Raw genomic sequence first — 144,179 nt, 5'->3', positions numbered from 1 at the left:
TCATCATTTCTGATTGGAAAAAGAAAAAGAATCAGCTAGTAATCTGGATAAAACCCCAAAAAACATGGTAAAAAATAACCTATGACAGCCTGTTATTCTTTCAGGTAATCATATTGAACATTTTATATGAAGGCCTGATTTTAGACATTATGATTTTTATGCCTTTTGCCTCATGAATGTGGAGGATCAGTGTGTGAGAGGATCAACAGATGATGTGGGGGCCAACAGGGGGCACTGGGAGCCTAATCCTCAATTCAAGGGAACATGGAAGAGAATTTGCTTTCACTTCTGCTAATACCTCCCTGTACCAACTTTGTAGCAGCCAACTGAGTCAGATGGACAATTAATTTCTCTTATCACATTTAAAGATATTAATGTGCTTTAAAGAAGCAATCCATCGTGTGTGCTCAACGAGCCTGCGGACACGACTGCTCCCATCTGAACCATCATCAGTGAGTCAGTGATGTATAATCAGGACTTGATTGGCACCCTGGGTAGAAACGACCTGTGAATAAATCAGATGTGAAGTGCATTTTCAAGGGCTCAGCCAGCTCTCTGCAGGCATACACACTCCTGTTGGGCTCTTTGTAGATATCCCCATGCATTTAATGCGGTGCGTTTTTCCACATATATGCCAGGTTTAAACCTTTCCTAAGAATATCTGCTCAAAATCGGATTGCATTCAACGTAATCAACAACTTTAAGAGGCTTTCGCTCTAATTATTCTCTAAGTCTCTCTGCTTCTGTGAGTTATTTGCTGTGGAGAATTATGATAAAGCACATTGTTTTCACCAATTATCCTCCACGGAGAGACTGACCTGCTCCCCCTCTCTACCTACTGAGCCGTGGTTACCAATGGAAACGGTGTGAGACTAACATTTACTCTTTTGTGTGATGCATTGCAGTTTAAAAAAAAAAAAATTAACAAAGCACAGAAGCGTACTGTGTGCAAGAGCGAGAGGGAGACAGGGCTCTGCAGAGGCTGAACTTTCTCAACTAACGTACCTTGTGAGGCTGATGGTGACAAAGATAAATTAGCCAGAGAAAGAGCAGGGAACGCTTCAACAGCAGCCGACCCTCCGACACCAATTAGCAGATTGATTATGCGCCTGAGAGAAGCGGACGCTTGTCAATCAGCGCCACACAAGGGGAGCGACAGGAAGGAGCTGGTGTGGATGTACCTGGAATGTTAAAGGAACAAGAGGCTGCTCCAAGGGACTCATACAGAGGCACTGATCCATAGGACTGTGCAGCGCTCAACACTGACACACTAAAACAGCAAAGGTGCAAATACCACTATGCCATATAGAGGCCCGAATACCTGCAAACTAAAATACCTGTATGACTGGATGCAAGCAGGCCCGTTTGTGTGCCCAGATTCCTGTACTAAAAAGATCAGAGTAGATTACTGTGTATTACAGTGGCCTGCAAAAGTGTCTATACCCCTTGAACTTTGTCACAGTACAGCTAGGAACATGTAGTGAAGTGGAAAGAGGATGATGCAAAATTACTTACAAATCAAAATCTGTGCCATGTACGCCTCTTATTCTAAAAGGTAACCTTAAATAAAACCCAGTGCAACCAATAAATTAATGTGTAATTTCTGTATAATCTAATCAGTATAAATCCAGGTATGCTGCGAAGGCCCCAGAGGTTTGTTAGAGAACACTAACGAACAAACAGCTTCACAAAGAACAATAAAGCAACCTAAGAATATAGTTGTAGAGAAGTTTAGCACTTTTGACCATTATGTATCTCATTACACTAGTTGCACACTTAATGTTCTACAAAATTTGTCTGCAAGCATGCGCCTACAGCATTTAAACAAACAAATGTGAAAAAAAGGGTTTGCTAACAGCTTCTGTCGCTAACAGTTGTTAGCACCAAGACATTCTAACTTACAACAAGAAAGCACTCAATTTAGGCGGGAGGTAATTCCCAGTTCTGAGTTCAAATGTTTGTGGAAATTACAGCTAAATTACAGGAAATTTAGCTAAATTACAGCTGTATGTATGCATGTAAATTCACATATGTTCTTTACCTTTCGCAGGTAAGCACAAACTTTGAATTGGACCAGTAAACAAAATAACGTTATGTGCATGAATGTATTCAGTTAGTTGACAAAATATGAACTTTTCAACAAACATAAAAATATTTACAAGGTATTGTTCGTGTATGTCACTAGATTTTCTCATTTTCTCCAGTTGAAGCACAAACATCTCCATGTTATTCATTTAATCCTGAGGAGGTGGGCAGTGCTGTCCTCTGGATGGTAGCAGTCCTGTTCGATTTCATTTAGCAAGGACACGCCAGCAAGGACATAAAGTAAATAAATGCTAAATTTAGTGCAGCCTGACAAAGGCTCAAAGAAGAAGAGGCGCTTCATCATTTTTAATTTACATAGAATATTGGAAATCCTAATGTTTTCATCAGTTCAAACTGGGTCACCTGCATAGAGTTAATAATAGCTGCAGCTCAGTTTGATGTATGATTTCACATATGCAAAAACACTGACTGAGGAAAGTCAACAGTTGAAGTCCACAAAGCTCGATGAGATAGCTAAACTTGGAAAAGATAAGGACAAAATTAGATTTGGCTGCAGGAGGAGAGACCATTAGGTCCTGATTCTCTGCCTCTCCCTCACAATATATGGTCCACAGTCACTCTTAAAAGGATGAGATTATGACATCACCCCCATATTCAGAATACCAACTGCATGAAAGAATGAAAAAAAAGAGGGGAAACAGAAACCAATTTGTTAGATTAAACATTTTTCATGCCGCTGCGTGATTTAGAAGGCCCTCTGACCGCAGTCGCACAAGGTTTTACCCGCCCTAAAACAGTATTCAGTCAATCTGGCCCAGACAGAATTTCTAATTATAGGCTACAGACGCAAGAAGGTCAAAGGCTTATTAAAAGTCAAGATTAAAATTCCCAATGCATATTATAAGCTGCCTCCTCCCCTCACTAGCAGTTATTTGCTAACTCATGCCAGCACAGTGAGCAATAATTCTCAAGAGGAGCAGGTTAAAGTACATTTGAGGTGAATATATGAGTGCGTGTGTGTGTGTGTGTGGGAGTATAATAGTGTTTCGAATAATGTGCAACAAGGTATTCCACTGAGCAGATATCTGCCTATTGCGGTTTATCATCTGTCATAAAAACTAACTAACCAATTAACTTTGTGATTAAATATGCTTATTTAAGTAATTATAAATACTTAACATTAATCTGGTATTTTTATCGTCTTAAAAACACATGTTTTAAGTGCTTGTTTAATTAATAATCAAAAATTTAATTATTTAGAATTTAAATTCTTTCATGAGCCATTTTATTTTTTAGCTTTTACTCCAATCTTGGCAAAATGCACAAAAAATCTATTTGCAATCTTGAGTAGTGTTTGTATATTCTCTGAAAATGTTCAGTCAAAATGTTTTTCACAAAATACGATGCAGAATAGAGACTGTATTGGTGGCTGCAGCGCTGAAGCCAGAACTCTAGTTATTAAATTTAACATTGTTCAAAGATGAGGAAGGACTTTTTCTGTAGATTTTGACAGCAAACAATAAACTGGACCAACAGTAAAATATCACAGGCCAAATTATTGAAACACAGAGGAGACATGTTGGCGTTAACCTAACATTTCAGGAAACTGCTCCAGAGGACTTTCCTTAGCAAAATATGGGTTTATTGAAGACTGTAGCTTTATGTATAGAGTCAGTTTAGATGAAATGTGAAGGTACAGCCTGTGTATTTGAGGTAACACACATTTTCTTAACAGAGTTAACTTGGAGTTCAATCATTATACTGAGTCTTTTGGCAGAATTTCTGGTTGGGATAAAATATCTGTTAGCAACCAGAGAAAAAGGACTTGATGCTACTGTCTGATCCAAAGTGTTGTTGGAGAGAGATGGCACAATTACACACTAAAATATGGCTCTAATTATGATAAGGAATTGGCTCTGGAGTTGGTATTAGGGAAATAGCTGTTCTTTAAGGCCTCAGATTGGCATTGGGGCCAAACATTTACGATTGGTGCATCATCCCTACTTAGTGTTTTTCTTTCCTTTTTTTAAGGGCCAAGAAATTTTACTTATTTGAAAAGATACTTTGCAAAATAAAAATGTTTGCGTTACATAATTCGTAATTGCAGAATGCAATATATGTTTTCAACGTAAAGGAAAGAAAATGAATTCCTTGATGTGTGTGCATGGAGACTGTCTGAAAATCTACCCTTGGAGTAACATGTTTAGGTGCCATGAAAGCTGCCTTGCAATGTCAAGGCAGTTCATCACAATATGCATCTTTTTTTCTACCTCTTTTCTAACAGTGACTTCTTTACTCACCTTCTTTAAAGAACCTTCCAAAAGATGTGTAGACAGACACTCCACTGGACCAGATAAGCTGTTGCTAGCAGACATGGTCCGTTATGAACCAAGGCCATTTCCGTCAACAAGATCAATCTCACTCAAGAAAAAAATAGGCTGTCTGCATTTTTTTTTCCCTTCTTCCCCCTCCTGTTGCTGGACCAGTTCCAGTGGTGTCTAATCACTTTGCCGCTCTGTTATAGAGTTCACCTTCCATTACAGCAATATAGCTCCTTAATCATAATTGAAAAATTGATTAAAGAATAATGACATGACACTTGTTTAATCAGCCTACTCGAAGCCAAGCAAATAAACTTACTCATCCACATGCAGGCGCTGTCTGGTGTGTGGATAATGAAAGCTGCAAGGTGAAAAGCACTTTATCAAATGAATGGCTGAAACAGAGCCCGACCATAGTTATTATCAGTCCGAGCTGGAGGCTGAGACTCCTGTGAAGACAGAGATGCAGCTGAGAGTTATCTCTAACTGGATTTAATTGCTAGGTAAAAAACAGCTATAAGAAGGGCAGAGGGGGGATAAAGGGGGATTGCCATATTTATGAAAGTAAACATGATACCTCACTTCCATGCTGCCTCTTCACATGTGGTTTCCCTGTCTCAGGTCATCTTCCCTGCATCTACAGCTTGTGAAGGCAGCTGAGAAGGAATAAAGCATTAATTATGTCTGTGCGGTTAAACGGTGTCTCAGGGTTTCGGTGTGGCACCACATTTTGAATTTGACCCTCGGTGATTCTCGTACATTTGGGCTCAGATGCTAGACCGGGCACGTTTCTGGTCGGCGCTGATGCATCCAGGGTCTGAGGCGAACTCTGGAGAAAGCCATGCATTTGCATTCATATATTCACAATGCAACAATAAAGTTCTCTGTGGCTCCAAGTCGGGGATGACACGAGCTTTTTCAACTGTGATCAATTTACTCCGCCACACAAAGGTGTTGGGTTTTTCTGAGCACCGTTCCCGCTTCTTCTTTGTGATCTGACGGATTCAAAGACTGGCACAGAAGAGAAACTCTGTGAATCATCTTATTTCTGTAGCCTATATTAGTTGGCACTTATTTACATTTAATAACAGGGTCATTTGATATGACGTGGTCGTCCACAGTGCTGCATTCATGCCACCTGCACAACTGAGCGGGAAACATTTTCAGTGGTAATCTTACATGCCTTGCAAATGTACTCAAACCCTTTGAACTTTTTTGCTCTTGTTCTCTTTGCAAACAGAAATTTCTATGTATTGGAGCTTGACTTTAACTGATTGTCTAAAAAATAACCGTCCACTATCTTTTTCTTTTCCAGTAAAACCACTACTACAGGGCCAGACTGCAATAAACAGTTAGGTCAGCAGAAAGAATAATCAGGGCTGACCATCCCTCCATCCAGTACTAAATAAATCTTCATAAAAAAATAAATAAATTAGCTTAAAATGCATCCTTGGTAACATTTAATAATATTAAGCATTAAGGGAAAATTAAATAAGGATTTATACTATATGTTTGTATGCTGTGAGTGCTTGAAAACCAAATTTAAATTCAACAAAAATGTTGAAAAGTTCAAGGAGTGTGAAAACTAGACTAATTGTGTTTCTAGTTTTGGATTTATTCTGCTCTTAAAGTATTCTCCCACAGAGCAGAAACAGATTTTGTGCACAGGTATCAGTAGGAATTACAGACGGGCTTCTGCAGAGTGTCAGCAGCACTTTCTTGTGGTTCACTAAGTAAAACTGGGTGTTGTTAAAGATGAAGGCCCACAGTAAAGTTTTACATAAATGAGCAGGAGTTATTTTTTTATGTTCTTTACTCCAAACCTTTGAACACAGGATACATGCAATTTATTCTGACTATGCTCAGTTTCATCCAACCCTGTCAAAAGATTTGAAGGGAAATGCACACAATGAAACAATAAAACTGAAATATCAACCAAGTGTAGTTTTAGATTCCCAATTACATTATTCTAAATGTGTAAATGTGTGGAATTCGCATTATTTAAATTGTGTAATAAGATCATCTAATTAAGCTTGATCCAAGCCAAGTTCTTAACACCGCATAATAGTCATTACCTTAAATGGGTTCGTAGAAATTCATGCTTGCTCTTTGTTCCCAACAGAATAATGTATTTAATATTACCGGTATATGGGTGCCACTTCCTCTTGACACATAAAGACCATATTTCATTATTTGGTGCCAGAAAAACTCAAGTTTTTCATTGAACTAAAAGAATTAAGTCTGTGTGTTTTTCTTGTTTTCAAACCAATTAACTATTAAAAAAAAAACACACTTTTCTGACAGTAAGAAACAACAGAGGCAGGGTTTTGGATAACATCATTTCTCTTACCATTTGGTCAGTTGTTTCTTAAAAGGGGAGAGAGATACTGTACCAAATCAAAATTCTTTTCATATAATTTTTATAATTCCTTTAAGGAATACTTGAAAAATACTTGAAAGATGCATGACAAAAAAACATGGCAAAAATTTGGGGGTATATAAACACAAACCCTTCCCCACTCAGTTCCACCAGATCCACCAGAAGAGGCAGAGCTCTTCAGCAGCAACAATTAGCAAACATCTGGTATAATGAGTCTGTTGAGCTTATCATAGCGACTAATTCTCAGTTAAACACTTCTAAGAAGAGTTGTTAGCAACACAATTAGAAGGTATTGTGGTGACGATGTGCTAAAGGCGGAGAAAGAGCAGAAACTTCTTAAAGAGACAGAGATCAATTTCAAGGCGTCAAATTGCAAAGTTAAATTCCTTTTAGGCTGTGCTTCGCATGCATGGCATTTTTATAACAACTAAAGAAAGCATAGTTACTAGATGGAGTTATAAAATGCTATTATGATTCTGAAAAAAGTACACAAAACCCCCTCTTTAAGTCCAAGTGGTCAGGGTTGAAATAAGTCATGAGGTCTGGGGTACTATGACATTTTTTCTTTTTACACAGATCCAGGTTGTGTTTGGTAGATATGTCCCTTTAATAAATAAAAGCAATATTTGAAACCCCTTGTACTTACTCTGCTTATCTTTTGGTCACTACAGAACACAGATATGTTTTTTTGTTTTGTTTCTGTTGGCAACTTCTTGCACTAAGGTTGAATTTGTCTTTTATTTCTCTGTTAGACATGTGAAGCAGAAGAGTTTAACCAAAGAAGATTCATTTATTTCATCTCTAAATGCGCTAACACAAATCCCTTAAGGACTGCACTCAGTGAAGTGTGTTAAATGTGCATCTTTTGACTAAATGTTAAATTGGAAAGCACTGTTTGCCCAGTTTAATCTCTGCTGAGTATTATCTTAATGTTCTCTAGATCTTTACAGACAACTTGTGCTTCTGGCTTTACATAAAATAAAAAAATATTTTAAATTTATGTATCCCTAATGTTCTATTGAAATGTCCTTAAGCTAAAGTTTAAAACTAGATTCATACACAGATTATTTGGTGTCAGTTGAACATATTTGCTTTAGAAGTACATAGTCTGGATGCTCTCGCATCTGAGCTGCTTCTCATCAACTTGGCAGCACACTGGGAGTCACTGAATGGCAAAAAAGGGACAAAGAGAGCCAAACACGAAACAAAAGTAAAGTAAAACAATAAACAATATCGAAGAAACACACTTTCAACCCAACTCACCCCAGTAAAACTCAACGTAGTTATTTTTCAATCCAAGAAAACTGTAAAAGTTCACCATAAGTACACGGAGCTCAGTTGATGTTCTGCTTGAGGAAAATATATTTCATTAATGAAAATTTCCCTGTCTGTTTCAAATAGAATAATTAAATACATACTTAAATATTTAAAATTACAGAATGCATATTCAGTTCTTGGTTAGCATATCTATTTTTTTTTTAAATACACATCTAACTTGCTGTCTTGCATTTGTATCAATTTTGGCTTTGTTTTGGCCCAGTCATTGTCTTTCCATCTGTGTTAAAGAGAGGCTGAGCTCTTCACTGAGACACTTTGATTAAAAGTAATAAATGTGAAGGAGAATAAAGTAAACAGCATGACAGTAAGTATCAATTCATTATACCCCTGGCTGTGTGAGCTATAAAGCAAGCAAGAGAAGCATTAGTCATTATGTTTTCTAACAAAATGAGTTACACTGACAGTTGTAAACATTGTAGTCTATCACACTGACAGTACCAACATATTCAAGATAAATGAACATCCCGGTGACCCAAACTGTTGGAAAGCCATCAAGAAACTCTCTTCTGTCAAAATCTAGTATTAAAACTTAAAAAACCTGCCAAAATACAACCACGACCACCTATAAGTAATCAATGTGGAAAGAAGCTTTCCTGTTTGTTAATCTTATCATTGGGAAGAGGAATATAGTTGACAAGGTTTTCCATTAGATGTGCATTCTGGTATATTTCAGATTAAAGGTAAGAAACCTGAACCCAACTATGTGGTACATAATGCAAATGTTTTTAATTTATTGCTCAACACAAGCTTTTAATAGAAACAAATTTTGACAATGTTACCTGAAAAGGAACAGAGAAAACAGAGGTTTTCTCTAGCATTGTTCATGGAAATGGTATTGCTTCTGTCACGTGTGGAAAATACAAAGTTGTATTCATAATACATATAATTTGTGTTGTTTGACAGACATCAAATCTTGCTCTGCACTGCAAAAATTAATGCCTCCAGTGCTGACAATGTTGCCCAAGTATCTTCAGTCTAATTGCCACCCAGCAATATCAGTGACGTAATGTTCTTCCTGTGACAAATACAGAAATATGATCTTACATCATCGGCACTAAACCTGGGAAGAGAGCACAGACATGTATGATCTATATACACGCTCTCTCTTTTTCTTCCTCTCTCTCTCACTCTCTCTCTCTCTCTCTCACACACACGCACACACACATCTTGGATAATTAAGCTTTTTGCTGCTCAGGCTTCATTGTTGCAGCCTTTCAGAGCCTTTGAATGTGGTGCTAATTTGGCAACGATGGTGCTTTTTATCATTTAGCAGATGCTTTTCAATCTCGTGTGATGCTGTGAGAGGAAAACGAGGATTTCAGGATAGTTTAGGGGAGTTTGGTAAATTGGTGGATTTTGGGAGGGGGGTTAAGGAAGCTTTCAATGTGTCTCCACTCATGGTGGGAATAACAAGACCAGAGTTCAGGAAGAACTAATTACATCCCCTGAAGAGTTGTTTGACAGTTTTATAGTGCAACATCTATTTTGTCTTTTCGGCATATTGACATCTGTCTAGGAAAAAGGAAAGGGGGGCTGGAGAGGGCATTAGTTTTTTAAATTATTTAGATTTAAATTTAATCTATTTTAGATATTACAGAATAGAATTAATATTGACCACTCCTTTATAATGGATTTTTATATGTTTGCAAGTATCACACAATCCTGATAATCAAAACAAGATAGGTAAATTATTGATTAAGATTTCTTAGATTGCTTGCTCATTGAGAATGAGGTTTAGATAAACAAAAGTTAAGACAAAATTCAAGATACTATTAGTTAAACTAATCACACAGAAAATGCAGGTTTTTGATCCTATATTTGATCTCTACTTTAGTTCTCAAATCATGTGTAGATATTATATCTGTTGCTTTTCTTTGTGTAATCCAGGTCTCTTATTCTTGCGTCCTTATCTTTTCTGGAAACGAGCCTCCTCGGCATGGCCATATGTAGTTTAATTACACAAGTGATAAGGACGGATCTCCAGATAGCAGTGTCCAGGACAGCAAATATTTACCTCTCCAAGATAAAATACCTGCCAAAGTACAATTACTCTCTATAACTTCCAAGAAAATGATCTTGATGGTACCTCATGACACCATCATGAGCGCGTTCCCTTTTCTTTCTCAGTGTTCTTCAGATCTCCACTTGAATTTGATTTAAATCATTTGTACTGTTATTATTATCATGTGATTACAACATAAATATTAGAACAAAGACTGCTGAATTGCTGCATAAATCAATAAATATTTTTGAACACTTGAAGAAATAATTCACCATCATTGTAAATGTTCATGGAGGGTCTTATCCCTTCATTAAGTCAATCCATCCATTGCTGATCCCTGTGAGGTCGATTGGGGGAGGAGGGTGCCATTTTCTAGTGGTCATTGGACAAGAGACATCATACATTATGGACATGTCATGCAGATCTAGGAAGGGGACACAGACACACAGATGACAACTGACCAGGCGCACACATGTTCTTACCCCAGGGCAATTCATCCATCCATCCATCTATCCATTTTTTATACACCCTTGTCCCTTAGAGGGGTCAGGAGGTGCTGGTGCCTATCTCCAGCTAACGTTCAGAGCGAGAGGCGGGGTACTCCCTGGACAGGTCGCCAGTTTGTCGCAGAGCAACACAGAGACAGACAGAACACACAACCATGCACATGCACGCACTCACCTAGGGAGAATTTAGAGAGACTAATTAATTTGACAGTCATGTTTTTGGACTGTGGGAGGAAGCCGGAGTTCCCGTAAAGAGTCCAAGCTTTGGGGAGAACATGTAAACTCCATGCTGCAAGACAACAGTCCCATCTCTAAGTCTACAAAAATTTCCTCACACAATTTTAAACACCTTAGTCACTGTTTTTTGCCAGATTGACTGGCCACTACTTATCTTAATCATGTTCTTGTCTTCCAGAATCTTTGTAGTTCTGCTGAACGGTTTCTGTATCTTCTTCCTTTCTCCTCCAATCTACCTTTGCTGAGACCAAAGCAGTTTTGCTAAACTTCAGCAGATCTTTGCAACATTGCTCTTTTGCTCTGTGTCTGGTGTAATGTTTATTGCGTTGAAATTGACCATTTCAAGCCGCTGGCACTTAAAAATCAGACGGCTGCTGAAACCGACGCGCCTGGAATCAACATCTTTTTCAAAAGTTGCCTAAATCACATGCTTATTCCTGCAGAAAAGAAGCGAAATGCTGACTCGATGTCTGCAAAACCGAGCTCTTTGTATAAACAGGAAGATGTTTTTGATGAAGCAGAGTCACCATAGAAAGATTTTCATCGCCCACATTTCATAATTATGTTGTTATGACGCATTCACTTCCATATGTAACAAATGGCTTTATGTATTGAGGCTTTTGTAAGCAGTGAGAGTTCCCGATGTCTCTCACAATTATGTGTTAGTATCATCACTATTTAGCAGAATACCCTGTAATATTATTCCTTCTCTCTGTAAATTAGGGACTGTGAAAATTACAGGCTGGAGTTCTGGCTCACAGATTTATGAACTTTAAGTGCTGATATTGATGGAAGGGTAATAGTAGAGCTCAGCCCTGAGTGTAAATAGTGTCTCAGGTGATTACACTTTTATCACATGGGGGAAATACGAGGAGAAAAACCGTGAGATACCTTACACAAAAGGCTGTACTTTGGATGAGAAAGCACAAGGTATGTTGCAATTTGAACATTACGCATTAAATTCTTTAACATGGATTGTTGATTGTTAATCAGAGAAATGTTTATATGTCACAATGCATGTTAGAAGCTGTGCTGCCATGTATTTCTTGCAGATTTCTCACTCAGAGCCAATAGCAGTTGGTCCTAACCAAATAATCAAGGCAAACATAATATGCTTATCTTGATTATCTTTTTTTTTTTTTTTTTTTTTATTTTGTCAGTGAAGATGTACATTAATAGAAACTATTAGGATCAATTAAAGGGGAAAAATAGAGGAAATTTTTTTAAGCTTCTCATTTATGAGCAAAGTGAAAATGTCACAAATAGAGTAAGTTGATGTTAAAGACAGATTTATTTCAAAAAACAAAGGCAAAATATTGTGACAGAGGTCAAAATTCAAAGAGAACCTCTGACAGAGTTACATAATTAAAACTAAGATGATGAGAATAAAGTATGTCCAATGTCATTAAATAGGCTGGAATTACTATCCTCTATCAATGTTTTTTAATGTAAGGATTAACTGTCTCATCTTATTTTGATGGGATATATTTACACATTTTTTTAAGTTTTCCTCTTTTCTGTGTAGTATTGGATATTCCTTGAAAGTTCGATTTTGTCCATAACATTTCACACAGTGCTGCAGTTGGTATCACTGTTGCCTTGCAACAATAAGGTCCTGGGTTTGATTCCCAGCCCGGGGTCTTTATACATGGAGTTTGCATGTTCTCCCTGTGCATGCCTGGGTTCTCTCTGGGTACTCCAGCTTCCTCCCACAGTCCAAAAACATGACTGTCAGGTTAATTAGTATTTCTAAATTCTCTCTAGGTGTGAGTGCGTGTGTGTGTGCATGGTTGTTTATCCTGTCTGTCTCTGTGTTGCCCTGCGACTGACTGGCGACCTGTTCGGGGTGAACCCCGCCTCTCACACGGAACGTAGCTGGAGGTAGGCACCAGCAACCCTCTAGACCCCAAGTAGGGACAAAGGTGTAAAGAAAAAGGATGGATGGATGGATGGATGGATGGATGGATGGATGGATGGATGGATGGATGGATGGATGGATGGATGGATGGATGGATGGATGGATGGATGGATGGATGGATGGATGGGTTTCAATCTTATCCTTTTTTTCTGTGATCTTGACTTGTTTTTTCTCTACAGTTAAACTTTTTTCTTGTAATTTCAACTTTTATTTCTACTTTTTTGTGACATTTCAACTTCAATCTCAACATTTCATTACCACTGAGTTTTTTTCAACATACTTGGAATTTTGACTACATTTGTCCAAAAACTATTTTGATATTTTCTCAACAAACTAGTTTTTCTTTCTCCTTTTATGGTTTGCTCCCTTTTTTAAATCAACAAAATTGATTTTTCTCGTCATTTCAAGTTTTTTTTCTTGGCATTTTGACTGTTATTTTTCACTTAAGCTGTGCCTTTTTTGACATTTGCCTTTTCCCTTGCCAGTTTGATTTTAATTTCAAAAGAGTTATACAAAAAAAACAACAACTTCATTTCATTTTATTTCCTCAAGTTACACTAATGCATTCAACTGCAGGTGATTGCCTTTTTTCTCCCCAGTATTGCACATGTTTTTTTTTTTAACAATTAATGATGTTACGAACTAAAAACTCTCATAAATTGTTCACCTTAGATGTTGTTGCACTTGTGGCCTCCACTTGACAACTGCTAGACATCCTAAGAAGCAGTAAAATTAGGGATGTTTAAGTTGACATCCAAACTGAACATACCCAGATGTTTTAGGGTATGTGCTTGAGCTATAGGATTTGAAAGGTTCCTTTAAACGTCTAAACTGTAAACATGAAAAAGACAGAACAGATATACAGCATAAAAAGCAAAATTCAATGTTTAACAAGGTCTTGCTTGTGAAATATTTCTGTGAATTGTAAGCAGTTACGGGGAACAAAAGCTTCTTTGAGATTCAACAAAATCATGGAAAAAATAAAGAGCACCTGATGAGCAAACAGCTTGTAAAACCACCTTAAGTAGCCATAACTTGTGGTTGTTATCAGTCTCCTTATCAGCCTCTCGTGTATAATTGCTGTGAAGGAAGTTTGACCATCTCTTTGTTACAGTATTGCTTTAGTTCATTGACCTCTAAAGGGCATTCCTTTCTGAACAGCTGTGTTATGCCCAACCATAATCAATCATGCTCCTGTTCACAACCCAGTGTCAGCCGAGCTTTGCCCTTTACCTTTTGAACTTTGATTAGATTTGATAATAATTGTGGGCACTTCATGGTTGACTCAGCCACTTCAAGGTGTCTTGTTTAAGGGGCAGCAAAACAAGCCCAAATCATAACTCCTCCACTGCTATGCTTAAATGTTTGTATGGGACAATATTTGACAGAACGCATTAATGTTTCAAATCTTGTATGAAAAGAGAAAAACTCCAAACCCCAATATTTGTTTCAGTGCAACAAAATAAATCTCACAGACTTTTACTTTCTAGATTGACAACATATGTCTTTGCATATACCACGGTTTTGCTGTTAGAGGTGGAACATTTTATATCAAGACAATAAATATAAGGTCTTCAAAGGTCTTAAAACAACAATGCTGTCATGCAGACAACACCTTTCTCTGGAATCGTCTTGTTTACTTTAGAAAGTATTTAACATTGCTCTGCAAAATGAATCTGGCTGTTAACTGGCATTCCTGCAATCCATACCTAAAAAAAACCTTAGAAAAACATATTTCTACAGAATGTACTGTATGGTGACTTAAACATTTGTAAAATACAAATCAGATTTGGTTGACAGTGTTAAAGTGACTTTAAATACTATAGAGATGATCAGAGAAGCTGCTGGTTCTACACCATGTGTTCGTGCTAATTTTTCAGCAATGTCTGAGTGAAATAAATAGTTATTACTGTCTTCTAAACAATTTAATGAAGCCCAAATGATGTGTTTTTTAAGCTCCTAGTAGACAAAGTCATATAATTCAAATGAATTGGAGTTACAACTATCGATGTGATGAAAAGACCTGAAAGACACTGCAACCATAAAATCAGGAAGACAACTATGGGCCTCCACAATTCATACACATTCTTGGGTATGGTAAAGATGGAGATTAAAATATAACTCCAATTTGTCAGATTATCAGATGAAACAAAAGTCTGTGCAAACAATGAGCTAGGAAACTATATCTTTATAATTGCTTTCTTAATACATGATTTGTATTCATGCTTCATTTAAGTTTCCCAAATGAAATTTATTTGAAGGTGCAGTTCATGTTCAGATTGTTTTCTATTAAGTGAAACTTTATAGGCAACTTAAGTCTTAATTTTTTAATTATTTTTTTTTTCAACAAGATGTTTTGAACCCAGCCGTAGAAATACTGTTCAGCTTGATGTGTAATCTGATGATCTGATGGTGAAGCATGAGCAGCTCAGGCTTGCTCTGCAGCAGCGGATCTTGAAACTTAGTTTCCTTTCATTTCCAATCAATCTGCTTGGCAGCTCCTCTCTTCACAGTAAAGCATCTGTTAAATTGTTTTGGCAAATTTCAATCTGAAGGTTCTCGTTGCGCACTGCTCCCTGTGAAGCTCTCCTGACACCCATGTCGAAGGGATCAGACTTTTTAGATTTTTTTATTTTCATCAGTGAGCTGTGCTGCGGCCCTCCTCGCCTTCTTACTCCACACTGCTCTTGCATTTGGCCCCCCGCTTTCTGCTGAACATATAGCTGATATCTTTCAATCAAGAGCTCTACTGTCCTTGCAATCACAGTGTCATTGTTCACCTCATGTTGTGGAAAGCTCTTTTGACAGAGTGCTGTGATGAATCACCTGGCTAAGGCTTTTGGAAAAGAAGCATTTAGATCCCATCGCCGTTTTTTTTTTTTTTTTTTTTTTTTCATAGACTTAGGGGGAGAAAAAAACAACATTCAATTCACTTCTGCTCTTTCTGCTCTTTCATGTCTTCTGCAGCTTTTTTCGTTTCATACACAGTGTTTTAAAAGTTATTCACAGCAAACCCTCCTCTTTTCTTTTCGTTGGGATTCACAAAGCAAATATCTGGGGGGTTTAGCTCATAAAGGGAGCGCTTTTACTTGCTTAAGGTGCTGATGGCAAGGCACACTCTGTTATGTTGGAGGCTTAGAAAAACAAAACTTTGCAGGGTAAGTCTCAGCCGCCAAATTAAGTGGCAGAGTCTTCCAATTCTTCTCCGCTCACCCCGTGGAAAAACGAATCCCCTTGCTCTTTTGTCCAATAAGCCTTAGAAATGTAGAGAAACTTGTGGCCCTTTTCAGCTCAGTCATGTAATTCTGGCATTTTCTACATCTTCTTCGTCCTCTTATATCAACTCCTAAAAGTGAAAAGAGAGATGAATATAAACATGCAAGAGGAGCATGTGAGCACACGATGCGGCTCAAGGGTTGTGTTTTTCAAAAGGATGATCACATCTTAGAAAGAAACACGAACTTGAAGGAGTGCTGATCGCAATCCCTTCAAAATGGGCAGATTAATTCTGAGCACCTGCAATTTCACTACATCGAAACGCAAACAGCGCTAATAATTCAGGATTTCTGTTTGTGGCTGAACTGAAAACACAAGGAGTAAAGCACAGTCACAAACCTATACTGAGATCTGTTGGTCTACTAAAACTGATAGGCAGGGCAAGCAGCGAATAGGTCAAGAGGCCTGTGGTGATTCTAGAGGAGCTGCAGAGACTCACAGCTCAGGTTGAAAAATCTGCCTGAACTGTGATAATTATTGCTAGTAAGCAAGTCTGGCATGCAGGGGGAACATGCTGAAAGACCCCAAAAGGGGGTTTGAATCCAGAATCTTCTTGCTGCAAGGAAACATAGATACAGACTGTGTTGCCTTGCAGTGACATAAACGCTGTGAAGCAGAAATGGAATTTTATACTATAAATTCACCATCCTGATGGTGAAAATATGTCCTGGCAGAATCTTTCTAAGGAAGATTTTTTGAAAATCTTTTACAAATCTGGAAAGGGTTGTGTACCCCATTTCAATCTGAAACCCCTAAATAAATAACATGCATGTGATTGTTTTTAATGCACACCTTCCTACGGCAACAATTATGATGAGGGGATACTTGTCTTCAGAGTTGATGAGAAGATGGATATAGCTAAATAAAGAGCGAATAAGAATGAAAAGAAAGCTGGAACTGTAGTAACAACATACTCCACAACACTGCAGCAAAATGTTGTTCTACGACACTCAGGGAACTGAATGCAAATGCACACTTTTTGAGAATCATGCATCAATTCTACTCATTTTAATTATTATCTACTTTGTGTTGCCCTGCTAAACAAACTCCCAATAAAATATATCCTGCACGGATCTCTGTTAGGGATGGGTTTGCTGAAGGGGACTAGTGCTGTGCACTGTGGGAGAAAATAATTTCTTACTGCAAAGGCATTTTACCTGCCTGTTGTGCCGACATCACTCCGCCCAGTGCAACACACACACAGTCGTCTCTGAGTGATTGGACTGACAGTTATGGAATGCCCTCCAAAAGCTGAACCTTAACCAAACACTGCAGATTTCAGTGACGTACAGACAAAGCAGTGCTCATGGCAATATATTTATACCTTCAATACATTCTGACCACAAAACAGGGAGTGAGTATTTCATATAGTGCAGTTGCAAACTGTATTCCAGTAGTCTCAAATAAAGAGTAACTACCATTCATTCATTTTGTTTGGGAAAAGAGAGCGTGCAGAATGGCAAGCAAAAAACACAAAGCTGGATATTGAGCACATGTAAATTCGTGCAACTATTAAGTTCAACTGTTTGGCGATGATACGTTTATCAACAAGACTTTGAAAAGCATTTTCTAAACGTCTTTTCTAGTATTGAATATAGGGCATGTTCCAACAACAGTTTTTTTTTTTTTTTTTTTTCTGGTCACAATTATTTTTTAGTGTTTCTTTCATTTTTGTTCTGAATGAGGCCATGCAATCTAGACACAGCAGCTTCAGTAATGTGAAATTCGGAGACCTGGACAAGCCCTCCGCTGTCTGCAGCGGGGAGGCCCGACACCTGGGCAAACACTGCAGCCCGATGATCTGTCATCAGCTATGGAAACCAGCTTCAACCTGGTCCCTTTTGTCAACGCACAAAAGAAAATGCCTCAAATTAATTTAGCACTCTGCATTCATCTTCTGTGGAGGCTTAAGACCTCATCTAAGCTTGCGAAACAGCACAGAGCTCATGGAGCTCATGTAAGAATTTTGGCTCTTAGATGAAGCCAAACGCTGTTAAGACATGACATGTTGACTGTCTCGTGAAGTATGTGTATCCTGTTAATTCAGACAGTTTGTAATACCTGGGATCTAGAAAGCCTTCAGATGTACTTCTGTGTGTACCTTCCTTCTCTGATCTTTTTTACTCAGCCTTTTCCTCCACAATGCCAGACCTCTTGAGGACATACACGATAATTGCCCCCTCAGCCCTCGTCCTCCCACAGGCAACTTCAAATGGAGCATTACCGATACAAGATCACGTCAAGAGCTGTGGTCATGACCACTGTGATGTTCAGTGATGACACATTTGTGGTATTCCCAGTGGTTTTCAATTTGATTTTACACCTACCATAAGTGAAAATTGAAATAGGAATACAAATATTCAGCGTTTTCCTTTTAAAGACATTATTTACTAGCACCTTCCAAAAAGATTTGTGAAAAACTTAAGATGATTGAATCCTTATTTAAAATATATGTTTACATTAATATGTACAAAATCTCAATGTAAGCATTAAAATATTTAAATATTTAAAATGTAAACATTAACATTTTTAGATATCTTAAAGTAGTAATAAATTGTAGATTAATTTAATGGGAAGAAGAACCATTATTAAATACCAAAAATCCTACTTTTGGAGCCACAAAGGCTAAAAATTTTGAAAGTATGAAACAATAATAAATGAAAATTGGTCCTTCCATTAATTTTCAAAAGTTTTGTGTCAGATTTTTCTGACACAAAACTATCAATTTAAACATTGTAGAACAGTAAGGACCTCCATATTTGTTTTGCCACTTTATCTGGAAACTTTTTGTTGCAGAAACTGATTGATTACTAAAACATAAATTTCTAATGTAAATATAATAAACTTGCATGTGACTAATAATCGTCAATAAAAGGATTTAATGGACACTTGATTCAAAGATAATTTATGCAGGATAAGTGGAATGGAAGTTAATAGAAAAATAGATGAAACGGCCCTGAATTTCTTCTAACCAATCAGGAATGGGGTAGTACAAAAATCCAAATACTGGATTTAAGGGAAGAAAATAAATAAAGTTGATGGAAGAGTTAATGCCACGGTTAAAGCAGATTTCTGTAGGTGCAGTTTGTGAGCACAAAGTTAATGATCCAAGAAAATGCTCCTTTTAACCACATTTTTATTTTTGGCATTCCTCTGTCAACAAAAAGCCTCTCTTGTGGCCATGCAATCTAGATCTTATATATCTACATATAGATATGTATATATAAAATCCATAGTCTTCACACAGAAAAGGTTCTGTATGAATGAAATGGTTTCAGGATTAATAGTGTTAGTTAATAAAAGCCTGTAGAGTGACTGAGATTAAACGCTCTTCAGTACGTGGATAAATGGCCCCTTCACATTATATACTGCCTACATGAGCTGCATTTTGAGTCAGACCTGCAGCCCTGAAGGAATATGTTTACTGCAGATGAGAATCATATGGACTACTACAAAGCATTGCACCAAAGGAGTAACCTGAGTGCCATTTCCATGGAAACACCATGTGGCTTGACTGCAATCAGCACTCAGTAGCTACAGCTGTCATACAAAGCCTTTCGAGGAAAGACCTTGAGAGTAAGACGGACGGAGGCGAGGCAGTGTGACAGGGATGTTATTTTTTTCTCTCTTTCTTATTAGCACCACATAATGAGGAATGCTACTAAAACTTTATGAGTATCTCATCTTTAGTTCTTTACACTAATATGCAATGTGAAAAAACTCATGTCTTCAGCTGAGAATGCAACATTGGTTTGCTTTGTTTTTCCTTTTTATAGGTGAAAACCTGAAAAATGTCATGTGCTTTTGTGCTCAGACTTTCTGAAATGGTACTTTTCAGAATCACCTTTTCCCGACAAGTAACCCTGCAGGTGTGCAAGTATGTTTCTACCAGCTGTGCAGATATGGAGAGAAAAATATTTAAAAGCATCCATCTGATCAAGGTTTCTTGGAGAAAATATGCATCTAAATGGAAGAAATGATACAATATGACAAAATATTGGCCATAACACCTTATATTAGCATTATAAATGTAAGAAATACAAAATGTTATTAGTGCAAACAAGTCTAAGGCCACTAACTTTTCAGCTGTAACAGTAAACTTGCTAGTAGATGCATTCTAATACTTAGCAATACTGCCTTCTTTTATTTTTTATAAAGCTTATTCACTTTATTAGGAGCTCAAAGTCTATTAGTGGGGATTGATAAGACTCAAACTGAGTTACTTATCATTCCTTCCTAAGTTTACAAATCCTTTCCAAGTTTTCTTCAGTGTAGCCAGAGGATGAACAATATACTTTGTCCTTAAACTCCGTCTCCTGGCTTGCTTCCCCACGGGTTTCTTTTCAGCAACAGGTTAGCCACAAGGGCAGATTAAGCCGTCTCCCCCTCCCCAATCATGCGGTAATACCAGCGGGCTGCACTGGGTTTTTTGCCTGTTGAATGGTGGCTTATGGCAGCTAAAGACGTCTAGAGGGGGAATCCTGAGGGGATTACTCTCACGTCCTGCATGAAGTGGGAAATCAAAACAGTCTGGAGCGCCCTATGGAGGAACCTCATACATCCCGCATTCCCCCGCTTGTGCACACACACTAGCGCACCCCTACGCTCTTCAGAAAACATGCACAGTTATACTGTTGATACCCATGTATAGACATCAGTATCACAACTAATCGGTCTTAGAGAGGATTAGTTGGACTGATAATGAAATCACAGACTGGGGAGCTGTGATTCGGAGGATTTTGCACAAAAAAAACTTAATTTTTGTCTTTTCTTTGTCCTATCGTTAAGATTGGAAACGTGAGAAAATGTGTAACTTCTGCAACGGATGTCATCATGTGACCTCACACCACTAATGCGCAGGGAATCCCAACAGTTCCAGCTTTCTTATAGGAAAGTGTTTGGCCTGGCTCTCAGCGGCAGCGGAACGCATCGTCATGGCATTAATCTGCCGCAAGGCCTCCATCGTCTTTCACCAGGAGAGCCTGACTGGGATTACACAATCTATCCATGTTCGCCTGTAAAACGGAACTGTTGGGCACAGAAAAAGAGTCTTCGCCACGGCGCGACTTCTTAATTATCAGAACTATCCATGTTCGGCTTGTAAAAATAATTAATTTGATAGTAGCTTTGTTACTACCTAAGATTTAATAAAAGATTCTAAAATGTGGCTTTGCTATTATATATATATATATATATATATATATATATATATATATATATATATATATATATATATATATATATATATATATATATATATATATATATATATATATATATATATATATATATATATATCATGGCATAATTAAACTTAAAGTAACTTTCTATATCATTGCAGATGTAGAGAACATTGTATGTAAACCTGTTAATATTTTTGTTTAGATCAGATAATTAAATGCATCTAGGGATTTCTAGACATTATTTTTTCCCATTTGACTAATCTAATTATGTGTACCCTTGATCTATCTACAATGCAGAAAAAAACAATTGTATGCAAAGATTTTTATATAAAAACATAATTTTGTACATAAAATTATTTTTCAATCTTAGCATTTATATAGTACTATAAAATATTTTCTATAAAATTGTGGTAAGAACACATTTAGTCATTTTATATCATATAAATTTAGGCATATTTTTATCACTATTGCCTGAGTCATATTGGATTCTATGTAACATATTTTTATTAATTTCATGTAATATTGTGACTTAAGATATAATTGAGTTGAGTCAGCAGTGCATCACAGGGAAACACAGAAATATACAGGAAAATGCCATACAAAGAGGACCCAGATTCTGAAAATCATTACATAAGACTTGGGATATATTCTGGTCTGCACAACATCACTGAGCTAACATAGAGATGAACAGCTATCTAAATTCATACTTGCCCCCAAGGCCAAATTCCAGTCACCTGTTAACCCAACCTGCAGGTTCTGGAGCTGTGGGGAGACACTTAAGGAAGAGAACACCTCAAGCACCAAAAGCACTTGTCAACTACACAAACAATGAATCAGCTGTGATTTGAACAACCACTTTTAAACCTTGCTGCATTGTCGTGAGCCATGGTTCTTAGTGTTGTGGTTATCACTCTGATTTTATATGTGCACCATTTAAGGCTGCTGTGATTTTTGACTTTAAGGGTGTGCCACATGCGGTTTACAGATTGTTCATGATTTGAGTTTCTTGTGTCCTGTTCATGATTTAGCTTTTAGCTTTAGATTTAGTTAAATGTTTTTGTTTACTAATTTGTTATTTTCCCTTAACCTTTCATTGATTGACCTCTCATGTCATTTAATCGCCTCCCCAGCAGTTAAAAGTCTGTAAGCTTCTTTACCTCCTTGTCACATCCGTCCGTTGCCTTTATCTGGATTAACACTACCGGTACAGATGGCGTCTCTCCACCGCGCACTTCATCACCATTCGTGACACCCTTGATTTACACTACTTTGGGGTCAGCTTCACTGCAAAGCCTAGAGGTGCTTCAGTACGCGGGCATAAAATGAAAGATCACCCGTCAAAGTCGGTGGAAAAAAAGGAAAGAAAATACTGCAGTTCTCAACTTCCAAAATTAATTGTTATCCATTGCTCTCTCACTTTGTCTACCTTGACTACCGCTCCTAATATGACTCCAACGAGAAGACATAACTTAATAGGTTTTATAATAAGTTTAACTAAAAGCTTTCTCAAAGGGAAAAGTTTTAAGCCTATTCTTAAAAGCATATGGGTCTACTTTAAGTCTGGCTCATGGACTAAAACTGGGAGACGGTCTCACAGTAGAGGAGCCTGATAAATACAAGATCTGCCTCCCATTCAACTTTTTCTAGGAGCCAAGAGCAGACTGCCATGAGCAGTCTGACAGCAAAGGGCTTGGCTGTTATATTTTAGAATGTGATGAAAAATCAAGAATTACAAAATCTTAAATCCCACAAAAAAAAATGTGTCAAAAAGGTGTTTCTGTACTGTCTGGCAGTGTACAGCTGTCTCCCCAGCAAATTAAAAACTATTTATATTACTTAATAATGTGTGCAACATTTTGTACACACAATTCATTTTGATGTTTGCACAATTTCCTTTCACATTACAATTTACTTTTCACTTTTGAACAACATAAATCATTCTAACAACATCACAAAAGGTTATGATCTGTTATCTGGTAGTTTAATTTGGAAATGTCAAAAATATAGTTAGAAAATAAAACATTTCATGTTCAGAATCCAATCTAGCCATATCTTTATGTATGTAGTCAAGATTCATAGTAGTCAAGATGCCCCATTATCACATTAGTACAACGTTTATGTTCTAATAACATAGTAAATAAATAGAAATATTGTATTAACAAGAAACAGTTGCACAAACATAAAAAATTGTTAGGACAATAAAATGTTTGTGTTATAATATAGATCTTTTTATTTCTTTCACCCGTGGAGCAGGTCTTGTCTTTTGTAATTTCTCCTCGTTAGTTCATTTAATGGGGTGTAACAATACAATACATCATGCTGTTATGTGTTCACTTTATTTTTTATTTCAATATAGATTTGGTTTGCACAGTATTAGAAGAAAGATATTTATATAGATACTCCAGCAGAAGCTAATCTAAATTCAGAAGGACATCATTCAAGGACCTGTCCACCCACATCATCACATCATAAAAGGAGGATTTTCAGACTTAGGAAGTTATCTTTTAGCATGTACAATAGAGTGAGTCATACACACACACACGCACACACACACATGCATGCATACAAAAACAGTTTCAGCTCGCTTCAAAGCAGTAGCATCATAAACAGCTGTTGCCTGCAAAAATACATTTACATTTTGGTTCGGCAAACCAGCAAAACTAATGATTTCAATAAGTAGCTAAATCCCACTTCCACTGAAACTGACCTGTAGCTTATACACACAGAAGGGTGGTGAGAAATGTAGGTCAAAAGCTAATTATGTGGCCTGGCAAGTGAGGCTTATATCAAGAAATTTCTCAAGGACTACGGCAAATCTGCCTGCACATGCTTTCTGAAAACCCATACCATGTGATCCATTAGGCTATTATTAGTTTGAGTATGGGATACAGTCACACCTTCGCGTCATGAACTTAATGGTCTTCAAAAGCCAAAGTCCAAATGTCAGTGCAAGCTGTCATGGTGGTTTTGTTGACTTAAACCAAAGTTAGAATACAACAAGGGCAATCATATTTGTCAAACCCATCCCTCTTGGAGGGTCTCATAGAAGAGCGGTAATTTAGGGATCAGAATGGGAGAGCCACCTGTTGAGAGACAGGCGGTAAAAAGAATCTGCAGGCCGTCCCCGGCGTGCCTCTGTTTGTAGCCAGGAAGTAGCTTAATGTTGCATTCCACAAGTCTCAGGAATGCAGCTCTCAGAGTGCGTGAGATTAATATTTAACAACATTGCGTTAAAACTGCTGCTTTGAGTCTGTGGTTTAAATAGCCGTGTTGTCATAAGAACCCACCTGTCACTGTTATCAGGCTCTCCTCCATAACAAGATGTTTACGCCTTTTCTCAAATGACCTCTCCACAAGTGGGTTTAGTGCTCAGAGGTGAATTATTTCCACATTATTGTGGGGTCTTGACCTTAATGTGGAAATTACGTTTAGATTAATTTGCTTCTACTGCCTAAATGAAGAACTACAAATTATTGGATTAGTTAGAATTTTGTGGCAGGTTAACTGTTGACATGTTATGACAACATTAGCTACATCCTGGACCACTAACCCGTTTCAACCCACCCAAATGGTAATAGGTATCTGTTTTATTAACACATCTTGCTGTAGAGACAGAAAAATAATGATCAAAACAGTTCAATTTGCTGTGAAATCTGGGTCTTCATCAAATCCATGCATTGCTAGGCAACAGTGCCCTAGCCAATGATATATGGACAATGTATTGGAGCCAAAAAAATTCAAAACACATGTGAAGCATACATTAATGTAAGATAAAATACAAAAGTTCAATATGCATTAGCAAGGTGCATTTGCAATTAGCATTAGCAAACTCAGTTCAAACTCAAACTCTGTATCTGTTACCAACAGTCTTCAAGTTTTCCAGACCTACATCCTCTGGGATGTAGGTCTGGAATTCGATAGTGTCATTCTAATAGTCTTCAATCTATACTGTTCCACTGTAGCTCTGGCTGTATGTTCAGAAGTATTGTATAAGTGTGAACCTTCCTGCCAGTTTCCAGTAATTTGTTGCCTCTTCCAAGCTTTTTTTTTTTCTTTTCCCTTCCAGGGGGTCTTTTGTGGGCTCTAGTGTCCCTTATATGACAGTAGGCTGACAGAAAAGGGGGAGAGAGAGGGGAAGACATGCGGCAAATGACGCTGGGTCTGGGAATCGAACCCGCGACGGCCACGTCGAGGACTCAAGGCCTCCAAATGTGGGTCGCTCTATCCCCTACGCCACCACAGCACGCCCGCCTCTTCCAAGCTCACTATCAATGTAATTACCTCTATTCTATTTTATTTAGCGGTATCCTAGTAAAGAAAATATCTCACTTTTTGGATCATTTTAATTGTCCTCACACCTTCATCCAACTGTTTGATTGAGTCACATAAAATCACACTAAAATATTATGAATCCTATGAATACTTTTTCAAAGCACAAAATACTTGATGGCTGCTTTAGCTGTAAATTCTTGAAACTATACCTCTTGTGGTGTTCAAATAGTGTATATAAAAGTTTAATTTTATTATAATCAAAAATATTAAATGTAGCAAATTTAATCATTTAGATTTAGGTTAAATAGACAGTCCAAATAATTAAAAACAACTAAAATTATAATTTTTGCTACTTTTGTTCTCTAGGAAAAGATGTACATTTTTGAACAATTACAAAATCACTTTATGTAGCTAAGAATAAAAATTTTATTGCTCACAATTATTGATTTTTGTTCTGCGTCTAATGTATGACAGAGACAACTCATCTTTTGCAGGTAAATCATTATAAAATCATATTATTGGCATCTTGATTTTGAGTCTGTAAAAGATTAAAACATGACATTAAACTTATATTTCCAGGAATAGTGTGTTGGCTAAGAAAGTGAAGAGTCCCACACCTAACTGCTGGTCAAACCTAACTCTCTCAGAGCAATCACTGCACTGATTGGGTGACAAAGATGAAAAAAGGCCTTTCAATAAACTGGACTAATGTTGTGCCTTTGCTCAGACCGGCTGTTGCCCCGGGTGCGTGTGAAATGCTTGCCGGGGACAAAGTAAACCAGTGCCGGTGCCCATGCTCCATTGTCCTCAAAGCCTCCCAAAGAGGTCTCTTCACAGGTCCAGCAAACACACTCTCCAGACTCTTGGCATATCTCTGAAGATCCTCCTTTTGTGCGAGGAAGCACATTACTCTCTCAAGGGGTGGAACAGGGGAAACAAGGCAGCACTGGTGAAAAGGCTTAAGTATCTCACCCCCACACCTCAACCCCCGTCAGACCGCCTCGCCTCTCCTTCTTGCCAAATGATAATTGGGGCTGAAACACTTTTTTTTTCTGGTCAAAACCTAATTCAGTGAGTAAATTGCAACATGGGAAAAACATGAATGGGGCCCAGGCTGTGTGGTGACTCAGCCACAGAGGCGCTAAGATTTGCTCTTTGTGATTGTGTACAAAAGGGAAATGTTCTGTTAATCAGCATTGTTGTATCAAGCAAGTGTGCTTTCCTTGAAAACTGCATGAATGCTCATCCTGAGCTTTTCATCAAAAGTTATTGATGAAAAGCTCAATTTTGCCAAATGTTAATTGATAATTTCACATTTATAAACCTAACATTTGGGATACAACATAACTCATGGGTAAAACATCTGTATGCCAGGCTCATCATTCTGCTGTTTTGTTCATGTGGTGTGTTGCAAACAAAAACACAGCATAGACGGTGGAAAACAATTAACTGGTCATTTTTCATGGCAGTTAAGTGCAGTTGTCACAGAAAACAAACCACAATGCTGACCTGACCAGCTTATGCTGAATTATTTCCCTCTTTGCTTGTTTGAAAAGAAAAGCAAAGAAGATTAAAACTCAATAAGGAATGCAAAAAATGCCTTTGCACACGGATCAGCGACAGTTTAAACTGGACCGCACAAATCTTTGTTTCACAACGCAAAAACTCAAAAGAATATTTATGGTCCCTGTTAAAGTGATACCATAAAATGAAATTTCCAATACTATTTCAGCAGTATAGAGCACCAGCACTAGAATAGAGAAAATAGTAGGTATTCTACTTATTTTGGCAAGTAAATGTCTTTAAGTTTCTAATAGAGCAGAGTTGCTGGGGTTTCAATTTATAGAAAAACTGCATAAAAGATATGCATGTTAGGCTCATTTGATGCTGCAGATTGTCCTCTGGTGTGTGTGCGTGTGTGTGCGTGTGTGCGCGTGCGCGTGTGTGTGTGTGTGTTTACATAGTTGTACACACTGCCCTGTGGTAGACCAGAGAGTTGCCTAAGGTTTATTCAGCAGGGGTTTGAATAGTTTTGGACTGCGTATTTTACGTATTTTAAACTGAGCTGGTGATCATTGTGAATAGTGTTATAGAACTGTTTTCAGAAGATTCAAAATTGGCAGAATGTATTGTTTCTGGAGGTAAAACACAATTGTTTACAATAAAATCAGCATTTATATTTATCTTCTGTGCAAAATCATACATTTGAACTAAATTTCCTCCAGTTTTGGATTCTTATTGAGTGTAAGGCTCCAAAACTTCCAAAAAGCACATTGACTGGTCAATACATTTTCATTAATCAAATAAATTGTTCCAAAACTCTATTTTGAAATCTCTTTGTTGCCAGAGGAATAAGACTTTATTTGATTTATTCACACAAACAATTGGAGGGAGCATCAACAACTGAACTGGCTTCTTATGGGGATACCATTTCCAAATATTTGTTGACAATTGTATTGATGCAAATGCAGGCAATATTTGGTCATTTGTGCAAAAAAGGTAAGATGATCTTTTCAGGGGAAGATTTCATTCCAAGCATCTTGAAATATGTTTGTCTTCAATATAAATAGCTTTAATGCTCATCATATGTAGAAAAAATACCACTGCTTACATTGTATTTTAGTGATGAGAAATCACTCCCTCCCAAAAGTAACAATATTCAATTGCTAGTGACTCACCTCAGCATGATCTACAGTTGAAGCAGCTCCAACAGTTCATCACCCACCTACTTTCTGATTTATTGAGCTAAAATTTATAGCGTAATGAGTAATCACCAGATGGTCAATTGAGCCTTTAAAATAGAAAATAAATAAAACGAGGTACCAATAAACGAGAACACTTTAAAAAGTAACACATTACATTCATTGACATGACAGAATTTTACTTCACAACATATGCCTAATTTTCTCATGTTGTCTTTTACTACACCAACCTACATGGCTAAAAAGGCACCGTGTATCAGCGTTATGCATAAATCAAAAGATTCATGGGACATTGTGTTAAAAGCAATTATTAATGCTTTCAAACCTTGAGCAGATTAAGCTTATTCTCTAAATTAAGTAAAACAATTAAATCAAAACTAAACAAAGTATAGCTTTGGGCAATCTCAGGAGATAATTTTCAAAATTGCAAGTCTCTTCTTTCCTCTGTCTCACCATGGAAGCTCAGATCTCATTTAGACAGCCAACTCTCTCATTACTGCCTTCTCCATGCACATCACGTGAACAGGTTAAACAGTACTTGTACTGAGGTCAGCTGAAATTTCTTTGAAACAAAAAAAAAATTTTTTGCTCGTTTTGATTTTGATTCTTTATCATGAAATGCTTGTGAATCAGCAAGAAGCAGCAGCAAAAATAAGTCACACTTTTTCAAACTAGTGTTGCAGAAGGGAAATTTATTTTTCAGAGTTACATGTACATTCTAGTGGCTTCTGTTTATTGGGGCTGTCTTAGCAGAGCATAGTGTCGCCTTTCCTGCAGGATCCTGGGAATGCGATTTGCATTTCGTTGTGTATTCTGCATATCCGCCACCTGCAGTGGATGGCAAACCGAGGAACTTAAAGGATGATAATCTCCTTGGAATTCCTCTGCATTTTCTTATATGGATGAGAGGAGGGCTGGACAGTGGGGTTGAAAGGTCAACGGGACCAGTTTGCTGAGACCCATCTGTCGGTCCCTGCTCTGTTTACGCACCATCTCAGGAGTGAAAGGCAGGCGTCTCAAGAGCTATCCTGTTCTCATAACACCACAGTGCTTCATGTAGCTGAAGAATCCACAGAGGGAAGCTTGTGGTGGTCTGTGCACGATGAAGAGCAGCATTCCTCCTCCTATTCATCATCTGCTTGACTAATAATAACCAATAGACTCAAGCTCCTTTTAAGCTTGATGCTGTATGCTGCAGTCTGAGATTCTCACGGCATGATAATCTTGGTTAAAATATGTTGATTTTACGCTATTTCTGTATTTTCACAAAAATGCTTAACAAAAGTGCAAGCTGTACTTGATATTTGCTCATTAATAAATTGGGTAATCTGCCCAGGTAGAGGCTGCAGTTTGATATTTGTTTGGCCAGCAGTAGCTTATCAGATTAAGTTTTAAACAGTTTCAGATAGGCCCAAAATAATTCCTACAGCTGGCATATTTTGATTCAGAATAATTTTTCATAAAACCAAGAAGTTTTTGTTCTCATATTAATGCCTCAAGTGATGATAAAATACAAAAAGAGCTCAAATTTGTAAAAATTGCTTATTGAAAATGATAAAAACCCTACCAATAATCATTGGAAACATCTTTCTTGTGATTACTGACCAGCTTTACATGCATGTTACTACTTGTATTTTGACAATTTACCTTGAGTTGCAGAGCTTCCATGCCACCACCCCAAGAGGTCCAAGTTGGAAATCTGGTTGGGTCAGTCGAAAATATTTTAACCAATATTAAACTTTTAATATTGGCTAAAAGATTAACTAGATGTACCTTAAAATGACATCCACCAGTGATTTGAAAACTGTTGGGCTTCATTGTGCATTGATGTGAGTGAGGTTTTGGATCTCCTTCGGTTTGCACAACATGACAGTAATCATTATTTGCAAAGTATTTCCAAACACACAGCTGTGCCTTTACTGTCAGCAAGTAGTAGCCTTGCTGTCAGCCAGCTGACAAGAAGCACACAGCAATATATTGTAGGGTAGCAACACATATAATAGAAGACAAGGTTTGAAAGTATGTAATTTTTAATCTTTGTCATACCTTGATCACTGTAGATTGAAGCATGAAAAATGTAGCAAACTAAAGGTTATTCTGAAGATGTCTCATTAAAATTTGTGCATGAAATTCAACCCTCAATAAAATCAAGTTGCTTTACAACATCACAAGAAAGAAAAGTGCATAATGATTGGCCATCTATAAACATAAAAAAACTATTCCATGATGAAATTGTTTTTTATGTAGAAATAACTGATTTAATATTTAATTTAGAGACAAGTAAACTAGCTAACCGTGTTTCTGTGTATTCTCTATACTTTAGATCAAAGTAAATCTAAGCTTGTATGAATTCATTCCTTCAAAATGACACACTTCCATCTGGAGGATTGCCAGCAGTAAAATAGTCTAACTAAAAGTTTCATACCTGCCACTTCACTGAATCGTTTCATTCACAAAATCTATGATTATGTGTTTTAATAACACCACTCCACTCGATGAGAGAAAAGGATGGCTCAGGGAATATCAAATGTTGATGTATGCAAAATTAGATGGTTTCCTCACTCAGGTGAAACCATGATACTGTATTTAGACTGCATTTTGCCTTAACTTGTAAAAATTACAGCCTTGGCTATGTGTTTAAGATGAGCTGACTGGAGTTGGAAGGCAATATATGAAGCCCATGACCACATTAAACACTACTTTAATATCTGACTTCAAAGCGGAAGGGTAAAAGCACCAGGAGCAAAAACAATAATTTCAGACATAATTATAAATATTAGTTCGGATTTAAACCCATTTTAGGAGTGATTTTTACACACTGACCTGATATGGAAGAACACTAGAAGACGAATGCATTAGGTGAATGCCTCAACACTGTTAAATATTAGAAAATAAATAAACGTTTGCAATGTAGTACTTGCATAGTATATATTGAATTACTCAATAAATAGATCAATCTAGACTGTTTGTAGGAGACTTTTAATTTGTCTGAATCATTGGATTGAATTGAACTTTTTTGCAAAGTGCCTTGAAACTATGTGTTGTGAATTGGTGTCTGAATTGAATATGTCAGTCTGTCATACTTATTATTTACACTGTAAAAAAAAAAATTCTACCTCACTAAATGACTTTTGCAAAATGTTCCATGCAGTACAAATTTCATCCACTAATTTTATGTTTTAATATTCACTAATTCAGTTTATAATACCCAAAGAACATATGCTTTTGAGCAGATCCTCACTCTGCTTTTTTGCTTTTCATGAGCTTTGTGATGCCAGTACATCACAGAGCAACAATTAGTTTAAAAGTGTATTATTAACACGTCTGAGGTTAAGTGTATAAAACGTGTTACTAGGGAGAAGGTATTTATGCTAAAATATGCTATTTTAATTAGAAGAAAATATCATATTTTCCTTTTTTAATTTTCTGAAATGTTAATAAAACCACAAGACAAGATTACAATATGACTTTTTAATTTGAAGAAAGGATATAATTACAAGACAGCCCTCTCAGCAATCATAATTACATTAATAGATAAAAATTAAGTCGGCTCAGATGAAAGATTTTGAGGTAATCAAACACTTAAGGTGCACTAACCTTCCAAAGAAAAGGAAACAAATGAGCATAAATCTTCTGCAATAATTTCTCTCTGTGCTGGAGTTGTGTAAACTGGGGAAATTCCTATTGTTGGCAGATGCACCAAGAGGCCTTGAAACTCTTTCAGGCATCTGTTCTACAAGTCCCGGCTTTACGAGACACAGCCTGAGGAGCTCAGCCAAAATATTCAGACCAAGTATACAAAATAAGTCATCATGTAGTCTAGATGAGAGATGGACCAGAAATTGTCTCATGAGGATGACATGCATGGAAAAGAAGCACAAATATGTCACTTTGATTTTATGCTGTTCAGTAAGCATGAAATAATAATGGTTTGTGACAAATAGGAGCATCAAAGTCCTTGAGAAAGATTTAGACTAGCTTTGTGTGGACAGGCACATGCAGGTCTAAACAAGCCTCAATGAACATTTAATAAATCTTACATTGAAGGAGGAAAACCCTCTGCAGATTGATTAACTGCTGACAGCTTTATGACAAAATTACTATTGTTGCACTGAGAGCACTCATCATTAGTTAAATCAATAGCAAGGCATGATCATTTATAGTACACCACACTTCTAGAGTTTCTGTCAACCCTTTCATTTGGTCCAAGTCTATCACCAGTCACCTGCACTGCAACACACAGGTTCTCCTAATAGGCAGTAGTTATGACCTGAGAACCTGTAATGTGACACCTTGCAGCATTTAGAGAAAAACATACCTCTGAGGGTTTGTTGGAAATCATTAATTTTGCAAACATTTTAGTTGTTAATGCTTCAGATTTGTTTGGAAATGCTTTACACAATTCCTCCTGTACTTCTATTAAGCTTGCAGAATAGACTGGAGTCAGCAAAATTAAAGAAGATTTCAAGGATTTGACAGCATCTTACAGAACAGGAGCCCACAGGCATGACTTGCTCTATTAATGGAGTGAAAATGCCAAACACCAAAAAGAAAATCACTATAATCTCCTTTTGTTGATGTGACTTTGTGCAATTTCCTCAATTTCAATCTGTTTTTGATGCACAAATTAACAATGGCACAATGTGTTGACCCTCAACTTTTGCTGGTTGAAGTTAAAGAAGGCCTGAATAGTAGAACAACAAAGACTGCTGATTTTTTCTTTAGTTACAAATATGGAAAATAATACTCTTAAAAATAATTTTTTGCTTAATTTATTTATGAAAATAATTTCCACACTTGGCTTTCATCATCAAGACAAGAGAAGTTTGCAGTGTCGGTGTGTTCAACTTTGTTTGATACAATTTATGATTGTACATACATGAAGTGTAAATGTAAACTTATAAAGCAGAGAAATGCCCAAAGTTGTAATAGCCACTTAATGTGGCAGAATTCAAAACGGAAACTTCCATCCATCCATCCATCCATCCATTTTCTTACACCCTCATCCCATTGAGGTCGGGATAGGTGCTGATGTCTATCTCCAGCTGACAACAGGCAACAGACTGGGTACACCCTGGACAGGTCACCAGTCCATCGCAGGGCAACACAGAGACAAACAGGACAAAACTGAAACTTCTCAATTTGTTTTGTTTTTCAAACTTGTTGCGCCAAATGCAGTTGCATCTGTTTTTTTCTGACTTAAAATTAGCAAACTTCCAACCGTTTTTATTTCTTTTCATTAAAGTTCATTCTTCAGCTAGATACTCTCCCTCCAAGAGACAAATGAGATAAGGGATGTTGGACCTTGAACAGTTTTAAAAGCAACGTTTAACATTCAGTTGTTAGCATCCGCTGGTTTTGGCTGAGATTTTGCTTCCTAAGTGCCAAGATGTGATAGTACAATGAAAGTGGATGTAGTTTATATTTCTTTATGGAAAATTAAGACCTTTTGTGATTCAAAATGGGATTTCTGAAAGTTTTATCACAAAACAAACAGTAATATCATTCGTCGTAAAAGGTGAATGATGACCCAAATGTGGCGAAAGTGCTTTAGGAAAGCCAGATTCTCAGGATAATTGCCATTTGTGGTTATCTTGGCCCCCCTTCTTATACCTTTCACATTACATAAGTCAGTTGAGCCATTGTTATCATACAAATATTGTTTGGTGGCACTTTAAGTTGTTCCCATAAAGTTGTCCAAAATTCCAGTCTTGCTGTGCTTGGGCTAAACATTAAATTCAAGATGATGCCTTGAAGCAAGTTGAACTTCACTGTGCTATTTCCTATTTTAGGGGTGACATTTTCTTTTAGCACAAACTGCCAGTAAAAAAAAAAAGAAACACCCACTTGAAACCAAACAATGCCAACTTGTTTGAGTGAAATGCTTAAGTTTAATCTCATTTGGTTGATTAAAGGAGCTTAAAGCACGAAGAATGTTATGCAAGTTGCGTCATAGTAGAGCCTGGAAAGGAGATTTAGAAATAGGAGAAAGTCTTACAAAGGCCAAAAAGTTGGGTCAAATACACACATATTGCCTTTCAAGGTAACTAAAAACAGTCAATTTTACATTAGTAAAGGCGGTGGAGCAGTTGGCAGCACTGCTGCTTTTTGCAACTGTCTTGGATCCTTGGTTCAAATCCCAATCTGGAGTCTTCATGTATGGAATTTGCATGTTCTCTCCATGCTTACTCCCTGGGTACCTTGACTTCCTCCCACAGTCCAAAAGCATTACTTTTAGGCCCCCTTTTTTTGATACCCCTACATGAATCTCAGTTTTACCATATCATATCTTAAAAAAGCTAAGCTATTTTCTTTTTTTAACATATAATAATAGATAGAAAAATTACTCTGCAGATGTGGAGAGGAGGTAGATTAGGGATCTCAGACTCAAGTCCTGCATCTGTCAGATGCAGTCCTCAATAAATGTAACTGTAGCAAATGCCTGTATTACCTCCTCAACATGCAATTACATTCTACAGAGTCCTGTGGATGAATAATTGATTTCATTTGGGTGTGTGCAAGAAGAAATTAATCTAAAAGTTGCACAACAACATCATCTCTGGAATGCTTGAATCTGATACCCAAAGGGTATAGGCATGCAGTACCATGAAGACTTCCTGCTGTGACTGCAGTAAAATGTGGTTCTAAAAAATATTGACATATAGGACGCAAACACAAATGTACTTTTTCAAGTTTTACTTTCCAAAAGTGTTTTGAAAACCATGCATTCTTTTTAATGGACAATTTTGATTGATCTGCAGATATATTCCAATATAATTCTGAAGCTTTTTAGGTTGTAATGTAACAAAAGATGAAAGAGGTGGTTTCCTCCTGTGTGTTGAATTAGCAAGTAAAACCCTGCTTGCCTTAAGTCATTGAAAGTTTTGACAAAACCTTGTATGGGCAATCTTTGAGACTCAATCGACACATATCCCTCCTCAAGTGGACGTCCTCCACCTCTTTCCCACTACAACGCTCACAGAACTGCAGGAGAATGTAACTTCAACTCGTTTTTATCATTTTTCTCAAAAGGTGCACGCTGTTTACAAAACCACAACAAATGTGACACTTAGCATGTCGGCAGGTACAAAGCTCCAGTCGAGTGATCTGGACCTGGCAGTGAAAGATGAAAGCTCACTCCAAGACTGGAGCTCTGGGTGACGCTCAGACAGACAGGTGGAAGAAAAGGACGGAAAGACAACTGGGAGTTTTGGACAGGGAAGACAGGTCGGTGGGGGGAGGTTAAGCCAAGGCCAAGGCTAACATCTTTCCTGTTTGATATACTTTGATATGAGCACTGCAGTCTGAGAGTGTGAAAGGGTGATAAGCAGGGACTTGTCAGACTCTTTATGGGATGCACCGTTTGTTTATTAATCACTAGGTTCTGTGATGTGTCTCTCATCACCCCAACAGGTATAATTAAGCTTTAAAGGGCATGGGGGAGGCTTGATGTGTCTGCAATTCATTTTATCTCCTTGTTCCTTTTGAAGTCGCTGCATGTGAGTGTACACTGCAGGGTGTGGGTGTACAGTAGGTGAGTAAATCTCTGTATGGTCAGGGGGGCCGCTCTACAAGGAATCCGTCTGTGGTTCCCGAGTTGCATGACCTGAAACGTCTGCTTACACGCCAGCTCATTTAGCCTGACACGTCTTGTTTAGCCTCTGTGGATGCTGTCATTTCGAGCACTGACAGTTCAAAGGTTGGCAGTTTTTGATGACCAGGTATTGTGCTGCTTTGTGGGACATCTTGGGTTCCCAGCAGGCAGCTGTGGAGGCCCCTTTCCCCCCCTCCCCTCCCGTCCCCTTACTGAAAGTATGCGACAGGTGTCGGTGGTGAAAACAAAACAAAGAGCCGTCTTGTTGTGATTGGCGAAGTGCTGTTGAGCAGAACCAAAAGGTTAAGCGAAACGAAATATACATCAGAGAAATGTTCTTTCTTTACCACTTCATATGTCCTGAAATTTATTTGTGGTGTCACATGAGATATTTTGAGCGGGACATCATGTAGGAATGTAAACAAGTCAGCACTGCTCCTCAGTAGCCTTGATCTTCTGACTGTCTTTCAGCAAGGTATATTCTTACTTATTTTACCTTTAAAAAACCTATATATATATACGCAGTCTAGTCTGGTTTCTTCTCATTTCTGTTCCAAGTAAAATCAGATTACTGAAATAACATCTTTGAGGCAATACGTGCTATCAAAACACCTCTGCTACCTGTAAGAAGGCCAGACCATTGTCCCTACAGTCTGATGTGCTTCTTCTTGATTCTGCTCTCTCAGGAGTCGAACTAGGTGAGAAAAGATGAGACACTCTCTTGTTTTGTTTGGCAGCAAGTCCTGAGGAGGCCAACAGTCAATATTTCCCATTTCAGTCTTCGCATGGAAGAAAAATCTATGCATTTTACATAGAAGTGATGCCTCGTGCATCATAAGCAATGTTACTAATCAGCCATAATAATCACAATTATATTTAGCAGACATGAGGTGATACTTCATGGCTATAACAATGTGATGCATGAAGAGGGTCACCAGATTTTTAACTTCAAAAAGTCATGATTGTGATTGATTATTACAAAATATGAAAACAAGGGGCATGAATACTGTACAAGATACTGTACAGAGAATTGCTCTAAGGAATTTTCAACCATCACTCACAATAATTCACTTTGTTACTATGTTCTTCATAGCATATGATGTATATGATGTAAAAATATACATTTATTTAACTACATTTGTGTTACCTGAAAGCCATCATCATATTTATACATCATAATTTAATGATGTACATACTAATTATGACAGACATATTGTTGTTTTTAAATAAATTATGTTGTGGCTTCTTGGGCATAAAAGTTAACTCTGACCTAAAAAATACTTCTCTCATGTGAGCCATGCTGATTTATTTATTTATTTTTTATGGTAATATTTGCCTGCACACACTTTTGTGCACCTGAGTAATTGTAGCTAAATAGAGGCCATCAAGCATCACATTTATATCACCAGTTGCAAGGCTGGCACAGGAACTTCTAATCATGAGATAGAATCATGATAATAACTAAATGACAAGTTAGGAGCAGAAGTTCCTTGTGATAACAGGTTTTAGTTGTCAGTTCTAAGACACTTGATACTTTCACATTGAGCCAATGAAGCAGAGTGTCCACAAATAAACATTCATCAGATTATCAGAGAGATATACATGATCAAACAGATAGTAGAAACAAAAACAGCTGCGGCTGCACCTACTTTTGGCACACTGAGTAGCATGCAAATCATGTGTTCATATTCCAGCTTTCATCGAGCACTAAGATTAACACTCTTGTTTGGCAGACTTAGAACAAGCTTTGTTGAGAGTGAAAAAGTGGCAAACTTATGGAACACAAATCATCACATCACAGGTTTGTGAGTGATAACAGAAATGAATGTGTGGCAAAGGAATATGTCTGTCGAAACTTTGCTTTTTTTAACAGCCCAGGACACTTTCAACACCCAACGCATCTGATGTTATTTTACTGAAGTCAGTGAGAGTTAATGGTAAATATTGCAATGGAAATTAAAACTTAAATATCAATATTTCTGTTGAGATATATTGATATTTCTAAGATATTTATATTGTTATAAGACAATTTCAGGTTAATAAAAAAAAAAAACAGGTAATAATTCTAGCTGCTGTACCTCTGCTGATGGTTTCAAAACATCTTGAAGTGAAAATATCTACATTATTAGTAATTTTTATTATTTCTAATAAGAAAAATAATATTTCCAAAAATAATAATAATCATTAGTATAATTGTTAGTAATAGTGAAAATATTGTTTCCGTTATTGGTAATTATTACTCTAAATAGAATATTAGTAAGAATTCTATTTATATATTTTATCAGCAATTTTGCATATTTCAATGCAAAATTGTCTCTGTTTGAAATCATTGTTTCTCGCTACCTTATTAGTGCATTTTAGTTTATTATGGTGTTTTAGTTTCATACATCAAGAAGAAAAATAGACATTGATCACAGTGTTGCTGCTCTTAGCCAGCAACAAAGGCAGTGACAGACATGAACTGGAATGCAGGAGGTGGTGTAGGTCAGTGGTCCCCAACCATACCGGTCCGTGGACCAATTGGTACCGGGCCGCGCAAGAAATAATTAAATATGTCCGTTCTATGTATTGAGTATGGAGGAGCTTTTATTTTGAAAATCGTACACCGGATGCCGAGGTTTGAGTCATGCAACGCGCCCCCCCCCCCGTTCGATCTTCACAACGTACAGGCACCCCCCCCCCCCCCCCCCCCCCAGTCCGCAGGAATTTGCTTTTTCTCTGCCCCCTTCCTGTAAGAATACTATTAAAAATAAAGGCCACTAACATCGGGAAAAAAAAAAAAAAAGTGTTCTGACTGAATGATACCAAAATGTAACTTTTGGGCCAACATATCAAGCACCATCAATGAAAAAAATGGTAAGCTCTTAAAAGATGAAACCGTTGGTTAAAAAGAGATGGTGGCAGAATCATGATGTGGGAATGATTTTCTCCAGGTGGACCAGAAAATTCGTCAGAGTTGATGGGAAGTTGCTGGAGCTAAATGCAGAGCAATCCTGGAAGAAACCCTCTTGAGACTGTAGCAAGGGTTCTCCTTCTTACTCAACACTAACAATAAATATATAGTAGGATTTATAACCTGCTACCTTATGTTGGTCTATGGCTATGACACCAACATGGGGGGCATCTACTACTGCTGCCAATAATTCCATGTTTTCTTTATGTACTATTTGTTCTCTCCTTGAAGTAACTGTCTAGGAAACAGTGTACTGTTTTCATCCATTGTGCTGTATGGCTGGTTAAGAGCATATATATGTTCAAAGTCAAATTCAAGTGCACTTTATTAAACCTAGAGAACAATTAAATGTTGTTGTAGCTCATTTAGTGAAACAGTCGTAATAGATGGTAATGGTTGTGGGCAGTCTGACAGAATCTAGAACATTTTGAATGCTGCAGTATCAGATTAGAGCACTTTGGGAATCACCATGTTGGTGCTAAAGTACATAAAATAACAGGTATCATATATTTGGAGGCCAATTCAGGGTCTGATTCCCAACCTCAGGACTTTTGCTGGATGTCTTCTCCCCTTTTCTCTCTGCCCCATTTCTTGTCTGAAGCGCTTTGAACAATAGTGCCACAAATTTCATTCACTTTAGGAGCCTTGTATGTGTGATTGATGTATAGGTCAAAGTAAAGTGGCTTCACAATCAAAAGACCAATCTTCTAAGAAAAAAAAAGGATGAAAGAAACATATATAAAGAAAAAATATATCAGCTAAATCAAGTTTTCTCTACCCTTCTTCATCTTGATATGAATCCATTTTGGTGCATGTAAGGTAGCAGGGAGGAGACAGCAGGGAAAGTCCCCAATTATGTGGTAAATCTAGAGAGGGGTTGTGATATTTAGTCTTATTGCCCAGAAGAACTTGGCATTTATGAGACTCACCACAAACACATTCCCCGCAGCAGCGCAGGCAAACTTCAAGCTCTGTGCACCAGCTCAATCAGATGAAATAGCTACTGTTTGTGATTTATGGTGGAGTTTTAGAAAAAAATAAATAAAAGTCTCCAGCAGCCCTGCTTATTTAATTCAGGTGCTCTTTAAAAAAGGAAAGAAAATGAAATAAGTTAATTATGTTTACAGTTGCTACTCTTTGACAAAAAGGTTGATGAATGGGTCTAAAATTTTCCACAGCTGGGAGCTGCTAAGAATACTGCTCTGTGTTTCCAGTTCAAGGAGTGCACACTTTAATTTCTAGATGTTAGGAATATTATCTAGAACCATTAATGAACAATGACATTACATCAGGCAAATGCCAAGATTTTCACTAATAACCTTTTTTTCTTCCAGAATTGCAGGCATGTGCTGCACCTTTAATGCTCCATAAAGGTCAGCTGATTGCCCTGTGAGCTTAAAGGGTATGATTTGGCTCAACTGTGTGTGCATTGTATGTAATCAGCATGGTGTCAAAATGTAAGGACAAAAAGGGAATGCACAGATGTTGTAATGCCTCTCAGGCACAACGGGGGTGATTGGATTTTCAGTGCCCTCACAGGCCACAATTTATGGTCATTATGGTAGTCTATTTCCAGCTATAGTGATGGATTCTGCTCAATTATTGTCCATTATGGGGAAAGATGGCTGCGCAGCCATGCCAGAAATTACTGATTCCTGCAGAAGCACATTACACTAAAATCATCTCTGCTTGTTGAACTAAGCCAAAACTGAAGCAAAATTATGTTCTTTTGTTTTCAGGCTGATTAAGAAAGTGATTCTCAACACTTTCTTTGCCTTTAACTGCTGGTAATTACAGTGACACTTATACCTCTCAATGCATTTTTTTTTTATTGTTCGTCTATTACGTCTGTTTAATGTTCGGATTTTACAGCATTGTCAATAGAAGGATATGACACTTCCCTGCAGAAAATATAAAAAGTATAGCTTGCTACAAATCCAATGCTGTAAAAAAGTACTTTACCCTTAAATATATTTATTTTGCTTTTCTGTATCTTTTTATGACAGTGATAACCTTAAAACATAAAAAAGCTGCTTTACAATTATTTTGTATGTACTGTTTGAATTAATAAACTCAGGTTGCACCCCAAATCAAAAGAATCAAGAAATAACTAAACTGAACCAATGTCACTACATGAAGTAGGCTAAAAGATTTGAAAAAGTAACACATCCTGACAGTATCTAAAACAAGTGTATAACAAAAACAAAGGTACTGACATCTATCAGTATAGAAAGGCTTACAAAGCTATTTCTAAGACCTTTGGACTCCTATTTCCCATAGTGAGACAAACAAAATTACTCCAGGGATTCATTAACAACTCACCCAAGAGGTAAAAAGAAAAGCAACAACAAAAAAACATCTAACTGACTGCAGGCCTAACTTACAAAAAATAGCATCCAAGTTTAAAAGCATTGCCTTCCAAAAAGAAGGCATCTCAAATTTGTCTACAAGACTTCAAGGTAATCTCCAAAACTTTGAGGGAAGGTTTGAACTTTTAATGTGTCCCCATTATTTTGGGTCTGACACTGCATTTCAGAAAAACAATATTTTCCAGGGTAGTGATAGTGTAGTGGTGGGAGCTGCTTTACTGTATCGCAACTGTAACGACCTGATCTACTTGATGGTACCATGACTTCTTCTCTGACTTTGTTCACAGTGACTAAAAAACTAGCCGGAAACAGATTTACCTTTTTTCTTAGCCAGTTATGTTCAAATAGGAAAGACAAGTGAATATTTTCACATAATTTAAATCTGTGCTTATGTTTAAAGAGAGAAATCTTCTCTACCTCTAAACTGAAAATGGGCCGATATTTAGGACAGATCAATGCAGACATTGAACACCACTACATACAAAATCAACTTTCTCCCCTAATTATCTCAGGGGAAACAGCTGTACCAGCTTTCCAGAGCTAATTTAACTCTACAAGTCGCTATGGTAAGATGGAACAGGATTGTTTATCTACTAAATAAAATATAATGGTTCCATATTTTTGTGATTGGTTGTACTACATCAAGAAAATTTTCCAATTTTTGAACATAGAAATGGGCAACATATTACAGTTTATACAGTATATACAGTTTGGTCTTGAGCTACACCGCAAACATTATGCTCATTTCCGTTTTTTTCTTTTCTGTTTGGAGATATTTATGCCTAAATAATACAGAGGAGTCTGGAAGCAGGAAGAGTTGCTGTTATTCCGGGCATCAGGGCACTGCAGTGACTGTAGCATTGCCAGAGCTCAGGCTGGCAGTCAGCACAAACTGCAGGTAATTGAGCAGCCAGCTGAACAGGGGAAGCTTCAATGGGCCTCTGAATGCCACAAGCAGACATTAATCAAAATCTTCGATCAATAACTTCTCAAGTGCTAATAAGCACTGGCACATCTAGTGATATGTGAGCCCCTTTATCATTTCAACCACCCGCAGATTTATAGGAAATCCATTGTTAGGTCCAAAGTATGAGGTAATGTAGCACTTAGTAAATGAAGTAAAACCAAAAGCCTGCGGTGATTTGTATTTCATTTACAAAGGACATGTCTAATCATTAGAAGCTCTATCTCTCCAAGAAGCAACCAAACGAGTGTAATGATGGCTGTGTTCTTTTATAGCTTACTTACTCAGCAATGATGCAGGACTTGACAGCAGGATAGTAAAGCCTTGCTGTCCTTCCCTAACTGGTCCGCTCCCAGATGGCCATGGGGGACTCCTGTGCACCATGGAGTGATTAAAGTCATGTTAGGGAAGCATTATCGGTCAAGTCATAAAATAATTTGATTTCTGTTCCCCCTCCACTGTCTTCTATCAAAGTGATTGGTCTCCTGGTCATCTCACTGGCTGACATAATTGTTAATTAACCATTATGGGCTGCCCTTTCTCATCTATATCGCACCGCAATCATTCATTTGACAACAATGCAATGTACAGAAAATGTATAAACTCGGGGCACAGAGCAGTTTTCTGCAGTGTAGCTATAAATTTGTGATAAGTAGCATGAGTCTTTTAAGAGTTTGTTTTGATGTTTCCATGACAAGTTATCAACCTTGCATGTACCTGGCAAATCACACCTTACTCTCATCCCTTGAACTATTTCACTTTGTTTATGTTGCAATCACAAACTTCAGTACTAGGAGTTCAGAATTACCTATTTTGAAGTTGAACAAAAGTGAGATATAGGCTATTTAAAAAAATAAAATAAAATAAAAAACAATAAATGCAACTAAAATCTGAAAAGTGTGGTGTGCATTTGCATACTTTCAGTACTTTGTAGGACCACCTTTTGTCATTTGTGGTTTCTCTCTATCAAGCTGTGCATAACTAGAGAATCAAGTATTTGACCATTTTGTTTGCAAAATAGCTCATAATAGCTAAAATTCCTGTAATATATTGTGAAATTTGACATGCATGTTTACATGGTAAAAAATTCAAAGCATGTGAATACTTTTCAATGCACTGACTCTGTGCAAATTTGCCAGGTAGCTTCGTCTTTCACATTTAGCTTTAAATTCTTGCTCCATTAATCAGTTTTTGCATGTTGAAGTTAGTTGTCTTCAACACTGAAAACAGAAAGAAGTGTGGGAGGGGGGGAAGTTAAATAAAAAGCTTTTTAAAACATTACTCCCAGACAAAAAGACAAACAATGTCCCTAAAATCCATTCTGATGACAGTTGGAAGAATGCGGGCTTTCTGGTGGACTGGAGCCCCATCTTTGCCATATCTTTTAAGCGTGATTATTTACTTTAAAACAACAAACCAAAGCTCCAGGTCTGGCAATGTGGATCACAGGCCTTTGATTGAGCCCTGAGCTTCAATTCCCAGCTAATAAATTGCTCCAGCCTTTTGTTTGGGGCATTAACAGCAGTGGTTTGCGTTTTTCTAGCCCTAATCTCAAGAATGCAGCAGCCTCTTGAGAAGCTCAGGAGCTTCCTACTCTGACAGAGCTAGGTCTTCCCTTTGTTTTCTTCTGGGATTGACAGCCCTTGCTCTCCTTAGCTATCTGTTTGTGCTGATTCGGACTGATCCCATCAAAGTCAGTCAAGGCTGCATATCATTTTTTAAGTCACACTTACACCCAAACTTAATGTGAGAAATAAAGTTGACTTTTCATCAGTGACAAAATATTTTGCATTGCGTGGTTTTCCATCGAAGGGCAACCTGGGAGGGATCTCTTAGCTCACTGCACAGGTATGAGCAGCTTGGCTTTGTTCAGCTCATACTCTGACGACAGCTCAGTGAGTCACCTGGACACACAAACTAACCCCCTTTCAGACAGGTTCCAGCCGATCACTGACAACTCCCTCACAATAAAATAATCATTAGTGAAAATGAGACCCTTTTCGTTTCAAAGAATGGAATTCTGTTTAAAAAGATCACCAACACAGATATGTGCACAGAATATAGCATTTAACTTAAACAATGAATAAAACTACAATATACAGTAGCAGTTTGTTCTGAATAACTGTTAGTAATTTGAGTTCTTTGTCAGACGCCACTAACTGCAGACTGTGATGTTTTCATTGTGCTTAATTGGTTAAATAGAAAACACCTCTTAACGCTTCACAGTGCTACGTGAAAAAGTATCGAAAGTATCTAAATGTTAGTCTACTTCATCTGAGTTTAGATCTTCCAGAACGGGATGTCTTCGACCAACTTATGCTTTCTGGATTTTCTGTGACAGGGAGAGGAATTTCTTCCTATTTTCATTATGTAATAATTTTCTGACAAACATATTTTCAGTCCAGATCAAAAGTTCAGAATTGAGTCTTTGCTCAAGTTATAATTAACATAAGTCTTGAATATTACTGTCATATTATACTAATAAACAAACTTTACAGAAACTGAAGTCAAGAAGGATCAATGACATGGTAATCAGCGAACAGTTTATATGCAGTTACATACTATGGCCTTATCGAGCTGGTTATTAGCTTTGACGTGGCCTCTCATCCTTACCAAGCATGGGATGACAGTGGAGAGCAATTATGACGTTTTAACACAGACTTCAGCTCAGCAGCTTTCAACTGTTTTATAGCAAGTGCAACCTAGAAATCCTTAAGTCTTCAAGTACCATCATAGTGTCAAACTTTAGAATATGGTGGCAAAAGCTTATGCATCAGTGAGCAAACTGATTAGATCTGTACTCTGTCAAACAATTTTGAATGAAATGACCCAAAATTAAGATGCTGAGAAGCCATCTATCCCATCTATAAATTGCTAACCACACTTGTTCACCAACACAGGATTGGATGTCATGTTAATGTTTATTTGGACTGCATTTGTAGCTGAAAAGTTTTGGTTTAAGCCTTGATGGTTTCATGTAGTTGTAAAGCTAATACTGCCACATCGGCCCTCAAAAACTTTAAGCCCAATATTTAAAGTAAAAATATTGAACTCTAAACTTTATAAATTAGCTAGATTAAACTATATCCAATTCATGACAATGACATTCACATCCCTGTAAAGTCTTTACACCACAAAGTACCTCTGTGGCATTTGACAAAATGTGGGAAAATTTAAGGGGTGGGAATTCTTTTTTACTGAACATTTATGGGGTTTTTTGTACTTAATAGGGTGCCGATCAAGAGAAGCTACAACTGCAAAAATATAATGTCTCGCTCTTATGTGATTAATAAATTTATATTTGGACATTTTTAAATTGTTTGTAGCTCAGACGTTGGATTTGGTGGCCTCTCCTACTGACAGATTGACCGAAGATGAGTGGATCCAGGTAACAACAAGGTCTATACTGCAAGGAGAATCAGCTTAGCTGTGTGCTATACACAGGGAGGAGTTTTGCCTGTAGGCTCAGGTATTCCCCAACACAGTAGCTGCTTGTAAATCTTTTTTTAAATTTTTTTTTACCCCTTTGTTTTCTGTGTCTGTTTTTAGGGAAAGCTGTGTTTCTTTGCACACACGGGTAGCAACACATACAGAATTTTCCTTAGTCACCCTCTTTCCCCCACTGTTCTTGTATGTTCTAATCTGTGTAGACAACTGTACAAATTTACCCATACTGCCTTGGAACTCAACTGTGAGGCGATGATGTAGCAATCAGTGTGTTACTGTGAGGGTCATTCTGTCTTTTGCACCTTTCTGATCCCCTTTTAAGATGCCAATCTCCTCAAGAATGTGGAACTAGAATAACCAGCCTCACAAAGGACAGTTGCCATAGATGCACATGCAAATATTAGTTTAACTCAGAGCAAAAGAAAGTTAATTAGAGCCTGCTAACAAGAGAAAGTGACGAGAGTCTTTGTTGAGTTGGCATTTTCCTGCAAACTTTCAAACTATGACAATGCAATTGTGGTATAGTCTTGTACTTCATTGATGTGATTGTTAAAACTGCTTAGAACAGCAGTTATTATGAGTCACTGGCACTGACTGGGATATTCACTCATTTATTAACTTTGTTTATTTTAATACTTAATATAAAAGGGATTTATTACAAAAACAGTTTTTGTAATAAGAAAATTAGATCAACAGAGTATTTTTGTAATTATTTATTTTATGTCCTTTTTATAGCAAGAGAGACTCAACATTTCTCTGTAATTTAATAGGTTGTCGAAGGGTCTTGGAGATTGTGCACTACGGGGAGCCCTTTCACTGGTGATGGAGTGTGTTGGTCAGGCCAAAAACAATGGGAAATCAATATGCCTCCTCCTTGCACTCAAGAGGTCTGAGTAAACTGGTTTGTGTACCAAGCTTCATAGCTTTGGTTGTCTCCTTTCAGACGATAAAAGGCTCTCTCTCAAAGGTATGAGGAGCCGATAGTGCAGATCCTATATAGCCTACAGGGGGTCATGCTGACTCCTTCAGTCTTATTGGACAATAGCACAGAAAGCTACAGACAGATATCTTTATATAGGTGAAAGTGTTTAAGTGTGTGTCTTTGTTGTCCTGAAGATTAATTGAGGCTTTCCTTGTCAGTTAAATAATCTTAAATTCAGAAGCGGTTTCACTACTTGTTTTTTTTGCAGCACGTCTTTTCTTTCCTTTCTGATGTGTTTCTGTCTTGCTCTCTTGTTTTCCACAGAAACTGTATGCAAGCTTTTGAGTGGTATTCTAGTAGGAAGAGCTGCCCAATGTGCAGAAGGGAGCGTTATCAAACGTGCAATTCATGATGCTGCTTGACTTCACAGACGCCATTGTTCTACCAGGTAAACTATGATATATAACAGTATAATTAACGATGACACCATTTCGGTGACCATAGGAACAAGACTCCACGTACTCATAACTGTTGAATTAGTTCAATTCGTTCTCATTACAAACTTGTATAATTTGCAAATTATAAAGTAGCACATGGTTGTGAAGTTTAAGGAAAATTAGATATTTTTTTCAGAAATAATTTATGTGTGTTCCACTTTGTTAGTATGGAAATACGGTAAATAAACCTTTCAATGATATTTGGATTTATGGAGAAGCACACGCAACCTAACGTTTGTAGGGGGAATAGTAAGCATATATTTTTAAACGTGTTAACTATTGATGTTCTTACATTCTTTTTAAATTCTTTTATATTTCTTTTCTTTTAGTATTCAAGTATAGTAGTGAGGCTATGTTACTTGTAAAAAGTACAAAAATATCCAGAAAATCAAGTTCCCCAAAGACAAAAAGATGGCTCGCCAGTTCTTGGAGCAGAAGGTAAGTTTGGTATAATTTCAAATCATACAAGTATAATTTCAAATCATACAGTCCTAGTAAAGTTTATATACACTTTTAGTTGTTCAACCACTCTTCTTGAAAGGCATTGCTAGCGTTTGAACATTCTAGATGCCTAATTTGTCCATTTCAAGTCTAATTTGGATGTGTGGTTGTCATTTTGGAAAACCAAATTCAGTTAAATTTTTAACCATCTAAATCAAACAATCATCTAACACAACTTGAGGGTGAATAATGTTCAGTTCTCTCTTAAAATCGACACTGCTGGAACAAAAGTGTGCCTGTGTAAAGGGAGTTTAAAAAAATCAACTTTGGCGGAGAGAGCTCCGGAAAGATGCAGTTGCTCCAAAATCAATACATTTAAACCGATTTAAAAGTTGCAGCTGCCCTAATGGACAAGCCAAGTTACTTCTAGGTTGTTGGTTTTTTTTATCCAAGAAGATAAAGATTGACAAATTTTGCTTCGATCAGAAGAAGCAGTGGCTGTTTTTAGATTACATGGGTAGTTGCCTGAGGGAGGAATAAGAATGGTACGCCCATGAGACCACATAAAAACATTATATCTGTTAGCTGCTTCTAGAACAAGGTTTGAATGATAAGGGAAGAAATTCTGAAATGTCAAGCCAGAAACGTTCCAGAAACTTGTTGATAAATGCATAAAGTATCCAAAAACTTTATGCACACCATAAATGTGTTTTTTACCAACATGTTGGGACATTTTATGTATGTTCTTGTCCATATGTGAAATTTTAACCACAGAAATTGCACAATAAAATCTGAAGTGTGCACCCAATTGAAGTTCTTCATTGTATGATCAATCCAATCTGAAAATAAATATTCAAATGCATAAATGACTAACATTTATGCAACATCCATACCCATTGCATATTTTGTATCTCCAAAACGAAGGAGTGGGTTTTAGGAACTTGCTAGCCTCTGAATGCACCTTCACTCATCTGCTCTCACTTCTGAAGCACTTTTTAATAATTTGTAAATGACATACTTTGTTCATTAATGACAGCATTTTGTGTTTTAGTTGCAACAATCCCAGTTAACACATCAGCATCCTTTCTGCTGCGCATGTTTGGGTTGATTTTTATCTTCATTCATTGAAGCATGTCAGGAGGACTGCCCATATTCTGAAGATGAAAGACATTGAAGAGGTGAAGAAAGATTAAATTTTTTTGGATACTCTTTGCATTTAAATTTCTCATACTGGAAAGGATGGACAAGATGAAGTAATACTGATACATCTCTGACCGTTGGTTTAAATAATTTCACTCTCATGTTTAATGGTACCCCATAAGAAAAGGGAACATTGCCACCTAGTGAACCTGTCCAAGCTGAGATCGTCAATAAACAGCGACTACAACGGTGAAAATTGCTCTTGACCATTTATCAGCTCTCTACGGAGGGGAAAGAATTTCTTCTGAAAATTTACTCTCACACACCTTTTTATGACAGATGAAGCTCCAACAGATGGATGTTCAATGTCAAGTGAAGAGCAGGTGGTAGTTCATTCTGTGTGGAGCGTTGCAATCACACAGAGTGCTTTGCTTCAAAGAGGCTGATTAAGGAAATCGACATATGCATGAGGTCCAGACTTGCAATATGTTGCAAGGGTCAGAGTGTCCCACCTTTTCTCCCTTGTCAGTTTCCAACATCTCACCCATAAACCGTTCCCTCATGTGTCTCATAAACAAAGATGCAGCATTTACTGAGCCAATTAGCTCCGACCTAATGCTGAAACCCAACACATACGGCTGTGTACAGGTTCACATACCCAGGAAGGAAAAAGAATCATTCAATCTGGTCAGCTTCTTTATAGTCAAGTAGAGATCGACCACTTGAGATTCATTTTTGGTCTCACTGCCATTTTTGCATTTTGAAGCTCTACTTACAACCTCCTTAATGTCCAACAGTGCAGAATGTGAATTCTTGCCATTTTTCAACTGGTCTTACAATTGTGATCAGGACTGTGTATATAGGAGTGCTCTTAAAAATAATCTCTAATTGGTTAGCTCTTAGTCTTAGAATTGTATACGTCCTTCAGAGTCTTAATATTGACTCGGTCTCAGTTTAGGTGTTCTTGACAAAACACAATGCATGTTAAATTCACCTGTGGGCTGTAGAGGGGGCATCAGGAGCACATGTTTTTGTAAAAAGAGAGATGTGATGTCACACAGCCAATGAGGCAAGAGCTCTTCTTCCATGAGTTCACAAATATGAGATTATTACTCATAATAAGTTATCTTAATTAAAGATAAAAACTGACTGCTAAGCATTGTTTTGCACATCCAATATGTTTCTGAAATACATATTCAACTGAACAAATACAGTAAAGGGTATTTCTATTCTCTTTTATTCATTTAAACATTCATTATTTTGACTAAATGAATGCTCAGTATAAAACCATGTGATGATTAATTATTGATTGTTCTAAGACCAATAATTAATCATCAGAAAATTGTTTTTCAGATGGTTAATGTTCTTTGTGTTTTTGCAGATGGCTGTCATACAATCATAAACAGTTTGAAATGTCACATTTTTGGGGATACTAGGTTAGTAGATTTCAAAAATATGAGTTATTTTGTTTACACTAATGAGTTCAGTTTATTTAGAAAATACGATTCAACTGGTCAGTTAAAGTGGGCAGAACATCTGGAAATGAAAAGTGAAAACTAAAAAGTTGGCTTTTAATCACAGGGGCATTTTTACATTTTATTTGTGTGACTCAAAGGTTGCCAAGTAGTGGGTGGTCAGTAGATTGTCTCGTATCTTTTGTCACAAAGGAGGATGATCTTCAAGAGCAACGCAGCATGGCGCCGGCAGGTGTGATTGACGTGATTTTTCAGGGGAAAGACTTATTTGCTTAGCTGACTGTAATGCAAACAGGCACGTCGGTGCTAAGCTGGGACCTGTGTGAGATGGGAAACCTATTCTTTTAGTTTTCCTTGTGATAGCAGAGGGCAATAAAGCATCTTTGTATCATAAAGCCACAGGTGTTCCCTGGGAGAAGAGAGGAAAAACACCTTCATATAAGGCCAGCTTCAGTATTCTTATCAGCTTATTCCAATGCACAGCTTTCAATTTTTGCTCAGCTACAGAGGTCCGACCCTGAGTCAACACATTAAGCAAGACAGTACTGACATAGATGGATTGCAGCGAGATAAGACCTCTGGGCTCACCTCCGCTTCCCCATTTCTGTGCCCTCTCTCATCTACTTCTAAAGTGGGACAAGGCAAAGTTCACCTCTGGCTGTGCTGTTTGCCCTGATTGTCGAAAAGTCAGCCAGAGACATAAAACCCTCCATTTGAATGGCTAAAACTTGTTTAATTAGTGATAAAAGCCTAGCTGTAAAGCAATTCTGATGTGTCTGTGACTTAAGGCTTAAGAGAGAGCATTTGGGTGTGCGTGCTGGTGCGTGGGCGCGTGCGTGTGTGTGTGTGTGTGTGTATGTCACAGAAAAGTAAATTCGGCTTTTGCAAGCCCACTCTTTTTTTGAGTTATGCAATTGCAATTGAAAGTTACAACTATTATTCCAATACTTGTTAAATGTTCATGTGTGCATGCAATAGATGCACACATTCAGCATTTCTGATATTGTCTGACAGTTACTGTAAATAAGAGAAGGCAGATGTGTTTCAGGAGTTAAAAAGAGATGCCATGTCAAACAACCTCACAAAATGAAATGATTTAAAAGCCATGGTTAAAATCTCTGTTTGTAAGAATAGTAGTTGGAAAATTAATCTTTTTATATTCTATATCGCTATACAGTACAGACCAAAAGTTTGGACACACCTTCTAATTGAATTCAATTAGAAGGTGTGTCCAAACTTTTGGTCTGTACTGAATATGATGATGAGTCATGTGCAGGCTCCTGTATCTAGCAACATTAACCTTCCCATTGGCTCTGACCAGGTATTTCTGTCCCCCTGCAAGTGCATCCACAGCATTATGCTGCTGCTCCTATATTTCACTGTGAAGATCGAGGGTTCAGGGTGAAACACTTTTTTTGCATGAAGTCCCAAATATGTGTAGTTTTGGTCTCATCTGACCAGACCACCTTCTTCCACGTGTTTCTTATGCATGACTTGTGGGAAACATTTGTTTATTCATCAATGCTCTCTACCAACCAGACCCCTTCAGAAAACATCTGTATTCATACTGAGTTTAAATTACACTCCAGGGGAGAAAATGAATTTTCAGATTCATTTTCAAGTGAATCTGAAAATGACTTGTTGCACAGAATTTTATTTAGTCAAATTAAAGGAAGCTGAATTCAAATTCAGATTTTAATTTGTGAAACATTTTTGAGAACCATGCACTCTTTTACCTCTCTTTCACAATTATGGTCTACCTTAATCTATCCCTTTTTTGTTCAGAATGTGACAAAATGTTTAAAGATTATAGTGCTGGATGCATGTGATTTTAGAGCAGTTAGTTCTGCAGAATGCTAAAAAAACAAACAAACAAAAAAAAAAACGTTTATGATTGAACAGGCGAAACCCCTCAGCTATTTAAATGTTTAGCAGCATTGTATGTTATGGGTTTTTTTTGGCCTTCATCAATTCTCCATGTTAGTTGGAGACATGACAGTATTGATCTGGCTATTTAACAACTACAACCTGTCAGCATGCCTCAGCCATTACAATAAACTCACAATCAAAAATCGCTGAAAACACAGCTCCATTGTGTATCTGAATGAAACATTCTCATCCTTTGTGTCACTAAAATGTTTTTTCTAATTAGTTGCAGGAACTGAATGACAGCTTTGTCCGATACTGTCACACTGACATGGAGGCTTTTCTGAATGATATCGACCGTTCGCTGTCATCAAGCAGACAAGTCCTCGAACAGCTGGGGAGAAAAGGCATCTCAGAACCTCGGGAGAACGTGTGGGAGCGACTGAAAAGCCAGGTCGGAAACAAGACGCAGTTGGTCATAAAATCCTGAATTCTGTTTCCAACCTTGCCTTCCTCCTAACATGTTAAAGCTTGCAAAGAGACAATAGCTTCAAAGCTGCTGCATAAAGAGTACGGATCTCCACAGATGTGATCATTCATTTTACAATGTGAATGTAGATATGTGGGAGTAGAAGTCTTTTGTTTACTAAAAACAGAAGCAAGTCTGATAATGCACAGCAGACTTTTTATTCATAGCCTGGACTGCCACCGGGGAGCTGAAAAGACATTAAGATTTGCTGCTCCTTAAGGCTTCATTGTGTGCTTTCTTTACCAACAGTGCCGTTTTTCCATTCAGGAGACCTGGGCGTGTGCAAAAAAAAAAAAAAAAAAAAAAAGATGTCTTCATTTCTCTTTATCTGGTGTGAAAAGGTTGAGCACGAGGCAGGAGTGGCTCAACCTTGACATGAAGCCTCAAATGGTGAATGTGCTTTCAACACTTACCTTGCACCCTCTTGCATGGGTGCAAACTCTATAAAGTGGAGTGCAGCTTGCTATGAAACATTTAACAGCAAGACACATTGGCCTCTAAATACAGGAAGCTGACACTGGTTAATCATTGGTGAAGCTGTGCTTGTTTCTAAGCACAACTCAGCTTGCAAAAGTGTTTGTCCCTCAAAACCTTTATAGATTTTGTCATGTTACAGACACAAACTATGTGTTTACTTGGGATTTTTGTGATAGGCTAACACAAAGTAGAGTATGATTTTGAGATGGAAGGAAAAAAAAAAAGATATAACATGCATTTGTACTTAGCCCCTTTGTTACCCTTGTATAAATCCAATGTAACCAATGCCTCACAATGTAGTATGAGGTACCTACATGGAAAACACCATGTTGACCACAAAAAAAAAAAAAAAAAACCTAAGAGTTCAGATCAATCTGATGCAAACCAGGTTTGATCAACAGTCCTAATTTTACAAGAGTTGACTGGCTTAAACAGAGACAAGAGCCACAATTAATTGAAACGGAGTAAGACAAAGTATTCAGAGAGTGATATTGATTCAAATTAAACATGTAATTTGAGCATTTTAGATTATCTCCATAATTGATCAAAATATTTTACCAAGTGAACTAAATCCATTTGCAACAATTATGTACACGACATGTGAATAAAAAAAAGTCCGGATCTAACATCCAAAGGAGCTAAATAATGTAAGAACGTGATGTCCACCTAAGGTCACATGGAACTCAAACACCCAGACAAAATAAAAGCAGGTAAACATTTTACTTTTATTTGCAAACACACAAACCACAAAAATACCATTTATTAAACTGAGAAATTGTAAAAAATACATTCACAAAAACATGTACCAAAATTTACATGCAGAGATTAACAGACAGATGGATCGAAATAAAAGTTACACCTGCAGCACACGACGACTTGACACCTTCATTCAAACACAGACAGTATGGACTGGAAAACCAGAAAAATCATTTCAAATGAAAAGTGGTCCAATATTTATATGTGAAGTTATATTTTTCCTAAGAATTACCAAAAAGTCCACTTTTCTTAAGCCAATGGAACTGTTATTTTATTTCAATATTTCACTAACTTACAGCTTGCGCATTTGAAAGGAGAAAATCTTTACTTTGACTCATTCATCTGACTGTCTTACAAAGAAAACTGTTTAAATCTTAATTAATTTACAATATCACAGTATTGTAAATTAATATTAAAAAATCAGAATGCACATCTTCACATCATCCAAAGACCAATAAGATACAAACAAAAACAAAATATATCTGGCTGAACAGAAAGTTATTTGTTTTGCATTATTGGGAAATATTACTGGATGCCCTTTGTTATATTTTTGTGTACTGCATGACATTGCCAGTGTATTAAAAAAAAAAAAAAGCACATTTTCTTTCGTTCAAGTCTTGAATGCATATATGACTTCAGATTTCTATTTGTCATGACAAAGAAAAACAATGCTGCTCTACATCCAAGCAGAATCATTCCAACTAATGCAAGAAAGTGCTCAAAAATGAAGCTCCTTCCTAAACACTAAATGGTGAAAAAAAAAGTAACATATAGCTGGCTTTGAAGCAGAAACTGAGTGGCAGATAGGATCACAGTGTGGCTGTGCAAAGAGACCAATTACCATTACATTACGCCTACAAGATGTTTTGTCATAAGGCATTCGAGGTGATTGTGAAGACAAAGAAAATCACAGTTTAGAAGATTACGCAGCAATGCAACAAAACGTAGAGAGACGCCTGAGTTACCAAGTCTTTCTCTTGGCTACGAAACTGGCTGGCTTGTGGTGCTCCGTGAATTCATAGAACAAATTGTGTGTGATTTACAGATGAAGTCGATGTTGATCCTGTAGCAAAACCTTCTTTCACTTGCACTTCTTTATTGTCTTTAAATTATATTTCACTACAAACAAATTGTAGACAGGCCCTCTAAATTACTGGTAAATCAAATTGTTCACTTCCACAATCTTCTAAGGGAGCCAAATGCAAATCCATCTGTGTTTATTGAATATCTACTATCCTTGGCTCTGCCAAGGGTGAGGTCGATGCAAACAGATACATCTGTGCTGCAATATTCCAAGCCTACCATGTCTGAATCTCAGAACACATATGATTAAAATAATATCAAAGATGCTTTCTGTAAAACCTTCAGTGGGCTCAGTGAAAAATGATTATTTACATCCAAACATTGGAATAAAATCTGAAACAAATTATTATATACATGTAAGTACAACATTTACAAAACAGTTTCTTGTGTGTGCCTGTTTTTTTTCTTTTTGAAAGAGCAAAAATATGCAAGATGTGCAAAAATTAAAAGTAAGACAAAACTACAGATTCCCTTCAGATTAACTAAAGTTTTCCAATCAGTGAGATTTGGCTTGGTTAAAAACAGCCAATTTCTGATTGGCTTAAATCAAATCAGGAGCACCTTAAAAAAACCAAAAAAACAGTGTCTTCCTTCATACAGACTGACATCATCAAAAAGTTAAAGCTTGCCCACTTGCATAAAGCCAGATAAAAACACATACGACAACAAAATTACAAGATACAACGTTCAGACCTGACAGGTACAATGCATAAAATGCAACCCACAATGCGGTTAAGCATTCTGCTCTGGGTCTGTTCAGTGGGAATAAAACACAAGTTACCATGTTTCAAAAAGCATTTTTTGTCAGTTTTTCTTCTTATTTTGAGTTCAAAGAAGAAAACGACAAATTGAGATCCTGTCATGCTTGCATCACTAAGAAAAAAAGCAACCAACAAAAAAAATAATTAAAAAAAAATTATTCTGAGTTTCTCACCAACATTAAATAGAAAAACATGAATTTAAATACCTTTGTAATTGAATGGTTGGGTTCTACTTCAGCAACTGATTTAAGACTTTCATACAGAAACGGAACCAAGCAGAAACTGCTTTTATCTAGTGCAAAGGTAGGAGTTGCAAAAGGAAGTAAGGTGACGACGACGGGTGCAAGAATGCCCCAGAAGCAAGAGATGGGTAGTTTAAAGTCACAGTTGAGGTTAGCATCAAGGTCAGTCCATTGATGCCAGTCTTTTTCACTCCTCTGTCTCCGCCCTGGCTCTGTCCCAGCTTCCATCAAAGACGCAGAGGATGGAATGTCACGAAGCTAAATTGCTCTCAGCCTCCATTTGCAGCAACAGTCAGACAGTGCCTGGGTTTATTAAGTTCCTTCCTATCCTTTTCACCTTTCAGCACTCAGACAGTACTGTTGAAATCTTCCTGTGGCTCTGCTAGCATGTGTGTGTGTGTGCGTGTGCGTGCGTATGTGTGTGTGCTGATCCATCGTCCCTTTCACAGAGTTTTCTGATGCCCATTGGCCGAGAGCTTCCCAGATTCGGGGTCTGCGGGGCTGTTTGACAGTTGCAATTTATCCAGACCTGGGCGGTGGGAGATAAGGCAGAGAAATCTCATTAAAAAGCCTCAGATTTTCATTTAGGCTGAGGTATTGATGTTCTTTTCTCTCCTCAGTGCCTCTATCTGACATTTTCTAACCCCATTCCATCTTGTGTATCAAACATTCAAGGATAGAGTCACCAAGTCTTTAAATGCAGCTCACTGCTATTTTTTTTTTAAATTTGGTTTCTTTCTAGGTCATTCAACCTAAAAAATAAATAAAATCACAAGTGCATCTCAGTAAATTGGAAAAAATCACCTAAAAGTTTATTTATTTCACCAATTTTAGTCAAGAACTAAAACTTTTAGCTTATTGCTAATAGGCAATTCAGATTCTCAGAAAATGAAAAATTAAATAAGGCCAGCAAAAACATTTTTATTATAGAAATGTCATGTATGTCTATGTACTGCAGAATATATGCATTCCATAATCGGTTGTGGCTCCTTTTGCATTAATTGCTGCACCAATGCAGTCAGACCTCAGTGGCTAATCTCCTGCACGTCTTAAGGTTTCAACGCGACTGTGGCTATATTCACTGATTGTGCACTTTTTTCTACCACACATTCCTCCTTCTACTTCATGTTCCGTGAATAATATTGGAAACACCAGTCCAAAAGCCAGACTGGCTTTTGACTATTGGTGTCTAATCTCATCTGTGGAGGGCGTCACAAATAAATTATAAATCAGCTGGACAACTGAGAAGTCAGCAGTCTTTCCCATAACTATGTAGACCATTTTGTATTTTATTTTTATTATGTAATATTATGAGAAATTGAATCTTTGATAAACTGTAAGCCATAATTATAAAAATGTACAGAAATTAACCCCTGAAATGTATTCTTCTGTGAGGCCTCTACATTAAATACGAGTTTAATATTTTTTAACTGAATTACTAAAATAAGTCAACTTTTCATTTATTATCTACTATAATGCACCTGTGGAGTGCAAAATACAATTAGGCTTAAGAGACATTTACCTAGGGCCTTCAGGAGTTCTTCTCGCACTGCAGAGGTGAATTTTCTCACAAGACAAAGAGTTGTCACAACAGCAAAGAGCAAGTTGTATGAGAGGACGATGTAGAAGTTTCCCAGCCAATTAAATCTCCCAAAGTCCCCCAAGAGATCAAACCTGGTGATACCTGTGAAGGACAAACAGAACTGTCAAATAGTTTTTTTCCCCCATAGTGTTCTAAAGACAAAATCCACAAAGGGAACACATACAACTTATTTTGTCAATGCCAGTTTTGAAAAGTGAGGTTCTGTGTTCATAAACAGGATTTTTTTCCTTCTTGGTGAAAAGCACTGAGGCTTCTGGGAAATGCAGCCATATCTTTTCTCCCTGCAGTTCGACAGATCTTTCTGCAGGAGCTTATCTCTCTCAACAAGTGAAAACACTCATTCTGTGTATGGTAAGTGATTTGTAATATTCCTTTTTTCCCCTTTTTAAAACATTTTAAAAAGTTTTAAAAATCCTTTTTAGTCATCTGCTTACACATTAAAAAAATATAAAACTTTAATGACTTCATTTTTTTTTATTAGAACCTTCAAGATATGTCAACAGATTTCAAATACATTCAGGATACAAAATACATTTTGGAAGTCATGGGCTTTTTAATCATATCAAAGTAAATTGTGGTTTTCAAAAGTTCGTTTCAGAAGTGCTACAGTTTTTCCCCGTAGCGTTCCAACTGTTTAAAGTCTGTTTGATGAGATGCCAGGAAAAATGATCAGAGTACTGAAAACACACTACTATTTTCTCAGTAACATGACATAACATCTGTTTGCAAATACAAAAATAAAAGAAAAAAAAAACAAAGAAATGTTACAAATCACTTGCTATTAAGCTGAATCTCCAAGAGATAATTGTGGGCAGTAAAGTCTTTCTGCATATCATTCAATAACATTTCAAAAGAGAGAGGCCACTAAATATTATCTCCAAGTCATTTTCTTAAGTTTGTGTTTTTGCACATATAAATACAGTAAGGACTGCTATAATTGCAATCATTTTTAGAATTATTTTAACTTCGGTGCATCATCCAGAGCAGCTTTGTTTTGCCATAAGGCAACACAGTATTGGTTTACCGGTGCAAAGTGCCCACTGTTTTCTATATGCAAGCAGCTTAAGTGTAAACTGCAAAACTGAATAATATATACACTTAAAAACTACTATAAAATTTAGTAAGTATTTATTTAAGTCCATGCAGTAGAATCAAAATAAATTGGAAACTTATTTTAGCAGGAGTTGTAATGATGGTTCCAACTGGTCTTTTTTTATTAATTATTATTATTATTATTATTATTATTATTATTATTATTATTATTATTATTATTATTATTATTTTGTGTAATTGTATTGTGTTAATGCCCCCATGTTTAGACTGGATATGCATGTTTGGCAACGGTCAAAAATAGATGAATTAAAGGCTTTACATCTTGGCGCTTCGGGAGGTAGAAATTACGATGCAATTAATTAAAGGTGGTTTTCAGCTTAAACTGTCCTCTAGTAATAAATAAATTTACAGTTAGACTTGCAGGTCCCTTTTAGGGACCCTGGTTGAGTTGATCATGTCAAATTTCTACTGCAGCCATCGTTGTTGCTTTTCTTCCCAACCTGTTTATCTCAGCCTGCTGACTCTCATTTTTGTATAGTTGAACAACAAAAGCTTGTCAGCTATGATTTACAATGTATTTTAAAAGATACTTATGCTGTCAATTGGATAATAAAATGCTGTTTGGTTTAATATGATAAATTGATCAAGCAAACCACCAGCTCAAATCTGTGTTTCATAACACTTTCATATCTGATCTCGTCTATAATTTGTATGCAGGAATCATATTCTGATGTGTCAGACTGAAGAAGCCCAAGTCTCTGGGCACTACTTCTCCTGTAACATCTTCACAATCTCTGTCGTCAATTAGATTGAGCTATCGATTCAGTGTCTGCAGAGATGTATTTGCAGCCGCAGTAAGCAGTTTGGCAGCCATCGCAGACCTTTAACAAAATTGCCCATGAAGAGGCAGGGAGAAAAATGACGGAGACCTCAGTCGATGCAGCTAGTCACTGTGGTCTGGCCAAATTTGTTTCTAATACCTAAGGTTCTGATCCTGGTTTGGTAATTTGAGAAAATCTAATTAAGAGTTTTAAAAAATTGATTTTTAAAATGACCAGAGCATATCTGTAGTGGAGAGTTGCATGCTATCTGCATGCTGCTGGTTACACATCCAAAAGGCATTCATCTGTTTGATCGGGGTCATCTTTAGATTGTTCAAGTCTTTACTGAAACACTTTAGGACTAATCAGCTGCTTGTACATGTTAACAAATATAAAACCCTTGCCAGAAAATATCCCCATTTTCTTTTTCTTAAGCATTTCTTCATCTTAGGAAGGATCTCAGAGTTAGCTCTGGTCCTCACCTTCTCTATGGAAGCACAGGCTAGTAAGAAATTTTAATTCTATGGTCAGTTTTAAATAAAAGAAGCACTGTGTTTATTTATCTACTACAACCTTCATCATGGAAAAGTCTATCTTTAAAGCAGTTTGGCTTAGAAAACAGCCTCATGAAGTGGTGAAAAGCTCAGAAAAAAACTCACTCAAGCACTTTTTATTGCTTCCCATTGAAAGGGGTTTAAACTGGAGAGATTTTGAAACATATATATTGGTAATTTTGGTATAAGATTTAAACTCTAGATTCAGGGTGGTAGATTACCATGTTATCTGAAACCATATTAGAAAATGTGCATATCGATCGACCTTGTTTTACGACTTCTCAAATCTCCATAAAAACCCTGACTACAGACAATAAGACACAGCAAGTCTCTGAGTCAACCTTATTAAAGTTCAGTAGGTTCATAACCCAACCACTGTGCATCCTGGGAACTGGTTATAATATGCATTTGATGTAACTCATCTGTCACTCCTCTGTAAAGATGACATATATTCTGAAAGCCTTTGTACTGTGATACACTTGTTTCCCCCCACTGGAAAGTATACAAAAAAACTGATAAACACACAAAACCTTTTTTTTTTTCTTCTCTCCTAACATCTCACTTCGTCACACTCAACTCTCAATGAGTTTTTTATCTTTCAGTGGGAGGCCTTTTTCCTTTTCAGCTAAGTCTCATGCATCTATTCCTTTCATTTATTCAGCGTCACAAAGCAGAACCTGTTGATATTTTGTAAAGCTCCCAGTGACTCACTGTATGCTTGCTCCATCCCATTCTGCAGTCGGTCACACAACACACACACGCACACACACACAGAATAGGGCTATTTAAACAGCTGGGCTCTGCATGTGTATTACTGCCATAATGATGGTGCCACTCCTCGCATTTCTAGCCCTTCTAACAGCACTCTGTTCTACTGTCACTATAGAAAGTTTCAGTAAATTCAGCCTAAATGACCTCATGTTGATAGTTAATCTGCAAGTGTTTGTATGGGAGCCATATTAACAGCGTCTTGAAAAAGCAGTCACAACACTTGAACCCTTTCATATTTTGTTTTGCCTCAAACTTTAATGTATTTTATTGGGGAGAGAAAGGAAAAAAATATGGCAGCATCATGCTGTGGCGATGCTTTGCTTTAGCAGGTACAGAAAAGCTATATAGAATGGTCATAGTAAGATGGACAGAGTTAAAACAAACTTGTGAGAGGACACAGTTAGAGGTCTATCTTGCAGGGGGTCAATGAGACAAAACCAACAGGGAGAGATATGATGGAATGATTTAGTTCAAAGTATATTATTGTTTTAGACCGGTCCAGTTAATGTCCAGAACTAAATTCAACTGAGAATCTGTAATAATGCCCAATAATGCTCCCAGACCCGACGATATTTGCTGCATGTCTTCCCCCCTCTGCCTTCTCCTTTTCTGTCAGCCTACTTTCATATAAGGGACACTAGAGCCCACAAAAGACACCCAAGGAGGGGTATATATAAAAAAAACAACTTATTCACAGGAAAAGATAGAAAGTTTATGTATGTGGTTCATTTATTTAGGTTAAATCATGCCTAAGAAAGATAAACCAAACAAGTTTAAATATGTGTAGTCAGGCTGTTTTGTCTAATTTCTGGTTGAAAATTCAAAGAAACTGCTGATATACAAAATTATTCTAATTCAAGCAGGCAATAAACTTACCAAGAGTTCTGGACATCACTGGTAGAGCTGAGCTGAGGACCAAGATGGACACACAGCAGCCGATGATCTAAAAATATGATAAAATGGTCCCATTTTAGTTTCCAGGTCACTCAAGCACATAATGTGCACTTTATATGTGGAGGAAGGAAAGCACCTGATAGTTCCAGTGCCGATATGTCCACACACATACACACCACTTAATGTTAAATTGGTTCCACATATTACACAATTAGTACCTCTGAAGTTGCTCATTACCAGGTTCCCTCTATTGTCCTTTCAAGCCCTTTCACTGAAGCGTCATGGCTAGTTAACAAGCTGCACCACTCCCAAACTCATTACCAAGTGAAAAGGTGCCCCTATAGGCTGAACAGAACACACATCCTCAACCCCCTAACAACCCGAGTCTCCCTCTGATGTATAAGAAAGGAGCTTGCACTTTGTCAGTGTTTACGCAACCCACAAACAAATATTGGACAGATCGACGAAAGCTGTTGTGAAGCTTTGAAGGGTAGGAATTCAGAGAAAAAGGAGCTAGAGGACAAAAAAAAAGGAACAGATGAAACTCCAGGAGTCCCCAAACACATCAGCACCTCTGGAGTAATTTCAAGACCTTTGCCCTCCACTTGAGCCCATCTTTACCGTTGTCATGGTTGTGTCATCCTTCCTGGGAGTGAATCCCTCAAAGACACGCAGGCTGTAGAATCCAACGACGGAAGACACCATCAAGTAGCTGTTCAGCAAATCAATCAAGGAACTGAAAACACTTTGCTGCAAAGAAGCTTTATAAGGTCTTTTATATGTGTGCCTGGATTGCTCCTTTTCAACTATCATAAAAGGTGATGAAACAACACAACATGTTCCCGGAAGGTGTTTGGCTGAGCTATGCCCTAAGCAAACAAGGCAGCCTTGGCGCTGTTGCTCTTGGTCATGGAGCATACGACAAACAAAGAGGAGGTCACTTCAAGGATACAACATGAGGATGATCTCCACCACCGCCTGAATCACGCCAAATGTGGACAAAGACGTGTTCCCAATGCCTCGCTCCTGGACAACAGAGAAACAAAGAAAAAATGCACAGTTAGCTCTCGCCGCATAGAGCACCCCTTTAAACACATCCCAAATTAAACAAAAGGTTTATGATAACTCTAGTTACTGGGAGTAAAATACTGAATTGCAGAAATCTTGCAAAGTCGGTACGTGTTGCCCAACGAGTTTTCCTACAGAATCAGAGTAAAAGCTGCTAAATAATGAATAGAAGAAGATGAAAGAGGCTCCTACAATAAATGAACAGGTGTTCAAACAAAAAACACCATATTGCTTATGGTAAAAAGCGTAGACAGGCTGAAAGCATGCCAAAAACATAAAAACAACAAAACAAATACTTAAGCAAATAGACTACATGTCCCTCCTCCTCAACCCCCAACCTTCCCTTCACCTCAAAGATCTTTGGAAATCAGAGCAAACATCTACATACTCTGAACATTCCAAGCAGCTGTTTTGTTATATGATTAATATTTGCTTTTGTTAGTCTTGGCACAAGAATTGACCTTTCAAAGTGAATTATATGGAGCAACTTAATTACTTTATTGAACTAAACAGAGTCAAGCTTTGCAAATCTGAAATTAAGGCACCTACAATAAAAAGAAAAAAGCAAACATGTAGTCGTCTTTGCTAATCCAGAAAAACACAAAACATTTCATATCCATTTATTTTAGTTATATGGGATTTTGCTGAAAAATGTTACTGAAGAAAAGAAGAAGAAAAAAAACAGTCTGGCACGTTGTTTCATGCCTCTTAATGCAACCGTCATCTTTGGGAGCTTACTGCAAAGCCATGCTGCAGAGTTCTTACTCTATTACACGGATAATTTAGTAGAGCTGATGTCATTTATTATTGCAGGAATGGCGAGCATGCATTTGGTTATGTGTGCTCTCAATATGCATGAATATAAAAACTCACAGAAACTAGCTTTAGATAAGAATTGTCAGGTTTTAGTACAACTGATGTATATCTTTGACTAACTCTCACAAAATAATTTAAAGAACGTATCCCCGCAACAATAAAATTATTAACAGGTGAAATAAATAATTTGTTTAGTCATAGTATCTCAGACTAGTTTCTAAACAGGACTCAAACAATAATGCTGCAAAAACTACTTTAAAATGGCAGATATGTTGGCACAATGACAACTGGACAGGTATAATTAACCTGGGATTTCTCAATCACAATCACAATAATCATACCATATATTAAACCATTATTACACAGTCAAATGTCAGATCAGCAACCAAGGGGGTGAATACTTTTAATAGTTTGTATTGCTATTGTATTGTGATGTCATCCCCAGTTTCAACCAACTCAACTGATACAACTCTGTCTGAATCCTGGCTCTAAAGGTAAAAACAACACAACACATACAGTAGGTCCATAACAGCAGCTTTATGGCCTGTATTATAATCCACATGTTGTGCGCAGGCTGTAACCCACCACAAGATGTTTATGCTTGGGAGTTGCACATTTATTTATTAATGAATTTATACACCAATATCCAGAAAGTGTGCTGCAAAAAGCCGGGTTTTATAGCAAAGTGGGCAGGTTGTTTGGATTTTAGATTGCGTCACAATAATTACAGCATGGGAAATGAATTGAGCAGCTAGTTTTTGTTTTTTTATAAAAAATTTTTTAAAAACACATCCATTTAAAAATAAATAGATTTTTAATACTACTTGTACGGAAATTGCCATAAACCTGAAGGTTAAGTGTCCATTTTACTAGAATACGACATTTTTGCGACAGCTAGCAACGGAAAGGACCTGCAGTAACATCTTTACTAGTCCCTCTCAGAGTTTGTTCATAAAGCCATTAAATGCTGCTCTCTTTAATGGAAGTAGCAGCAGCTTTACATGTTCTCTCTTTACTCTTCTGTTCTGTAAAGCCGAGTCGGACACTGCTCAGTATGCTGAAGACTGCAGCAGGACGCTCAGTTAGAAAGGAAGACAAACGTTGACAGGGCACTTTCATTGTGTGTGCTCCGTATAACAATTAGCATATCAGGGGTTCATTTGACTTTCCCACAGTCTGAGGCTTTGCTCGGGTCGTGGCGCGTCCAGATGTCAAACCAGATGTTTTTCAACTTTCTTTCCACTATCCAATCAAACTTTGGGCAGAGGGAATTTTTGTGCCAGAGGGGGAGAGTGAATTAATGTGTAGGTTACATAGGTAAACAGATGGATTTTATATCAGTATTGATTGTTTAAGAGGACGTGACACCCCCTTCTTCTGGTCCTGTGAGATTAGATCAAAGGTGTGGCATTCATCCAGTTGAACAGACGCATAACTCGTTTTAATTGGGCCAAACTATCAGGGAGGACAGGTTCGAGCTACATGATGCGAGTAATTTGGGGTTTGGGGGGGATTTTACCAGAAGTGTCAAGTCAAAGCAAACATCATCATCTCAATAAAATAATTGGAATGTGGAGGGCAGCGTTGTCAGTTGCCCGCCAGACGCAAAAACATAATGTGGAAGAAATAGGATACATAATGTTGCCCCCTTTTCCAGACAAGAATGCAACCACAAACGCACGCACATGCGCATAAGTGCACGCGTGCATGCACCTCTGAGTGCCGATGAGATGAGATACAGAAATCTTTAAACAGCTTTCTCGGTAGGTGAAGATGAAAATCTCCAAGAGTCATTCCACTCTCTCTGCCTCACACTAAGAGTCCTCCACTTGGCCCTGTTTGTCTTTGCGGCAAGTAGAAAAAGCAGCTTTATTCAATCACCGTGGACATGAGACGCGTAACAAGCTCATTGAGTCTGCAGGCTGCTGTGAAATGACTCTGAATGAACTTCCAAAACAAAACCGGCAACACATGGTTTGGGCCAGATTACCATCTTGTTGAGCTCTTTCTTCCGAGGTGCACCTGAGCATATCCGGAATTTGATTTATGTCTCCGCTGAGGGCATGGCAGGTCCGACAGGCGTGCTCCTCTGCAGTTTACATTCTGGGTGCATAATAGTGTATGTGTGAGAGAAAGAGTTGAAAATGCACTGCAGTTTGAGGGCTTACCGTGGATCCCTTGGGCATGGCCGTCTCATCCACTAGAAGGTAGAGGATGTTCAGCGCCACCATAATAACAGAGATTGTCTGCAAACACAAAGGAAGATGTAGATTTGTTTACATACAGCGTAAATGTAAAGGTAATTGTTCTATTTCTTTCAGAATTTGCCATTGTGATATACTTAACTTGCTGATTTGCAGGAACGGTGAGGTATAATAACTATTTTGTCATTGTAAACCGCTCCAACATAAAGCTTTAAAAAAAGCTAAACAATGAGAAGTAGGCAGGACTGTGACGCACGTGCCATGCTTCACCCTTCTCCTTTTCTAGTGGTATTAGATGGCATAAACAGTATCTTTCACACTGTAATTTATACAAAATCCCAGTTATTGCAAGTGGCTAATCAGCACTGTTTAAAACAACTATTAGATAAAAGTAGTTTCCCCACCCAGACTCTGTGGGAAAAGTTGAGTTTGGAGGTGACTGTGTTAGTCCCAGTGGCCACCAGCCAGGCTGCAGACGCTGAGAGCAAACAGAGCTTAATGACAGGTCAGCCTCAACACTTACCGTTCCTGCGAGCAGGATCAGCATCACTATGGGATACAACAAGTTCTTCTCCCATCCTGATGCTTTCTTTCTTCTCTCTAACAAACAGCAAAGTGCAAAGTTAATCTTAAAGACGCTGGGCCTCCTTTATGAAACCTGTAAGATGCAAAAGTAAGTATAGTCATTTTCACATTCATTTTGAGATGCATTACTTTGGACTTGACTGAGAGTTGTTTATGCTTAATTATGTTGTTATATATATATATATATATTTTGCAATTTAGAGAGACGGACTTCTGCAAAGTTAGTGTATGAATCTGGGACAACGTTACTGATGGCTGATCAGCTGCACAGTGATCTTTTCAAATTACAAATCTGAGGCTGATAATCATGTAATTGCACACAGGAGGATCAAACAAATTTGCATTTATAAAGAGTGAACACATCACCTCAAATCTGACCTTTCACACACATCAAACAACCTTTCATTGGATGCTAAATGTTTACTCATTAATGGAAATAAATCTGATTGATGGTAAATAAATCCTTAGTGTAAGAAAGATACGGAATCTCTTTTGCTTCTTTAAATTTATGAGAAAGTTTGCTTGCTCTGAAAACCTTATTTAGAAGTGATTTATGGTTAATTGTGTGATAAGAGAAATTGAATATAGTTTAGCATAGCAAGTCAGATACTACACTATAAAATCAATATTTCATGTGAATGTCATAACATAACTCTAGAGCTGCAGTTGAAAATTTGGCATCCAGAACAGATTTTTTTTTTGGACAAGATATTTCAGTGGGAGATTGGGGAAACTTGAATTTGGACTCAGGCCACTGTGGAGCCATGCATTGGCTTATTAAAGTAGAGAAGTCTTATATCAGCTGCACTGAATCAACTGTAGGAACTCTTTGTACATGGTTGAGAAACTTTGTGGCTTTGTTTAGGTCTGTGCCTATTTACAAATGAAGGCGCTGGACATTTGTGTCTGGAAAGTACTTAATCCTGCCCCAGTAAGATGACCAATATACCTCCCCCACTTTCATTTGTTCATGTCATACAAGCTGTAGACGGGGTAATCAAAACAGTTATTGAACAGGAGTGGGAAATTATTTTAAACAACTTCTGTTCCCAGCCACTACATTTATCAACCATATACATGCTGATATTCTGTGGTATATGCATATTTCATAAATCATGCATGGCAGAAATTCTACAATAATTTTTGTGCCCAAATCTAAGCAGTGAAGAATGTAGCTTCATCACTTTAATATGTTCATCTGAAACCACACGACTTCTAACTATATTGGGAAGGTTCATATTGTTTATTGCAGTGAATCATAATGTAGATTATGAGCACCAAACACATCTCACCTGTGAACAAAACCACAGCACCTCCAGGTAATACAAATCTCATAACCATCAACAACGATGCGCTTCCTCTTTAATCAGCCACACTCATCATTGCCTTAATTAACGGAAACAGTAATAAATCTCAAGATGAAATGAAACGCAGCAAAATTAATTTTGTGATTTATATTTCGGTTTCAACATCTAAGAGTGTGGCGGGCAAACCAACGTGACTTTCTTCCAAGCCAGATGAAACATTTCAATTTTATACCGACGTCGTATTTCAGCAGCTGATCAGTCATGTTTGTAGTTGCGACTGACAGCTTGTAAACCTCATGCACTCTGTCGCTGTAACATCCACTGTTCTCCTACATTGTGTATGTGACTGTCCTTATATCTCTGACATATTGATTGTCTTTGTCTATTCCCAACAAACAGTCAGTCCTCTGTATTCTCAAAGTGTATTCAGTCTGCTTGCCCGAGAAGTTTGCCAAGTGCATTTTATATGCACCATCCTTCTAAATTAATGACATCACTAAAAGGCTTGCTACAATATAAAGTTTGCATCTTGTCCAATTTCCTAAGTGCCTTTGTGCTCTCCTTTCCCTGCAACACGGCTCCCCAAAAGGCTCTGGCTTCATTTATAATATCCTAAAATGGATGGAAAATTATCAGGCAGTTCTGATCCAAGTCCAAATTAAGAAATTAAGGCAGATGAAGAGGGAGCAGCTGCCTGTCAGCAATATGTAAAAAGCGAATGTCTCTGGCGTGCATTACTCTAGTAATTCAAGGTCTTAAAACAAAATACATCAGTCTTATCAGAGAATGCAAACGCTTACCCAGTTTATTCTTCTGATTTCTAATATTGTCCAGTTCTTTGGTGAGTTGAAAAGTAAAGCTCCCTCGGATGTAGGTGTGTGAAGATGATCCTGCGGAAGAACAAACAAATTAAACTTTTACCAACATAAAGTGCATCGGGCTTCACAAAATACGGAGCAGAGAGGATTTTATTACTGTGATAAATATCAAGATTATCAATTGAAACTGTTTATCAATTGATATAAATCGTTTATACTTTTAATATAAACAATTGTTTATATTTTTAGATAGCATATAAAAATATTTATATGCCATCTAAAATTAATATTATACCCATTTAGGTACACCAGTTAATTTGAAGAATTTGTTAAAAAGTCAAGGTAAAAGAGGACTGCTCTTCCAACTCCAATTTTTAATTTACCAAAAGACAGTAGAAAAAAAAAATCCTCTGCCTCTCATCTTAAAATTGAATAAATAGGACTCTGAATAAACAACAGCTCTTGCCACATCACATTGTGTCATTACTTCTTTAGCAAAACCAACACACAGAAGCACAATATAAGAAAAACAACATGTATACTTACAGTTTCCTTAAGAATTAAAAGATTAAGAAGCATGTAGAGCTTTCTAAGCAAATGCAGCTGAATAAGTGATTGTCAGCAAGCGTGAAAACCTCTAAAAAGCACAACTGACAACTTCTCAACAGTCTCCTGATAAATTAAACATGTCTGCATTCGGGAGAGTAATTCTGAAAGTACACAGCAACAGTGCAATAATCTTAAGCACAGATAGAAAGATACAACAGAAGAGTTAAACCCTCTAGAAATGTCATTAAAAACAGAAAAATTATGGATAAAAGTTATTTTATCACATGGAAACCATTAGATTTCACAAACTACTTCTACAGTTTGATTTAGCTTTTGTAATATTTCTTTAACGTAATTTTCAGACTACTTTAAGAATACATATTTTATGCCTTGCCACCAAAATATGTCATTTAAATTTTCTTTGTAAGAAAATTTCACCCAAGCATGTAATCCTGCTTAGCACATGACAATGTTTTTAAATTTCAACGTGATTTTACACTAAAACTACTCAGGAACTGTCTCACACATGCCACAACTAGTTGAGTGGGCTCAGTAAGCCAGCAAGGGATTCTCCAGAAAAACCACAAGGCCGGCTCATTTAGGGCTAATTTATCTGTTTTACTCTGTTTTCCTTCCAGCTTGACATACAAGCATTGAAGGCCGGTGAAGAAGCCAAAGTGGAAAAGTATCCATTTGCATCCCTCGGGGTGACTGGCAGATCAAGACCAATTAGCTCAGTGTTACACTGTTACTACCATGCAATAAAAATACCATCTTTCATCTTTGTTACAGGAGTGAGGGACTGATCACTTTGATCAAACCTCTTCCTTTCCACTGTCATTACGACACGCCCTGTCTGGATGAGTTTAAGTAGGTTACAAAGGTGAGATAGGAAGAGAGCAAGGTAGAAGTCTATGTCTAAGCCTTTAGAGATAACACTATCTGTCCTGGGATCTGCAAAGGGGAAAGTTTGAACCCTCAGAGCAAAATCAAAGAGAAAAACGTAGCACCACAGGAAATGTCGACAGTTTGGTTAGGCTATTTTCCCCTTCAATCACAAACTAAAGTGATCATCTGGGACCTCAAATCTACTTTACTCATCAGTTTTTCATACAAACAGGATTTTAGATGTAAAAAGTAGATATAAATGACACCTTCACAGCTGAAAAACTAACAGATTGCATTCAAAAACAAAAGATTTTTCAGTTGTTGAGGCAAAAAGGGGAAGTGATGAGGAAGAGAGCTGCAGTATCTTCAATGACATCATTCCATACTGAAGTTACATATATCCTTCCTTTCCCTCTGCTGGCACCGTCAAGAAACAGACTGAGTTACAGCGAGGCAGAGATGCTGAGTGAGTGCTCTGGCAGCCAGGAGGGCTCAGAGTTAATTCAACATATCCTCTCCAACCTTCTCCGGCGCTCAAAAAATTACGTCATCCCCAAATATGCTAAACGCCATGCTGAGAAAAGAGAGGCAGTGGCAAGGTCATTGTGCCGCATAGCATCTGGACGAGCACCATGTTGCTTTGTTTTCAGAACACCAGGATGTAAAAACATCACTTTGCAATAACTTAGTTATATACCCCAAAATCTACATAACACATGACTTTAAAAAAAAAAAAAAAAAAAAAAAAGATTTTTTTTTTTTCTGTCCCTACAACTTTAATATAAACTACTGGAGACATCCAGTGGTACACCACACCTATGCTTGCAAATTAAATTCTAAATTTGTAAGTGTAAGCATATTCATAAATTTGTGAGCCAAATGTTGATAAATTCAGGGCTCATTATAAAGCTGAAAACTAAATCATCAGTTTTTACAAGCATTTGCTGTTTGCTGGGATGCTGAAGGGGACTGAGGTCTGCACAGATCCAAAGAAAACGTGCCCACAATGGAGATAAACTTGAGTGGATACCGTACTGAATGTTTAAATCTGCCGTACAATACATTTATGTGTTCGAGTCACAGAGTGTTTGACTTTAGCAGAGTTTCTGTGAGTTCTGCAAGTCATAAAAAGCCTCAAGTTTAATCATCTAAATTTAAGGCTTTGAAAAGTGTTAGATGTGTGCAGATTTAATGCTTGGTCTTAAATTATATTTACCCGAGTCTTAAATGTTTACGATTTGTTTATTCATTGCTCTTTCTATAATTCTATCATTTTTTTTCATGCACTGGTAGCATTTATTTGTCTGTGATCTGTACCGGTGTCATATTGTAATAAATATATATGTCCTATGATGTTTGGTAAATCAGATGCAAACCGTATTAGAATCCCATACAAAAAAAAAAACAAAAAAAACAATTCAAGTCATAGTCAACTTGCTGAAGTCATCAAATAAGTTAAATAGTTATTAAGTATTTACCAACACTTGCAAAACACCCAACTGCACTTTTAAATTTTAGCAACTTGTAATCCGTTTCATGTCACAGAGCTGCAATATTTGGAACAATTTCTTAGTTTCTACTTCCAACCATTCATCTATCGATTTATTGGCATTTTCTTTACCGCTTGTATAAAAAAAAAAAAAAAAAAAGTTATTGACTGGTGTTTCTGTAATTACGTGTTAAAACCACAAAGTAAGTGTTTTAACAATGTAAATGGGCTGCAACAAACAGTTTATCATTACATAGTATGTTCATGTTACGTGAACTCTCTTGTTTTTCCACTTCAAAGAAAGTAGACACATGACTACTGATCCTCAAGATGTACTGATACACACAATTTAAACCACAGAGATGTCCCTTTAAAATGGGCAATTACACATCGAGGGACCACAACAAAGAGCCCCACACGTAAATCAACATGAATGCATCGACTGATGAGGCTCAACGGTTTGCTTCTAGAAAACACAAACCGGCGAAGGGGATAATCTACGAGAGAGCGGACACAGGTGAAGCAAGAACACACTGACATCTCTGGAGTGTGTCCTGTGAACTGCTCCTGAACCGATTTCTTTTCAATTCTCTCAGATCAAAGAAATGCCACCCGAGCCTTCGGTTTCAACAACATAGAAACATGAAAAACAAGTATTTGCATGTGCATAAAAAACACTTGTCTGATAAGGAAGAAAATCATCCCTCACTTCTAACTCCAACCTCTTTAACAGGCAGAATGAACTGCAGTTTGGCCTCAGTCCACTGTCAGACATGTGTTGACCACAGTTATTTTTTCCCCCCTCACAGGGATTTGAAAAGATCAAACAGTTAAGGAGATGATAAAGAACAGATTACAATTATTCTATCAAATAGTTCAAAGCTGGGCAGTGTGGAATGAGCCCCAAAGAGACCGTACGCATTGGTGGCAGTCTATGGAGGAGGCAGGCGGTGCATTCAAAAACACACACGCTATCAGGGAGAGATCTTTCTCTTACCTTCCTGGTTTGAAAGGACGTTTGTCCTTTTCATTTACTCATGTCTGTACACTTGGTTGCGTGCTTGAGTTCATGCTAAAGTAGGTTTTGGAACTTAACTTCCTGCTTTTAGAGATAATTCCATGTCAAACAAGGATTTTATGGACCACAGAGGGGCTGGACATAGGAGGGAAATGCAGGCTAAAAAAACTAACATTTTTATCATCTTTGAACTCTAAACTTTCCCTTTGTGTGCAATTCCTAAGAAAAGCCGAGGACTTTGGTCACTCTTTCAGACATCAATAAAAAAGCAGGTCTTTAATGTCCGCAGCAGCAAGCCGCAAATTCCTCAAAAGCTTTAATTTCCTCCCTATTAACTAGGATACCATTCTAGTCCCGACATTAAATGAGGCAATCACTTCACCAGTGGTGACAGAAGCTCTGCAGAAAAACTTCCCAACCATAAAATATTGTCCACGGTTAAGGTGGCTACTTTGACCTTTGGCAGAAAGTTAGAAGAGCGGAGCCGTGTGTGGAGAAACTTATGTCAAGTGTGTGTGAATTTCTTTTGCCCCGCTGAATTCTCGATGCTAATTGATTCCAGTGAGGCCAGCCTTTATCACACCCAATAGCGCAGTCAACCTCTACCCCTGCCTATAACGTGCCAACACGTCTCCCACAGACATACCGTTTAATCTCCTCTGAAGGGCTTCCTCCTGCAAATGGATGCAGTAAATCTGCTCATCCAGGTCCTCCAGGATCTAAAGGGGAGGGGAGCAGAGAAGGGAAAGATGAAATGGGTTATAATTAGGTCCAAAGTGGGACTGGAGCGATGGCAGATGGGAGGATGAGTAGGTGATTTATTTGTAGTCCTGTCATGCTTTTAATGGCTGAATGTTGGAGCTTTAGGAACAGAAGAGCACAATGTAATAGATCTGACTCGGATTCTGTTAAAAAAAACTAAACATTAAAGCATTTCTAACTTAACCATATAAATATGTAATTTTAATTGTTACCTACCGTCGGTTTCACTAATAACTGGCCCACGACAGTAAACATCCTGGACATCCCCACAGGAGTGCACACTTAGTAGAAAACAGACAACAACTATGATTATCACTTCTGTTTAAGTGCAAAAGGGAAAACAAAATTAGGGACGTTTATGTATTGTGCATAGAATTAAATCAAACAACTTACTTAGCAAAAGCAGTCCTCCCATCAGGGATATACAGGAATAGAGGTATGGCAGGTAGAATTCCCAAAGATCTAGAAGAAATTATTTCATAGTTTTTTTTTAGTTGATTTAACATCAGATTCAACATCAGATTCATTTTTTTATTTGCAGTGCGTAACACATGTTTTCTAAGCATTTTTTAGTTCATAACATCTGAACCAATTTAGATCAGCTCTATTGTAACTTCTAAAACTATTTGTCAGATTAATGAAAAACAGAACAATTTAAACATGGACAGACTATTTAAAATAAAGAGGTCGAATGGAATTTAAATACATTTGAAAAATGAGGTAATAAAAATTATTACATTTTTATTTGGATAAGTCAAATATAAATTTGACTTGGAAAAGAAAAAGAAAAAATGTGTTAACTAGAAAAAAAATATATATTATTTGTATTTTTTCTAGAAAATACAACAAACCAACAAAACATATCAGAAATCTCAAGGTTGTTTTTTTTTCTAAATTCTGGTTTCCTTTTTCCAAACATGTACAGCTCAAATGATAAAATTCAATAGTTTGTAAAGGTTTTCAAAATGAGGTTGGTTTCCTTTTACCGGTAATCTCATCCTGTGAACCATTATGTGCAAAATAATTTTTCTACTTTAACTTTTATGGAGTGATCGATACTGGGTCATAAAGTAGATATTTAAGAGCTCTCGCTTTTTAATAAGGATATTTCTCAGTCACAGTGGAACTGTGCCCCTGTCTGACCCTCTTACAGGTTACATTTTATAGCTACAATAGGGACAAGGTGAAGAGCTTTACAAAATGTGAATGGTTCACCCTTGCAGGATATTTTCTAAACTTCAAAGCACACTGAAACACCAGCTGGCCATGAATATATTTTGTTGCCGGTTTGAGGTTATCCAGTCATGATCATTATTAAGTCCAGAAGAATATGAATTATAGAAGTCACTTTTTTAGTCCAAATGTAGCCTGAACAAAGATGTTGAAGGTCAGGTTTAACCCTTACACAATATTGCACCAACATTATTAGGACACTAATGGATATGTTTAGATGTTTCTATGTCTTATTTCAAGAAAATCTCCATGTAACTTGAAACAAAATTAGTTAAATTTGAAAATGCATTACATTAACAGTTGAACTGAAGAAAAAGATATTAAGCCACTTACCATAGAGTGATTCCATACTTGCTGCATCATTGTCAATCAGGGCTGATGCCACCCACACAATGCCAAGAATGAGCAAAGCCAGCAGGAAGAGCATCACAAACGTCTCCAGAATGCGAGCCTTTATGCCCTGACAGAGGACAAATTATGGGTTAATGTTCAACACAAATATCACAGTATAAATTATCATCACAAAAGACATAATATTTCATCACAGTAATATTTAGGTTTTTGTTTTCAGTAATTTGTGCAGTCAAAATAATACAACTGGAGCAGCAGAAGTCAATTAGAATGGCTTTAAATTAACAGTGAACTATCAAAGATATGTTCCATATTTTAATAGAAAGTGATCAAATACTCAGGCTTTAAAATGAATTTGGTTCCTGGGACATGGACACTTCTTGCGTGTCAATTTGAATTTTCAAGGATACCATTCAGGCATTTCTTTCATTGGGTAATTCAATGACCTATGTGCATGAAACACATTTTAACATTTACAGAGACTGTTAATTCAATCAATTCATAATTTTGTGACTTATAAAATAGATTTACGATTCTTTTTTCTTCTTCTAAAACCCAAGACTGATGTTGACAAAAGGTTGACCAGAAACCAGCTAGAACACCTAGACAGCTAACTCGACACCAAAGGAAATGTGATGCAAAACCACCAGAAACACTGAACATTGAGAGTCCTGCTCAGGAATACAGTGAATTGGCCTAATTCTTCCGTACAATAAAAATTTATTTTGCACAAATAGAGACAAAAAAATATTTCCAAACGTCTACTCATTTCAACATGTTCTAATGTCTCCATATTGCCCATTAAGCAAATTCAAAATACTGGAATTTCACAGTACTGTGGTAACTGTACTTATTTTTTATCTGACAGGTTAATTTGGTTCTACATTAGGATTTAAAGTAATAATTAGAAAACTTTTACAAGAAGAGGATGGTTAAATTTTCTTGTATGGGATTTTCCTAATCATGAAAAATAATGTACAAAAAACTTTTTGCATTATTCTCTTGTCGAAATTCAATTGAAAAACAGCTCAAATCTTGATTTCTTATTATTTCTATATTTAAAAACATTTTTTCAGTTCTTTATCAATTTTGTCTAGTTATTAGGATCCAATGTGGACAACTGAAAGAGCCTCTTGCTGCAGACCCCACTCTAAAAATCCCAAAGGGTGAACATTTGCACCCATACAGAAAGACTTGCTCAACTTATATTTACCAAACTGACATTCCTGTTTACCATTTATTTCCCTTTCTGCTATTCTTACATAAAAACTTACTGGATGCCATTTCCAACATCTGACATTTTCAACAGGAAGCAAAATTCCCCCAACACCAAATCACTCCTTTTTAAACTGCCTCACCTAATAACAGCATGACTTCCCCTAACCCTACACAAACATCACATAAAGGCTCCCATGGATCTGTGTGTAAAACAGCTCTTTTATACACGCTTATTGTAGTCTATAAAATAGGCCCAACAGAGGCTGACAGTGGCAGAGGCGAAATTAAAAAGAGGAGGGGAGCAGGGGTGTTCCGAGGGGCGCAGCTACTGTCTGCGATCAAGAGCAGACCTCCCATATGGGGCCGATTAGCAACTCCCTGAGTACCACGGCCAAGGACCATGTTGTGTAGACGAGAGAGTTTTGGGGTAATTTGGGTTTTCCGGGTCACAAACTGCTGAGTGGTTAATAAAGCCCCTTCCTATCTGTTCTCACAGTTTCTAAAACCTCCCTCCTCTGGTGGAGACACGAGCTGTCTAGGGCAGAAAGATGGATAGGTGCTCCCAAACACATGTAAGGTACACAACCAGACATGGGATAACAAGTGTTCCCTGCCTTTTTGGGGAGTGCCATTTAAATTAAGGACATGTGAGCAATTTGTTACCAACTAACATAATGGCTGTGTGGTTGCTGTTCAGTATTTGCCAACAAGTACATTAAGGAGGACCCTCTTCGAATGCTTCCCCTCTTAATCATGAGGCCACTTTATAGAGTGGACCCGGCTGCAGTTTGAGGAAGTAAATCATATAATGTTCTTCATTCCTCAGCACCCTTCCAAGTACACCTGTCCTTAGGGGTCTGCTTTATTATACAGGTCCACCACTGTATAAAAGTTTTTTTCTTCCCATAGTAAAATGTATTGGTAACTTACTTTAAAATTGTGACATCGTTTTATGTATACACGTACAACACAAACACTGGGATGCCAAAGCAGTTTTAATTTTGTCACACTGCAACCACAAATTGTGTTTTATTGAGATTGTATGTGATAAAATCCTTATTTTGAACAGAAAAGTAACTGAACTGAACCTTTTGTCCTTATTAGACCTGTGATTGTATAGTTAAGGTCCTGTCTGAACGTAGACCTCTGTCTGCCGCAGTCTGTCTTCAGCAGACATTAAATTCAGCTACAATCAGCCTTCTTATCAACTCTGAGCAGCTTTGCTATTCCCTGCTGAAAAGAAGCATCACGTCATGGTGCTGCTGTCATATTAATTTAGTAGCGCACCTTCCTTCACACCTTTATGTGTCCCTAAGATGGCTTTTAAACTACAAGGATTTCTCATGTCATTTTTTTTCAACTACTTTATTTTTTTCTTGACATCCCATAAGAAAGGACAGATTTGGAGAGTTAACCATTACTAGTGGTCTTGTTGAGAAATGCAACCACTGCATCTCTGCAGCTCCTCCAATTACCTAGGGCCTGTTAATTGCTTCTTTGATTCATGCTGTCCTGATATGGAGGGTATGAATCAAATCACTGGCCATATCTTTACAAGTTGTGTCATGATCTGTTTTCAAATGGTTGATAGAACAATGTCATATGAAATATTGAAAACTTAGAATATTCCTTTATCCTTAAAACTCTCCACAACTTTATCCCTTTTGACATTTGTTCACAAATGTTCCTTAACATACCTCTGAGGACTTCACAGAGCAACTGGATTTATACTGAGATTAAATTACACACATCTGGACTCTGATTATCAATTAGGTGACTTCCAAAGGCAACTGTTTACACTAGATTACATTTAAGGGTATCAGGGGCAAGGGCGTGAAATACAAATTATAGTTACTTGTTCGAATTAGTATTTTTGATTTATAAAACTAAAAAAAGTTCAAACCAGTGTATTACTTCCCTTCAACTTCCCTATCATCCTCTATTTTGTGTGGGTCTATTACTTAAAATCCCAAATATCTGAAGCTTGAAAAAGTTCAAGGGATCTGCATAAGTTTGCAAATCACTGTTTCTGATAAAACATCCATACATAACCACACAGCTATTGAGTCTGTATTACCAACCATTATAGCAAAATAAGACTGCAGGCTTATTCATATCATTGGTGTAAATCCCCTACAGCATCCCTTTGTTATTATTGAGCAATTACATGCCAATCACCTCTTATTTCAGAAAAAGCAGCCGTGAGGGTAGAATTTTCTAGCACAACAAAGATGATAATGGGCAGAGACCAGAGTGCCCCAGTGTGGCTAACACAAACACTACAGCTACTTTACAGGTGACTGGACAGGGACACAGAAGAACCATTTAAAAACATCAACAATGTTTGCACATTTATTGTGCAAAAACATTCTGAAATTGGTGACTCTTTGCATCAACAGATTTGACTAACAATTTTACTCACTGTCTTGTTCATTAAACTCTTGTATCCTTTGTACATTAGGTGGACATGTTAATCTTGCATCTGACAGCTGCATACAAATACACTCAACACAAGAAGCGGAGAAGAAAAAAGAATAAAGAATAAAGAGAAAAAATAATGAGAGGGAACAACATAAGGACACTGTAGTCAACGTCTGAGTAAATCTCATCCCCCAGAGTTAATAGAGGTGAGAGAGGAATGCTTTCAGGGACTTCAACCACGTCCCACATGTGCACTCTTAAGGATGCATCAGAACACGCAGAACCCACAGGCAGGACATGTGTCCAGTCAAGCACACCAGTCCACCTTAACAAGCTGCCCATGCCACACTGAAGGTATATTCCCTTTAGATACGTCTCTCAATCATTTATAAGGCTCGAATCATTCCACATTCACATCATTTAGGGCAAAGGCAGAGCTCATCACCTCCTTCACTGTCATCTACAATCTACTGTTTCAGGAATAATTTCACTCAACACATTGTTGGAGAGGAATAGTGGCTTTGTTTTGAATCACAAAACAAAGCTACTATGATGAAAGTCACAAGGATGAAAGTATGGTTCATAAATAGAAGCCGTCCAAAAGAGTCGTCATTAATGATCAAAGTTTTAATCGTCAAACGGTGAACGCTGGGCAAAAAGAAGAAAAAAAAAACCTGTGCCTTGGCATCCAGAGTGCCAGTTGAAAGTTTCTATTCTTGCTATTCTAAATGTGTAACTACCTCTAAATATAGCAGTTCTAAAATATTCAGCATCCCCTGATTCTCACACCGACATCCAGCGAGGGGCTGGTTGCCTGCTGCAAATCTGCTTACAATACTGGAGAGATTTCCAAGAAAAGTGGAAAGCATCATAAGACACGTGTGACATATTTATTCATCAAATAATGCCAAACAAAAGTATTCATAACACTTAAACTTTTCTACACTTTGTCACATTACAACCACAAACCCTAATGAATTTATTTTATTGGAAGTTAGCAGTTAATTGTAAAAGTCAAATATAGGAAAAGCTACCCATATTTTTGAAAAATGTTTTTGCAAAACCAAAAGAATAAATAAGTAAAACTGAAAAATGTGCCATGCTTTTTTAATCCATCCCTAAGAATCAGGATCAAAAAGTGAAGAGTATGCTACAATCCTACCAAGGCATGGCGACCCAACTAAACTGTCAAGTCAGCTAATAAGTCATAATCAGAGAGGTAGCAAGAAGGTCCATGGCTCCTTTGGTCTACACAACTGTTAGCAGTGGAGGCCACTTCAAAATGAAGGCCAAGTAGCTTTATTGGCCAACATGCATAACACTGTGTGTGAGGGAAAACTTAACACTCGGACAATAACCCTAAACATGTTCTGCCAGAGCACAAGGCCAGGCTTAAATCCCATGGAGAAGCTGTGCCAAAAGTTCAAAATCAATGTTGGTAGAAAACGCCAATTTGACTGAAACTGAGTAGTTTTGCAATAAAAAATAGGCAACACTGATTGAGACACATCTCAAAAAGACTTGCATCTATAAAATCTTTAAAAGGTGGCTGAATGCTTATGTATGCCACTTTCTAATGTTATCCTTTCAACAAAATTTCAAAACTATGCATGTTTCATTTCCCTCTTTTAAAATTATGAACTACTTTGTCTTTCTGTATCGAATTAAACCCAATAGGTTTCAATTTGACAAAACATGAAGAGATTAAAGAGGTACACAATCTGGAAGGTACTGTACCTGATGAAATACCATGTCCAGTGAAACACCCCAAGACCTAAATACCGTAGATGTGAATCATTTTCCCAATTTAAAGAATCAATTGAACTGGAAACTGCTAGGTTGAATTTAGCCTCAGCAAGAGGCTTGATGCCTATAGCAAACACCTTGAAAAGCAAAATAGACATAAGCTATTTGCAAAGCTCCTACAGCCGCACTAATGAAGAATAAATAAGAGAGAAATGTGAGAAAAAGGAAGAGGCTCCAACAGGAGCTTCGTTGCTGCTGCCATCAATTTTGAGCAGGTCAGTAGGTGGTGGCAGAGACCGTTCTGCGCACCATCTCTCTGCTGACTGTCAGGTAAGCGTGCAACAGGGGCCAAGAGTGTAAAAAGTAAAGAGGGGGCAGGGCCCATTTCACATCTCAGCAAAAACACTGTTCTCTTTGGTAAAGACGTGCCAGATGCTCTGGGACCTTGTTAGTGTGTCCTTCAAGGGTCGGCAGCAGCGCAATGACCGTGTCAAAGACAGAAAGCAGAAAAGAAGGACGTTCCCCTGTAAACCTGCTCAGTACACTTCTAAATACCGTTTATACTTCTTAACAAAGCAACAATAACATCTGAGACTGGAAAATGGTCACCACTGCAGCAAAACGCAGATTTATTTCATTTAGCCTTAGTTCACAATCACTTGAATGAAAGAAGCATCCATTCTTTATATTCATAAAGTGTGCTTCTCAGAGATGATTGAATCGATATCTTTCTCTCAGCAAAAACAGCTTAGACTTTGGTCAAGAATCAGTTAAGTTTTATTCGCAATGTTTCACTTCAGTTTAGAAAAACTGAGTCATGAAAGGACAGGAAAATCTTGTTTGTCCTTTTTAAAATGCCCCCGCTCGAGCTAATATGTTGCTGTGGTAACCAACATTGTAACGGGCAGCTTTAGGGAGACACTCTGACCCTAAAGGAAGGTATGTAAACACCACTATATTCTCCGGCTGGGCCTGCCTAGAAAGAAGGCCTGGGAAAAATGTCTGCATGTGCAGGAGATTTGAAATAAATATCCAGGCTCCCATTGTCGAGCGCCAACAAAGAGGAGTATCTTAGTAACACCAAACAGGGTTTGCTTGGCGAGACGTTTTCACCCTCTCCGCCTCCCCCTCCTCCACAATAAACACACTTCTCATCATCGGCGGGTTAGGGCTTAGGATGAGATTGATGAGGAGTTTCTTTAACTACCAGATGAAACCTGTTGGCCCTTCGCTGGGTCAGTCGCAGGGTCAAACTCGTTCCAACTCGTTCCAGGATCAAAAAGATTTCAATACTGGTTGGGACTAAAAGACTATTCAACACATAGCGTGTTGGCAGCTTAAAATAATAATTAGCAGCTGAAACAGATGGGGAAAAAATAGAAACCCTTTATGCTTTTATACTAAAAATAGATTAAAGTTGTCTTTGTCAAAATGTGTTTTAACATAAAAATAACTTCAAACTACCTCAGATTTAGTTTAGTTTAGTTGATTGAAGCCACTTAGGCGGCTGGAGAGTACACTTTTATAGTCTTTGGGAGGAAATGCTAATTAATTCAGTAGGCTCTTATTGTTCCAATGTTATCTAATTTAATGAGGTTCACTATTAAACAAAATCTGTAAGTTGAGCTCCATAAACTCTAATAAGTTACACTAACAACTAACACTACAACAACCCTGGGCGCCCAAAGTAATACAGGTCTTAAGCAAAAATCTGAGAACACGGCCATAAACTGGGAGACATTTTACAGCAGCAACTAAAGCTAGATCATAACTTCTGACATCACAACCCTTAGTCGCCCTGATTCATCCACAATTTGGACAATTTGTTAAACTGTTAATCATTCGGGGTGACAGAGGCCCTAAAGAGTTCCGCATTAAAAAAAACACATGCATTAAAAAAGAAAAAACATCCACATTTCCATCCTTATTCCGTTGGCGTCTTTTAGTGCATCGTCAAAAGTAAACACAGCCACATGAAAAGGCTGACTTATAGTGTTAGCGGTGAAATTCATCATTCACTTCATTTCCGCAGGCAAAGAGACCTTGCGGGGCTACAACATAAGCCCAGGAGGTTAAAATGCCACATAAAACCTTATTACATCTTGGTCTAATGCTATTATTGGATGAAAGGATAATATCACATTATAAAAATGGAGATCTGTGTTTTACGTTCTTCTTGCTGTCGGAGACACTATTTCCTTTACAGGCGGCAACGTTTTTTGGGGGTTTTTTTGGTGGGGAGATCGGGGGGTACTTGAGTGTCAGCCCACCCCCTCCCTCTCCAAACACAATATATATCTAAAAGTGAAGCTCAACACTGAACAGTGCTTCCTCTGAACAGATTTATGGAAGCTATGCTGCAGGAATAAAATTGGTTCAAGTCTTATTTGTTAAAAAAATTTATACAGTACCTTAAACTTTTTCTAAACCACAATTTTCAATACATTGTACTAGAATATATTTTTTGTTTCATGCAGATGTGTGCTGGGTTAGTTTATCGTTTACCTTGATAAGTTTCTTATCATGAGAATTTGGATTTATTGTTGTCACAATAAATTCTAATTAATGACATTTTTAAAAAATGGTCTGTATTACCGGAATTGATGTTTTTACTGTTATCTCCCATGTTTGTTCATTGAAAGCATCAATAAATCAATGCATTTGAAAATCTGATTAAATGCAATTACCATGTGCAGTTTAATGATACAAATCATGATTCTTTATGCGATTACCAATAAGACTGTTTTTATATTTGTGTTTGGGGTCCTATAATTGCTGCGCCACAGTTGTAGCCATAAACAAAACAAAAATAGTTTTAATCACAAAATATCATGATAAAGCTTTAAATTCCATCTCATCCACTCCTATTCAGGGAATTAAGTTTTCCACCCCATATAGCGTTTTGCATCTGGGCAGAGTACTTTCTTCCACTCTGCCCCCTAGGCTCCTCTTATTGGAGCTATGGATCTCTGCAGATCCTCCAGAGATGCCTCTTGGTTGCTACTCTAAATAGCTCTTGTCCTGCTTCACCCATCAGTTTGGGGAAACTGTTTTAGTCAGTTTGGAGTTGTACTGTGTTCTTCCCAGTTTCAGATAATCAGTTGAGAAATGCCTTGCAACATCCTTGAAACTCTGACTTTTGCTTTATAACTCTGCCGTGAACATCTCCACAGCTTTATCCCTGACCTGCCGTGTGAGTGTCTTGAAAGCATCATGACGCTGTTTGTACACTGATGTCGACTGGATTTTATTAAACCAGTTGATTTTTCTGACTCATTTGCAAAACAATTTTGTCTTCCCTCCACTTCCCGATTATGCATTACTTTGTATTGATATCACAATGCCTAACAAAACCTAACAAAATACATACAAACATGTGGTTTGTAACCAAAGGGGTATTATGACTTTTAAAAGGACTATACTACTATATTGGACCATTGCTGTATATTACTCAGGTTTTGGAGTAATTTTTTTAGAACGAAGATTCTAAAGACAGAATTGGTCCCCTTCATCGCTATGTGTCGGGTTCCAATTGTTCCCCCCGTATACAACTTGTTCAACTTGTCCCTCTCTCAAAAAACTAAAAAACAGAAACTTGTTCAAATTAAAAAGAACAAACAGGAGAATTGTTGTCCTTCCTACACACCAGGACCAGCTGTCTACATAAGAAATCCAACTGAAACAATTAGTGGCCTGCCTATCCACTACAGTATGGACTGATTTTTATGTGCTTTGGCCAGGAGGGACATAAACCAGAGAGGTTTCAAACTGTGACACAGGATAGAGGCATATTAAAGGTAAATCTTTCCCTTTCCTTTCTGCAAGGCTCTATTGTCCTGTCATGTTGCTGCCACTTTATGGACTTCTGGGACACGAGCACCCAGCCTTTTTTTTTCCTCCTTGGGGTACGGTTTGAGGGGAGCAGGGGGGTTCGGGTAATCAATTAAACGAGGAAGTTCGCTGAGCCTTACAACTCGATTATTAGCCTGTGCTTTTGAAGTTTTATTTTTGGGGGGCTGGGGAAGGGGTGACAAGGAATCAGGCTTTAAATCAGTGGGGCCGATGCAGCAGTGTTGAAGCGTTTGCAGCCTATGGCCTTATTGAAAGGGTTTGTCAGGATGTGGCACTGAGCGAAGACCAGATTCAGACTTTCATGCTTAATGAGCTTTTTTTTGCTGTGGCAGTTACAGTGGCCTGTCTGAGTCAAGCAGAGGGCACAGGCTACGCACCTGCTGCCGCTGGCTGTTCACAGAAAATTTCCTGCACCGTGCTCATATAACTCAATATCAATCAATAAACAGAAAACCCATGAAGAAATACCTTAGAAATATAATCGTGTTTCTACAAAGTAAAAATTCATAGAATTCTGATTGTCTAAGAATAATCAAGGATGTTCAAATTTGATTTAGATGATAAAGGTCAGAAAAGTTCCCAAAGATATTGTGTGGCATCTCTTTTCCAGAACAAGCTTTGAGTAAAACAAATCTAGAATGGAGAATTTGAGATTTTGTGTACCTTTTTCGATCCAGCAAATCCCTCAGACTCCAGAAAGAAATAGGCAAATGGCATCAGGACAAAGAGGCAAAGGTTGGAGAACAGCGACACCAGGTTCCACAGACCTGCAGCAACCAAGCAAGCCATTAGCAGCACATACAGAGGAGCAATTCCCAGTTTACTACTTTAACTCTTAAAGATACCACGTGACCCACTTTTGCTGGTTTCCCCTCTATCCTGCTAAAGTAGTTTGCCATAAAACAGGTTTTATCAAACAGCATCAGCTTTTAAATTATGGACTCTGGTGCCACCTAGTGGATTTCAAGTAGCCTAGCAGTTTTTTTGTCGACTTTTTTAACAACACCGAAGTCTGGAAAATCTTCATTTTAACCTGGGAACACTGCAGGTACCTAACAGTTTTTGTTTTTGATATTAACCATGTTAACCATTTCCCCTCCCCAATCATTTAAGACATCTGGCAATTCAAAATTCACTCCTACACAAATACACAACGGGGTAGGTATGGCAAAACCTTACTATATTCAAATAAGACATGAATTTGTCTGAAGAGTATTTTTATTTGACATAATCATGTGATCATTTAAATAGCAACAAGTAAAAATTATTCTTGTTAGTGAAAGGAACAGATCCATGAACAGCGTAAAGTACTGACCATGAATGAGGGAACCATTGAGCCACTGAATGTAGTAGTTTCTGGGGAAGGAGAGAAGGATCTCGCTGCTAATAATTGAGAAAGGCAGGAGGAAGACGGCACCGCCGGACACAGCCAGCGTGAATGTGCACAAATATAATCTGTAAATCAAACCAAGACACACACACACACACATTAAAAACATCCCCAATTCAAGCAAAAATCTTTTACACCTTTACAAATTAGATAAGGGTACGATGTTGTCATGAGGGGAGATGAATTTGTTCCACCCATGCGATGATTCACTCTAGAATGTATACAGAATTGATCTGCATTTTGACATTTTTAATAATACTACAACTTTACTTTTAGCCTTGTGCTATCTTACAAATTGCATAAAAGTTAAATTAATCTAAATTCCTCAGAGCTAAAGTTGAAGCTTGAAAGCAATTAGCTTTTACTACTTTGTTGAAATAACTGACATTAATTTTTAAAACCACATTCCTACATCAGCAGCCAAATATTTATTTATTTTTTTTACAGTTGAAAAATTAATAAACATCTTGTCTGACAAGTTGTTGGTCTGCAGATTATAGGAATTCTAAAAGTTATATATGAAAAACTTAAAATCGTATAATTTCTCAAAGACGAGCAAGATAAAAACAGCAACACTTACGATATCCTGTTGACGACAGCATCTTCATCCTCGTGATCGTCTGGAAAGTAAACAAAAACACTTTGGTCACAGAGCCAGACATTGTAGACCGGAATGCTAACAGTGTTGGACATCACACACATTTTCAAAAAATAAACTGATTTAGTTTGAACACCAGAATAAATGACTGAGTCTTAAAACAAAGGATTAAGCAGGTTGAAACACAAATGCTTGGTTTCATCAGAGCAGAATAAAGTTCTCAAGAATATTTTGGGATGTGTTTTTATGTGTTCCGAGGAACAGGCACACATGATGTAACATTCAAAGAATGCAGTAATGTTGTCACATACAACACTATTAGGATTCGAAGGAAGTTTCTGGCTAGTTTCTGACTTTTCATTTCCTCATTTTAGAAAATAAACAAAACAAAATTTCTCTAATATTCTCCACCTTTTGTGAGCCTTATTCTCAGACTGTTCCTCAGTAGCCATTGATGATTACAGAGAAGGATTTGTCAGCATTATGAAGGTATTTTATTGTCAACAAATGTATTTACAGTACAAGCAGCTAAAATCCTAAACAATTAAGGGTGGATACAGTTCATGCTCACACAGAGCTAAAGGTGACAAATGGCCCTATAGAAATGGGTGTGGTCTGTTCTACATACTCCTGGAGTTTTTATATTAATGACCTGGTTTTAATCTGAACACAATGAAGGCTTGTGTGTGTGTGAACTATCAAGTTTGTTCTTAAATCTTAATAGTCCTCAGTGTTCCTGTAGTTAACGCACAGAGACATTTTTCTGAGGGACAGTCTGATGCGTTGTTACAGACACCATACTTTAAATAGACGTACCACTTTTCCTTTTGTATCTGGTTATAATGCAGTAGGAGACGACGTAGAGGACGGCAAACAGGAGGAAGCAAATCTTAAAAATGAGAAAAAAAAATTATTTAATGATGCAGCAAATGATCAACATCTTTTTTAAACAATGGAGAGATAAAGAAAAGTTTTGCAGATTACAAAGACTGATGTAGAATTAGTCATCTTTGGTCTGAAAAGAAGAACAGATGCAACCTTTTGACAACCCTGATCAACTTTATGGATCGTACTGCTGCTCTGGGTCACACGGGGCTGATGTCTACCTCCCGCGGTCACTGCAGAAGAGGTGGGATAAACCCTGGACTTGCAATCAGTCCATCACAAGGACACACAGTACAAATAACTATGCACTCATATACGTCTTTCTGGGCCATGGAAGGAAACCAGAGCACCCAAAGAGAACACAAGAAAACATAGAGAGAGCATCCAAGTAAAACCTCAAGCGAGGATCTGAACCAAGGACCTTTTTGCTCTAAGGCAAGAGCGCAAACCTCTGCCCCAAAAATGTTCTGTAAAAAAAGTACTCTACAAACATGTAATACTGTTTGCGTGGCCTGATGCGCTCCAGCATGAAACAGCTGTTTATTGCTAGACATGATAATGTACACTAATTTAATGACATCACTACATTTAGTCAAGAGATTACTACTTTGCTTTAAAATACATATCAAACAGAATTATAGATCATTACCTCACTGAGTTTTAGAGAAAGGAGTAAATTTCAAATAATCTGCTGCTAGAAATTACTCAATATTATCCATTTATGGGATATTTCTTGTAAATCATTTCATGCAACGTTGTTTTTTTCATGGTGCAATACCTCAAATGATATAACTTCAGGCTCAAAACTAACTGGGTAGTTTTACAGAAAGATCATATACCACATTCCTTTTTCCAACTGGGACACTAATCAGGATACAACTAATATTAGAAGCTCTCGCTTCACCACTTTCCATGCTGTCAACACTGTACAAATCATTCTGTTTTCAGACATAACTCGACAAAATTGTATACATTTCAGACATGTGTTATACACAAGCTTCAGAAAAACAACTTCCCCGTCTCATGCTGTCATCTTGTAAATGGAGAAAATACTCATGCATTTAAAGCTACACATAATTTTACCAACACTGGCCAAAGTCAAGAGAAATATGCTGCAATCTCAGAACAATCCAGAATAATCCAGAACCAGGTGCCGAGTCGTGACAAACCAGCTTACAACAGAAACAGAAAGACAAACTGAAAAATAACAGACAGCTTGTTCTAAGCATATCTGCCAACACTTAAATCTTGGTTACATCCTGTTTACTCCTTAGAAAATTTCACACCAAGTCGAAGAAAATGGCATGCAGTATCTTCTTTGTTCCAAGCACAGTACAAAAATCTCTAACTCTTATCATTGATAGTATTTTTTCTGCCTTTATAGGACAGAAAGAAAACTGGAAAGGAAATATAGAAAATGTTGTCCCACATCAAACATTCACTAAAGACTCAAAATCAGCTCATTTTGAGCATGGTATGTTCCCATGCTTGATGCCCACACCAGACATCAATTGTAATTGCTAAGATGTTCAGGGTCAAAGTTGACATCGCAGTCTTCCACGATTTTAGGGCTGCACCAAAATGAACATTTAAACCCATATTGACAGCTGACATTTAAATTTGTGCTGCTTCATGATCACTGTCACATGCCCAAACAAATACAACACAGTTAACCCAACACAAAAACAGCAACAAGATGGAAATAATTAATGTTTAAGATCAGCCCAGTTGTACTTATGAGATAAGTTAAAAATAAGTTAAAAATTGATAGACATTGGCTAATGTTGATATGTCATACATTCCTACACAATATACAATATTATGCAGCTGGTATCATCAAATGTTTGTACAGCTATGCTAGATAATAAACTTTTGCATATAATATGGAACAGACCTTTTTTTTTTTTTGCTTTTTTAAAAGAGCAGCATTGTGAGTTAAAATAAAAAGTCGCAATAAGCAATAGATCAATTAAGCCATAATAAATTAAAACAAACTGAATCATTTCCTTTTGCATGATTTATAGCTGCACTCTTTTCTCTCTTTCTACCAAAAACTCAATGACAAGTCTTCAGTCTCTCAACTGGCCCTTTTTTGAAGGACAAATTTGTTTGCAGAGACTTTAGGATTTATTTTATTTGTTGTCTCTGTTGTTTTGTTTATTTATTTTTGCAATTGAAAATGTTTTCCAGTTGCAGTGTTAAATGCTCATTAGAATTTAAAGTGGATTGATTTTGAGAATGTGTTTTTGCATTATTATCCATTACCATTATATTACTTGAAAATGGACTCAAAATAACAATATTATTGCAAGAACTTCTGGGACAATTCATTGTCCAGCAAAATTTGTTATTGAGACAGGCCTATGCATACACAGAGAATGCTGTCATAACCTGATTTCTCAAAGAGGCTCAACTTATGTGCTCTTGGTAAGGACTGGTTTGACTTTTGTTTTTTAAAGAATTATTTAATTGGTCATACAATAAAAGTTCACTGACTACACATTAATTAGAAGCATATTTTCTTGTCACAGAGCCATGTCAACCTATTTAAACCCTAACCCAAATTAGCACAGATAACCTAAAATTTGCTTGTGTAAATCCATCCTCGTACTGAGTCACAGAAGCACTACTGCTAAATGATACACTTCACATCTTGGTGTGAGGTTAGGCATGTTGATATGGGATATTAAGAAGCACTGAGTCTTAGGACAACATGTACAAGCCAACGCTGAACTGTTGAGCCTGCTCGCTTCCAAGACATTTGATAGGTTAAAAAATATGAGATTATGAACTTGCTCATACATGAAATTTCGCAGAGTTCTCCTAGTTTGCTGTACTGATGCTGTAATTGTTTCTAGCTCTAAAGAACATAGAAACAATTCAATTCTAGAAGGTAGATCAGCATCACAATAGGGAAACATGTAATAATGTTGCTGATAATCATTATCCAGATACTGATTTTTGTATATTAATCAACATTATCCACACAGTTACATTTTTATTACATGTATCATTATGGCATTACTACTTTCTCTGAAGTCCACAGCTCTTGACAGTGACCTTATACATTACTAGCATGCAGAATAATTAATGCATGACACTTCCAGTACACGGACGATTGCATTACAGATTCTTGTAATCGTAATATTGTACAAATTAAAACTGTGATTCCAAGTGTTATTAAACATAAAGTGGAGCTCCAGTGAGAGACATTATAAAGAAAAAATAAGCATTTTCATCCATCCTCATCCCACTCCAATACGTTTATGTACAATAATTTAATTTGTAGTTTTTTCATTATAATACAGCAACAACTTTACTTTTCCACTCCTTGTCCAAAACTACACAAACCTTTAAAACATTTACGTCATCAGTATTTCTCCAAGAACAGGTTCAAAACTGATGGTCAAATTGTGGACCTACACACAATCAACAACAATTTGACTTCAACATAAAGATAGCTTAACAGCGTTGCAGCATGAACGTATAGAAAACCATGCACTAAGAAATACATAAAATAATAAACTGTGCAATAATTCACGTCTTTTTCGATGTACAAGTGTAAGTTAGCTGGTGAGATTTATAAGCCATGTGTGGTGTTTTCACTAGCACATTTCATTCATTTCCTTTTAGATTTGTTGTGAATTAGTTTCTATCTAACCAAAGGCATGATGATAAATATTAAAAGTGCTGAAAATAATCCTACGAGGTTACCTGTTTTGATGCGCTAACTGGCTAGCTGTGGCTAACGTCAGCTGCCGTGGAGAGATCTCCCGATCTTCACTATGCGGTTTAAATTCAAACTGATTTAGCAAGTGCTAATATTCAAATACACAACAATGAAGACGGGATAATCACGTTTTATAATTTCCCCCCAAAAAATTTATTTGACCCACTGATAAAGCTAATGCTAGCCTCCGGTGATGTGCTGACAGAGGACGTTCGCCAGCTAGCTCCATTACTTACGATATACTCTCGAACTTGACTGTGAAAATTCTGCTCTCTGATGGTAACATCGTCTTCTTCCATTCTTCATATTGCAAGTACAAATAGGCTACAGGTTCTCTACATTCTAGCTTGCCTCACTGGCAACAACTGCCACACAACTGCGGATCGCTCTCCACTGGGCGCAAACTGCTTTGGCTGTTTAAGTCAGGAAAGTCCGTGGTAAGTAGAAAAAAACCTCCCCAAAATAATGGTCGTCATCTCAAAGCGTCAAGCTTTTAAAACGGCAAGCATTTTTAGAACGTCATCACCGCCGCCATATTGGAGAGGTTTTGTTTGTTTTTTTTACAAAATACATAAAATACAATTTAGTAGGTAACATAGTAAAACAAACTGAATGAAAATTAATACGAAAATAGCAATAAGATTAAAACAAACCTGAAGTGTCCGTTTTTTAGTGTTAAAATGACTTAAATTCCTTATGGCTTTCAAGTTGACTTAAAATTTGTAGTTTCAAATAAACAGCAATGAATGTACTGTGATAAATGAATGAAGCACTACTTAATAATTTATTTTATCCTCATATGCATTTAAAGAGTTGTGTAATAGTAGCCAGTTAGAAATGATTAATATAACTAAAACATGTGGAGGGAATTTTCCATATTAATTAAATATATAAAATTCAGCATTTGAATATGGAGCCAGACATATTGTTATCCTTTTTTTTCTGGTGGGTTGAATTTTTAGTTCTCCATTGGATCATGCACAACAATCATGTGGTCTCAAATGCATGTGGTCCATTAATGCTTTTTTGTGTTTAAGGAGTCTCTGGTTAGTTACAAATTTCAGCATTATCAACTGACATCATGTAGTACATAGTTAACATCGAAAACCATCAAAAAATTCCCACAAACTGGAAATGCAAGAAGCATAAAAACCTATTCAGTGTGTAACTGGTAACATTTAGCCCCCAGTGTGGGGTTTCTTGTGGTGTACTAACCTGGGCAGAAACCCAAAATGGTTTGATAAATAACAATGATGTTTAATGAGAAGAAAATGCATTTAAAATAGTGATAGTCAATCAGGAAAAATGTGTCTTGATCCTTTTTTCAAAGATATTTCTACTGTGTTCAGTGACTCAACCTTGGAAATAAAATTTGGGCCATTGTTGTTTCTGTTTCTGTGTTTTCTTTAATTTTCAAGTCATGTACACTGTGTTGACATGAAGTTTAACTAATACATTATTTCGTCAACATTTTATTTGGATATCCACCAATTATTAATCGTTGTTTGTCCATCAGATGATGCTACATTTTCTCCTCTTCAAAGCATATAGGGAAATGTCCCAAATTTTATTTAGTTTTTTATTTTGTTTTGTTTTTCAGAGCTGCATTGCCACTGAAATCAATCAAACAATGGTATTTGAAAACTGATGCATGAAAAACTAGCAAATTTGTTATTTTTGTGTCTTTGTTTTTCTTTTCTCTCATTTTTTTCTTTTGATTTGAGTAATTTCTGTGTAAACCTTCTGACTTTTACAGGGCATAATTTTCACAAAATGTAGTCCTTTACTACTTAAGATACAAATCTAAAGTGTTGGATAAGTGTAGGTTGAAGCTGTTTTAGGGCCTTGAAATGTATTTTATAGGAACAACTTTAGTATCTTTTTTTTTCACGAAAATGGGAGATTTAAGTAAATTTAGTCAAAGTGGGAGTATTGGTTTAACTAGTTAAACAAATAGAATAGAATAGAATAGAATAGAATAGAATAGAATAGAATAGAATAGAATAGAATAGAATAGAATAGAATAGAATAGAATAAGGAAATAAATACAAAGTTTGTGAAACATATATTATATATATATATTTTTTTTTAGGAAACCACAACCTTGTGATAGATGCTGAATTTGTGGAAATGTTGGTAATGCAGCTCATATTCAAGCAAGCTTTTAATTATCTGGAGATGAAAAAGGTTTATCCAATTCACAGCTAAAGCTACTGATTGCAGCGTCTCCCCTCCCAATGTGGCGGACGTTTTGACGTCCGCCATTTTTTGTCTTTTTACTCCTACGGTGCAACCTGGAAGTAAATAGCCACGTGTCATGTCAACAAACCTACACTCACGGAAACACATGTGCAGTTTCAGGTTTTTATTTGATCAAAAATAGGAAACGTATTACTTAGCTACTTATGTTGACTGCAACTATTTGTGCTTTAAGTTTTCGTGTCGCCGGTCTGAATTAACATTGTTAAGCTAACCTTGTTTATTTCCAGATTGTTTGTAGAAATGAAAGGTGGGAAAAGGAAACAGAACAGCAAGAAGAAGAAGGGAAATGCGGTTTTACAGAAGTACATGTGTGCGGTGGACGAGTTTGTTAAAAATATTAGTGATCATGAAGAAGCAGACAGGGACCAGAGGCTGCGATCCGTGAAAACCAAAAGCAGAAAGGAGTTACGCAAAGAAAAGAGAAGACTGAAAAAAGCCAAAATGAAAAGTCACTATGAAGGGAAAAAGAGCGTCAGTTTTGCCTCAGATGTTGGGGAAAAGTTGGAAGTCAGATCGGAAAATAAGCACCAGACTCAGAAGAAGAAAACTGATCAAATAAAAAGGGAAGTGACAAAAACTCTTTCAAATAAGCACCCCGAGGTTCCTAAAGAGAAAACGGAGTCATCTGGATCTAAATCCTCCTCCAAGAAAGGCAAGAAAATTAACAAGCTTCAAGAATCCAGAAAAATGGCTCTCCTGGAGGCAAATGAACAAGAGGACAGAGAGATAAAAAAGCTGGAGCGATGTCTTGGATTAAACAAAAGAAAAAACAAGAAAAGTCTCCCTCAATCCTTTGTGACCGATGGACTGGACTACATCCTTGGAATCCTTGACTCCGGCTCATCTGGAGCAGGGATATACGACGATGAGTTTGATGAAGATGAGGATATGGACACTGCTAGAGAGAACTTTGAAAAGCTGAATCAGGATGACTCTCCTCTGTCAGATGAAGATGAGGAAGCTGAGGAGGACATGGCGAGTGAGGAAAGTGATGATGCTGAAGAGGAAGAGATGGGGAGTGAGGAAGATGAAGAGGAGGAGATGGGTGATGAGAATGATATGAATGAAAGTGGAGCTGATGCTGCTTCAGGAGCTGAAAGTGAGGAGGAAGCTTCCCATCCTGACCAAAGATCAGAAATTGTGAGTTTAGATTTTAACTCACATAATTTTGTTGCTTGTTTCATAATTAGTTATTGTGTGATGTTTTTGTCATTTAAAGCACTCTGAACTGCATTTTTGCTGAAATGTGTTGTTTTTGTTTTTTAAAGGGCACCTCAATGACTGGCAAGTATGTCCCACCTCAGCTGCGAAATATCGCAGATGACAAACGCAAAGCTGAGCTTGAAAAGCTGAAAAGGAAAGTGAAAGGCCTGCTGAACAGGTAACACTCTCCTACAGCAGCACAAATAATCCAGACTGTAATACATGGAAAATGTAGTTTTGAATATTTCACCTCTCAAGTTCCTCTCATTTTTTTTTTTTTATTTTTTTTCCCACCAGTGGGTCTTTTTGTGGGCTCTAGTGTCCCTTATATGACAGTAGGCTGACAGGAAAGGGGGAGGGAGAGGGGGAAAGACATGTGGCAAATGTCGGCCGGGTCCGAGAATCAAACCCGCGACGGCCGCATCGAGGACTCAAGACCTCCAAATGTGGGTTGCGCTATCCCCTACGCCACCACAGCATGTCCCTCCTCTCATTTTTAGCACCACATTTTCACTTGAACACAAAAACGCTCTGTTAAAAGTTACGATTGAACTATTATGTTATATCCTTTTAATTTGTTTTAATTAATGCCATAAACATGCATGACAAAAAGTAATGATTTGTCTGTATCTCTAATCCTTCAATGTCAGATTAAGAAAAATTTCAAGAAGATGTGTTTTTCTCCATATCCCATATGTGTGAATTGTAAATTCTTGGGTCATCATTTGAAGGATGCAGTGTATTATTTTTCTCTGTGAATCTTTCAAGAACAATATCAACTGCATCCCCGACATAACATAGCCGATTCAGTTCTGAATTCTTAAACCCTTAAATTCTTTTGAAAGAACAAAAAAGTATATATTTTCCATTGTATATTCATAAATTGGGTTATTAACCAGTTCTAGGAAAGTCAGACTTTTGAAACATTAGTTCTGATTTACGGTACATTTTATTTATGTAGGTTGTAGATAACTTACTCAGCCTGGATCCCTTAGATAAAAACAAATGATCTCTTAAATATTAACATGTCTTAGTTTTTTTCTACAGTTATGTTTTATTAATCCAATCATTAACTGCAGTCCTCACCCCCCTTCAAATATTCATGAATTTTCTGAATTTAACCACTTCCTTCATAATTTACATGACAAAATCCTGATGGCAACAACTGATAATATACCTGCACCCTGTCCTCCTCCCAATTTCCTAAACTAGAATCATCATTATCAGGGATGTATTTTATTCTCATCGATGTACCATTTTCAGGCTGAGCGAGGCCAACATGGCCTCTATCTGTGGTCAGCTGGAGGAGCTGTACATGAGCTGCAGCAGGAAGGACATGAACGACACGATGACGGACGTTCTGCTGGCAGCCTGCGTCACTCCCACCCTGATGCCTGATAGACTCCTGATGGAGCATGTGCTGCTTGTCAGCATCCTTCATCATGCTGTGGGGCTGGAGGTGAGGCCCTTCAGTTCTTTGCCTTGAATATTTTCGATTTGAAATGAGCGGTAGGAACATTGACGTCACACAGACTGTCTAGTTAAATTTTTCTTTGTGGTATTGCGTTTATATTAATGCCTTTGCTGCAATTTGTGAGAACCAGATGCTTCTTTTCTTCATATAAACTTTGGATATTTTGTTATTGGTTTGGTTCAGTTTTCGAAAAATATCTACTTTGTCTACATGTTTTAACTTCTGAGTTAAAGCTTTTTGAAATAACTCAAACGCAGTCACTATTTCTTCTAATTATTTAATATATTCATACAACTTTGTATATTTTCATCAATCACTAGGGTAAGATTTTTAAACCATTGTTTAATTTCCCATCGGTATCATCCCACAAGGTTCCTCCAAAGTCTGTAAAAGGTTGAAACTTATTAAAGTGTTTTCTAGATTTGGGTAAATATGACATTTGAAAATAAATTCATATTTTCAGATTGTATTCCCAGTTTTAATGTCAGTACGGTAAATATTTCTTTTTTTTTTTTTCTTCTTTTTTTTTTACGTCCAGTCTGCATTTTCTGGTGTTTTAAAATAAAATATGCATCCATCCACACATGCATTTGTCCATCTTCCCTCCTTTCATTCCTCCCCCCATCCTTTCCATCTGTCAGTTCATTCATCTGTTTGTCCATCTCCAAAGAGGACTGAATTCTGACTGTATGGCATTTATGGCCTTTTTATCCCATCACAGGTCGGAGCACATTTTCTCGAGACAGTCGTGTGGAGGTTTGACGAGGCCTACAAGAACTCCAGTGAGGACAAACAGTGTGACAACCTCATCGCCATCGTCGCTCACCTCTACAATTTTCAGGTGGTGCATTCTATCCTTATTTTTGACATCCTGAAGCTACTGGTGGGAACTTTCTCAGAGAAGGACATCGAGTTAGTTCTGTTTGTGCTGAGGAACGTCGGCTTTGCCCTGAGGAAGGATGACGCGCTCACTCTCAAGGAGCTCATCTCTGATGCTCAGCGCAAGGCCAGTGACATTGGAACACAGTTCAAAGATCAAACTAGGGTAGGCTGTGCAAAATTATTTACCTTCACACAAAATTCACTTTCATAGCATCAGTTTAACTTAAGTTGATCGTTGCACTTTTACATTTATTTGGGTTTTATGTTATAAACCTAGGAGGCTGCTAAAACTCTCGTTAATTTATCTCCAGGTGCGATTCATGCTGGAAACCATGTTGGCTTTAAAGAACAACGACATGAGGAAGATCCCAGGGTACGATCCAGAGCCTGTGGAGAGACTCAGGAAGCTACAGAGGACTCTGGTAGGTGGTGATGAGACTGGACTGATGTCAGTGAATCTCCTGCCAGGTTGGCGGGGTTGTCTTCAAATTTTATTTTTGCCCGTTTTTAAAAATATAAACAAAAGGTTAATATGCATAAACACAGACTGTTGGTATGAGATGGATGGACAGACGAATCAGAGAATGCCATAGAGAACAAAGTTTGGAAATCTAAACATGTTCCTGCATTCTGTTATTCCATACTTATCTAAATCTGTAAAATATTTCAATCTAATTCCTCAGTTTTCCTACGTGCAAGACGATCCATCTTTTTAATTATATCACTTGCAGTATTTTATGTTACCAACAGGTGGCACCAGAGTCCCACTTTCATATTCTCCGTCATTAGTGCTGATGTTGCAATCAGTGTGACTTTTTGAAGACTATTAAAACTCTTGCATGTTTTGTGGGATCTTTTTATTTTAATCCTTTCAGATGAATTTAATATTACTGGCTTGTGAATGTTGGATTCCCAGATCCGCAGCAGTGCTGGAGGCAGTGACCTGAAACTGAGGGTGTCTCTGGAGAACATCCTGAAAGCAGAGCAGGTGGGCCGCTGGTGGATCGTTGGCTCGTCGTGGAGTGGAGCGCCCATGATCAGCAAGCCAGATGACACAACCTCAAAGCAGAGTGCTGCTGAGGGACAGGTAGATTAAAAGAACCATGAAATATTATGTGAATGACAGGAATAACTTACGCCAAATCTATTCTAATGTTTTCATATGGTTTCTGGTACCATCTGCTTACTTCCTCTGCATCGTCTTGTCCCAGATTTGTTGTAGCCTTTTTCCTTTTAATCATTCAGCCAAGGCCAGCTTGTCTTTTACAAGTTATTCATCATGTGCCTTGAAGAGTTTAAACCCTTTGGACTTATGTACTGGTACACAAACTTTTTATATTTGTTATGCTTTATTGAGATTTTTGTCTGATAGATCAACTCAAATTGGTGTATAATTGTGAAGTCAGAACAAAATGATACATGACTTTACATGTATTATGCTGCCTGTAGCAGGTTCTCTGCCAGGACTAGCCTGTATTTTTGCTCCATCCATCAGCATGATGCTGCCTTCACCTTACTTAACTATAATGATAACATCATATAGTTAAATATATGATGTTATGTTCTTTCTGCCACACGTTCAGTCATAATGTTTTAACAAACTCCTGAGGCCGTTACAGAACAGTATTGTCCTATTTACAGGTTAAATCACGCAAGCTACAAAAGTACACTCAGATTTGTATTTATTAGAAAATTTAATAATGCATCCTACTCGTTCCTCTTTATGCAGTTATGTACCACTTTGTTATGGTTTATAACTTAAAAAGTCTGGTAAAATCCATTTAGCATTTTGATTGCTATGTGAAGTGATGTGGATAAATTCAAGAGTTGTAAATACTTTTGCATGGCGTGGTAAGGTGATGTAACATGCAACAGCTCACAGTCCAGAAAGTCAACCTAATACTTTACAAGGACTTCACATTCAGTTAAAAATGACCAGATGTCATTTTGAAATTAGAGTTGAAAAATTAAAACTCTCTACTCGTTCTGTTGTTTCCTCCCCTTAATATACCAGCTTGAACCTAAATATGATGTGGACACTACTCAAATTCAAAACTTCTTCTCTATGATAAGAATGTCCTGAATATCAGAAATCTGAAATCCCTATGTCAATACAGCTCAAATGCTCAATTGGATTTGCTGGTAATCATAAGGCCCTGTTCTATTTCTTTGTATTTTCAATAGTAAGTCTAAAATGTATCAAATTAGATTTAGGTAAGATTTTAACACGTAATATCTTATTTGGTCTATTACTATAGACATATTTATTTAAAAAAGAATGTTAAGGCAGAACGACAATAGCCTAGAGAATTGTATAGAACAAAAGTACAAAAATAAAGACAAATTGTCAGTAAATTTCCAGAAATTGCTTTATAATCACTAAAAATATGTATATTTCTTATGATTATGATTAGGTTTAGGATTGGAAAATTTCAGTGGAAGAAGTTCCTCTCAATATTTTTTACTGTACATTCTATTTTAATATTATTGAACATTTTGCTAAATATGAAAAAAAACAATAAACCTTCCTATGCACTCCTGCAAATATATAAAAATAAACCAACCAGAGGTGGAAATCCTAATTAAATGTGTTCTATAACAGACCTATACAAACATAACAGTTTACTCATTACAGTACAATATAATAAAATTTTGTATTTGCATTTGAGAAAGGTACCAAACATTGTTGAGCTTGAAGTCATGTGACAATACTGTGCTGAAGCCAAACACATAAACAAATCCGAACATAGAATACTATGTTTTTTTCCGTTTACTGTTTTCCATCTCCTTCAGTTCAGCCAAAAAGTGTTAGAGCTGGCACGGAAGCAGAGGATGAACACTGAGATCAGGAGAAACATCTTCTGTGTCCTCATGACCAGCGAGGACTACCTGGATGCTTTCGAGAAGTTGTTGAGGTTTGTTTTGGCTCACATTATTGTCCTTTCATTGGGCTCAATTCTCCAAAAGAATCATAATTTACCATTTCCTCAGTAGTTTGCCTCACCTCACGCTAGATTTATTTTATTTTATTGTGAAGCTCTTTTTGTGTTTTTTTTCTTGTTGAAGAATGGGTCTGAAGGACAAGCAGGAGAGAGAGATCGTCCATGTTCTGATGGACTGCTGCCTGCAGGAGAAAACCTTTAACGCATTTTACGCCGTCCTGGGAGAGAAATTCTGCTCCCAAGATCGACGCTTCCAGGTACAAATAGTGCAAAGCCTGTAATCCATGTTAGATGCAGTTATTCATTATAAAACAGTTAGAGACAATATTTTTTACAGTTTAAACTGTAATCTGTGTCAGATGAAGTAGTGTACACATTGGGAAAAAAAAAATTTGTGGTTAGACATTAATTAACTGTATAAAATTAGGGACTCTGCATTAAAATTGTAAAAATAATATTCTTAATAAATTATTTTATGTTCTAATTAAAATGACTTATTTACACTAGTTACTTTGTGGGTACATTTGAATGTATGAAAAATGATTTATAAATAATTAGTTACACATTTAGATGACCACCCAGTGTGTGTTTGTGATTTGACTGCGGCCTTTGGTTCACCTCTGCAGTGTGGGAGATCCTCACACCTCTCATTCCTGATTTGAGTGCAAACAGTGGGGCTGCGAGATCACCTGCATTACTGCCATGGTAGCCAGCAGCTCATATCAGAGACCAGTGGCCATTGTCCTGATCAAAGAGCTTTAACCAGAGCTGCTGGGACTGTTTGCTCTTCACATGTAAGCTAGATGGAGATGCAGTCACTTACTGCTTGTGAGAGTTAACCTTTTGCCTCAAATGACATGCAAATAAACTGAGGGAAGTTGTTCGAAGTTTGGCATGCCAAAAAAGGAATTCAACATAAATCATGGAAGATATGTTCTTGGATACAATATGAAGCCCTTGTATGGGGTGCCACCAGGGACATAAATCAGGATGAACTTCCATATATACATAGGAAATTAAACTTTGTGTTTTTTAAGTAACATTTCTGATGACATTTCATTAAAAGAGAAATGAACATTGGAGAAAATGTCAAGGAAAAACAGAAAACATTGTAGTAGTTCTTTTTCATTTTCTTGCAATTTTCAAAAAGTTGTCTTCATGTTTCCTTTCTTTCTGGATGCAGTTTTATTTTGGCTATCAAGTATCAGTTTAGTTAGTCTTGGTAGTCAAATATCTTACTGGAATTTGAAGGTAAATAATGGCAAAAACTCAAAAATGTCATGTGTAACAATTTTATTGTGTATTACTTTTTGAACTTTTTAAATTCCATCCTGTTTCAGTTTCTTGTGGTTCTGATCACTGTCAGGTCTTGTGAAGTTTGAGAAAGTACCACCCTCCGATTAAGCAAAAAAAAAAAATCTCTAAATTACTGGTAAATAATATTGACTGAAGTCTCCAAAATGTGCAGGCAATAAAGTCTGAGTACATTATAGAAAGTTACTTTAATTCTTCAAGTTTCAAAGGTACGAGACGTTCCCCAGACTGTTGGCCAGTAGGAACCAACATATGCATTTGACTCTTTTTCATAGTCAGAAAAGTTTGTACAAAACCACTAAAGTTTGTAAAAGAAGGGGTTCATCATATCCTACTTTATTATAAAAATCTATAAATAAAAATTTAAAAGAGCAGTTAGCTGGCCCCAAATACCTTTATCCAAGTATAGTAATTGGAAAGTTGAGTGAAGGAAAAAGGTGTTTTACAAAAAAAACGGGACAAGTTGAAGGCCGTTTTGTTTGTCTTGTTTTATATTCTTTTCTAAGAAACTGAAATGTGGTTTCCCATTAGTCATCATAATAAGAGAAATACTTAACTTGCAGTTCCATCCATCCATCCAGCATGCATTACTCTATGGGAAAATCAGTTACTAAATTAAATTCATTTTTCATTGGTATTTTAATTTATGGAGATGCACCTCTTTATGTGTACAATTGATGCTTTTGTCATAATGTTCTTTGGGAGTTTAAATCTCTTTTTGGAGCCCAAATGTCTTGCAAGAGGCCCAAAGCAGTTGCAACATTTGCTTATACCTCAATCTGCTTTGTTAATTCTCTAGCAAACCATATTTGTCTGGGAAACTGTAGGGCAGTAATGAAAGAGCATCCAGTATGTTGATTAAAACAATTAAGAAAGTCTGGCTCTTAAGAAGCAAATTGTACAGTAATAAAGGGATGACTTTATGTGCCGACTGCCCCTCCACCCCACACACACACTTTACTGGATTGACCTTGTACTAAACAAGAACTGTTACTTTCCTAGATGACGTTCCAGTTCTGCTTGTGGGACAAGTTCAAAGAGCTGTCAAACCTTCCCAGCTGTGCATTTACCAATCTAGTCCAGCTGGTGACTCACTTTCTTCGGAAAAAATGCCTCTCACTCTCCATCCTCAAAGTGAGTCAATCATTTTGTGCCACTATGCCGTGTCATAAATCGAGGAAGACATATCCTTTGTGCTTATTTCCCTTTCTTTGTGTAGGTGATAGAGTTTGGAGAGTTGGATAAGTCCAAGGTGCGTTTCTTACGTCAGGTCCTGACGAAACTACTGAAAGAAACTGAGCCAGAGGAGATAGCCTGCATATTTGGGAGGTGAGCTTCTTTCTTTTCCAGACTTGTATCAAATAAGCAGTAAACACTTAAGTTGTTCCAGGTTAAAGGCACAGAGTTAGAGTATGCCACACTTCACAGATTTTTATTCATTTATTTATTTGACTTTATTTCATTTTCCTTACTTTTTGAAACTATACTTTGTTTTGTGTTGGTGTATCACATAAATGGCAATAAGATGTATTGAATGTGTAGTTTGTAAAATGAAAAAAATAATTTTTTTGCAAATGTTCTTTATAGTGATACAAAAATTCAAATGACCCCACATGTAAGGTCATGTAAAATAACTGTTAATTACCCTTTGACATTTTTGTAAAATTTGATAATATCTCTTGTTTCTCCATCTCATCAGGATTTCAGGAATTGTTAAGCTGGGATTACTGAGAGAGGGCTTGAAGCTTTTCATCAGTCACTTCCTCTTGAAGAACTCCCAGTCTCAGGGACCGGCTGAGCATGCTGCGTTCCTGCAGGAGCGTGCGCAGGTGGCCACCAAGGCTATGGAAACTAAAGACTTCAAGCTCAAACTGTAAAACACACCCAAAGTTTGTGGTATTAAAAGCTTGCTGGCCTCACATAAATCCACAAATAAAGACCTAAAAACACTCAATGTTGAAATGCAGGGCTGAGATCCACCTTTGGGGATCTATGACAACCAACTAAAACATTTTGCATTCTCTGGTTAGTGTGTGTAAGAATGAAAATGTTTTCTTTCCATCTGCAACATACACAATCAGAGTTTATCTTTGTAAATTTGTTTAGCCCTCCCGCAAACTTAGCGAGACACCCTGGATGAGCAAGGGAGATTTCACTGTCGGTCAGTCTTTATCTCCAATTAACTTTTAGTGAAAATCATACGTCAGCATGGCTGCCGTCTTGGACGTACTATACGATCAGAGTTTGACTTTTCTGTGTGTATTATTTTTATTCCTTGCAAAAAATTTGTTTTTACATTTAAAACTCAACTGAACTTTCACTGTCTGCATTGTAGACTTTTTCCACTTTCCTGTGTGTTTTGACCTGAACACTAAGAGGTTGTGGCATTGCTCTTCAGTGTTTACACGCCCTGATAAATTGACTCGGGGACGCTGAATATGGCCTGTCCTGTTCGCCTGCTGACACCAGTATATTTCCCACATGGTTTGCATAGCAGAGGCATTCTGTTACATTTGATACTTGCTCCTATAAATTAGCTCTGTCGATGCCTGTATCATTCTAAAGGCGTAGAGCGGGCAGCCTGGGGGGTCAGGAACAGGCCGGGTCAACCAGATCAAGTGTTTGTCAGTTTATGAAGTAGGCTGCTGCTGAGGGGAGGTGGAATGTTTTCCATTTATAGCCAAACATTCAGTGATGTACACAATGTTAAAAGAAAAATATTAAAAGGTAAAGTGTTTACACCCTTTCAATTTTTTTTTATTGTGATGTGGTCAAAGGACATGAAAACAATTATTTTGAAAGTTCTTCACAAATAAAGAAGAATTTATAGTTTTCAGACCAGATTTATTTTGGTACCTCTAATTTAAACAAACATACAACAGTTGACTTGAGAAGTCACAAAATTAGTAAGTTATGTCTCTTGCAAAGAACTGTCACTAAGTAACCCTGGATACCCCTTTCCTACTGTAAAGCACAGTGCTGGCACCATCATGTTGTGGGGATGGGTGTTTTTCAGGGTTGAAGTCAAAGCTGGTCAATGTTAATGGAAAATACAGTTAAACCCCGCAAGAAATCCTACAGAAAACTTGAAGCACAAGTATATTTATATAATTTAAAAAATGTCTTATACTTTTTCTTCACAATAACCCTCAAATTTATGTCAATGAATAAAATACATTAAGTTTAGGGGGAATGAATTGATGTTTAAAAATTGATGTTTATGTGCATCAATTTTTAGTGCAATATTTTTTTGTTGAGAAAAACAGTGTTATAGTGAAGCACTGTTAAAAACAGATCTGTAAGTTCACTACAGCTTGATTTTTACCTGCTGACCCTAAGCTGAACTTTAAGTTTGCCTGCTAAAGCAAACAGCTCAACAGATTACTCGGTAAACCTGGTATAAATGGTGCAAAAATATCTCCAGTGTTGCTGTCGATTAACAGTGATTATTGCAGGAACACAACATTTTTTCAGTCTGCTGCATTGCACCAACATATCAGGAGTTCACTGTAAAGTCGTATTAAAAGTTGACAAAAGTCTAAAATGAACCTTTTCAGACAATAACATCGGTTCATATTTTGAACCTACTTGCTAGATTTTGTTTTTGTGAAATCAACCAAACAATCTTTAGGGATAATTTATTATCTATGAAGCAACATCATGGTCAGCTCATTTATTTTGTTTAGTTGTAAATCACCATTAAATGAAGCTAAAATGCACACTTCCAAAAACAATCTTTCACAAAAGCTAACTGACCACAATTGTCATTGATTCCTCTGGTGCTTTTCTGTTGTTTTTATTCTATTATAATCACATTCATGCTGAAATTTCTGATTCAGACATGTTTACTTGTTTCCTGTACCCAACAGTAGTCAGTGTTAGCGTCAGCTTTTCTGTTCAGGGTGTTCTCCATCATTGCATTGTTTTCATAAGAGTCAAACTCTAGCACTAACATGTAAAGTTAAACCCTTTACTACTTAATAATAGTAACTCCTGTGCCATAAATATTCTTAATAATGCCTGATCAGCGATTCTTATGCCTCTTGTGATGTCATCGACCCAAATCTTCTGTGCACTCAATTACAATATGAGGCCACTGGAAAATATCTCTAAATTGGACACGCATATGTTTTTTGTTTGTTTGTTTTTTTTTTTTATTCTTACATTTACAAACTAAGTTTTAAACCGATATCACAGATTATAGCTACATATCATACCTTAAAATCCTAGTCTACATTAAACAATCCAGCTGCATCTATGTTTTCCTGCTTTTTAAAGGATATATTAATACAAGCCTATTGTCGGTGTGGTGTGAAATGTTTCCTCTGTCTGACTGCCTGCTCGCTGTTTGCTCTCACTGCCCGTTTGCACAGATCCGACAGCGCTATTAACAGTGATTCCCATGACCCGAGCTGTCAGAGCAAAGAGAGGGAACACAGGACTCAAACACTCCCTGTAAATCATGAATGAGCCTCTGTGTCTCCGAAAAGAAGCGGAAAAAAAGAATACGCCGAAGCATTACCTGATTTTAATTTTAAGTTTAAAAGAACATTCTATTTTACATTATTTGCAGGGAGGTAACTGTCAAACAATTATTTTTAGCATGCATTTTTTTTTCTATGAGCGATTTATTGTATAAATACTTTATAGAAAAATATTTTCCGTTTCATTTGCCATATTGCTGTGAATAATGTTGTTTTATGACTTCTTTTCCCGGACAAACCAAACAAACCGCAGAATTTCGCCAATTCTAACCCACTCTAGGCTTCATGCAGTGTCTATGTGGGTGCGCAATGAGCATAGCCTAAATAAAATGCAGGTCTTTTGATTTATTGCTTCTTTTTTCAACATCAGCGTCATTTTTGTGAATTTCGTACAGGAAAATTCTTGAATTACATGCATCTGCATTATTTTTTCTTTTTTACAATGAAACTTCCCAAAGTCAATCAGCTGAAGGTCAGCTCAGTTAAGGGTGCGGACTGGCGTCGCTGTTGTGATTGCGCTCCTCGTCCGAAGAGCAGTCCGACGAGTTGTACAAGAAACTGTCTCCTTCGTCGTCGTCGCTGTCTCTGAAGTCTCTTATTCTGCCGTTTTTTGAGTCCGTCTTGCTGTGATAATCTGACTGTTCAAGTCCGTCTGATTTCTCCTGGCCGCTCTTGTTGGTGCCTTTCTGCTTCTCGGCCTCCTGGGCGGCCTGCTCTTTGGCCTTTTTGCTCCTCTTCCATTTCATGCGTCTGTTCTGGAACCAGATTTTCACCTGAGGAGAAGAGGAGTCGATAGTTCATCTAACAGAAGCGTCAAAAAGGTTATTGGACATCATTGTTCTCGGGTTCTTTTTATAGATTTCCATTTACTTCTTACTTCACGTCACTTCTCTCTGTAATAGTGTTTTTTGTCATTTTCAAAGCCAAGAAAAAATATCTTATTTCTCCACTAAGTGAAATTGAGAAAAAGAAAAAATAGCACTCGTCACCATCGTTTCCACATCCACGTAGCGAGATTGTAAGTGAAAACAGTGCATCTTATAATAATTATTAAAAAATGAAAAATAATCATATATAAAAGCAGGTCTTATTTTAAATGTCACTCCTTTGTGTATATCAAAAACAGGATTCCAAAAGTATAGCAAACAAAGGTGCGTAAAATCATCTTTCCGCTAAGCAGTTACATTTTTCAGGTTGAAAGAAAAAAAAAAAACACCAACATTTAATGGACTTATTTATAAAATCTACAAAATTACCTAACATTCAAAAATTATGCCATTTTATCTCAGGTTTATCCAGCTGAACTGTTTAGTAACTGCTGTAAAATGATTAAATAAACACATGGTTGTAAAGATAGCAATAGATTCCTAAAATAGTTCAAATGTGATTAGAGTTCATCATATAAGACTACCAAGAATGACTTTTATAGACTTAAAATATAAATCAAAATGTCAAATCTCTAAGTTAGTTTTTCTAGGTTAAAGCAAGGGTTGGCTAACCATAATAACAATGTATGCAAGGTAAAGGGTTAATCATTTTATCGTTTTATGATTACTAAACTAACTAGATTTTCTCTTTCTTTCAAACTTTGTTCTTTAAAAATGCTATAATTACCCAACTGGTCGTGTCACTTCTTTTTAACCTTTACTGCTCAAAAGTATTTAATGACTATGCAAAATATGCGTAAAAGTCACCAATCCACCTAACACGGCCCTTGCTGAGTTTAGTGTCCGGGGGATTTTCATAAAAACTTTCAAAATCTGATTCATTGTATTTTTATTTTATTTATTTTTTTACTTAATATTTTATTAATCAATAAATCAAAATCACAATGAGTTGATTCAACTGGCCTCTTTCAGTTGTTATATTTAATCTGGGGTTTAAGAATCCAACCCACTCTCACTCCCAACTCGTCATATATTGACGCATGGGACTTCCGTCCTCGTCACATATTGACGCGAGGGGTACCCCTTTCGCGTCAATATGTGACGCGAAGGGTTTTACCTGATGCCTTACCGTAATTTTTGCCCTAAACCTAACCAATTTTTGGGTTTTGAAGTGTCGGCAGTGTTTGCGAGGACCATTCGCGTAAATAATCCATGTAAAACATGCGACCTTCAAAAATCGTCAAAATCGTCAAAATTTTACGGTGAAGGAACCTGCCCAAGTCGTCACATATTGACGCGAAGGGTATACCCTTCGCGTCAATATGTGACGCATGGTCAGACGGCGTCCCAACTCGTCAATATATGACGAGTCGGGTGTGAGAATGTGTTGAAGAATCATCCTACAATGACAGTAATCTGAGATTCCACCACGGGGGTGCTGGTGAGCCCCTTTCTAAAACCAAATAATATAAAGCAATTAAAATGAGCCAAAATAAACAATGGAAACATATTTTTAAAACTCCAATTGTCAACATCTTGACTCATCTGGATTTATGACTATGGCATATTAAAATTTCTTAAATTTCTTCATAGTTATTGGTTTTGGTGTGTCATTCCAAAGTTAAAAAATGGTCCCCATTTAGCCATCCTTTTAAAAGCTTTCTATAGGCACCCTGTCTGAATTAAACACAGCTATGTTAAGAATGGGCTACTCCTGGGGGGCTTTTTAGTAATGCTGCTGTATCTGACAAAATGGAAATTTGGAGAATTCCTTGTATCTGAGCAAAATCTCTTACAATAGACATAGAGAAGACATCCATCCATCCATCAATCTATCCATCCATCTGTCCATCCTTCCTTCCTTCCTTCCTTCCATCCAAAGAAGTGAAATTGAGAAGTTAAAGGTGAAAAAAACATTTGTTCTGGCTATATTCTTATCTGTTCTACTATTAAGGTGTATAACTCATCAAAATTATTTAACTCTCAATTGAACATTTGACTTTGTAATGTAATGATGCTAAATTCTAACAGCATTAAGGCTTGTTCATTTTTGTGTGTGTTTTGTTTGGGTTTTTTGGGTACCAAATATTACCTTAACAATTTGATCAGTGCAGTGAACAGTTCTTCTTGTTTTTCATGAGTTGTGTTTATCAAGGGACAGTAAGGCTAATAAGTTAATATAATCTGACAGTATAATAACAGTAAAAGGTTAAGTATTGTTAAAATCTCTGGTTTGGATAGAATGTGCTTTTAGCAAAAATTACTTTCTGTATCCTGTTTCAGCTGCCAAAAGTGCTAATAGTGATATCAAACTTGAAGGAAAATTAAACTTCTTAACTTCACTAATGTTTTATACCATAGCAACAAACAGATGTGTCTTTGTTGTTTTTGGTAACATATGAGTAAAATTGTCTTTGTTATTTAGCTTAAAATAAATATAATTAATTATGTTTGGCAGTTGATGAATCATCAGTTGAATCTCACATGAAGTCTAATCAAATGTGCTGATTAAAATGTACACCAAAACTGTGTTTAAATGGTTTTTCATTAATTGGATTAAAACACTTAGTTTTTTAGACAACTAAAACAATGCCAAAGTGTAATTTACTCTGTTTTTGTGGGTTTAAAAATTATGATATAATAGTCACTGAGTAAAGTCATTATAAACTGGGCTTTTCTGTAAAATGGATATGCCATTAGGCATTATGCATTTTAGTTGCTGTAAAATGCATAATGCCATCTTTCAATTTGTTGAAAAGATTCCAGTACCTCATAAACCAAATGTAAATGTGGTTGAAAGTTGAAAAGATGTTGGTATAAAGCCGTCTACCACATCTTTTGAGAAAAAGGATCTGTTTGATCAAATGGAAAAACTAGACCTAAAAATTAAGCTTTGATTGTGGAACTGTGCTAAAAGAATTTTAAAGAGTCATAAATATTAGCTATTGAAATTATGTACCTAAATTCGAATTGAGTACATTTGTGTGTAAATAAAATGTTCAACAATTGTCACATTTAAACATAAGCTTCTGCTTTGGTAACAAACTTGTTTCAAATCTTTGCGTTATAAATTAACTGCAGGAGTTGTTTTAATCAACTGTAATTGTCATTTGCTAATTTGTTTATTAGAATTAAATTATAATTGAATTGATTAACTGGAATGATGGTTAACAACCGTCACAAGACTTGTAGTTGAAGGAATTTTGTATTGGAGCAAGAATAAAAATTTTTATCCAGCCTTAGCTAGCTTAACAACAGCGCTAGTGCTAAAGCCAAATTTCCAGTGAAATCCATTTACTTTGAGGAGGTCATTGTAAATGAACAGCGTTTCTTAGTTGGAGTTCAAAGGAGAAGTTTATTTCTGATAAAGTAGAATTTAAAGGTTTATATCCGTTTTATTGCAACAGCGCTAAGCAATAAATACATACATTTCATCAATCCCCCACATCACAACAACAAAGTTACAAATGATAAACAAATCACAATGAAAAACAATTGAAGCAATCTAAAAGAAATGAAACACTTCACAATGTATAATTTTTTTAAAGCTGTAATATTGCACCTGTTATAAAAATGTATAAGACATGACTTATGACATATGGTCCAGTGTCAATGCAATAATAACTGCTTAGATGAGAGGTAACAGAGACATTAGTGTTAACAAGAAGTACAAATTTATCAACAAGTTGTCTGACCGCAGTTTGTATGAATCACCTGCTGTATCTTTCCTTTCTTTAAGTGGGTCTATCAGTTTGCTACTGAAGGAGCTGCTTACGGCCCCAGCAATGTCATATAGAGCATTAAAGGGATTGAGAATTTTGCTTTCAGCTTAATGCTGTACAGGCAAGCTGAACTTTGTAACCTTGTAGCAGTCGTTGCCTAATGGCATATCCAGCTGTAGTTTTCAGGGGAAAAGTTTAACACAATGCTATAGTTTAAAATAGATTTTAAAGGTCTGCATTCATCTTAAACTATTTTTGCAACAATGCTGAAGTTAAACTTGCCAGCAAGCTACACTTTGCAGGTTGGCTTGAACCTGCCCAGAAATAACACAGCTTCCTTGGCAAGTCTTCTTAGCTGTGGTCGCCAGGGAAAGTGTTCACATGCAATATGTTCATTACAATAGTAGCTTTTTATGCCTTAATCAGAAACCAAGTACTTTTCTTGTTTCTTTTTTAACACGGAAAACAAGCATAATTTAGTGAAAGAAACTGTGAGGGTGTTAAAAACGCCGTGTGCTCCAATGACTCCAGCTGTGAAAGTGTATATTTGGTGTCTAATGCAATGCATCTGGTATTAATCAGTATGAAGGTGCAGCTTTTTATCTTAATGAAGACAATTCTGAATTGAGAAATGTGACATAAATGCATTTATCCTGGTTCTATGGGTGGCCAGTTGTGTGAATGTGGTTTCCCCTTTTGATTAATGACATAAATTTAAAATATGGTCTGTTGTGTCGAAATACCAGGCTAATTTGAAACCAAATAATTAAAACTTAATTAATTCATTTGAGAAATCAAAAATGAAATAAATTAATTTAGTTTGATTTAATTCCATTGGCATTTTTAAATAAAAAAAAAATTGGCTAAACTTTGTTGTAAAGTGGAATTAAAAGAATTTAATTGTTACTATTTGATCAACTGTTTTAGAAGTGCATGGTAGAAAGAAAGAGTTCTGCTTTATTCAAGAAATTGAATAAATTGAATGCATAAACTTAAAAAAAAACTGTTAGCGTGTATGTTTTCAAGTGTTGTGGCGTGTAATGTTTTATTTCTGAGAGCAAGGCAGGTCCTCATTCCCTAGTTGTTTGCCTTTATTATGTATCGCGCAATCGCTAAATAAGATGTGCCGGACTGAGGGATACCTGAGTTTCGGTGAGCATGAGCGACGTGGCCACCTCGAAGCGCTTTGGTCGCGACAGATACTTGTTCAGTTTGAACTGATGCTCCAGCTCCAGCAGCTGCTGACTGGTGAACGCTGTCCTGGGTCTTCTGCACTTTCCGAGCAGGTTTGACTGCGTCTGAGCTGCGAGACAAAACAATGAACAAAGATGTGTTGTTTTCTGTGTAAAAATCCTTAAGAATAATTAAATTGGTCTCATTGTAGAAATGTTCTTGGCAGATGTTTCCGCTGTTGATATTGAGTCTAGTTCTCAAAGCAAGATTCCATGCGGTCAAAAATTATAGTTCCGCATATGAACGCAGATAAAGTTCCTGCCCTCTTAATTTTGAACAAAACCGCTAAAGTGAACAGAAACAAAAAAGCCAGTATCTGCTGAGCAGATCGCGTGTCGGCTGTGGCTTTCACACTCCTCTGCCACTTTCCCCACTGTCCATTATCTGTCCATTTTAGTTCCTCTGCAGAAAAACCAACGTTGCATGACAGCGTTGGAGAAATTGTGTTTCTCATCATCGAGACGGTACAATCTGGTGGAAAATGTGAGCTTTGATATTTATTTCAAAATAAACTTGTATAATTTAAAAAGATGCGGCTGCTGTTTTAACGCATCTTATTACGCCACATTTTTTCTTCATTATATTTTAGTAAATAGAATGAAACGAATTCAGCATTTATCATTTCTACTACTTAAATCTGCTTATTTCCACTAAAAGTTCTGTTTTTATTTGGCACAGCAATTTGCACATTCCTTTGAACCTTATTTAAGGCATTTTGCTTTAACTTTATTATGGAATTTTTTTTTCTTTAAATGTTTTTTTTTTCCCTTTCTGTGTTATAGTTTTAAACTTTACATACAAATAAAAATCTCCCCCCTAGTCTTAATTGGAAAGGAAGGGTGAGAAAATTCTGCAACTCACCATTAAAATCGGACATCTTTGGCAGCATCATCCCAGCTGTGGACACTCGCAGCCAGTGATCCAGCTGGAAGGTGCTGGCTGTCAGTTTAATGGGGTCGCTGGTGTGGTGGTGATGCGAGCCGTGCGGATAGGAGTAGGACAGTGCTGGGTGTTGGCCCGTGAGCGCAGCGGCGGAGTATGTGTACATGGGATGACCGTAGAGGGCCTGCGCCGGGATCCCCGCGCTGCTCTGCGGGTGTAGTCCCACCATGCCGTGCGCGCTGTTCAGAAACCCCGGTTTGGGAATCAGCCCGCAGGTGGAAATCCTCGGCGGAGACGGCGGCGTCTCGGCGCGTAACGATTCGGCGGCTGCTGTGAGGTCCGGGGCAGCTCCGCTCCCAGACGACGGGATGGAGGAGGAAGATGCGGAGGAAGAGGACAGAGAAGTCACAAGTGCCAGCGGTGAAGTCTGCGCCTTTGGTGTATCGACTGCCAGAAGCGCGTCGATGCGAAAGTTTTTGGATTTCTCCATTGGGTCGGCCGTCCTGGTAGCCTCTGCGGCCGATGAACTGGAGAAGAAATCAACCCTGTTTTCCCTCACCTTTCAGAAGTTGATGATGTTCTCCGAAGTGTGAGAGAAGAGCGCAGTTTGACACTTAATCCCGGTCAGATGGAGGCGATTGGTGCAGCGTGAGTCAGGGGGCTGTCCTACCGGATACACTCAGCGGACTCAACACCGCCTCCTGCCCTAATGACCGTGCACCAATATGATGGCAACAATATTTACGCCACGATTGGTTTAATGGCAGCGAAAAATGATGATTTCAAATAAACTCAGTCATGACTTTTTCCAATAGTGAATTTATGTGTGGTGTGTGTGTTTTTTTTATATAATAAAATATTTTTATTATTATTATTATTATTATTATTATTATTATTATTATTATTATTATTATTATCTTTTTAGTTTTACTAGTCCTGCAAATAACCAAATAGCCATTTTATTACGTTAGATATAATTCAAATAAGCAGCAACTTTAAATATGCTCACTTTGGGTAAACAATTAATAATAAATCACATGTTGACTTGATGATATTTTTATTCGATTTGAAGAGATATACCTGTGGCCAACGAAGTTCAGAAAACTCCTCTTCTAATGAAATGGTTAAATAAACAACGCAATAAATCCGAAATTCTGCTTTAAAACAAACAGTAACATATTTCACAGCCTACAGTGCTGTTAAATGTTTAACGCAGCCTTTTTATATTAATAAAAATAAAATAAGACAAGTTTTATATGACTTCGACTCAGTATTTTTTTTTCTTTTTAGAATTAAATCCTTAAAAGTTGGTGGTGAAGGGTTCAAAAGGCCTTTCAATATTGTAACTCTTTACTCGTTATTGGACAGTTGTTCTTCATCTTAGTTTTCTCTGGTGAAGTTCAAGTAAGCAAGTGCTGCCTTTAATTTCGGTTTAGATCAATTCTAATTAGAGAATATTGATCTGATATTTTTAGTTGAGCTCAAATTTGAATAGATTATTGTTAAATTAGACATAAATCAGTAACAAACGGAAACGCTAGTTATTGATATGGGAGGCAGATATTCCATGGCTTTTGTGTCTTCCCACAGTCTAGAAACAATTTTTGTTCTAATCATAATTTGCGGTCCTCCCAGGCTGATTGTTCAGGTCTTTGCCTGCTGGCCCCGCATTGTGATTTGATTTGTTTTGTCTCTACTTGGTCATGCACTTTCCTGCAGAGCAGGTTCATGGGGACACATCCAGCACAACGCATTTAAAGGGAGCAGCGAGCAGTGTGTGGTGAAAAGAAAAAAATATATATTTTCCACCACTTGTATGTGTGGGCAGTTGTGTTGTTTTTGCTTGTTTGTTTGTTTATTTTGTTTGTTTGTTTTTTACTTTTATTAAAAGTCATTTTATCATAAGTCTCCTTTTCCATTAAAATTGATCAAATTAGACTCTTTGTTAATGACACCTATAAATGTTAATGCTTAAGGTTGTCCGTCCCAACTTCTTTAATTTCTATAATGTGAAGAACGCCAACACATGAGAGGAATGGAAACAATGTGTGCACGAGAGGCCTACAGGGAAATTTAAGTAAAAGCCTCCCTTCTGTCACTTCCACAGTCAGAAGCTGGCAGATGTACAGCATGTGCAATATATCCAAACATTATCAGTGAACTGTTAATTGTGCATTTGCAAATATTATGAACAAAATGTCAGACGATAACAATAGAATAAAAAAGAGTTTTGCTAATACACAGAAAAAATGACTATAGATAGATAGATAGATAGATAGATAGATAGATAGATAGATAGATAGATAGATAGATAGATAGATAGATAGATAGATAGATAGATAGATAGATAGATAGATAGATAGACAGACAGACAGACAGACAGACAGACAGACAGACAGACAGACAGACAGACAGACAGACAGACAGACAGACAGACAGATAGAAATGTATAAATAAAATGAAGACAAAAGAGTCCAAATCATGACGAGCAGACGGACGGATTCGGTCTGAATAAGCCACTTAAACCTAATGGAAGGGGAGGTCGAAAACGAGAATTATTGACACCCTGTTGCCCTTAACTTGTCTCCCAATAAAGCTGATTTGTTTTTGTCGATTCATCAGTGACGCTCGCTCCCCGGGACGTTTATTTGCTCGGGGGAAATCAACAAGTCAGCCAGGAGTTTTCTAGTAAAGGATCGCCGTTTAATTGCGGACCCTGATGATCATGACCAATTACAGAATGATAACTGGGAGATTGATGCGGGTGCTGGGACGTCATCACACGGGCCTGCAAGGAAAGCTGAAAAAAAAAATGCCGGAAGGTGGTGGCGGGGAGTGCAGAACCTGAAATTCGCAGTATATCTTCCAAGCAGGTGTATAAATTTAACAATATAACTTATGTCAAAAATGACTGATGTTGCATTCAGATTTAGTTTTCTTTGTTCTCAAACAGGTTTTGGGCACTTTGGAAGAATTAAAACGAGCTGGGAGTTATATGGTTAAATCTGCAGCTCTGGATATTTTCATAAAGAAACGAAACAGGAAATTAAGTTAAACGCATTGTATCAGCCTCATTTACCAGCCAGAGTCTTCATCGGCATACAGGTTTAATTTCATTAAGGGCCCCCACATGAATATTTCTATTAAGGCAGCGGTGAAATATGGGGCCATTTACTATTGGCCCCGACCGATCACCCAGATTTATCGCCCCTTCTCATCACATCTTTAAACGAGAGAGAAATTAATAAGGCGGCCAAAGATGGAGCCGGACCTGCAGAAGCCTTTTTCTTTCCTGAAAGCTGTTAATTTGCCCCGTAATTACGTCCACAATTAACTAAAATACAAATCAACGTGACAAATCGGAGGAGTTTATATATTAATTACCTGTGCTGAATTAAGTGGGAGCTGCTCTGTCTCTTTTAACGCAATAAATATGTTCGCCCCAACTGGCCCCAAAGTGGATACATTTCTAAAATGTCGGAAAATGGTTTTGGAAACATTAACTGCTAATCATTCTCATTTAATCTCGCTCTCTCTCTCTTTAAGCACATCTCTTTGGCTGATATTTTCAGGTTTCAGGGTTTAAACTAAAGGCCTTTTCTCAGTTCAACTGTAACTAATAACCCAACGTGATGGAGTTACTAACTAACTAACTAACTAACTAACTAACTAACTAACTAACTAACTAACTAACTAACTAACTAACTAACTAACTAACTAACTAACTAACTAACTAACTAACTAACTAACTAACTAACTAACTAACTAACTAACCAACTAACTAACTAACTAACTAACTAACTAACTAACTAAAATATGATCCAAATGTTTCTGAAGGCAACAACAATGCTACGTCCTACAATTAAGGAACAAGAAACTCACTTAATTTTACTGTTTACATTTTCTTTCATTAAAAATGTATTTATTTATTTATTTATTTATTTATTTATTTATTTATTTATTTATTTATTTATTTATTTATTTATTACTTTTTATTCACAGAGCATTACATTTTATTAGGTTTTGTGGGAAGTGGCTTGCTGGACCTTTCACAGTAGCTCCCCAAATCTTGACTAGAAGTGATTAGAAAGCAATAAATATTTTTAATAATTACATTTCAAATTGAATTTCCACAACACGATATTACTATAATACTATTTAACCATTATTTATTCGCTATCAACAACATCCCATTGAAGAAAGTGTGCCCAACCGCTTTTTGCTAAGTTTTTGTTATTTTTAAAACTCATCAAAAATAACAACATATTTCTTACAGTAGGAATTTCTCATACGTAAGACGCCATATTAATTTTGGCCTTTTGTGACTCATTTGGGCTAAATCAACATAGACTGATTACACAACAAATAAATGGAATTGACTTTTAAAAAGAAGAATTTGTTTTACAATTTGAATTTATTGTTTATTAGTTCTATGCAACACAAGTTCAAATAAAGACTTCTATATCTCACAACCAAACTTTTATCTGTGGATTTGATGTGAAGTGGGAATTTAGATGAAGTTCTAACATTTTCAGGAGTTGTAATTTAGAAATGACACAATAACTTTAGCAGTATTGTATAAATCTCGAGAGGTGGGCAGAGTTCCCCAAAGTTGCACTCAAGTAAGATTAGCACTACTTCAACATAATTTAGTTCAAGTAAAAGTAAGAAGTCCAAGAAATTATTCAACTAGAGTAAACAAGTATTTGGTAAAAGCAGGCCACTTAAGTACTGAGTATGATCATAAAGTCTGATTTGATATTTTGTAATGATGCAATCAGACACACAAAAATAAGTTATGTGTAAATATTGGTATTCTATAGACTAAAATGAAAAAAAGAGCACATTTTAAGCAGGAGAAACAATTTTCTAAACAAAATTTTCTATGTAAAACTGAGACAACAGGTGATATATAAGTATGAATAGGCTAAAATACGTCTAATGACAATGTATGGTGTTGATCTTATAGTCACTTTACTTCTAAATGGCACAGCAGACAGAATATTAGAACAATGACGCTTGTGTACAGACGAGAAGCTATGCTTTAACATAAACCTACAGTTTATGTTGGCATCTGGTGCATTTTTAGTTAAAATATGTTTGTTTCTTTTATTAGTCAAATCAAATCAAATTTTATTTGTATAGCACATTTCAGCAGCAAAGCATTTCAAAGTGCTTAGTGAAGCTATTTGCAATGAGGAGAGTATTTAGAAATTTGACACAAATTATATGGTACTTCATAATACTTAATTAAAAATAAAAAAAATACAAGTATTTCCCATTCCCCAAAAAAGTGATTCTTATAAACGTAACTAGTCGCTGGCTCCCTCTGATGTATTGTGTATTTATTTCATCAAGATACCATTTTGAAGTTGGCAGGACACCGTTGAGCATCTATCACTTTTGAGTTTGTCCGCAAATGTAACCAAAATCCAACCCAAGACCTCTTAACACGTAAAACTGTATTATGAATAACAAGAAACTGATCTTTCTCGTCCCCGCAAAATGCACAATTCTAGTATTCACACATTTATTCGTAGAAGGTTCTCAATCGATCTACTAGAAAGGTGGAGCTAACGCTTAATTGACATGGATTTTGTCCAATCACCTGCTTGGGATTTGCAGGAACCGGAAGAAGTTAACTGTTCCTGTGTTGTGATGATTTCCAGAGTGGAGGAAAAGAAGACTTGACAATTGGATTTCTCAGTGTCAGTGTTTCTGTTGCACTTCGTATTTTACAAGTTAAAGGTAAGAAGGTTATTGATTGTAGATATGGTGTTTCTTGGTGTCTATTTTGAAATTTGAATGATGTCAAACTGAACATGCGGGTAAAAAGAATTTTCACGTAAAGTTAGCCTCTCTGACTTCTTAGCCGGTGGCTAGTTAGCTCCAGTGCTAACGCGAACAAAATCAGGCTAAATACACGGATATCATTCTATATTGTTGTTTTTAATCATTATTTGTTGTATATCGGCATTGTTTCGGTTTACATGTTGTATCGTAAGTCATACACCCCCTTAAAAAACCCTGACAGCTGCTGAGTCATGAGCTACTGTAGCTAAGTTAGCTAACTATTGTTGCTGCCAAATTGAGACTGTCACTTGGAGAAACTAGGTGAAGTCAGTCTACTAACTATTTCTTTGATAACTAAAGTTCTTGACTGAGCACATGATTTAAAACGGTAGCTGTATGAAGGCTTTACGTGCTATAAAACAAGGTTGTTTCGAAATTAGAGCCCTAGTCCAGGGTCACCAGAGAAGTTTTGATGCATTTCAATTTGACTTGGTTTCGTTTTGTCTTTTAGAACTTCATCAACAAGTCTGAATCAGTCATTGGAAAAACCCTAACAATGTTCAGCTTTGAGGGAGATTTCAAAACACGACCCAAGGTGTCATTGGGCGGAGCGAGTAAAAAGGTAAGGATCAATTCAACGTAGAGACAGTTGCTCAAAAACAAAACACACTCTATTGTGCTGTTTGCAGAAAAATAGACCAGTAATAAAACACTATCTTTCTATTGTGTAACTTATCTTGTCTCAGGAAGAAAAAGCCTCCTTGTTGCATCGTACACAAGAGGAAAGACGGAAAAGAGAGGTAATCTTTTATGACATATATGAGAGAACCAAACATTAAGATCCTTTTAATTCAGGATGTAGTGTGTTCAAAAAATAAATGTGTGGCAATATTACAACACTGATATTTCTTTGGAAAAAAGTAGAGATTATTTTCATTTAACAATTCACAATTTTTAGGCCCAGGTCAAAATTTATGGTTTAAAAAACAGATCTCAAAATGTGAGATCTGTTTTATAAGCTTGACATTATAAAATCCTCATTCAAATATGTGTCACCAGACAGTGCAGTTTGTTGCTGCGGCAGAAACGTTGAACAATAAATGGAAAGTAACTCCTTACATTCATGCTTGTATTATTTGATTTAGACTTTTTAAAAACAGCGGTCACTCTGTTGAATTTTTCCAGAAAATGTCTAACAAATTTAATTTGTAATTGGTTCAGAAAGTGTTATACTGGCTTTTTGTAAGCCTGTCACAATTGACACTTTTTTGTGACATTACATTTTGACTTTAAATTTCTTCTGAGTACTTTTTTGACTGATTTAAACAGTTCATGTTGGTAACTTGTTAATTCCTAATTTATTAGCTAATAATGGATTCTCATATTTGTCTGTTCTATCACTTTGTATTTGTTTAAATAAGTATTATAATACTAACGTTTCATATGTTGAATTATGGTTGTGTTATTTTTAAGCTTTGCCTCTTTGCTACTTTAGGAAGAAAGAAAAAGGCTGAAAAATGCAATCATCATTCAGTCCTACATACGTGGCTACCAAGACCTAAAGCAACAGGTATGTCTGCCTCTTTCACATCAACAGATTTTCTTTATTTAATTTAGGAACATATTACATTTATGTTGATTCCGATGGCTTTCTGCTAGAGAAATAGTAATAGTAAATATGAATCTTTCTTAGTGTTAGCAGGTCTTGTCCATTTTGATCTGGGGGTGAGTTGCTGCCTGAAGCATTACAGTCTGATTCATGAGTAGTAATAGAAGCAAAACATGAGTTTAAGAGGTTGATTTCTCACCATGTATTGTGATACAGTTGGTCTTTTTTTTCTGACCTGAAAACTGAGCTGAATAAGCCATTTATCTGCAATACGTTTCAAATTATCATTGAACAGTAAAGTCGTGCCCACAAATAACTTTTTTCTCACACATCATACTAATTGATCTTCTGAGACCAAAGGGCCATGTCTGTATTCAGCTGATGGTCAACTGCCCTGAAAGGAGCTCTGATTTTCTGTTTCTCCATTAAAAGGAACCTCTGACTGAGATGACATATGTACGTCGCTTTTGGGAGACTTTTTAAGATACATTTCCATTAGAAGAAGACTTAAGGACATAATCTGAACACCTGGTATTAAGTATCACCTGGTTGATTTTGAAATGGTTTAGTAGGAAGAAGGAAATGGGGGAAAGTCTGTAGATCTGCTCTTAGATTTTTGTAGGACTAAATTTATTGTTTCTCAAGTGACTCAAACTTTTATTTTTAGCATTTATTTTTTAGATTTTTATAATGAAAATTATGAACAATTTATTTCTTTATGTTTAGGTTTACTGAACAAGTGTTTTCATTCAATTACTATATTTCTTCCCTTCAGTATGCCATTCAGAGGGCTAAGTTTGATGAGTCTGTCAGTCAGTCACAGGCAGAGGGAACGCAGCACGTCATGGCTGCCACTGCTCTATGCCTCCTATCGAGACGACTTATATTTTTCTACAGACAGAGTGTGGACGCACATAGATTGGTAAGAATGCAATATTACCAGTTCTTTTGGTAGTGCTTTAATTACCGTATTATGTTGAACATCTGCCTGTCTGTGTGTTTATAAAGATATGGTTATGCCAGAACCTGGTGAAACACAACAGTCAGTTCGTGAAGCTGTTAAACAGTCCCCAGAAGCCGTCATGTGTATTTCAGATCAAAAGAATCCTGGGATTTTGCTGCAGGTAAGGTTCTGGGCATACAAACACAGGATAGTGATTGATTGCCATGAAGAAGCTGAAACTTTCTGCAGACTTACATACTTATTCTTTTTCTCCCAGACTCCTGCAAAATTGCCCAGATGACAGTTTAAACGTTGCTGTTCCCATGCGGATGTTAGAAATCTTTTCTTCAGAGAGAACTTATCTTATTGTTATTCCAGACGCTAACAATGTAGCTTCATTACTTGAGCAGATTTTGCACTATATGGTACAAAAAGGTGAGCTAGCGATGCATTGAAATAAAATGCATTTTTACATTTAAAACACTTAAAATGTTGTTAAATCAACCTTAGTACTACTCTTTTTACATGGACTGTGGCAATTTAAATTGTTGAGACTTCAGTTTGAGTTTTTTGTGAGAAAATTACATAATTTACTTCAGCACAATAAACTTTTCCTAAACATCTAGTTTGTGTTAATTTTTAGTTAGTGTAGTTTTCATACAACCTAATTTCATCTATTTCTTTTTTTTGTTTTAAGGATACTACAAGTCACTGTATAGTCTAGTAAATCACAGACTGCCCTCCAGTCTGGAGTACAGCGATGCTCCCTCTATTCCTCTGGCAAGCACACTGTTGGAGCACATCCTCAAACCTTTGCACTTTACTTACTCCTCCTGCACAACAGGCGCAAGGTAAACAGAATTTTTTTAAAAAGATTTTACAACCGTTTTAGTTGTGTTTGTGCTTTTTGCTCTTTTTTTTTTTACATGTCTGGTGGAAAAATATATAAAAAGTGTTAAAGACATAACTCTAGCTAAAGGCAGTTGGGACTTATCAGGCAGGGATTACTTAATGTGCTGAACTCAAAAACTGGGCATTGTTGGAAAAGAAACCCATGTTGAAAGTAGTTTGGATAATGTTAAAACAACTTAGGCTAGAGATTATAACAGTAAACCAGTTACCTCAGTTGGATAGCAGATGATTATGAACAAAGACATCTCAACAATATCTTTGTTGAGATATTGAACGTATTTCAAAAGGTATCCATGTATGCAACCCCCACAGTATCTACAGAAAACAACAGGAGTAATAAGTGTGTAAGTTCAGGTTCTAGGCTTATTGCTTCTTCCTATCAAATAAAAGTTTTTTTGTGTGTGTGCTCTTCCATCATTCTGAAAGCAGTAATTACATAAGAGACCCACTGACAATAAGTCATAAAAGTCCCCCTGGATTCTTGAGCTGAATATCAGACTGTTGACACTCAGTTTAAGACTTTTCTAATAACGATGGGAGAATTTCTTTTCTTTTATGAAGAAAGGCACAGCAGGATGGAGACAAACTTGTATACACAGTGATTCCAATAGTTCATTATCTCTTCTTCGCCCCACCAGATGTTATTGACCAAGTTAGACAAAGCACTCCTATTTGGAGAGACAATATTGTTTGGTTAGAACACCAATGAAGCAGAATTGTGTTGAAACAACCCCAATAACTAAAACCAGTTTGATCTGCTGTTTTTCTACACTGTATTCAAAGGGATTTTTTTGGCTGTTGTCTTGCAGGCAGTTTGTATTTGCGGCGTTTACCGAGGAGTTCATTTCTGCGCCGTTCACCGAGCAGATCTTTCACTTTTTTATCCCGGCTCTGTCGGACCGTCGTCTCTCGTTCCCGTTCGAGGCCTTTCTGAGCTCCCTGCAGGTCACCATCGACTCTTTCTCAGCAGCACAAAGCCAGGCGCCATGGCTCTTCTACTTTGTCCTCTCTGCAGGAGAGAACTGCTTAGGTAGGTGACAGTTAAGTTTACCGTTTTTCCTGTGTGTATTCAATTCCTTATGTTATCGAAGTACACAAACTTAAAAAATAAACAACGCAGTAATGGTAGGTGTATGTTCGAAGGCTCACTATCAGAGGAGGGACATCTGCTCTACCTTCGGGCTCTGCAGGCTCTACTGCCGCTGCTTCCGGTGTCGGAAAGCACCAGCCGGCCGGAAGTGAACAGTGATTCAGAGGATGATGATGATGGTGACATGCACCCTACACCCATGCAGGTACAACCGACATAGCATTCAGGGAATAAAACAAATTTGTCCTCTGGGTTTTGTAAGGTGAGATGAGACTCCTACAAAATAAATCCTGTTGATTTATCGGCTGTGATGTCATTAAACTTTTAAGCATTTATATGTAACTTATGACAATACAAACACTTGAATGAAGCTTTCTTTGAAGGCCAAGAAACCAACGTTTGTCCTCTGACCAGACCACTGCATTTCCATGTTTTTGAGTGTGTATCACATAAAATCCCACCATGAATGAAATGCATTAATGTCTGTAGTTATAATTTGGAAAAAAAAAACATTTTTTCCGCACATTTATTGTAGTTAAAGATGGGTTATGGTAATAAATCTCTCTTTTTTCCACACGTCTCTGTTAGGACAACAGCCGCATTTCTGTGCAGCTGATAACGGAGGAATGCATCCACAAGCTGGACACAAAACAGCAGACTAATGCCCTGCTGAACCTGGTTTGGAGGGACTCAGCCAGTGAGGAGGTCTTCACCATGATGGCATCCATTTGTCACACGCTTATGGTGCAGCATCGACTCATGGTGCCAAAAGTCAGGTAGAAATGCACAAAAAGGATGATGTAGCACCCGTCTGATGTTTATTAGTGTATTTATCCTTTTTTGTTGTTGTGATGCTCTCTTATCGATTGTGATCGCTAAACCCTTGAGAGTTTTTGATTTTAAAAAGCATTCAGGGCATCGTCCTTCACTGCTGGCGGACATGTCTGTCTGTCTCCTCCACTGTAAATTCACAAAGTATTAAATGGACTTTCATGAAGTAAACACACACTTAATTTATGTTTTTTAATCGCTTTTAAATAATGTGAAGCAGGCACTAAACCTTATTACAATAATTTCCCCAATCAGCTGTGGATTCCACCTGACTGAGAGGAAAACTGTTTTATGTGTTGCTGTTCCGCATTCAGCAATGTAGCTAATAGGGATTTTAGACAAGCAGTTATCATTGGTCCGCACCCACTGGCATTTACAACCGGCAGAGATGTCAAGGAAGCCCTCCATTCTGGACAAGGGAAATTAGCTCTTTTCCTCATTAATTACATTAGGGTTGGGATGGATGTCAGCAACGGCTTGGGATGGAAGGCATTGGCTAACAGGAAGTCAGCTAGACCCATCTTCATGGATATATAAGCAATATTGTCAATTCAAAGACTTTTTTGCTGACAAATTATGTAAATAAAGATATGTATTGTATTGTTGCCGTTGCAACATAATTAGCATGAGGATGGTATTTTGGACTTGAATAGCTTTTGTGATAGACCAACTCCTTTCAGCACAATTTGAACACAATAATAGTCTTTTTCATCAGATCATTTTTCAAAGCAAAAGTTAACCTCCAGTGGACCAAGACAAGTGACTTTGTTATCCATTGCTATAGTTTATGGATGCCACTTGTGTGTCAGATTTATGGGTGTTCTAGAAACCCATTACAAAGGTTTTGGCTGGAACTTTGTGAGTAATTGCATTAAAATTTTTAACGCTGTAAAAGCTATGTAATTAATTAATTGAAATTAATGTCTTAAAATCTGAGCCCTACAGTACTGTACTGTACTTTACACAATATCCATGCCTCTAGAAAACGGTAACCACAAATATCCGGATTTTATTGGGATTTTCTTTCACACATTACCCAGTTGATGAAAGAGCTCCAGTGCTCTTTAGTTTTATACCTCTAAATTAAACCCAGTGGAACTAGTTGCTTTCAACAGCCACTCAATTTGTAATGATAAGAAATCAATCAAGAAATCAGAAATCAAATCTGAATCTTGATTCTAAAACCAGTTGATAGAAATACAGATGAGGCTGAAAACTCCTGATCAAATCCAGCTCAAAGAATGTTCCGAAGTTAGAGTGGTCCAGTTAAAGCACAGATTAAGAATATGTAGCAAGACTTCCAAGTCAATGTTCACATGGGCTCGCCAGCCAATCTGACTCAGTTTTAGCTGTTTCACAAAGATGAATTCAAAAAAAGACTTCTTCTAGGACACTCAAGTAAATTTTTTTTTTCCAGAGTTCTTGAGGATTTCTCTTTCAGTCCCTGTCCTCTTTTACAGCTTCCCTCTCTTCTCCACTTTTATCATAAATCCTGTCCTTCGTCTTCCATCATTATTGGATATCTGTAACAAAATAATTAGCTCACGGAGGAAGATTAATCGCTGCAGGAGTGGACGGGATAGCTTTGCAAGAGGCTAAGGGGAGCAAATTGCATCCCCGTCTTGATTTACTGCTCTTACAGCAAAAAAAAGGAGAGACTGGCTGCATGCAGTGGGCCCGGCACACTTCCTTTGTAATAAATATAGAAAATGTCTCATTAAATTTCTCTTTCTTTGCTGGTTTTAATTGGAGAACTGCTTTTTAACTCACTCAATAAGTTGATGTTTTGTTTGTCCTGCTGAGTGTGTTGTAATTTACCTTTAATTGGTAAAGTTAGATATTTGGCGTAATTTCCCAGCATAACACCAATCTGCTAACTGGTCCCTTTTGATGGAAGGAGTCCATATTTACTTTCAGATGGTTGCTGTGATTTTTGTGTTGTTGTGAAATAATGACGTTGATAATGAAGATTTAATTTGCATTGAGGCAGAAACTCACTCCGGTTTCCTGGTCTCAGATCCAACCCTAGCCTACCACTAGACAAGGTTTTTCTTTTCATCGCAGCAAAATGAAACGATCCAGACATTATTTATCAAGACGCTCGTCGCATGCAACCCCCTTTTGATGCCTTGACTTTGTTTATTAGTGCTTCATTCCGTGATTGAAATTGGGGAGGGGTTCGGTTTCCCCGCGGCTGTAAATCAGCAGGTCAGCTGGCATTTAGTGCTTTGTTTCTCATTTCAATCAAACACCAGCCAGACTTGTTATGAGCCCCCAGTGCTGCTCGGTGCTTCTTTTCTGAGCCTTGTTGCACTGACAGATGGCCTGTGCTCGACACCAACCATTTTTCATGCCTTATTGAGGGTTTGCCTGACAGTCTGCCCCCTAATGTTCATTTCTAATTTAGGATTTCTGAATGAGCTCTGATATATTGAAACGGATATATTGGAAGGGTTGGAAATTAAAGGCTTATTTTGAGGATTTAGATGTTTTGGGGTCCCTAAAGTCGGTCCTCGAGGGCCTGCCTTCTGCATGTTTTAGTTCTCTCCCTGGTTTAATGCACCTGGATCAAATGATTGCTCATTAGAAGGCCTAAGAAGAACACTGACATGCTGAAAAGGTTGTTGGTGCCCCCATGGATAGAACTAAAACATGGCCCCTCGAGGGCCGACTTTGGGGACCCTTGTAAAGGATAGTGTCTTTACAGCTGTCCTACCTTGACAAGGGCCTATTATATTTAGGGACACTTTATTTTTCCTTTTAGCTTACTTACCACTTTATTGTCACCTTTACTTACCCTCGGTGTGAAAAACCAAGCAATTCCAGTGTATACATAAACAAATACTCTGGAACAAAGAACCCCTTCACACCTTCTTGCCTCAGCCTGCTGAGTCCAACAAGAGCGAGGTATGTAGCTCCTTCTGTGTTTCTCAACTAATTCAACCTGAGTGTGGAAGCATGCTAGTCATCAGGGGTCACAGCAAGGACCAGGGTGCCCCTCCTCCTTCTCCTCCATCCTCCATTGTCCTGGTTCCCTGGCCATTAAGTTAAATGGGGGGTGGGTTGCAGGTTGCAGCAGGAAGCCAGTGGGGCTGTTTATGACCTGAGCTGGGCACCCTCGCCAGCAACTAGTTTACTAATGGAAGGTGCCTCGCCTAAATAAAGCTTAATGGCTCATTTAATCTCCTTTTGGCCCCTCGCAACGCATAAAAGGAGTGAAAGGCCAAGAAGATTCTATAACTGAAATGTTTGGTCACAATCTTTTTTTGTTTTTTTTCTGTGTCCGCTGCTAAGCGAGGCAAAGTTAACAGTCTTAGCGCTGCAGACTGTTAGGTTGAGAGTTATTTTATTGTTTATTGCCCTGATTGTGTCATTTGAACTGCCTTTTAATGCATTTCTGTCTTAAATCTTGTTTATTATTAATTTGTTGTTTGTCTGCAGACTCCTGTACAGCTTAGCTTTCAATGCACGTTTCCTGAGGCATCTGTGGCACCTGATAACCTCCATGACAACTAAAATGATTACCGGGTAAGATACTATGACTGTTTCTGCTCTCTACTGAGCATTTAATGTCAGTGGTGTGATCATGCTTCTGCTTTTTCTGTGTCTTCCTTCTTAGCTCCATGGTGCCGCTACTCCAGCTGATCTCTCGGGGTTCCCCCATGTCATTTGAAGATTCAAACCGGATCATTCCCCTCTTTTACCTCTTCAGCTCTCTCTTCAGTCACTCTCTTATCTCTGTGCATGACAGCGAGTTCTTTGGACATGAAATGGAAGGTACTGGGCATATAAGTATTGTAGAAAATATAATAATATCAACTTCATGTTAGTTTCCAAATAATTCTTTTTTGGAGTTCTCCTTTGATCTGTTCTTGAGTTTATGTACTAAAGTTAAAAGTTACTATTACTAAATTACTTTTTTTTGTCCTAGTAATTGCCTATTCACTAAATGAGTTTTCACAATTGTCTACAGCAGCTTGAACAGCTTGTAGAGATCAAAGCTTGTTAGAAGACTTTGAGCACGTTCTCCTTCTGAGCAGGTCAGATGCAGTCCACCATGATGCCCTTCACTCTGTCTGAGCTGGTGACTTTGTCCCGCTGCCTGAGAGACGCATGTCTGGGAATCATCAAGCTGGCCTACCCTGAGACTAAAGCAGAGCACAGGGAGGAGTACATGGCTGCCTTCCGCAGCGTGGGCGTCAAGACGAACACCGAGGTCCAGCGGCGCATCCAGGCCGAGCAGAAGCGCTGGGTGCAACTCTTCAAGGTACATAATATAGTTAACTCATTAAAGCTGAGCATAAATCCTTTGTCCTTCAGATTCTGATTGGTCTTATTATAGAAATAGATTTTTGTTTTAGTCAATTCTATAAATTTCTAGTGTTTCTAAAAGTGATTTAAAAAAAAAATGTATAAATATAGTTCATCTTTGACAACTTTTAATACAGGCTTCTTTATTGACTTAAGGTATGTTTGCCAAAAATATAGTTGAAATGAGAAGTTTATACACAATCGTCATTAGCATAACTGGTTAACATATAAATGGTATAAATGTGATGTTTTAGAATAGCTGTTTTTTTTTTTTATATGCTTTTAGTTAGAGGCCCCAAGTTGTACCTCAGCAGTATGACTTGGCAGAAAATGCAGAGGTAATTTAAGTTGTCCGGATTCCTGACACAGACCTGGTTTTTAAGCAGACAACACAAGTTTTTAATTGGTATGAATTTAGATTTTTGAAAAGTCCAATTTTAAACCATTTCCACAGTGTGCTGCATAATCTGTGTATTGTTGTCGTCATTAAATTGTTGTATAGTCCCTATGTGCATTGATGCTGTAATGATTATGTGTTAGTGGAAGTTGGCAAAATATGCCTGAGTAGGCAAAGACAACGAGCACTTGTTGTTTACTATGGGGAAATGAGGCTGAAAACAGGATCGACTTCAATCCTCTCATTGAGGGCCTTCTTTTATTTCTCTTCCTTCTGTTTATTCAAGGAAACAGGCCTTAAGTCACTTTTGTTCTTGGCTGTTAGAAGTGAACACAAGCATTTAGAAGGAGGTGGCAAATACTCCAAAAGCACGTTGAGGGAGTTTTCATAAAAGATCAGTTCAAAGGCCTCTTGTCAGCTAAAACGACCCATTAAAGAAGTGAGGAGCAGGGAAAATGCATTTTCCAAATTGAACAGTGGGATTTACAGTTGGTTTAACGTCGCTGACCCCTAACACGTTAATGTTTGGTTGGTGTCATCAGCCGTCCCTCTCCATCTTTTATCACCCCCATTGTCGAGCTATCTATTTAATTGAAAGAAGTTAATTGAATGAAAATGATCAACTAAGCTTGTATTAATATTGCTAATGGAACTTTCTTCTTGGCCATGTTTGGAGAGCGATGTCACAAAGGAGTTTGGGAAAGACCCATTAAGGTTTGCACTTAACCCAATGGGCTAATTAAGGAATGCTTATTCATTCCCAGAGTCAGGGGGTGGGTCTGCTCTGAGCCCATCTTCATGCACCTTTTACAGCATTTTGCACTCGCCATTATTGCGGACTCTGGTTGCCTCCTGGTGATTGGCCGGGATTGATTGTCGCTCTATGAAAATGACACATCTTGGAGAGGAGGGTTTCGATTGAGGTAATCCAGCTGGGGTATTATATGGAAATGGACTGGCTTTGAGTGTTATTGCATCAATGACACACGTGACATTATTCAAATGTGTCTGAATGTGTTTTTCGCAATAGCAACAAGGAAACCTTTTATAATTGAATGAGATGGTCTTGTTTCTTGTTATAGCTCTAAGAACTTGATCTTTGCTTGTGTCCATTATATAACCTTATAAAAACCTTTTTCAGATTTTTTTTTAAGTGGCAATATAATTTATAGAAACTCCTGATACCAACCATCAACATTACATCAAAGCGAGCTAACTTCTTTTTAACATCCCGTTAGACAGCCACTCTTGTACTCAAAGCACATTGAGCTGTAAAGCCTTGGCGTTCTCTGTCCGATGGCTGATGTCAGCAGACTTCGCTGGTAATTAACAAGGCTGGACATTGAGGGACGGCACAGGTCGTTTTTCTTTTATACTCCCCATAAATGGTGCACTAATGGCTGAATTCTCAAATTGCTTTTTTTCCCCCTCTAAAATGAAGCCCTTCATCCTGTTCAAGAGACATTTTAAAGAAAGGCTTCACTGGGCACTTTGTTTTCAACAGTTATGGATATTTTTGTTTTAATGAAAGATGCTAATGTAACTTCTTTTTATTTTTGATCTACAACGCAGGTCATCACTAACTTGGTGAAGATGTTGAAAGCTCGCGACATCAGACGACCTTTCTGTCCGGTGGGTCACTGGCTGTCTGAGGAGGTCAACATCCGGGCCGATAAGGTGAGCTACCTGCATCTTAATATTTTTACTTTAGCTCAGATTTCTGTCTCAAATATCTTTTAGATTAACAAATAAAGAAAGTATAGACTGTATTTAAAAAGTTCCAGGTTTAGTACTAAAAATATATTTTGTTAAAATTGGCAGCATGCTTTAGGTACTTTTACAAGGGTCTTCTGTCATAGGTGAGTTGTCCACACAGTCTACCTGAGAGAAACTGAACAGAATATGGATAATTTATCTAACCACACTGTTCTGTCTATTTCAATTTCACTCAAATTTTGAGAAAAGAAAAAGAACATTTTTCTTCAAATTTAAAAAAATAATAGAAACCAAAATTTCAGTCTAGGGAAGTTTTGAAACTGAAAGTTGAAAAGTTGAAAAAACTTTGAAACCTTAAAGCAACTATGGTTCTTCATCTTAAAGACAAGATGAATTTCATCTTCACCTCTGTGTAGGTCACCCAACTTTATGTCCCATCAGCAAGACACGTGTGGAGAACAAGAAGGATGGGGCGCATTGGACCTCTTCAGTCTACGCTTGATGGTAATATAGGCTACAGTCAAGCTTTTTAATTTGATATGAAGGTATAAGATGGATTATTTTCCACAAAAAAACTGTCTGTAGATGTTCTTTCTAAATAGAGTTCAGAACTCAAACCATACTTTGTGTCCCTACTTGCTCAAAGGTCATGTGTTACAATTGTGTCGTCAACTTTTTTTAAACTCATTTGAATCATGAAGTATTTCATTTGAGCATACTTATAATTATGTGATCTTAGGGTCATCTCGCCTGCCCACACAATCAGTGATTTCTTCCTAAAATCACCGCCTCTATGTTTGCCAACACAAATCAAGCTGGCCCTCTCATTTAGCCACATTCAGATTGAAACACGGATGAGTGAGACTCATTAGGCTCACTTTTAACTACAGCGCTTTTCTCTGACATATAGTGTGAAAACAGGCTGATAACAATGTGTGTATGATCTCCCTAATGCCACTCAGAGCCTGTATGAGATAAATTCAATTAGCGTGAAAGTACCTGATGAACTCAGCCACATCTGGTGCGTGTGTTTGTCTGGCCTTTTCTCATTTCCTTAAATGGACAGGCCCAGTGCTGATAAATGAGGTACGTATTGACCACTTGGAGGCCATATTTCTCCTCAAAGATGGAAACCTGATGGGAGAATGCAGATCAGGTTGACTAATTGGGCAGAATAATTGAGCTGCATTTGAACGACCAGGGTAAAGAGCAGTTTAGCAATTGGGGCTGTTTTTCCCCTCCTTTGAACCTTTGAATTTAAGGAAACATTAACTTAGATGGGTTTACAAAATCAAAAAAGTGCAATCCTCATTTAGCTCATGTACACAGTTATAGAAAATACATAAAACAAGATATTTAGTTGGATTATTGACCAGCTTTCTAGACCTAAAGTTTTTTCTGTTATGATTACTTTTAAGTTTACCTGTATGTGTCTTGACATATTTATAAAAAAAGACTGAAATTGTATTTTCTACATGGGGTCTTGATAAACAAGATGTACGTGTGTTTATTTCTGCAGTTGGTTTTGAGCCTCCGCAGCTCTCTGTGTCTGAAGAGAGACATCTGGCCATCCTCACAGAGTTGCCTTTTGTTGTTCCATTTGAGGAGCGAGTCAAGGTATCCCACCACTACAGGAAACTGGAACACAAGCTTAAGAGTTGAATCATAATCAAACATTCAAATTTATTGTTTTTGGTTTCAGTGGTATGAATTTACCTCTTTAAAGGGTTTCTGGAATGTCTTAAAAAACCCAGAATAAGTTCTCCACTCCAAACTGATACCATGTTTAGGCGCTTATTCTAACCTCCCTGCTGTTATTAATGTAGAAGTGTGTTAAAATCACTCCAAAGTAGTGATTTTTAGTAGTTATTTCTTAAACTGGTCGTGGTGCCGACTAGCTACATCTTGTGTCAAAGTTAAATATCTAGGTGTGAAATAAAAGAAACTTCTCAAGTATCCTTTTTTTCTATTATTTTGTGATGTATAAATGGATGACAGTTAAAAAGACCTTCACCTTTCAATATATAATCATAGATAAAATTGTATTTAGTATGCATTAATGTCAGCTGAAAGTACTTGTTACAAACTCCATCGCTGGATGTACTTCCTCCCTCCAGATCTTCCAGAGGTTGATCTCTGTGGACAAACGTGACGTGCAGGGGGATGGGCCGTTCCCCGACGGCATCAATGTCACCATCAGACGCAACTACATCTACGAAGACGCCTACGATAAACTCTCCCCAGAAAATGGTGAGATGAGCATCGCTGTCATTTCAGTAAAAGCACTGTCATATGATTGTGTGTGTTATAAGTTGCATTGGACTTATAAAGTCCATGCACACGTCTGGAAAACTGTTCTGTAACCGCTCCATAATTTTTTGTCATTTATACCGTGATGACGAACACCGTAAGACTGAGATGGTTTACTAGATCCCAACGCTGGCACTGAAACTCTTGTTAAGTTATATAAAACCCCGATAATAAGGACAAGGGTTAGAGTTTGCATGGAAGATGAAGGTTACCTCCATCCTCGGGCAGCATATTGAATTTCAGTAAAGCATAATTGTGATTCTGATTATTATAATGGATCACATAAAAGCCGAATCAATTATTTTAAGTCACCTCTTTTGTGTTTGAGTTTGAAAGGGTACTCGAATGATGGGGGCACTCTGATTAAAAAGAGTAGTAGGCGACCTGGGTTGAAGACATGATCTATATCATTTGTGTGTCTATAACTTAAAGCTGCTTTGATTTATCACTCTACATTTATTATTCTGGAAGACAACCTCGTATAGAATTGATCTGAATATTCTGTAGGTCAGTATGAGCAAATTTTGTAAATAATGTTTATTAAAGACAAAGCCTTTTCTGCTTTTGTGGTGATGTTTTAAAAATATTCACCGTGCCTTGGAAAAGTCTTAAACTTTATCCTTCAACCAAAAGGATAAAGTTACTGGTTGATGTGGAGATCATGAGCTGCGTGGTCACTCACATTGTTTTGCATATAATCCAAAAAGTTTTCAGGTCTTTATTTAGGTGAAAATTTTGTGAACAAAGAATAATTTTCTTCTACCTCACAGTTTATGCTCCTTGTTGTGTTTGGGTCTCTTCATTAAAATTGCAATTAAAAGCAGTAAGGTTTGTAAGACGAATGGAAACATTCTAGGAATAAAAACAATTTAAATGACAAAAAGTAACATTTAATAATTTAAATTCTGTGCTTTTGAAAAGTTATTTAACTTAACACAATACAACTATACAAACAGTTGATTTAAAATCAGTTTATTTAGAGGTCTATTTAGAAAAAAAATAATTATAACCATGATAAGCTAGAAAGATAAATACCCAGATTGCTAATGACCCTGCTAGAAATTGCTTTTAAACATATGAAAGAATAAATGAAGTACAAAATATGTTTTAAAAGGTTCAAGACTGCTGCTCATAAATTAGTTGTTAAAATATATTTTTGTAAATATTTCCTTTTATTTGAATCCTTTTAACTTGTTACGCAATCAGAACCAGACCTTAAGAAGAGGATTCGAGTCCACCTTCTCAACGCTCATGGTCTGGATGAGGCAGGCATCGACGGAGGCGGCATCTTTCGCGAGTTCCTCAACGAGCTTCTCAAATCGGGCTTCAATCCCAACCAGGGCTTTTTCAAAACCACCAACGAGGGTTTGTTGTATCCAAATCCTGCTGCAGAGATGCTGGTGGGCGACTCCTTCACGAGACACTACTACTTCCTGGGCAGGATCCTCGGAAAGGTGAGTGTGTCAAATTAAGGATGGTCGGATAGAAACTCAAAAATCTGACCAGTGAATGCAGTTGGCCACTATCAGGAAACGCCAACTACAACACCTTTCAGTGTGGATGTTATTACTGAGAAAAGAAGGATCAAAGTTAGCTTTTTTGGTGCAAGTGTAATATTATGCAAAAGAGAGCAAGACTTTATCATACTAAGGCTAAAAAAAAAACAAAGTTGCACTGTTAGACCTCCTATGAACTCTAACATGGATTTGGAAATATTTACAACGATTTTGAATTCCGTGGTAGCTGAAATTTGCTGTACAGATTAACTTGACAAAATTATGATCAGTGGATCTCTTCATTAGATGTGACAGTGTAAAGGTCATACAATATTTTTGTAGAAAATTAGACTTTATTTGTTCCCAAAGCTTACATTTCTTAAATTCTTGAATAAAATTGGGTTTAGTGGTTACAGCTGGAATTTATGCAGTAAGACAACGTTTGCCTGCTCCTTTACTCCTCTGATGCAGCTGTTTATTAGAGCCTAATGTTTTTAAATCATCTCTAATGCAAGTGGTGATGATTGTTTATCAAGATGCCTTCCTCATGAGGGAGCTATCATCTCAACACGAAGAGGAATTACCTCATGACAAGCGGTCGCCTCTCAATTAGGGCTTCCATTAGCGGATGATTCCTACCTCTTGTTTGTGTAGCGACTGCATTTGGCTAGCATTAAATCAACAGCCTCACAAAGACAGGACATAAATAAGCGTTCAAAGCATGTGGTAATAGCATTTTGATCTGTTTTACAGTCAGGAACATCCAGGGCTCTTCTCTCTCAAACAGTGTCGGATGGTGTGGTCCACTTACCGGAGCATCGTAACTCCTGCTCCTCCTCCTCTTGTTTCCTTTTCTTCTCTGTGTTCTGTTCAAGTGAGAAGCAATCAATCTGCTCCTACAGTTCCTGCATCTATCGCGCTGTGCTCTCTGTAGCTAATGGTTGAGGCAATTAGGCTGAGGGAAATTAATTTGAATTTGACTTTCAATTAACCCTACCTCTAAGTTCCTCTTTCTCCATAAAAATGGACGTTTGAGTGGCCATTTGAGAGGCGTATTGATATTTGTTTAGTGCCTGTTATTGCCTGGATAAAAGGCGAGCAGTTTATATGGATTGAAATTGCATCACCACTGCCGCAGCTCGTGTGGTGCACATTGCAGCTCAAAGGACACAGGAGATTAATATTCTTAATTAATGTCCGAGGCGTGCCATTGTTGTGGAGGTGATGTATTACAGGCGGGAGTGGCTTGTCTGGGGGTACTCACTGAAATGGGATTGAGCATCAGAATAGAGGCCGGCCATCATCCCTCTTCCTCACTTGTCCACCCCGTTGACAAGCTGAAAGATTTAAGCTACACATATTGAAAACATGCAGAGGGTTGCTTTGCATTTCTGGCTTTGGCCTAAAGATCAGAGCACTGCTTTCTCTTTTTCACATGCCTCTGGTACGAGCCGTGAGAGATTCTCCCCGACTCATTACCGCCAAACCTCCGCCCTCATCAGCAGCACTTCTTCTCACTTCGTAATCGCTCTGATCCTCTCTGAGCTCGGCATCCTCTCTGCAGACGTGTGAAAGCGTTGCTGCTCTGATTGATAAAGATGCGTGTGAAAGGCATTATATTTTTATTGATTCATAATGTTGTAAATTAAGGAATTTATTTGGCAGCTAACAGAACGCACCTGCAATGCCGCTGGCATTTATTCCACCTGATGGTGCCGCGATCTGCTTTAATTGCGTTGCCACTGCACTCACTTATATTAAAAGGCTCCGGGCCATAATAATTAATTCTTTCCAACCCAAGTCATTTTGGCACAATTTCTGGCAATAAACACTCATAAATAAGCCTGGTGGCATAGAAAAAATAAGGCTACAAGTTTTCTCCATATACTTATTGCTGCCTCTTCCCGGCACAAGTGTTATTGATAGGTTTCAAGGGGCCACGCAGCGCATATGGTCTGAAATTAGTGCCGGCCATGAGAGTAACACTAAGTGGATTATTTTGCATAAAAAATAGACAATGTTTGAAGTTGCGCAGTTAACCTGTGTTTAGAAAATAGCTGTGATTTATGCATTTGTGTGTGTTTAAGATGCATGCATTATGGAAATCCTCTAGATTTATAATCCATTTAGCTGATGCGGTCAGGGTTTTTAGCGCTATCATTTATAAGGACCTGTATATTTTAATGTCTCCAATAGGTTCTTTTTCTACTATTCCAGTACATTAGCGTAGGGGTTTTATGAGTCACCTGCCCGGTTGCACTTCTTAATTGCATTTAGGGTCAAGGTGAGAATCGACATTTATAAAGTTTGAATCGAGGGAAGAAGAAGCCGAAGATGCGTGTTCAAGATTGATTGGACTTTGTTTTGATCTCAAACGCTGTAATCAGTTTAGCCTGACTGGTGTAAACCTTTTGTGTTCAAGAAGTTACATGTTGGAATATTTACTTATCAGACGGTGCTTGACGCAAACCATTGTCCGTATAGTTCGACTGATGCAAAACTATTTTTACTATTTAGGCGTTTTCATGTTCTGTCACTTAACCTCAGACTTCAGGATGTTTTATGTAAAGGATCAACTCAAAATAGTGCACTATTGTGGAGTAGAAAAATGATTGATTGTTGTCAATTCTTTTTATTTTGATTCACCTCATTAAAATCCGGTGCAACCAATTGCCTTTAGGAGTAAAAGTACAAAGTCCTCAGAGGTTGGAGAATTGCACTATAAAGGTGTTTCCACAGAACCCAGAGGTGGTTAATTTACACACCACACTTTCCAGATAATTATTTTAAGAAATGTGAAAACCATGCACAGTCTTGCACTGCTTTATGTTGGCTTATTCACTCAAAAACATTACATTTTGAGGATTTAACATGACAAAATAAAATAAAAACTTTGAGGGCCTCGTTACTAATGTCTGTGTTTCTCCTCAGGCACTCTACGAGAACATGCTGGTAGAATTGCCCTTTGCCAGCTTCTTCCTGTCCAAACTTCTGGGAACCAGTGCAGACGTGGACATCCACCACCTTGCCTCTTTAGACCCTGAGATGTATCGCAACCTTCTGTTCCTCAAGAGCTACGAGGGCGATGTGGAAGAGCTGGGCCTCAACTTCACTGTGGTCAACAACGACCTGGGAGAAGCTCAGGTAAGTCGACCGACCGAATATGACAAATGGCTCTTGCGTGTTTATTTTTCAGCTCTGTTTCTTTCTCCTGTTTGGTTTCTCTTTGTGGCGTTAATAATTCATTTCCCGCCTGATGCACCACTTCTCAGCCCTGACAGAGATAAAGCACGTCACTGCTGTCGCTCCAAGCCCTGCTGCAGTGCAGAGGACGCAGCAGCTCTGTTGACCGTTCCGGCCTGCCTTTCGCTCCACAAATTATCTCGCACCACGCATGACAGAAGCGGCCAAAAGCTCTTAAGCATGTCTCCTTCTCTCTCCAAAGCTGTGCTCAGACCTGATCTCTACATGGAGCCCCTGTTTGCTCAGGACCTTAACGTGTCTTATTAGCTCTTCTCAAACAACACCTGAAACAGCAGAGTTACAATGTGGCCCTTCTGGTCACCAAATAGAGCGCAATAGAGGAAAACAATTTGTGGAAGATTAGGCACACCCGGGAGCAGTCTGCCCTGCATTTGCCCTTGTGAGATAGCCAAAGCAAGCAAGATAACAGCAGTAATTCTTTTACATTAGCACATAATCAGAATCTGGTGGGAGGGAGAAAAGGCAGAAAATGGATTCCTGAAAGGTGGAGTTTGCAGCACTACGGGAATGGACAGATTAGATGGACCCCATTACATTAAATGCCAGTGTATTCTCAGCATTGCTGCACTGAAGCTTAGTATTCTTTGTTGATAATGCATCATGGGGGTCCTTATTAGTGCTTTCTGTAGAGTTGATGAACAAATATCTTTTAAAGCATTTTTCAACCCGAGCTCATCAACAGATGTGCTAGGTTTGAATTCAGGGAGATTTATCTATAACTCTGGATGTTAGTTTGTTTACCATCCATCATTATGTCAGTTTTTTTTCTTTTCTTTTTCCTTTCTTGTTTCCTTTCTCTTTTTGTCCTTTCATTTTCTTCAGGTTCAGTATTCACATTCTGAGCACTGTAGAAATATCTGTTGTAGAATTGTTGTATTTTTACTGTACAAGTTAACTAAAAATAACTGAGAACTCTGGAAAACTATGCCTGGAAGTTCAACATAAATGTGCCAAATACCTGGTAATGACTACAGCTCAGCAAATGCCTCGTTTGTGTTTGTTCCAGGTGGTGGAACTGAAGCCAGGAGGAAAAGATATCCCGGTGACAACAGCCAACCGGATAGCTTACATCCATTTAGTGGCTGACTACAGGCTCAACAAACAGATCAGGCCTCACTGCCTGGCCTTCAGACAGGGTCTGGCCAATGTGGTCAACCTTGAGTGGCTGCGTATGTTTGATCAGCAGGAAATCCAGGTGCTGAATTACTGAACCAAACGAAGATTAGATTTTTTTTGTTTGTTTTTCTTTTCATAGCGTACATCTAAAAAGCATGTCTCTTGCCTCATCCTGACAGGTGCTGATATCTGGGGCGCATGTTCCGATTTGTCTCGATGATCTGAAAAACTTCACAAACTATTCAGGTAGGTTCTTATTAGGGCTGCACAATATTAGAAAAACTTACAGAGTGCTGTAATCTAGGTGAATGTTGCCAAAATGATGGGAGTTGAGCTATGTGAGTAATCTCATAGGTATTACATAGGAAGAACGCAAGCGTTAGCTTAATTTTAAAATCTTTGTTAAACTCTTGTTTGAAGCTTAGATATTCATTTATTTATTTAATTTTTTTTATGAAAATACACATTTAAAATCTCTTCAGCAGCTGAGCTAACAAAGAGGTCTAAATTGAACCCCTCTGTTTTATTTTGTTGCATTATTAGATTAGTGTAAAACTGAAGGAATTGGTACAAAAAATAATCTGATTGCAAAATAAAGCTCCACAATACTATTGAAACCTCTTAGCTAATGCTCAGATATCTCTTTCAAAATATACATTTTGTCTTTACATGTCTTTATTTTTGTAAAATTAAATTTCGGACTCCTAATGGACTTTAAGGCCCAAAGCTGATGTACATCGCCTGTGTTGCATTTGTATGAATCTATGCTCACTTATTTTATTTAATTAGGCTTTGACCGTGAACAACATGAGGTAGTAATATGGTTTCTGTTCAATAATCTCTTTTAGGTGGATACTCTGCTAACCACCCTGTCATTCAGACCTTCTGGGAAGTGGTCGAAGGATTTACAGATGAAGAAAAGCGCAAACTGTTAAAGTTTGTCACCAGCTGCTCCAGACCTCCGCTGCTAGGCTTTAAGGTGAGCAATCTTGCAGACTCAGACTTCCTCTTTTACTTCCTGTATGTTTTCATCCCAGAGTTTACTCCTATTTGAAGCAGGTTTCCAAACCAGACAGAAGTTCAGTTAATGTGCCTTTATAAAAATACCCAGACTGATAAGACCCCTAATAATGATAATTTTCCTATTAGTTGTGCTTAGAAAAGGTCTCTGCGGTGAACTCTTATCACCACGTTTGCTATTGTGTTATAGTTCGTGACCTTCCTCTGTGGAAGAAGTCTGTCTGCAGCTCTGTGTGTGTCTGGAGACCTTGGCTGGACAAATACTGTCATTCTGAAGTTGGTAGATGGTTAAACTCTTCACCTTTTTTCCGATTGGGTCACGTGGCAGAAAGCAGCAATAGCTGCGGAGATAAATTGCCTCGAAACTACGTCTGTCTGCTTCTGAATATCATTTTAAAAGTCTTGAATCATTACAGCAAATTATATCTAAAACGATGTCCTAATTGGAAGCCATTCAGGTTTTTCATTGACCTGATTTATGGGACATTTAGAAAGGTACAGTGAAATGCTAGAAAGTGTTGGTCAGGGCTATTAAAGAGTTTTTATGCCACACTTTGTCCCACCAGGAGCTGCAAGTCTATAGTGCCTTGCATAAGTATTCATACATCTTGAATTTTTTTCACTTTTCTTCCATTACAACCACCTTTAATGTGTGTAATTAGGAATAGATATGATAGACCAACACAGAGTACTGCGTAATTGTGAGGAAGGAAAGTAAAATATAATAATAATAATAAAAAAAATTCTAATAAAAAAATGTTTTTACATCCCTTCATTTTGACATATCACATTAGAAAGCGTTGATGGAAATGGCAAAATCTGAAATAACTTTGTCAGTTTAGCAAAAAAAACTTTTTCACGTTCTATTGGGATGATTTTTGACTTTTGCAAAAACGAGTCAGTCTTCTAAAGGGGAGATGGAAACTCACTTGCAGAATAAGACCCGATGTGGCAAACACTCCTATCCACTGGTGGGTCTTTATCTTAACATAGACATGAAACTCTATAACTCTAAAGTCTAAAACTCCATCTCACAGGGGAAAACTCTATATTTTTCTGATATGTGTGATCTGTGCAACCTGTGGATCTTGTTTATTACATCCATGTGTAACGTCAACATCTAATGAAGTTGTGCTTCGTATAGCCTGGTTAATTTGTTCCCAACCAGTAGATGGGAACACGCCTAATTTGCATTTTCTTTTGTGTGACATTTTTAAAGGTTTGCTCAAAATTTATGTGACAGTTGGATGGAAACATAGCTTGTGTTTGTCAAAAAGCTTAAAAAATTAATTTTTACTTTTGCAAAGCACTGTAATGTACCGGTACTTGTATTTCATAAATTAGAATACCATTGAAAGTTCATTCATTGCAGTAACTCAATTCACTAAGTGAAACACAGATTAATTGCTTACTGTTTTCAAGCCTTCATTTCTGTTAATTATGGTGATTTTCTGTACATATTTTATAAAAACACATTATTTAAAGTTACAGTTCTATAGCAGACCAATAAACAACATTTTCAAAACAGAAATATGGGCTTTATAAAAGGTATGTTTAATACCTGCTTAAATTTTATTTTTAAAAACTACTTCTAATCTAATCTCATTGAAATGCTTCTTCTAATTTATTAAATATGACTGTGATTAAGTTTTGTTTTCACTGCCATTAGTCAAGAAAATATTTGTGTTGCTTTAAACTTGGGAGAGACAACACTAAACTTTAAATCCTTCAAGCTTTAAATGATCCCCTCCCTTCTCATTTACTAAGTTTGACTTTGGCCAGCATTCAGATGCACTGCCCCTCCCACACAGATGCCTCACTTGAGACTTAAAGGGTGGTAATTTGTGGGGGGGTGACCCCTGACCTGGCCCTCGGCTCAAGCCAGCAAAGCCTTAATTAGCTGTCGTGAAAACTGCCCAGGATTCATTAGAGAAGAAATAGCTCTGTCAAGAGAAGCCATTTAAAAAAGATGATGGAAGCTGTCTTTTTTTTTTTTTCCTCTCCTCAAAATGATAGTTGTGGTAATGATACTTTTTCAATAGGCAATGATAGTTTAATACGGTAATTGTCAGAAAAATGGGGTCATTACGGCAAAGCCCCTGAAGGGCCATTTAATTGTGTAAGTATAGCCGGTGGGACAGATAGTCTAACGTTAAATATCGTGATGGAATCAGGGCGGAGTAGTTTGTTCGTGATGGAAGCCGTCAGTGTCACAGTTTACAGATGAAGTGGCCTCATCAGCTGCGAGGTTTGATTTAAAAAAAAAAAAAAAATGCCAGATGGACAACATGAAACGACTATCCTTTTAGCGTCTCAGCCAAGGGTCAACCTGTGAGCCCATCTCCCCCCTCAATATCTTTCAAAGCACTAAGCTGAATTCCTAAATTTATACTTTGGCTTTATTCGTTTGGCTCTTTACACATTTAATCCCTTGTGGAATTTGACATTTATTGCTTAATCGGGATGGGTTTGGAAATTGGGATCATTACCGACACGTGTTGATTCATTCTCCGTCTGACTCTGAAGACATTCATCCACCTCGCGCAGCTAATTAACTCCAGACGTCACTGGGATCGAAAAGATAAAAACTTAAAAATCAGTGAACTCTCTATAACAAAATGCAGCTCTGATAAGCAGGCTAATTCAAGTCAAAAAAGAAATATTATTATTATTGTAGAATGGGATTAGAAACATCCAGAGATATTTCAGCTGCCCTTAAATATATGTAATCAGTAATTTTTTTAATTTATTTTTTTTGCCTACAGGAGCTTTATCCAGCCTTCTGCATTCACAACGGTGGAAGTGACCTGGAGCGCCTGCCTACAGCCAGCACCTGCATGAACCTGCTCAAGCTCCCAGAGTTCTGCGATCAACACCTGATGAGGAGCAAGCTGCTATATGCCATCGAGTCGAGCGCCGGGTTCGAGCTCAGCTGAGCCGGGACAAAAATTTGTTCATTTCAGTGCCGGTGGACCCGACGCCAGTGAGGTGGCTTTAGAGTAAAAGACTCTAAATAGAAGAGAGAAGGCTAAAAAAAAAAATGCACTGATTGATTATTGTGTTTCTGTCGGCGTGTGTGAGTGCCAAGTAAAAGAAAAAAAAAAGGGAGACATTTAGTGGGATGTTTTCTTTTAAACACTTGTTTTTAGGACATTTTAAAATCAGTTTAGAGAACCATACAGGAGATCAGTGTTGCATCTGACATTTAAATGCAGATGATGGTAAACAAGAGCAATGGCAACTCACTGTGTCATTTAATGACGTGAAGTATTGTTTTTCCACCAAAGAGAAAGTGGTGTTGTATTAAAAAGGCAATATGACAGCTTGTGGTGCACCAAAGGCTGCTGAGAGGGACCATCTTTGCCAAGAGCTAACAAAGTGTTTTCGTGTGAGGTTGTTGAAATTCCAGTTTTTGTCATTTCTAGGTGACTGTGCCTTGCAAAAGTATTTATACCCCACAATTATTATTTTTTTCCATTTTATTGAAACAAACTGTTATGCATTTTATGCAATCACTAAGTAAGGAATAATTAAGTGGAAGGATAAGAATGTAAGAAGATTTTAGGTCTAAAAGAAATTATGCATGCATTTGTATTCAGTTTTGCCACAGATTCTCAATTATCCTTCGGTCTGGACTTTTATTAGGCCACTCTAAACCAAGAGTATGATTTGTTCTGGCTTTCTGCTGTTTCTCTGCCTACAATAAGTTTTTTGTTCTGTTGGTAGATGACCAACTATTGGGGTAAATAGTCTTCTTTCATCTGGAGAGAATGTAGACCCATTAATCATTGCATAAACTTTGGTCAGCTCTCCTGTCCAGTAAAACATCCCATAGCATAATGCTGCTCCCATCATGTTTTGCTGTGGGGATGTAGTGTTAAGGGTGATGCGTAGTTAAGTTTTCTGAAAAGGTTCAATGTTTGTCTCATCTGATTTGAGCAACTCCTTTTATGTGTTTGCTTACATGCCCTACATTCCCGCAAGCCCTTAAAGGCCTTTGGGAAAATGCCAACGGGACTTCTTGTGGCTTTTTTTTTTCTTCCATAAAGGCTTTACAGACAATATACCTAATAGTTGCTCTACTGGATCTCTGCAGCTCCCCCAGAGTTACCAGTGCCCCATTACTACTACTCAGAGTTTTGTGGCCTTTCATTCTCCACAGTTTCATCCCTTTTCTATTAATCAATTAGTCTTTATGAGGCTGTTTGATCACTGTCATCCAACAAACCTCAGAGGCATTTTGAGGATTTAGCTGGGCTTTATTAAAGTTTACTAGGATAAAAAGAGTTGAAAACAAATGCATGTATGAGGTATTTTGTGTTGCTCTATCACAGAAAATCCAATGAATGACATACAAGTTTATGGTTGTAACATGATAAAATACGGAAAAGATTAAGGGCTATGAAAACGTTTGCAAGGCACTGTAACTTGTGTTACGTTTTATGCCTAAAACCCATTTTCCACACAGTATCTGAAATCTCGAGAAGACTAGACTTGCTGGGATAAATTAGAGGAAAGCATTATATGATTACGGCTTTGTGAATATGTATATGTTTTAAACCGCTCTTGTACGAGTCATGTATTTCTTATTTGTACAGGTTTGTTTCCGTTCCCCCATGTACCCGCTTAGGTGAACAGTTTTTTCGCCTGATCAGCACATGACGGCTTGTGTCCTACTGATGACCTGTGTACCAACAGGGTGGAGAGAGTGAATATGGATATGAATAAATCCGCTTTTCTTTTTGCATTTTCCGTCCATTAGCTGTCCAGTTTTTCTTGTTACTTGTAATTTACAGTAATGACCGGGACATAAAACGGTGCTTTGTGGGGAAATTTCCGCTCCGAGTTTTACGGCCTCTGACATATAATTAAAGAAACATCCAGTTAAGAAACACTGAGCAGAACTGTTCTGGCCTTGAGATGCATTATCGGGTTGAGCACAAATTAAGATTGTGTGCGTTTATCATAAATCTTGCTGCCCCCCCGATGCAGCATGGCCCGGAAAGACATCCATTCCTTTTTGGACCGAGTCCATCTCTTCATCCTATCCTTCTCTTTCTCACTCCCCGCTCAGCTGAAATGACCAACGTCTCCTCTTGCGTCTACGACGGATCCTCTACTCTTCAACTGGGCCAGAGAACTCATAGTGGTAATTGAGTCTTAAAAACTGGTCTTGTCATTGAAATGAGGGATTTATCTCAATTACTGTGAGATTTATTTAGGTCTATTACTCTGTGATGGATTGTAACTGACAATGTTAATGCAGGATGTTATGAATCTTCTCTAGTATATTCTTTTTTTAAAGGGATGTTTTATGTTTGTTAATCTGACTTGAGAGAAAACATCTATTTGTTTATATATATATATATATAAGGCAAGCACCATTGATACACAAGGTAATGTAAAGTACTTTACACAAGAACCAAATCAAAACAAACGACATCTCAAAACAGCAAGGCGTCTCATAAAAGAATATGAGACGCCTCATATTCTTTTATGAGAATAAAAGAACCTACTAAATAAAAATATTCTGTAGGTTAAATATTTTTATTTAACCTACTAATAAAAATAGTAGGTTAAATTGGCTACATTTAAGCTAATAAAAAGCCAATACATGTTAGAAATGAAAAGCACCATTGTTTAAATTGTATAGTCCAGAAAAGATTGAAGAAGTCTGACGTAAAGAATTTACACAATTACCTGATTAGCAACTCTGAAAATATATTTAGACCATCAAGATTTGAAAATGCTATTTGAACAGATGG

At 37.3% G+C, this 144,179-nt stretch overlaps 5 protein-coding genes across 5 annotated transcripts; 3 read left to right on the top strand and 2 right to left on the bottom strand.

Annotated features, from left to right (window-relative positions):
* The first annotated feature begins 35,255 nt into the window (after positions 1-35,255).
* On the top strand, positions 35,256-52,339 carry rnf32 (ring finger protein 32). The gene is given in 7 exon segments (XM_044105525.1): positions 35,256-35,265; positions 45,388-45,482; positions 46,699-46,826; positions 46,828-46,878; positions 47,146-47,176; positions 47,297-47,365; positions 52,136-52,339. Coding segments are annotated over 7 exon segments (588 nt in total).
* A 1,222-nt stretch (positions 52,340-53,561) lies between these two features.
* Positions 53,562-90,752, bottom strand: lmbr1 (limb development membrane protein 1). The gene is made up of 17 exons (XM_044104350.1): positions 90,558-90,752; positions 86,523-86,595; positions 85,689-85,728; positions 85,034-85,173; positions 84,382-84,485; positions 74,464-74,590; positions 73,291-73,359; positions 73,114-73,178; positions 72,782-72,854; positions 68,174-68,263; positions 66,005-66,081; positions 65,446-65,523; positions 62,346-62,419; positions 62,015-62,105; positions 61,376-61,442; positions 57,220-57,381; positions 53,562-56,226 (listed from the first exon to the last, which is right to left on the bottom strand). Exons 1-17 carry the CDS (start codon positions 90,618-90,620, stop codon positions 56,141-56,143), a joined length of 1,479 nt encoding a protein of 492 aa, XP_043960285.1. The 5' UTR covers positions 90,621-90,752; the 3' UTR covers positions 53,562-56,140.
* Positions 90,753-92,640: 1,888 nt separating this feature from the next.
* Positions 92,641-103,135, top strand: nom1 (nucleolar protein with MIF4G domain 1). Its single transcript, XM_044104348.1, has 11 exons — positions 92,641-93,723; positions 93,852-93,964; positions 95,050-95,245; positions 95,982-96,305; positions 96,454-96,564; positions 97,059-97,229; positions 98,936-99,057; positions 99,209-99,341; positions 101,401-101,532; positions 101,618-101,727; positions 102,098-103,135. The coding sequence occupies exons 1-11, from the start codon at positions 92,824-92,826 to the stop codon at positions 102,273-102,275; spliced, it is 2,490 nt and encodes an 829-aa protein (XP_043960283.1). The 5' UTR covers positions 92,641-92,823; the 3' UTR covers positions 102,276-103,135.
* Positions 103,136-103,219: 84 nt separating this feature from the next.
* On the bottom strand, positions 103,220-112,153 carry mnx1 (motor neuron and pancreas homeobox 1). Its single transcript, XM_044104349.1, has 3 exons — positions 111,586-112,153; positions 110,634-110,794; positions 103,220-105,655 (listed from the first exon to the last, which is right to left on the bottom strand). Exons 1-3 carry the CDS (start codon positions 112,094-112,096, stop codon positions 105,365-105,367), a joined length of 963 nt encoding a protein of 320 aa, XP_043960284.1. The 5' UTR covers positions 112,097-112,153; the 3' UTR covers positions 103,220-105,364.
* Positions 112,154-117,238: 5,085 nt separating this feature from the next.
* On the top strand, positions 117,239-143,161 carry ube3c (ubiquitin protein ligase E3C). Its single transcript, XM_044104347.1, has 24 exons — positions 117,239-117,354; positions 117,911-118,021; positions 118,146-118,199; positions 118,895-118,969; positions 119,784-119,930; positions 120,017-120,132; positions 120,229-120,386; positions 120,649-120,802; positions 121,673-121,893; positions 122,007-122,158; positions 122,542-122,729; positions 126,226-126,312; positions 126,404-126,561; positions 126,825-127,051; positions 129,065-129,169; positions 129,625-129,712; positions 130,728-130,825; positions 131,326-131,458; positions 132,725-132,972; positions 135,946-136,158; positions 137,285-137,473; positions 137,574-137,640; positions 138,243-138,373; positions 141,180-143,161. The coding sequence occupies exons 2-24, from the start codon at positions 117,956-117,958 to the stop codon at positions 141,348-141,350; spliced, it is 3,246 nt and encodes a 1,081-aa protein (XP_043960282.1). The 5' UTR covers positions 117,239-117,354; positions 117,911-117,955; the 3' UTR covers positions 141,351-143,161.
* Positions 143,162-144,179: the final 1,018 nt, after the last annotated feature.

Source organism: Gambusia affinis, linkage group LG21 (assembly GCF_019740435.1).
Source record: "Gambusia affinis linkage group LG21, SWU_Gaff_1.0, whole genome shotgun sequence".
NCBI lineage: Eukaryota > Metazoa > Chordata > Actinopteri > Cyprinodontiformes > Poeciliidae > Gambusia > Gambusia affinis.
The sequence above is the reverse complement of the archived record's forward strand: the minus strand, read 5'-3'. Positions and strand labels throughout refer to the sequence as shown.

Bases quoted from the DNA above. Each gene is read 5' to 3' on its own strand.
- lmbr1 (XM_044104350.1), bottom strand. From the start codon at position 90,620: ATGGAAGAAGACGATGTTACCATCAGAGAGCAGAATTTTCACAGTCAA. The intron at 68,264-72,781 runs GTATGTCTGTGG...GTTCTTCCGCAG, and splicing joins CCTTCAGAGGAGATTAAACG to GATCATCTTCACACACCTAC. The intron at 61,443-62,014 runs GTAAAGATGGGC...TCATATTTTTAG, and splicing joins ATGACACAACCATGACAACG to ATCATCGGCTGCTGTGTGTC.
- nom1 (XM_044104348.1), top strand. From the start codon at position 92,824: ATGAAAGGTGGGAAAAGGAAACAGAACAGCAAGAAGAAGAAGGGAAAT. The intron at 93,724-93,851 runs GTGAGTTTAGAT...TGTTTTTTAAAG, and splicing joins CTGACCAAAGATCAGAAATT to GGCACCTCAATGACTGGCAA. The intron at 96,306-96,453 runs GTAGGCTGTGCA...ATTTATCTCCAG, and splicing joins AGTTCAAAGATCAAACTAGG to GTGCGATTCATGCTGGAAAC.
- mnx1 (XM_044104349.1), bottom strand. From the start codon at position 112,096: ATGGAGAAATCCAAAAACTTTCGCATCGACGCGCTTCTGGCAGTCGAT. The intron at 110,795-111,585 runs GTGAGTTGCAGA...TTTGTCTCGCAG, and splicing joins AAAGATGTCCGATTTTAATG to CTCAGACGCAGTCAAACCTG. The intron at 105,656-110,633 runs GTATCCCTCAGT...TCTTCTCCTCAG, and splicing joins TCATGCTCACCGAAACTCAG to GTGAAAATCTGGTTCCAGAA.
- ube3c (XM_044104347.1), top strand. From the start codon at position 117,956: ATGTTCAGCTTTGAGGGAGATTTCAAAACACGACCCAAGGTGTCATTG. The intron at 137,474-137,573 runs GTGCTGAATTAC...TCATCCTGACAG, and splicing joins TTGATCAGCAGGAAATCCAG to GTGCTGATATCTGGGGCGCA. The intron at 138,374-141,179 runs GTGAGCAATCTT...TTTTGCCTACAG, and splicing joins CTCCGCTGCTAGGCTTTAAG to GAGCTTTATCCAGCCTTCTG.